Raw genomic sequence first — 120380 nt, forward strand, 5'->3', positions numbered from 1 at the left:
TATCCCATACTAATATCTGCCTCTTCTGCATAGTCATAAACGGCGCAAAAATGCTTCTGTATTAGTAGGCATCGTCCTTAAGTGCATCCATAGCTTAATATTGTACCTATCCTGTTTATAATTTGTTTTAAAACATAATTTGAAAAGAGAGTAACAGAGTCTGTTTTTAGATGAGGTAACGATGTGTAAAACTAATCCTACATCACAACCAGTCAGGCCAGTTATTGATGAAATTAATCGGGTTTTTTTTCGCTTAATCCTGATGTTTTCCTGACCCCCAAACAGATTGTATTTTTAAGATATTTTTTGTAGCTTACCTAAACAATTTTGAATGCGACTTTTGCTTTAGAAAGTTGAAAACTTCTAGTAATACGATCACGTGGATGAACTCCCGCTGGAGAGGACTCCCTCAAGCGGACAATACTACAAAGTAGAGTGGGTGTATTGGGCCGAATTTATTATTGGTTTCTGTATCTAAACTCTGTTCCAAGGGCACACTTTTGTAAGACAGCGAAGTGGAGCTGGAACCATAGATTTACACTTTTAATTGGAGTGGTTAACTATGAATGTGAGATGGTTTTCCAATCTTGGTCTGATAACCTTGGGTACTCGTTGTTATTCAATGTATTAAAAGCTAAGTACGCATTCGTTTGGAACTTTTCTGGTTCTTATTCCAGTTTAGGACTAAACGGATAATGATTCAGAATAAAAATTTTCAAGAGAATGGAAACTCTGAAATCAGAGTACTCTTAACAGACCCTTTCCGAGTTGCTTTGAACCTCATTATGAAAGCGAGTCTAAAAGCAAAGTTTTTATTATGAAAATTAGCCTCGTTTTCATAGTGAGGTTCACAGCAACTCGGAAATGGCCTATTGAAGTGACCTGAGAGCCAATACTTGCTCACGTGTGTTTTGTAAATAAACTTAGCGGCAACTGCAAGTTTGTGAAATTCAGAAGATGAAGGTTACTTAGCATTTACCTGGAAAACTAGGAAATTCCCGGCGGTTGGAAATTTTCTTTCCTTTTTTTTTTTAACTTCGTTGTTCCTATTGGAACGTTCCTAAATTTATGAGCTTTACGGTTGATACACTCTGTTTGTGCTTTCCAGTTTATGTCAGTACATTTTTTTCCATCCATTTCCCATTAGGAAAAGCTAGATCATTTAAAAATTTCGAACGGATAGTTTGTGTAAATGGTAAATGTCCTCAGATTTCATTCGCCAGCCTCGTTCCCAGGGCTCCTCGCGCTTTTGAAGAGAGGCGAACTGAAGGATCTTGAGACGTGTCTTCCTGATCAGCTCAGCGGGTGATGTCACATGTTATTCCCCGCCAAGGACGACTGTAGACGCAATCTCGTACCAAGAGTCTCCAGATACTTTGGCCAGCGGTTGGCCCTCTGGAGAGACTCTGGGGTACTGGGACCAGTTGCATAAAACTTAACGGCGGGCGTAAATGCTATTCACCCCTGAATTTTTTTCACCCCAGAATCCTGCGGTATAAAGGCAAACTCTTAGCAGGGTAGCCAATCATTGCGCATGCACGCATACACGAGTTTAAAAGACAGTAAAAATTTGCTTGGATTTTGTCCCCAAATGAGACACATTTGCGTCCTTGACTATAATTAGCAAAATATGGAAACTTTTGATCAACCAGAGACCAATATGAAAACGTCCACGTTCCACTTTTCTGGATACATCCAGGCTCCATATTTATTCGTGTTTGTATTCAATATTTAGATTAAAAAATAAGACGGCTCACATTCGATGATCAATATTCGTACATGCACATTAGAACAACAATCATCCAACCTTGAGCAGCATGAGCTACGCTGGTTTCAATCTAAATCAAGATTTTTTCACAGTGGAGCCGTGAACGTGAGAAGTTGGGGATCCCGGCATACTCGTTTAGCAGAAATATTCAGCCACACTCCCATTCAGAAAATTATTTTTATTTGGCTAAATGCTGCAAAAATTCACCAGATATTTTCCATTTTTCCACTTAATATTTTAGGCACATCGACGTTTTACTCAACCAAAAAGATGGAGCGTTAGCCGATCAAATGGAAAAATCAGATTTATACATTAATAGGAGTTGTTCTTTGAAGTGGCAGTTTCTATGAACATTATGAAGTTGAAAACTGATACTGATTGTCGGAATGTTGTCAAGATTGGGTTGGTGTATGTTATTCTGGCATTACAAACAGTCACTGTGAACCACCATTCCAAGGCTATGATATGGTGATATCATGACTTCTTAGTTCACATTATACGGGAAGATTTTGTTCGTCAGTGTCATGGTCTGTGCAAATAGTTCTTGAGCAGTGTCCTCGTCCAAAACACCAGGTCAGCGGCAAAACGATATTTTGAACAACTGTTCCAAAATCTTGCACAACAGGGTTTTGAGCAACAGCGCTAATCAACAAAGAAGTTACAAAATCTTGCCATGGAAAAAGTTGTCAAGAAAAACGTTTTTTTGTTTAATGCGTTTATCCAACCCAGTTGGCTATTTGACAGACACTGTATACTTTTAATTTTTGACAGCGGACTGCATACTGTAGGCCTGTTCCGCAGGAACAATTAATTGAACAAGGTGCTATTGTACAAATTCTATTTTCCGGTTTATAGGAAAATGCTTGTCAAGCTTTTCTTTGACAAGTCTCCGTGTTCAAAAAGTTGCCAACAGTTGTTCACCAAGGAAAATTGTCGAGTAGCGAAACTTCCTCGCACGATTAAGCCGGGCAAGTACTGATTTAAATGACATGTTTTATTTTCTCTCGTGTACGACGAAATCTGGCAAGTTCTTCCTTGGCAAGTCCCCTTGCTCAAAACCTGGCAAAACCAATCTTCATCAAGGAAAGCTTGTAAAAGAAAACTTGTCAAGAAGTATTGTTCTTGTGATGGAACAGAAAATGTTTCCATGCAGTTAGGCGAGTTTTCCTTGGACAAGTTTCCTTGATAGAAAAACTGGCCAGTGGAACGTCACAGCGGTAAAGGAAAGTTGCTTGTTTTGGAGAGACTATGTTTTAGACACCAAAAAAGAAAACTGGGCAGGTGAATTATGCGGAAACTTGGGTCCTTGAAAAAAGACAGAAATTTCTTAGTGTTGGTTCGACAATAATGTAGACTGAAGGCATGGAAGTTTCTTGTATTGTAAGTGTTGATTTGGTCGCTATGGAAGTTGTCATGGAACCTTGTCAGCAAGGATAAGTTTTTGTAAAAATACATGAATTGTCCAAGTTATAGCAAGTGGATGTCATTGAATTTCAATATACCAAAGATTCTTAACAATGGGATCTCTTTGGACATCGGAATTAGGATTTATTTATGATTTTAACAATACGCTTTTGCAGAGTAACGAGACGATGGAGGTTGGTTTTGTATGCTGAAGCTTAAACTATATTACAAAAATAAAGATATGGGTTAATTACAGAATAGTACAATGTACGTAAAGAGGTTTTGGGTAGGTAGAATCTGAACTTAAATATTATACCAACAGAACATTCCAAGCAGTATTTAGGACGCGTGTTGAAGATAAATAAACATTTCTAGCCCCACTTTTATCCAAGTCGCTCAATGGTTTGATTAACTGAAATCTTTTGACTAATGTTGTTCAATAGCTCTTGCTTATCATTTTTGAAATGAATGCTCCATTAGAGCTCGGTTGGAGGCAAATTCGTGATTGTTTCAGACGGGTACCAAACGATTCATTTCGATGGATATCGGTGCGAAAGGCCTAAATTGTCTTACCTTGGCTCCAGAGGCCCTTTGCCTGAACAATCAAAGTGAGCAAATTAAATAACCGCATCAGCGGGCATCCGGGTATAATCGCCTACGAAATTCGGATTGAGTCATAAATAGTTTTCTCCGGCAAACTGTCAGCTCAAAATTACGTAACACTGGAAAACTAATTGCTTTCTTTTTCGAAGGGGCAAATATATATATATTTATTATATGGCAAGCAATTCTTAGGTCAAATGGTGCGCTCTCATTGGCTAATTTTCGGTCGGGATTTTACAGTACGGACCATTACCATGGAAACGGTCCGTTTGTGTATTTTTTTTGCTCCCGGGAAATTCAAAGCCGCGCGAAACACAAAAAGTAAGAAAAAATGCGTTAAAATCCTTGGTAAAAGCAAAATATAATTTTTAAAAGTAACTGTTTTTTGTACGGACCTCGCTGCGCTCGGTCCGTACTGTCACGACCTCGGGCCAATATTCCCCAGTACGGCCCTCGTGCTCGGTTAGTAAGAGGTTAATATTTCGTTAAAAATGCGAAAAAGGTCAGCTATCATTTTCGTAAAACAAACAACAGCTTCTGAAATTTGGGGAATAAAATTTCGTTTCCTAAAACTTTTTGCAACTTTACAGTTTCAGCTAAAGCATCCGAACAAATCAATCTGTATTAGCTTGCACAAATCCATCTGTTGTTTGTGAGCTGCATGGAGAGTAATGGAAGTGCGTCACATCGCGTTTGGGTCAAAGTGGCTCCAAAAATAACCCATTAGAAGTAAATAAGCTCTGTTACAGAGCTAGCACGAGAGCTTAAAGGGGCAGTGTCACCTATTTTTAGTGCCACTTTGAATAACGAGCCAAAAACATGATATTTGTATGGATTTAAATGTCAAAACAATGGTTCAGTTTTGTTAACAACAACCCTAAAAGTGCACAAAAACTGGTTTCATTTATCTTTGGCTGTGGATAATCTTAAAAAATGGCTAAAAAAATGTATCTTATAGAATGCGTCGATCGACACATCGACCGATGTATCGGTCGATATGTCTCTCGTAACCCGATCGATACTCGACCGATGCTGCTCGGCTGTCGACCGAGAGTCGACTGCCAGCCCATTGATATAGACCATCGACCGCCAATCAATGAAAATCCACCGATACATTACCGTTATTTCACCGACACTTGATCGACTTTCTGTCGTTAGCCGACCGATATATCGGCTACCACTCAATTGAACGTCGACATATACCCATCAACAGGTCGATCATTACGCGATCGACCCTCGAGCTATTTGCTTCATCACACTCAAGTACCATGCTCCTCGGTGAGAAATGCAGGCTGCCAGTGGAAAGAACCGTTTAATTTGATTCCCCAACTGAACAACTCTTTTTTCCATACAAATTGAAAGCGCTTGCGAATTTAACTATTCCATTTTTTTGGTGGAAAATTCGCGCCGGTTTTTCCGATACAAATGGAAAGCGCCTTGGGTAAACGTAGCTTACGAGCACTGAGAATTTTCTGTTCAAGGGAAACGTGAAAGACTTACATCCATTCACAATGTACAATCCTGTAAAAGAAAGAAACGCATCTTTTAACTAAAATTGCTCTAAGTGTGTGTAGAAATTATTTCTGACCCCAGATTGCAAGAAGACCGTTTGCCGTCATGAAAAAATAAATTTTTAATAATTTTTAAACAAACATCCGTATAAGCCATGTTTGAAATGACTACTAACACCAGGATATTAACAGTATCGTTAGATATTGCTTTTTAAATATTTCTCGGTACAATGTTTCACGCGTGGTTAAAATATAGTATCACCCCACTAGATTATTGGATCTTATAAACAAAACACGAGAAACTTGCAGGGGCACCCAATGGGAGTTTTCTCTCAGATCCTTTGAAACGCTATTTTAGGCTATCTGGAGTGCCTTTAAAGCTCTGTAGATTCATTTAATGCTGCGCTATAATATTTTTATCTGTTCGGTCATTCTAGGGGGAACTTGAGTCTTTTCGAAATTACTAGGGCATTTTTGTCCATTTCCCAAAAAACTTAGGTCTTATTTCCTTTCCGAAAATCTTAGCTGACCTTTTTTCGGTACTCGAAACGACATTTTTATCTTTCCGAAAACACCAGGCCTTAAATTTCCCATATCACGGAAGTTCGAGGCGAAAATTATTTTTAGAAAATTATAGGGGATTAAGGGCCTTCCGAACAGATATATTACCGAAACAATCCGTTGGGTGCCCCTGAACTTGGTTAATTTTCTAACAAATCCAAACGGGATATCCTATCTGCACAATGTCGGTTATTTGATCCTTGGAACGTGAAATGTCATTAGTTTTCCCGGGGGGGGGGGGGGTGGGAGGGGGGAGGCTATACTCTCTATAATGGACTGTACGGGTAGGTTCTGCCCGAAAGAAGCACCTTTTTCAGGCTGGAGGTACATAAAAGGACTTCACCTGCTGAAGTATAGCAAAAGGATAGGGAAAACTGTCATTTAGGTATTTAAAAAGGCCATCAAAATGTCTCACACTGCGGTGGACCACTGCGAAATGTGATGCAGTTTTGTTACAGGTAAAAAAAAGGGGTATCATTTTTTTTGCAATTTGTATGAAGGTTACCTTTGTTGTCGAAATGGCGTATAAAAAGGTGAGGCTTTGGACCTCGGGTCAGAGACTCATCGTATAAACTTTTCTTGAATTTCCTCCCTCCCTGGTTACTCTTGTTTATCGAAAAACAATTTTCAGCATCACACTCATATAATACTGGTCAATATTTTACTCGTCTGGTTTTTCTACCCTTTTTTATGACAGATAAAACCTGATATCGTTGGCTTTTTACCGCCTGCCATTAGGAACTGTTCTTCTATCGATATATTTAAACGCAAACTTAGAATATTCCTTTTTAATCGAGCTTTTATGAACAATAATATCTTTGTTGTTTTTGTAACTGTAATTTTTATAAATTTTAATTTATATACACAGATAGAGAAAGGTTTTTATTCCGTTGTGATTAGTTCGAAAAGGCTTTAACATTTCCATTAGAAACAACATTAATATCAACCCACACAAATAGATGATGGTAAACTTGTGTTATTGCATAGCTACTGACTCAGACTCTAATTTCCGCAAAAATAATTCGGACTCTCCTTCGAGAATACTGCTCAGTCAGCTGTCAATGTCATATGGATCTTAGAAAACAAGTTTTCCAAGCCATCTTCTTGGAAACTGAAACTGCACTGCTTTAGAGAAAAGTTCTGCTCGACAACTTTTCTCAGAGTGGTCACAACTGGAGAATTTCGTCCACGGCTCACAAAATAAGAGCCATGCCGAGACGACTCAAGGCTTGAAAGCACATTGCTTCTTTAATGCGAGCGCAAGCATTGATCAGGTTGCAAATTTCAGGATACGATATTTATTCACATTCAACTAAGATCTCCTTTCATATCAGTTCACGATCAATACTTTGATTTAAAAATAAAACACTTCACATTCAATTTTCGTATTAACATCCAAGGTTAATATTCATTAATATTGTTATCAATACCTTTTTGTTTACGTCCAGAAATTGACACTTCCATAAATACTTCCATCTACGTTCTTGATTAGTATTTATCAGTATTTATCTGACGGCATCGGGGCAACAATTCTCATGCGTCATAAACAGCGAGAAATATTAAAATAGGATCTATACTGTATTCGTTCAACAGAAATGTGTTTTCACATTCATCTGTGATATTTTTAGATTTTTTTTCACAGAAACACGTTGTTCCCTTTTGGCAATATTTTGTTTTGCCGAGTGGTGCAAATAAGTCATGAGCCTACCTCATATCCAGGCCAGCACTTGTGCTACTATGGACCAAAATGGCGCATTTGGCGAACGATACGAAATATCAAATTGGGAGTTGTTTTATTACGTAACAGTTGATATGTTTGATGCTATGATACCCAATAACAGGAAAAAGGTAGTACTTATTGTCAAGAAGCAGTCCAGATAAGGATGAATTTTATTGCAATGCGTTGCAAACCATACCCCTGACTGTACCAAGGCTACATAGCCCCATTCTCATTGGGCCGATTTCTGTACTATTTAGTACCGCGATGTGAATCAGCAGCTTGAAGTGGTGCAAAATGGCCTTTGGTTGTGTTCCACTCCGTTGTGGAACAGGTTTCGTGGAATAAACCTGAGCCGATGATTATGCGACGCGGTGATATTGAAATTTCTTGAAGAGAATGATAAGGTTGTGAACTAGGAATTTTACTTAAGGGGGGATGACGAAATCGAATTGAGCGATACAGTACGAGTCCAAATGTGCAGACGAAAACCACTTGTGTTTTGGCCCAACATCCGGCCCATAAATCATGGCAAAATTAATCAACCACGCGAACAACATCTTTGCGTTTACGCATGCAGTATATAGTTATTATTGTTGAAGCATTATTCTTCAAAAGGTATTATCTTAAAACAGTATAATACAGTTCCTAATAAGCAGCGGAAGACAGAGCTCCTCGTGGGAGGTAGGTAAGCAATATTGTACATTTTTTTGCCGTCATCAGCAAAGCAAGAACGTGAAATGACCAAATTTATGGTTTTGTAGAACGCGAGCACATGACGGTGAATTTTTTATTCTCTTTCCTTACTTGAACTCCGTTCCAATCAATTTAGTTCCCGGATACTTCGCCCACAATGTACGAGTGGAACGAATTGGGATAATCGCGAAGTAGTAGAAGTAACGAGGAGTTCTGATATTTTCAAGCGACGTTTCCGTCCACGCCGTTGCCGTCGTCATTGCACATTAGAAAACTAATATCAATGTAACTTTATCTTTTCTTTGAGCTTCGTTTTTACAACCGCTGAAGTTGCATTCATAACTGCGATGGTCTATCTTCAACGGATATAAATTCTGTCCGGAACAAACACTACTCGGAAATATAGACGAAAATGTTGGTTGCGAACCTCTTTTATTTATTTCTGAATCTAATTGTTGATTGCGAATGCGAATGAAGATTATATCGTGGACGATATCGGCGATTTATTTTTCAATGGCACCCACTTGGCTCAAATTTTGTGCTCTTTTTCGATTTTTGCAGGCAGTCAAAGAGCTGACAATAGGACTACTGCGGACAAAAAAACATTCACAGAAAAGAAGAGTTTGCTGTGTTACTAGAAACATTAAAGGCTCTCGATTGACTCTAGTGAAAGAAGAAGAGAAGCAGTTTTTGTGCGTAAGTGAAACATACCAAATACACTGCATTGATAAAACGAAATGACATAAATAACTATTTAGGTATCAAGCGACGGTTTGACGGCGTTTGATAGGTTCTTTTAGAAATAGCTTTAGATTCTGAAGTCTTTAAATTTGGAGGGAGAGAATTCCAAAGTTTCGGTTTTCTGTAGGAAAATGAACGTTTATAGCATTCAGTTTTCAGAGTATATTTACTTCTAAATATTTTATCTATTTCCAGAAATAATCGCCCAATGCCGCTTTACAACAAGTGGCTTACATGACAAGTTAAATTACCTAGCTAATTAAAAAATTATAACAGCTTAATTCCGAATTGCAATCCGCATTGTTAGATAGACTAAAAGTTAAAATTTGAACATTCTATAACACACGAATTCAATTAGAACTTAATTTTCTGAAGCCCTCCTAAACTCATATATGCTCCTCAAAATTCATTAACTGAATTCATAAGCCCATTGATCTATCCGAGATAGTCGATAAAACATCACGTGCAGTGGTTTTAAAAACCCAATAAAACCTCCTCCTTATTAGTATACGGTGTTTAATGTTTTTCTCGTATGCTAATTTCCAACGTTCACAAAAGCATCATTGCATTACCAGGAATGTTTTTGAAGCCGTTTAAAAAAACTCGCAGCACGTGTTTTTTCCGGTCTAAAACCACTCGGCTGAGCCTCGTAGTTTTAAATCCCGATAAAACACTGCTGCTCGTGCTTTAAACATTACTTTTAAGAAGATACGTCTTGAATTTACTTCTAAAGCAAGATACTGAGAGAGCAAACCTTATTTCCTGAGGAGAACGCTCTTGAACCGTATGTTTCTGACTTGTAAATCGTTTGAACAAGTTCTTTGTTATTCGCAGAACGAAATGTTACGTCTAGGTTAATAAATACATCTTATTCGATGGTTTTACGATATTTTGCGATTTGCGGAGTATTTTTCCGAGCTCTGAAGGGGCGACGAAAAATACGAGCATTTATTATTCCACTACGAAAAGATTTTGTTATTTTGGTTTCTCTTTTCTGGTAAGAGTACAGCAGGCATTATCTTTCCATCCAGTTATCTATCAGTATATAGCGCGTGCGAGTGACGTAAACAACACAGAAAGCCAGTGAAATGACGTTGCCCGTGTTCGCTCTGTTGTAAACCTGTCAAACCGGGACATTACTTTGTATTACGGTCTTGTATTTTGCGCGTTCTCTTGACACTTTATTTGGTGAAATGACATAATAGTGGAATAATAAACACTAATAAGATAGGAGATATATAAAGGGGTTGGCCATTAACTACTTTATATGCAGAGAATCCTGGACCTAACGTGAAAGAGAAAATTAACAAAGGAAAAATGGAAACACTCAAACAAATTCGCAGGCATCTAGTCGATCCAGGTTTTTAGCTTTTGACATAAACATGGTTTTCTATTTCTTGTAAGACACAATTTCCTTTCAAGCTATCAATTTACCTCCATGTATTTTTTTTAGCAAGAACAATTAAGCTGGGCTCAAACTCTGAACAAGTCATGACTCCTTGGTTGTTGTTATGTACAAAATGGCAGCTCAGCCAATCAGGAGGGAGTATTTTGCCTCTCTATCAATCAGGAGCGATCAATTTTGCCTTCGGTAAAAAGAAATTTAATTTAAATTTCCCGCTGTCTAGAGCTATCAGCATTCAGTAATTTTGCCCTCTATGTTTTAATACTTATCAAAAATTCACAGGATTGAATTTGGTTTGCCATAAATGTGATTGCTATATTCCAGTCTAGTTATTGTAAACAAATAAACGTTTCTCTTCAATTTTTAGGTCACTTTGTTCCCAACAAAAATCAGCTAAACCGGAATGTCTACCAACACCAGTAACACAACCTATAACATGAGCAGCGACCAGTACCCCGGATCATCTACCGGCCTCCTGGCGTCACAGTGTATTTCATGGATTGCAGTGCTGCTAGCTGAGTCTCTGGCCATAGTCGTCCTTAATATCATCACCATTATTGTATTTGTGAAGCAGCGCCGCCTTCAACGCCGGTCTCTCTGCTTGATCATTCACCTTGCAGTTGTCGACCTCTTAGTTGGAGCAATTTCAGCTCCGCTGTTAATTGAACTTATGGGAGACGAATGTGCCTTGTGGGAGATGAACTATAGCCCTTTCAAATTTGAATTGTACCGCTTGCTTCCCATGGTCTCTTTACTTAATCTCGCTGCTCTTTCTTTAGAGCGAATGCACGCTACTCTGCGTCCTTTGCAACATCGTTTTATGAAAAAGCGTGTTTATTGTGTAATCACTACTGTTATTTGGTTAACGGCTATAATCAGGGAAATCATTTTGTATTTTGTGGTTTTCCAAAATTCAACATCTACAGGCGTATACGTAGCGTTTGCCGTGTATGAGGTCCCGTGGTTCATTTGTCTCTTCATTATTTGCATTTCGTACATTTCCATTTTTATGAAAATCCGATTCGGTCCTCACCCCAAGCGCTCGGGCAATAGTTTGATCAACAGAGAACGACGGCTGACCTCCGTCATGTTCATTGTTCTGGCTGTATCTTTACTGACGATGTTACCATGGGTAATTCTCGAATACATCATCCTATTTGATCCCGAGTATTTCTACTTGAACCTGTCCGTCAGTTCATATTTTAATTTAAATGCGACCACAGGTTTACTTAACGTCGCTAACTCGTTAGTCAATCCAATCATATACGCCATGCGTATGTCAGAATTTCGAGCGGGTTTAGCAGCAATGTTCCGCAGGACTCCAAATCAGGTAAATGTAGCCGTTTTGTCTCTGCGTCGTCCTTAGCTTCGCCTCAATCGCGGGAAAAAATATCGCCTGCGAATGTATCCGTCTCTCATCGCCCCCCCGCTGATACGAGCGGTCGTCTCCCTCGGGAACGCCCGTAGCGATGGGAAGCGATGAAGGCCCGCTGTCTTCGACTTCGATTCATAGGTTTAAGGGAAGAAACGTCTTGTAAGTCATGTTGTGCAACACATTTTCTTACCGATTTTTTTAAATGGGACAAACCGGTCAACATCAATTTGGCACCGCGAAAATTGTTTACTGGCCATTAAACATTCCAAAAATGACAGGAAACCAGTCGGGAAAAGACGCATGTGGCAAAATGGCTGCTTTTGAAACAGAATTCAGTATTTAGCTTGAAGTTGTAACCGGATGTTTGATCTGGATGATTTTTAATTTTAATTTGGATTATCACTTCTCTGTAGTACGAAAACTCTCAAGAAAGCTTGGCAAGTAAGTAGGGCTATTCGTATTTTAAAATGAGAATTGTCAATATAACAAATTCGATATATTTTAAAATTTGTACTTGGTTACGAGGCTTAGGGGTGAAAGATAAATAATTCATAAACTCATTAATAATTCATAAGCCCATTGACCTATAAAATGGTCGGTAATACATCACGTGCTGTGACTTCATATCGATAAACCTCCTCCTTATTAGTATGCGGTGTTTTATCGGCTGATAAAACACTCCTCATTAGTATGCTGTGTTTTTCTCGTATGCTAATTTCCAACGTACACAAAGGCATAATTGTTATGGACTCTATTGACACAAGCTTTTCCAGGAATGTTTTTGAAGCCGTTCAAAAAAATCGCAGCACGTGTTTTATCGAGTCTAAGGGGCCGACTACATGGCGAATTTCGGCCCAGGCTGAGATTTTAGCCCGGTTAGGCGGGCTGAGATTTCAGCTCGGTTTCTTGAACAAATCTTCTTAAAACGACGTGCGATTACATGAAGAAAGTTTCATCCCGGGCTGAAATTTCCAGCCCGGTTTTTTAAACCGGGCTATAAATTTCAACCCAGGAATACGGGCTTAAAAATCTCATGTAATCAGAATGAAATTTTCAGCCCGGGCTGAAAAGCGAGGTCACCTGGGTAGAAAAGTGACGTGGGCATGCGCAATGATTTGTTTTCAACGAAACAAGATGGCGGCTAGGGCTGGCAGCCCGGGCTAAAATTCGCCATGCAATCGCAACAAAATTCCAGCCCGCCTACCAGGATGAAATTTCAGCCGGGGCTGAAATTCGCCACGTAATCAGCCCCTAAAAAAAACATTTCTTAATTTGTTTTGGTTTGATTACCCCAAGCCTCGAAGGCAGGCTGGAATTTTACTTAGTAACATACCAAGATTACTGTATTGTTAAATGAGTGGAAAAACCTCATCTGTCCGTTGAGCTATGCACACTGACCTATTACGTATCGCTAAGAAATTTGAATAACTAACATCTGAATTTCTGAGAAATTTTTGTCAGTATTTACTCCTGATTTACTCGAACTAATAAATGGTGGGAATTTTTTGACTGACAGCCAACAAAATTAATAAGCACCTCAGTCAGATTTGTAATTACACATCTTCCACGTACTAGTTGTACTCGGTAACAAGACGATACAATAAACATGTTGTTGAATCTTTAAACGTCGTCGTTGCCGTTTTGAGTTCACTGAACTTTCTCCTCTGGAAGCAAAGTTTATTTGATATGATAAGACTGAAGTGGGTAAAATCGTATGGCGTGGTTATTGAGTACAGTACAGTAAAAAAACCCTAATTTGTTTATCCACCGCGGCACCAAAGAACTTTAGTAACTCGTTTCAAAGGTTATTGTGCGTTCAAGTTCGAACTGGATTTTGGACACGTTGGTTTTTGTGGACGGAGGAAAACCGGAGTACCCGGAGAAAACACTTGGAGCAGGGACGAGAACCAACAGCAAACTCAACCCACATATGACGCCGAGTTCGAGAATCGAACCTGGGAAACATTGGTGGGAGGCGAGTGCTCTCACCACTACGTCATCCCTGAATTCCTTAAACCTCAGCTGAATGAACTTTGATTCATATTCGAAACAAGAAAAAGGTACCGCACCTAGTTTTGCAAGGCGAGGTTGCACTGTAGTTCTACTGTGGCATTCTAGTGTGTGCCGCAATTTTTTTGAAATGTTTATTTAGTTTTGGTCTTGCGCACTATTAAACTATGGGACAGGCGCAATGCCGAACCCTGTATAAGGAACATGAAGAAAATGACAAAAGGTGGTCCACTCGATATACCTAACTTTGACGAGGGCATGCGCCCATGACTATTTCGTTAGAAATTCTAACACTTGGACATCTTTCAAATGCACATTTGAACGTTTCTTAAATAAATACATACATACGTACATATGTTATGAAAATATATAAAAAAATAAAATACATTAATACATAACTCAGAATCAGGAACAGATAAAGCAGGTACTCTTCTTAAACTCCCGTAAAGATTTCGCTCTTTTAGTCTCTTCGGGAAGGTTGTTCCATAACATGGCACCACTGTACTTAAAGCTGCGCTTAAGACTATTAGATGGCGGCTTTGGAGGTGCTAGATCACTTTCATATTTCTTAAATGATAACGTTTGTTACAGTCTCTAATTCTTATAAAGGAATTACTCAAATTTGGGGCGAATTAATAAGATTTTATTCGCTAAGACTAATTACTTTCAATTGTTTTCAAGGGTTTTCCAACCTAAATTGGGAAAAATGTCAGTTGATCGAATGTCGTACTTCGCACCAGTTATCGCCCTGGCCTGTCGAGATTGTATGTGTTGCAGTTTATCCTTTAACGCTTTGCCACAGATATCACAAAGTGGAAAGCAATAGTCGAACTGTGTTTGGACTAGTGATTTACAAATTACTGCCAGCGAATGGTTGGGAAAAAATGGCCTAACACGTTTTACGACCCTGACACCAGCGCTCTCCTCTTTACAAATGTCGTTCATATGCTTTTCAAAAGTAAGTTTTTCATCAATATGAACCCCTAAGCAAGTATACGAATCGACTCGTGACTCTTTGTTATTGTCTATAAGAATATCATGCCGCCGACATAAAGTTTTATTGTTCAGATTATGGGCCGGCGGACCCGATAATCATATCTTTGGTTTTGGGGGGCCTTACAAGCTGTCGATTTTCCTTGCTTGTCAAACTTCTGTGTTTCTAGTAACACTGACTGCACGTTGACAGCCATTTTGAATTGCAAACATAGTGTAGCCTTTTATCAATGCAGCTATGGCGCTCTTTGTAATGGAGTTTTTGCGAGAGTGATACGATTCATCCAAAATAGGTTCTGTTCCTTTCAGGATGGCGATTGCTCGATTCCCGGTGTCCTTATAACAGCCAACAGTTTAATAGAATAACTGACAGAGAGTCACGCGCAACAGAGACTTCAATCACATCATTCAAATAGCAGACGTATTAAAGATGTTTCCCAAATAAACCTGGTTTAATGGCCTAGCTTCCACTGACGATACTTCTACAGCTTAGTGGTAGAGCATCCGGACTAGTAATCAGTAGGTCGCATGTTCGAATCCTGTTTGGGGGAACACGGATCCCCTTTTCTAAGTACGCCTGTTTTACCGACTGAAAAAATGATATTTATTATCGTTATTAGTTTTACATATTTAATGTGTCAATATACAGCTATTTCAATTAACGTTGTCTGGTCAAAGCTTGAGAATGAAAGACGTCTTCAAAAAGGCTGCCACCTCATCTATTTGATATCCTAACATTCCTTTCATCCAAATGGATCGCCATCGTATATCTTCTGATTTTGATGAACTTATTCATAAAAAAATCCACAGAATCTTGAGGTCTTGTCTTATAGCTTTATACTTTGATCCTACAACGTTAATTGAAATAGCTGAATTCGCTTTCTTGGAAAGGTGAAACGTGCAAAGTTTTTGTCATCACGATTAGCCTCGCTTTCATAGTTTTTGTCATCACAAATAGCCTCGCTTTCATAGTGAGGTTCACAGCAACTCGGAAATGGTCTATTCTGCGAGGAGCTGCAAAAGGGGAAGAATCTAATTTGTCCTTTTTTCAATGACTTCAAAGCTCAGCGTATTTTCAGCAAGAAATTACGTTTACCTATATATACCTATGACATAAACCTGATTGGCCTGCGATTCACCTTTCCACATTCCGCTGGGGGTAACTATCAAGAAATGCCAATTGCTGCAGCCAAGAAAGATTTTTTTATTTGCCTCTTGGAATTTATTACCGATATAACCGTTTAACGGTTTCAACATTTGCCCAACATTTTTGTTGAACGGATGTCAGGCAAGAGTTGGATAAACGGAGTGTTCAAACGGTTTAAACGCCATTCAACATTTTAAAGAACAAATGAAATGTGGAATCGATGTTGAATGTAAAGTTTAAACCTATTTAAATTTGATTCAACACACTTTCAACAAGCGTTCGACATTTTTCACGCTTTCAGCAACGTTGAGCGACTTGCTCAAGCGCCCCCGACATTTGGTTCAACAAATGTGTTGAACGCATGTTGAAGCAAATGTTAAAACCCTTTGAAAGGGCCTTAATCTTGCCTTGATTTGTTGTTGATTCAATAAGTGTTTGTAGAAAAGATATCTTATCTCCTTTTCTGCCTGTTTGCAGTCCGATAACAAAGAAGAAAAATTCAAGAAAGCAGCGTGTTGTGTCCTCACTGTCATCAAACAGGATGAACATTTTGCAAACGACATTCACTGCAAGGTGGCAGCAGCTTTACGGTTAGTCGCAAGCTGTTCGCAAAAAATTAATGCACTGACGCTTTCTTAATTCTACCGTAAATTTAATTGCATTATTGTTATTTCATAATACTGAACAAACAAGCAAAAATTCATTCTTCTTTCGCTTAAAAGGTGTTGTAATATTTCCTATCCTTACTTTAGGCGTATTTCTCTAAAAATAAGTTGGGGGAACTTATTATATTTAGCAGATATGACACACTTATCTATCGGTTGATGAGTGATATATTCATGTGAAATCGACTTTGAAGAGACCATTTCTTTGGCTGAGATATAAATTTTGTACGCAGTAACCATATACGAACCTATTGATTCCTCTTAACTATTAATGCCCTTATGTAAAGGAAACAGCTTGCTTTATAGGAAAAACTGTCCACATGTTGAATATTAATTGTAGTCAATTTGACAGTATAATTCGAGCCTTTTCACTTCAATTGAGATCTTGAATAAATTTTGACCGATGTACTTTCAGCTTTGATTGGTTCATAGGAATAATGCATTGTATGGATTTTTTTTAAGCTTTAATAATTTTTAGTGTTTCATCTTGTTTCTGCTATATACCAGACAGTGGCACTACCAATACAAACAAGTTGCCGTGTCAAGTGTTAAGGAAAACGAGGTAACATTATTTTATTATTATTATTATTATTATTATTATTATTATTATTATTATTATTATTATTATTATTATTTTACAATTTACATCATGAATTTTCAACTACTTTGACTCAGGTTTCTTACAGCTGAAAAACTTCCCGGCTCGACTCTGAAGATTAGCCAAGCAAAAGAGTTTCCATGTAATCGCTTGTGATATTCTTTATAAACAGTTGAGACGTCTTTGATTAAAGGCTAAATTTCGCAGAGTGGGCCTTTCCAAAAAATATCACGGTATTCAATAAGCGAGTTATTCAAGAGATAAGTCGTGAAAATTTACATCTCCAGTGTTAAAATTGGGAGAAAGGACATTTTACAGAGGGTACGTGGATCAGCATTCTGAATTTGTACATATCAGAAGACTAATGCAAGATGGATGGAAAACAGATTAAATGGGTCAATTCTTTGCTTCTGTTTAATAGTAAACATCACATTTCTCTTTATTACTAATCACCTTTGCAGAACGTTTGCCTTGCTATTACCAAACACTAGTTTCAGTGAAAATAAAATGGAATAAAAATTACTTGCATAGATCACAGAAAATATGGTACGGTTAAAGGAATACCGTTTCAAAGTTCCCTAACTTATCTGAATGATTTCTTTGGGTTTTGACGATAAATACAAAGAATAATACTATGAATTAGAAAATACTCAAAAGCAATGATAGTACACATAATTCTGACCGTGTTTTAACTTCGCCAAACACGACAAAGCTTTGGGTGCCATTTCAGCAAGCGTCCACCTTTTGCGATAAGGGGTGCAATTTTTGGCCATTTTATAAAAGCTGTTTTGTAACAGACGTTCGCCTCGTAAAAGATTATTTTCCTGAGGAACACACTCCTTTGGCAGTCAACAACCAGGCGCTAAGTTTCCGAGAACTTCTGAGCAGCACCGATGCCGCAAACAATTTATAAATTTAAAAAATATGTTTGATATGGTCCTGGCTAACCAACTAGTTGTGCATCTTGTATTAATCCGGATTCTTTGAAATAATATTCCAACCTGTCCAACGTCCTTCGCTAAATCTTTAGCGATTTTTGTTGACTTTTTATGGGATTTTACTTCCACGATCTGCAAAATACCCGGCAAAAAAGGTCTAAAGCAGAGAAGATTGTTTACGGTCTGCGCCGTCACCACAAGAGGGAAGGACGCTACGTTTCAATTATTGAAATTCTGGTGACAGACGAAGAGAAGCAAGTTTTTATTGGTACTAAGAAATTAAATTCTGAAATTTGTTTAAAAGTGCTAGTCAAACAGACTTGTGTCGAGTCGTGGCTCCGTTAGGTCAATATTTGCATTCGCGCTTACGATACGCTTACGACGATTTGCGATCTTCTTAGGCCTCAACGCATTCGCAAAAAGCCACGCGATTTTCTTCGTTTGACGATATTTTTTCCCACTGGTAGTGCTCTGCGCGTTAGTGCTTCATCGAAATGGCTGCTTTGTAGCTTATGTTTATTACCGGGCCATTCGCTTGGCCACTCAACACAGGTCTATGTACGCCAGCTTGGAATTATTTCCAAACTTGCGATCATCTGCGCCTCCGTTTGGCAAGGCTCTGATGATCAAAAAATTTTGATGCACACTCAGCGCTTTGTCAAACATCCTCTGACGGGTACAAAATTAGGTTGAGCGACGTGACGTACAAAACTAGACGATAAAGCCTCATAATTTTCTTACTTTTCTAAAAAGAAATAATTTTTTTTTGCACATGAACTCGAGAAATTTTTTTTTCATGTCAAAGTGGAGAAATTAGATATGTTTATTGAAAACATGTGGACTTTTCTGTCGGCTAATTATTCCTGCACGTTTTTACTCTGCAATTAGACGACTTTTAAAAAACACCATGCTTTCAAATAACTGGACAATTTGAAAATATTGACCAATGGTCCACGGACTACTCCGATGACTGACTAGAAAACAACCCATTTTTTGGGATCAGATAAATGGACAAGGAAGAAGTCTTTCCTTATCACGTTGCAGCAATAAGTATTAAAACATTAAAGCCTGCCGCACACTTGAGGAAAGAGCTCAGCAAACTGCCTCGCGAGGCCAAGCAAGGCAATCAGCTCAGCTGTTTCCTCAAGTGCGCTGTTGAGTTTTCGTGAGAATTTCGCCTCGCGAGGCGAAATCTCAAATATCCAACACGACAGATATTTTCCTCATGGCCTCGCGAGGCGAAATACTCACGAAAACTCAACCGCACACGTGATGAAACAGCTGAGCTAATGAGCTTGTTCTTAATCTTTTAATACAGCTTTTACCTAATTCAATTTCATTGTTTGAAACATCACCCTAAAAGATAACCTCAATTTCGATTCCTTTTGCCAGAGACTTGCCTGTTTGCAGATCGCTTTGGAAGCCTTTATAGGGGATCGCGGGTGTAACAGGAACTAAATACTGCCGGGAGCCCATGACCTAACGTGAGTGAAAAAATTAACAAAGCAAAAAATGGAAACACTCAAAAATTCCCCGTTCTTTAACTGTGGAGATTCGGTAGAGGAAGAAAATCCGCAAAATTTAAGTACCGTCATGTCACTCGGACTGTACCTCCGTATTTCGATAAGCGACACCCGCCTCACTCATACTCGGCCAGCCTAACGCGCTGTTCAGAGACAACCGGTGCGAGATGAATGAAGTTGTAGATCATAGAAATAGGATAAGGAATTTTAATTTATCTTATTTATCATATTTATCTTCTTCTCATAGCCTCTTAAGTTGTCCCATCTTCTGCGTTTTTAAGTGGCCTTTTTATTCAGGATCGATTCAAATTGAAGGTCCTCTGCATCTGGACCGTATTGGTGAAATTTGTGCCAGGCATAATAAAATCACACACGATTAAGCCTTCTAATCTTTCATTGTCTCTTGGTGTTGGCTAGTTTTTAATAATGCAATTTTTGCCCTTTCTCCAATTAAGGTATTATCTACTAAACTGTACTGAACTGATAGTAACTCGCGTGTAAACTCTTCAGGTGATAATTTGGTAGTCAGCCCTTTAGTTGGTAGTGGTCAGTCAGTTGTCCTTAGGATCGGAACGGGGGTCAGTGTTTTTAACTTGCCCAAACAAATATTGTTACAGAAGGTCACTATCAATTAACTGCTCATTTTAATGCTAGGTTTATAATAAATGGCTTACGCTCATTAGTTTCAGTGATCAAGAAATTTCTCTTAAATAGATCATGCAATTAATGAGCTGCAACGTCTAAAGGTTCATTGCCAGAAATTCCAAGTCAAATTAATATAACAATAGAGTTGATGTTTGCGGGCGTAAATATGTTTTTGGCCCGACTCAGGCTCATTTTAGCCCGAGCCGCAGGCGAGGGCTTAAATGAATCCCGAGAAGGGCCAAAAACATATTTCCGCCCAAGAACATCAACTCTATTACTATTATAATAATTTCAGAGGGCATTCAGGAAACGAATCAAAGAGAGTAAGTAAGGGATATCTTGAACGCTGCCAGCGTTGCCTCGGCGTTATGTTACAGTCATTTCATTGTACAAAAGTATTCATTCTGGCATAAGCTTTAAACTTCGACAGAACACCGCAAAATTTGTCGAAAGAATATTCGCTTCTAAGTTTTCAAAGGGAAAATAACAGCATTTTGTAAACAGCGAAGACATGGTCACTTACAAGCGTTCAGAAATTAATTGTGCAAGTGCTAAACTGAGCGGGTTTCGCTCGACGAAGACAAACTGTTTACCTTCACCTCGCCGCCGGCCATGGAGCTACTACTGTACAGGCATTATTTCCATCATCGCCCACGAGTTTCTGTAAGTCCTCTTCTCTAGCTAGCTGAGACGACGGGGAATTTGCTTCTTCGTTAGCTTTTTCAGCCATTTTGTAGCTCAAAACAATTTTTTTGCAGATGGCAGTGCTTCCAGTCAAACAAGCAAGATAACGGCGCGAACAGTTGAATGGTTTCCAGTTCTGATTGGCTGGCTACGTTATTTTCTTGTTTCTCATTGGCTTAGAGCAGCGGGCTAAAATATATTTTAGCCCGCAAAATACGCCGCAATGCCCGATGAAATTATTATAATATAGGGTGATAGGCCTTTATTTGAACATAAATGTGCCTGGTGATTTCATTGCAGTCTTCATTTATGTCAGTTTCAAGAAGCGCTAAGTTTTTGGCTGAATGAGAAGCTCAAGCAAAGTACGAGTTTCAAGGAATATGTGCTATTTCATTTTGGGATCTGCGGAACAACCAAACGTCGTCCGCGTGTCTTTAGTTGCTAGTTGTGTAAGAAAAGAAAACTCAACTCAACTTTTAGGTTCGCGGTATCCAGGAGAAATATCGATTCATATTAAGGCGGTCAGTGGTCTAAACAAAACACTATCTTAGTTATACTAAATAACGGATTCTACCTAAATTCGCATATGATGTGAATTGCTTCAAATGTGCATTTCAAGCTTCCTTAAAAAAATAACTTTTGTTCTCACATTTTAGGTTACTTTGACCCCAACAAATATCCAGTAAAGCAGAATGTCTACCAACATCAGTAACAGAACTTTAACATCGGCAGCGACGAGTTCGACTCTCTCCTCCCCTGGGTCTCATTGTATTCCATGGATTGCAGTGCTGATCGCTGAGTCTCTGGCCATAGTCGTCCTTAATATCATCACCATTATTGTATTTGTGAAGCAGCGCCACCTTCATCGTCAGAGTTTATACTTGATCATCCATCTGGCGATTGTGGACCTCTTAGCGGGGGCAATTTCAGGTCCCTTGGCAATTGAACATTTTGGCGGTGCAAGGTGTGGTCTATGGGGGTACAGCTTTAGGTCTCTCAAAGAACCGCTGTGGCGCTTATTTCCCACTGCCTCTTTTTCTAATCTAGCTGCTATTTCTTTAGAGCGAATGCACGCTACTTTGCGTCCTTTCAAACATCGTCTTATGAAAAAACGTGTTTATTACTTAATCACTACTGTTATTTGGCTAACGGCTATAATCAGGGAAATCGTTATTTTCATTGTCTCTAACAAAACACGAACATCAGACGTGTTTACATCGCTCATCCTATATGAGGCTCCGTGGTTAATTTCTCTCTTCATTATTTGTATGTCTTACATTTCCATTTTTATAAAAATCCGATTCGGCCCTCATCCCAATTGCTTGCGCAATAGTGTGATCAGCAGAGAACGACGTTTGACCTCTGTGCTGTTCCTTGTTCTGTCTGTATCTTTACTGACTACGTTACCATGGGTAATTTTCGATTGCTTCTACATATTCCATCCCGAGTTACTCTATACCCTTTCCTCGCGTTCATTTCTTTATATGCAAGCGACCACGTACTTACTTGTCTCGGCTAACTCGTTAGTCAATCCAATCACATATGCCATGCGTATGCCAGATTTTCGGACGGGTTTAGCAGCAATATTCCACAGGACTCCAAATCATGTAAATTCAGCCGTTTTACCTCTGCACCGTCTTTAACTCCCCCTCGATCGCTGGAAGAAGTAGCCTGCGAATTTAGCCGCCTCCTAACGCCCTCCGCGTCTTGTAAGTCATGTTGTGTGGCCATTTATTACCTATTTGGCACCGCGAGTAGTGCAAGCGGCCAAATGGCTGCCTCTGAAACATAATTTGAAACAGTGTTAAGCTTGAACTTGTAACCGAATGTTTGATCTGGAGGATTTTGAATCCCAATTTGCAAGGGAGTCAGCTCTCTTTTGTACAAAAATTATCAAGATAGCTCAGGAGTGTACTGCTGCTGTTTGTAAATAGGTCTTTTCGTATTGTAAAATAAGAACTGTTAATTGGTAAATCATTGGGGAAAAATTGTCTGTCGGTTGAGCTATGAGAACTGTCCTGTAACGCATTAACAAGAAATCTGAATAACTAACAGATAAGAAATATTGAAGAAATGTATGAAGTTGAACTAATTAATAAATGGTGCGCAGTTTCACTTACAGGTAACATATAAGCTCCACATTTAGAGTTCGTACTAGTTGTAGTCGGTAACTGAATACAATGCAATAAACAAGTTGTATGAAAATCTCTATATGCCTTTGCTGCAGTTTTGAGCTTGATCTCTCCGCTTTTGAAGTGAAGTTTCTTTGGTATGATAAGATGAAGTGGGTAAGATAGTATTGGAAAAATTGCGAATTGGAGCGTTTTGAAATTGTCGAATTCTAAACAGACGTGTTTCAGCTGCAGCTAATATAGTTTTATTTCCAAAAGCAAGAAATGGCTTTAACAACATAGAGGGCAACATTACTTAATGCTGATTGGTCGAGAAAGATTGGGCGAGTGGCGAAAATACTCGCTCCTGATTGGCTGAGCACGCCATTTCTACATTTATTTGGTTTATTCGTTTTGTTTCCAACAACAACGAGTTCTATCAGGTTCTTTGGAGTCTTTTGACTTTTTAGTCGGGTTGCTTGTGCCAAAAATACATGGAAATCAAGTGTTATATATAGCTAAGTCTTAAGTGTTATATATAGTTATATATATAGCTATCTTGGTTTTCATTAAATAAAAAAAGTAATGCATCTGACGAATTTAGTAAATTTTTATTGACTTTTAATCACTATCATAATAATACTAATAATAAATTTTGAATGATGAAGCCCACATCACAACATGGTTCACAGAAGGGTCGTCTACCCGATCAATTAAGACTTAAACTAAATTAAAATCAAAGTAATTAATCGCCTTGAGAACGGTGGATGAAGCTTCATTTAGGTACATGGAAGACCATCTGGACTGAACTTTCAATTCATAATAAGTATTATTCTTTTTTTATTATTTGCTTCATGCGCGCGAGAATAGATGTTTTTCTTCGTTCAAAAAAATTTTAATTCAAAATCATTAAAACTGATTTGTACGCAGCGAGAAGGTCGACGAAGGCTTTTTGAGCGGCGCCAGAAGCGACACAACTAAATGATCACAAATACTATGGCTATTTTGTAATGGAACACAGAATTGTAAGTAGTTTTCTAACGCCGTTTCAAGTGAGAATTCTGCAGGTTTGTCACATTCTCTAACTCATGTAATATTTTGTTTAAATTTTGGCTGACTAGATAAATAGTTGGACCCTTGAATTATACTGTGAAATACACTCTTGGAAACTTCATGGCTAGTAACACTTGTGAAGAATAAAGATGCACCGAAAACGTCGGTTTCTATCACTTATATTTCTTGTTTCATGTATTTCCAAATCGTTTCTTATAATGCTGACATTGCTTATGTAAATAAACTGGACTACAAGTCGATGGAATTGCTATTCTAATTGATCACACAGTGTCATTTTGGCTTCCCTGAACATAGAGCTGGATGATTCGAATAAATTTTAGATAACGAAAATGTTTCGAAACCAGATTATTCCAAGGTAACATTTCGTTAACGAAACTCTTGACTTTCTGAAAAATACGTTATAGTCGTTCACGCGCGAAACCAAACTTTATCTAAAGAACGAGACGAAACCAATGTGAAGCGACACGACAAATGTGATGTGAAGCGACCGGTGTAAAGCGATGCTACAATTGCGATGCGGTGAAGACGATTTCGACTAAAGAAGAAACACGCTCTCGACGATGGACAAGCAACTACGATATGTAAAAAAAAAAAAAAAAACCTCAGCGAACAATAAAGGACTAATTGATTAACAAACAAAAAATTGTACTTAAAGGTGTGAACGGAAAAAGCTAGAAGCTAAGCAAAACGAAAACATGAACAAAGAAAAATAACATAAATTCCTGGCCGACGTTAACATATTTCACCAAAGCGATCTTATTGATCACACTAATATTATAATTGTCTTTTTAATTTCAGGAATTTCACTGATAACTTTTATCATTTTATTTTACACAACAGGCATTGTTCAGATCGAGATTATGATTATTGGACTCAAGAAATGTTTCAACGAAGGCTGATAAAATATTTGTATAACATCTTTCAAGCGAAAAATAACCTTGTCATGAACAATTAAAAATAGACCCCCCGAGCCCCGAGGACAGATAAACTTAATATCCCTCTGACACATGCAATGTGAAACGAGAATTATCTCTTAACATTATCTTAACATTAATTATCTCTCAAAATTAAGATGCAAATTGTTGTGTCTAAATTGTCGGATATTAACAAAAGTGAAACTATAAATAATTGATCAGCCGTCGGCTACTAGGCAAATATTTTAGTGAAAACCATAATTTTTTTGTTTTTGTTTTTATGCTTTGCCTTTTGACAGCGTTTTGTCAGCTTGGGGGTGGTTAGAGACCTTCTCGCTGCTTTGTAATTATCTTACTTACAATCAGTGTTCTTTTAAGAGAATAATAATAATAAAAAAAGAATTGCAAGTCATACAATGCTATTTCCTTCTTGAATCTGTTAAAAACGTTCTCAGTATACCAACCACATTGTCAATGTTACTGGTGTTGGCCTTCAGTAACTCTATTTACTCTAAGCCTAAAGAATGCCCTTTCGAATTTCAACTCAACCATTAGACCGATAAACAGAAAGGATATTAAAACGTTTTAACAAAGATTTTGAATGTTTTTAGTTCACTGCCTTTTGCTGGATAAGTTCAACAAGGCCTTTTAAAAATATCGCCTTTAGAAAGGTTCCATGTTTGATAACACTAGGTACAGCCATCTAAAAGCACAGTCAGCCCACACAAATAGAGGATAGTAAACATGTGTTATTGCTTAGCTGTTTGCTTAAGGCATTGACAATTTATCCTTCAGCAATTATCTTTAATTTTCAAGCTTACTTTTCCGTTATATGGAATGTTATTGGCTTTTTCATTTCGGTCATTTGCATCATTCGATCATATGCATCCGGTTGCGAGACCGGCAAGACGAACTTAGAAACTGAAGAAAAAAAATACCACGAGAATACCCACTTTGCTCAGCTGTACTCTTGGAATCCAAGAAAGCGAGTATTACAAAATATCCCCTTGGGACTTAAAGTACTACAGAGCTTTTAGTTGAATGGTCACCACATAACTAGAGGATTTAATTCACGATTCAAAAGGTAAGAATCATATGAGATAAAAAGAGCGCTTTCTTGGTGAGAGTACGAACACTAATTAAGTTTTTCTTGCAAGGGATGGCAACTTAAAAATATAGCTAGTGCCAAACAGCAAGCGTGTTGAAATTCTCCGCAGCAGTGAACACTTTTTAAAGGTTGCCAATTTGAGTTTTTCTGAACAGAAACGGAAGTTCGGGAGAGTGACGCTCCAAAAAACTAGGTATTTAATCCTTCTCGGCAACCAGAACGATATTTATTACCTGCTGAGGTAGCTTTTGTATTTTAATAACAAAACAATCTCTCGAAAATCCGAATATGCTAGTCTCAGTAACAAACTTTTGGCGAATAATTTAAGCAGAGGCCAAATTTTGTGAGCGCTAAGATAATTTTAAGGGACTTTTAAACATTGTAAACTGATCAAGATACTATGGAAAAGCTGAAAAATCGTCTCAAAAGGTACGTAGGAACTCCTGTTTACCCTAAAGGCGCATTCTAAAGTCTGCTTCAAGTTGGTTAACCGACTCATGCATTTTGAAATAACCCGGATTCTTCCAAGTCATGTACCAACGTCCTTCACGATTTTTGTTTAACGACTGAATATGGGATCTTATCTTCATATTTGTTCACTTTTTCACAGCTAAATCTCTTACAAGAAACATCTGAAACAGGGAAGATTGTTGTTCCGGCACAGTTGCCACAAGCCGTGGTGAAGGGACTCACATTTATTCTTGTGACAGACGAAGAAACAAAGTTATTGTGGGTAAGATCTGGTCAGAGAAACTTTGTTTGTGGAAACTGTTTAAAGTGCTGGTCAAACAGAGTTTTGTCGTGTCGTGGCTTCGTTGTGTTACTATTTGCATCCGCGCTTATGATAATTTGCGATCACCTTGGGCTTCAATGCGTTCGCAAATTGCCTCGCGGTTTTCTCCTTTTGTTAATTTTTGTCACTGTTAGTGGGCTGCACGCAATGCTGCATAAAGAAGGGTTCTCAGTATGTGTTACTAGCGGGGCCATTTACAAAGCAACTAAACGAAGGTCTACGTCAACCAGCTATAGTTGATTGTTTTCAACCTTGAAATCAACTGTTCCTCCGTTTGAACAGGTTCTAATGATCCAAAGATTTTTATGTACTCGAAGCGTGTTTGTCAAACATCCGTTGACAGGTACAAATTTAGTTTGGGCGATATCACGTACGAAATTAGAGGGAAGTGCGCCATTGTTTTCTTGCTTTATTAAAAAAAGTTTCTGTAGCAGACAAACTCGAGCAATTATGTTTTAGAGTGTAGAAATTAGATCTGTTTATCGAAAAGACGTCGACTTCTTTGTCGGGTAGACTTCATTATAACTGAACACGTATTAGCGCTTAGACGTCCTGGAGGCTAAATGGAATCTTTGCGATGATGACCATTTTTTGACATATAGAAGATAACTTAAAATGGGACATGTACGCCAAATTTCAGAGATCAGGACTGAAGCGTTCGCGAGTAATAAGCAAGAGAAGTTTGGTTTCTACGAGGTCTTTCGCGGGGAAAACACGGACTGCCTACTGCGAAAATCCTTGCGTCGTCTTCGTGTACAGTTCCCCAAAGAGTATGATGTTGACAGATCTGTCAATAGTGCTCTCTTTTATGTGAAAGATGAGACTGTTCTGGATCTCTAGATGGATGAAATAAAATTTGTCTTTGCTTAAAGACATCATCTTCTGCGATCAACTCGGACGCTATTGACGCCGGGAATTTCTTCGAAACCGGTAATTGAACATCTCAGCAGTCTATTACGTGATTAATATTGTTTGAAGTAATATCATTCGTTTCTTGGCGCGATAATTTTACGAATAAACGCTATTTCAACTACCTAAAAGCACACGCTATTCCAAAATCTTTCTTTCAGGTTTGCTGGAACGCCGAACGGCGATTTAGACTGCGAGCAGTCGTACTATTTCCCCTTATATTATGCACGAAAATTGACGGTTAAATTATGAGTCTTCGCCGCCCACTAGTTCAATCCTTCGTGCGCTAGATGCGCGTTCCAAAACTTAGGAGAAGACAGAGACTGTACGCAGTCTAACGGCGATCTTGTTCGATTTGAGAATGCGAGAGAGCACAGATGCTGCAAATGGCAATTGCACAGGCCCGTCAAAAACTCACTTTTGATGGAAGTAATAGTTTTTAAAAGTCAGACCGAGCGCGTTAACTCACAAAGCATGATGAATTTTCTGCGATGACCAACAGGATAGTCCATACACAAGATCTTAATTTGAGGTTGACAGACCCGGCTAAGCGACTCCCGCTGTGTGTCTGTTGTGTTGCTGAAAGCCTTTATAATTTTGCTTTCTTGTATAAGAGATTCTGCCCTTTTGATCAAAATGTGGTGTGACCGCTCGTGATCGTGAAGGGAAATGCTCAGATATACTGAATGGAGGTTTTTTTACTGTTCGTTAGGATTAATTTTCGATATGCATGACGATGTGTATGCTATAATTCCCGGGTACAATTTTAGCTCTGTGGCATTTGTTTAGGTTTATCGGCGCGAATTAAGCAAGATTTCTGGGAGCGCTAAATAAATGTTATCTGCCAAGACTGAGGATCCGTGGATTTCTCTACCCGTGATTTCATGCTTATGCTATTTAACTGCGATGCAGTAAGATTGCAGGGTGTTTGTTTATCACGGATATGAGAGTGTAATGTAACCACACACAGCTGACCGTCGTTGTCCTTCGCTTTCGAGAGCTATGGCTTGAATCTTTCCTGTGAATTCGGGCAAACCAAATCAACTTCTGCCATAAAGTTTCGTCTCTCGGGAAGTTATGTATACTTATTCCTGGCATGCCAGTTTTTTTCGCGCAGTTTGTCATATTGGAGTTACCAGCCGCATAATAAGGTGCCGAGATCGAAGAAACTCCCTCACCGCCATGACACTCGTGTGTTCCAAAGTATTTTCTACATCACAACCTTGTAATACGATTGTTTTGGCCGCGCTCAACATGGAGACGCTAAATTCGAACCTTTCAGGGATCATAATTGCGGATTGAGAAGGTTTTGTCCAGTAAAACCCACATATTCAGACGGAGAAATTCATAAACTAACAAACCGTGACAACAAAATTTTGCTTCATAGGCACTTTAAGTTCAGCAATAATTCTAACGCCATTTCACTTGGCCCATACCTCTGTATTTCGATAACTGACACTCGCCTCAGTTCTGCTCGGCCAGCCTAACGCGCTGTTCAGAGACCTCCGGTGCAAGATGAATGAAGTTGTGGATCATAGAAATAGGATAAGGAATTTTAATTTATCTTATTTATCGGATTTATCTTCTCCTCTTCAGTTGTCCCACCTTCTGTACAGCCTATTTTGCTGCGTTTTCAGGTGGCATTTCTTTTCTTCTGGATTGACTCAAATTGTAGGTCCCCGTCAAGTTGGGCAGTATTGGTGAAATTTGTGACAGGCAAAATAAAATCACACAAGATTAAGCCTTCTAATCTTTCATTGTCTCTTGGTGTTGGTTGGTTTTTCATAATGTAATCTTTTCCCTTTCGTCAATCAAGGTATTATCCACTGAACTGAACTAAACTGGATAGTAACTCGCGTGGCAAAGAGGTCGTATGTTGTGAAAGGAAATTTAGGTAAGCTCTTCAGGTGATAATTTGGTAGTCAACCCTTCAGAAGGTGGTGGTCAGTCAGTGGTCCTTAGGGTCGGAACGGGGATCAGTGTTTTTAACTTGTCCCAAACAAATATTGTTACACCAGGTCACAATCGATGAACTGCTCATTTTAATACTAGATTTATAACAAATGGCTACGCTCATTAGTTTCAGTGACCAAGAAATTTCTCTTAAGGACGGAAACAACTGATAAAGAAGTATTTGGTGTGGTTTATGTCTATGCGGGGAAAGCAGATTTCAGCAAGAACTACTGAAATCCAAAAAGAAAATTAGGGGTCACCACGCATTTCTTAGAGATAAGTAAGCAGCAATTATTCTAAAAAACAGTAAAATACAAAGCAATGTATGGCGTGTTTCTCCAAATTGAAGCTTTATTATCTCTGAAAAATGCATGGTTACCCCCAACTTTCTTTTTAGATACCAAGAGCACTTGCTAAGTTCTGCTTTCTTCGGATAGTTTAAAACCGCGCAAAAATATCCCTGTATTAGTAGGCACCACCTATAAGAAACCTAAGTATCTCGAGATGCGCAGAACTTATGCGCAGTAACAAAAGTAGGCACCGTCCTTAAATGCAATTAATGAGCTACAACGTCCAAAAGTTCGTTACCTATCATATGGTGATAGGCCTTCATTTGAACATAAATATGCCTGGTTATTTCACTGCAGTCTTCATTTATGTCAGTTTCAAGAAGCGCCAAGTTTTTGGCTGAACGAGAAGCTCAAGCAAAGTACGAGTTTCAAGGAACAGACAAGATCTTTGACAACAAAACCGACATAATTTTTAACCGAAATGGACGTCGCTGTTTATTTAACATCTTTGAATATTTCTAGCAAGTTGTGCAATTTGGGATATGCGGAACAACCAAACGTCGTCCGCGTGACTTTAGTTGCTAATTGTGTTAAGAAAGAAAACTCAACTCAACTTTTAGATTCGCGATATCCAGGAGAAATATCGATTCATATTGAGGCGGTCAGTGATCCAAACAGAACACTACCTGAGTTAAACTAAATAACGGATTCTGGCTAAGTTCACATATGATGTGAATTGCTTCAAATGTGCACTTTAAGGTTCCTTACAAAGTTAACTTTCGTTCTCAATTTTTAGGTTACTTTGTTCCCAAAAAAAACCAGCTATAGCGGATTGTCTATCACCAGCAACAGAACTTACAACATAAGCAGCGACCAGTTAGCCTTCACTATGCTCCAAGCTTCTCGGTGTATTCCATGGATTGTACTGCTGGTTGCTGAGTCTCTCGCCATAGTCGTCCTTAATATCATCACCATTATTGTATTTGTGAAGCAGCGCCACCTTCAACGCCAAAGTTTATACTTGATCATCCATCTGGCGGTTGTGGACCTCTTAGCTGGGATAATTTCAGCTCCCTTAGTAATTAAACATTTTGGTGAACACTGTGGTCTATGGGAGTATAGCTTAAGCCCTCTCAAAGAACCGCTGTTCCGCTTATTTCCCACTGCTTCTTTTTTTAATCTAGCTGCTATTTCTTTAGAGCGAATGCATGCTACTTTGCGTCCTTTCAAACATCGTTTTATGAAAAAACGTGTTTATTATGTAATCACGACAGTTATTTGGCTGACGGCTATAATCAGGGAAATCGTTATTTTTATTGTGTTTAACAAAACACGAACATCAGACGTGTTTATATCGTTCATCCTGTATGAGGCTCCGTGGTTAATTTCTCTCTTCATTATTTGTGTGTCTTACATTTCCATTTTTATAAAAATCCGATTCGGTCCTCATCCCAATCGCTTGCGCAATAGTGTGATCAACAGAGAACGACGGTTGACCTCTGTCCTGTTTGTTGTTCTGTCTGTATCTTTACTAACTACGTTGCCATGGGTAATTTTCTATGGCTTGGATAAATTCCATCCCGAGCTACTCTACAGCCTTTCCTCGAGTTCATTACTCTATATGCAAGCGACCACGTTCTTGCTTGTCTTGGCTAACTCGTTAGTCAATTCAATCACATATGCTATGCGTATGGCAGAATTTCGAGCGGGTTTAGCAGCAATATTCCACAGGACTCCAAATCATGTAAAAGCTGCCGGTTTACCACTGCACCGTCTTTAACTCCCCCTCGATCGCGGGAAGAAATAGCCTGCGAATTTAGCCACCTCCCTACGCTCTCCGCCGTTACAGCGGCGGGCAGAGATGAGAAGCCGCTGTGTTTGCAGGCTAAGGGAAGAAGCGTCTTGTAAGTCATGTTGTCTGGCAATATATTACCGATCTTTTTTTTATGGAACAAGTGTCAAAAAAAATTTGGCACCGCGAGCAGTGTTCACTGAAAAATTGCAAATGGCAAAATGGCTGCCTCTGAAAAAGAATTTGAAACAGTTTTAAACTTGAACTTGTAACAGAATGTTTGATCTTGAAGATTTTGAATCTCAATTTGCAAGGCAATCAGCTCTCTTTAGTACAAAAATTCGTGTACTGCTGCTGTTTGTAAATAGAGCTTTTCGTATTGTAAAATAAGAACTGTTAATTGGTAAATCACTGAAAAAAAATTATCCGTCAGTTGATCTATGAGCACTGACCTGTTACTCGTCAATAAGAAATCTGAATGACTAACAGATAAGAAATATTGAAGAAATGTATTAAGTTGAACTAATAAATGATGGGCATTTTTACTTACAGCTAACAAATAAGCACCACATTCAGAGTTTGCACTAGTTGTAGTTGGTAACAAGACAATGCAATAAACAAGTTGTATGAAAATCACTTTATGCCGTTGCTGCACTTTTGAGTTTAATCCCTCCCCTTTTGAAGCAAACTTTCTTTGATATGCTAAGATGAAGTGAAGAACATAGCATTGCCACGCATTTTTTAGAGATAGATAAACACCAATTATTCTTAAAGCAGTAAAATAAAAAGCAATGCATGGTGATTTTTTCCAAATTGAAGCTTTGTTATCTCTGAAAAATGCATGGTTACCCCCAATTTCCTTTGTGGATACCAAAAGAACTTGCTAATTTCTGAATTCTCCCGATAGTTTTAAACCGCGCAAAAATATTCCTGTATTTGTAGACAACACCCATAGGAAACCTGAGTATCTCGAGATGCACAGAACGTATGCGCAGTAACAAAAGTAGGCACCGTTCTTAACTGATTCAGACGCCTTAATTCACGTGAACTTAATTCATTAAATTCTATTCGGTTCATGCGAAGTATGGCGTCTGACGGTTCTTATTCAACTTATCTGACAGATGCACTATGAAACAGGATAATTATATCTAAGCGTTATCTTTATATTAAAATGCAAATTGTAATGCATAAATTGTCAGATATCAACAAAGGTGGTCAGCCGTTCTGTTAGGCAAAAGTGAAAACAATAATTGTTTAAGCTGCGCCGTTTATGCAACTTTTCGTCATCCTGGCGGTGGTTAGGGACCTTCTCGCTGGTTTGTGTAGCTTATGTTTAAATTATCTTACTCGCAGTTCTTTTATAACAATGAATAAAGAACGACAAGTCATAGTCACCATGCTATTTCCTTCTTGGGTTTGTTAAAAAAAAACTTGCTCAGTAAGCCACCCATATTGTCAGTATAATTACTGGTCTTTGCCTTCAGTAGCTCTCTTTAATCTGAGTGATAAAAACTACCCTTACGAATTTCAAATCAACTATTACACCGATAGACACTAAGGATATTAAAGGACCCTTAAGTCAGCCTCCGCCATTTTCGATGCCATCGAAATTATTGATACTGCATGGTGAAGCGAAATCTTATTGCTTTACTGTAAGTTGTGTTCCTGAAAGTATGTTTCATTATCGTAAGTAGTTTCACAGTGATTTCGTTCATTTCGACATGCTCCGAAAAAAATATCAGATAGCCAAACTCTTGCATATAAACAAAAACAAAGGTGTGGCTGACTAGGGCCCTCTAAACCTTTTGTAGCAAAGTTTTTGAGTGTTTTCAGTACATTCCGTTTAGATTAGTTCAACAAGTCCTTAAACATCGCCTTTAGGGAGGTTCTTTGATGACATACACAGCCATCTGAAAGCACAGTCAGCCCACACAAATAGGGGATGGTGAACCTGTGTTATTGTACAGCTGTTTGCTTGAGACATTTATAATTTAACCTTTCTGAAACCTTCAGTAATTATCTTTAATTTTCAAGCTCACTTTTCGGTTCTATCGAATGTTATTGGCTTTTTCATTTCGTTCATTTGCATCATTTAATCATCCGGTTGCGAGACCCTAAATGCGGCAAAACGAATTTAGAAACTGAAGAAAAAAATACCACGAGAATACCCACGTTGCTCAGCTGTACTCTTGGAGTCCAACAAAGCAAGTATCACAAAAAATCCTCTTGGAAACTGAAGTACTACAGAGGTTTTAGTTGAATTGTCACCACACTGAACAAGAAGATTTCATTTACGATTCAAAAGGTAAGAAGATTCGAGAGTACGAGCATTAACTAAGTTTTTCTTGCAAGGAATGGAAACTAAAAAACTATAACTAGTGTCCAACACCAAGCGTGTTGAAAATTCCCGTTGGCAGTGAACACTTTTTAAAAGTTGCCAATTTGATTTGTAGTTTTCCTGAACAGAAGCGGAAGTTCAGGAAAGTAACGCTCCAAGGAACTAGGTATTTAATCCTTCTAGGCAACCAGAACGATTTTTATCACTTTCCTGAGGAAGCTTTTATATTCTTATAACAAAACAATTTCACGAGAATCCGATTAAGCTAGTCTCGGTAACAAAGATTTGGGAATAATTCGAGCAGAAGCCGAATTTTGTGAGCACTTAGCGACTTTTAAACATTGTAAACTAATCAAGATACTATGGAAGAGCTGAAAACTCGTTTAAAAAAAGTATGTAGGAGCTCCGGTTTTCCTTAAACGCGCAATCTAAAGACTGCTTCAAGTTGGTTAACCAACTCGTGCATTTTGTAATAACCCGGACCCTTTGAAGTCATGTACCAACGTACTTCTCGATTCCTGTTGACCGTCTGTATATTGGGTCTTATCTTCATATCTGTGCCCTTTTCACAGCTAAATTTCTTACAAGAAACATCTAAACAGAGAAGATTGTTGTGTCTGTATCGTCGCCACAAGTTGGAAGAACGTTTAGTTTCAAAAGGGACATCTATTCTGGTGACAGACGAAAAGAAAAAAGTTATTGTGGGTAAGATCTGGTCAGAGAAACTTTATTTTTAAAATTTGTTTAAAGTGCTAGTCAAACAGACTTTGGTCGTGTCGTTCCTCTGTCAGGTTACTATTCGCATCCGCGCTTCCTATAATTTGCGATCACCTTGAGCTTGAATGCGTTCGCAAATTGCCTCGCGGTTTTCGTTTTTTTGCAATATTTTTCTTTAGACTACTAGTAGTAGTGGGCTGCAAGCAATGCTGCATAAAGAAGAGTTGTCAGTATGTGTTACTAGCGAGGCCATTTACATAGCCACTAAACGAAGGTCTGCGTCAACCAGCTAGGGTGGATTGTTTTCAAACTTGAAATCACCTGTTCCTTCGTTTGAACAGGTTCTAATGATCCAAAGATTTTTATGTACTCTATGTGTTATTGTCAAACATCCCTTGACAGGTACAAATTTAAGTCGAGCAATATCACGTACGAAATTAGAGGGAAGTGCACCATTGTTTTCTTGCTTTATTAAAAAACGTTTCTGTAGCAGACAAACTCGAGCAATTATGTTTTCAGAATGAAGAAATTAGATCTGTTTATCGAAAAGACGTCGACTTCTTTGTTGGGTAGCCTTCATTATCCCTGAACGCGTTTTAGCGCTTCGACGTCGACTTAAACACGATGTTGCCAAATGATCGGACGAGTTGTAAACATTCACCCACTGGTCTACTGATTAGCCACCCAAAGACTAGAAAATCATCACCCGCAGGGAATACGTCAATTTTCTTTCTCCAAAAGTTGCCTGTTTACCATTTGCTTTGGAAACCGTTATGTGGGATCGCGGGTGTGACAGGAACTAAATACTGCCGGGTGCCCATGACCTAACGTGGAGAAGGAAATTAACAAAGGAAAAATGGAAACATTCAAATGTTCCCAGTTCTTTTTCTATGGAGAAATAGGAGTCAAATGTTCAGTATCTGTTCTTAACGAGAACTTAAGTTCAGCAATAATTTTAACGCCATTTCACTTGGCCCATACCTCCGTATTTCGATAACAGACACCGGCGCCTCAGTTCTGCTCGGCCAGCCTAACGCGCTGTTCAGAGACAGCCGGTGCGAGGTGAATGAAGTTGTGGTTCATAGAAATAGGATAAGCAATTTTAATTTATCTTATTCATCATATTTATCTTCTCCTCGTACCCTCTTCAGTTGTCCCAGCTTCTGTAGAGCCTATTTTGCTGCGTTTTCAAGTGGCATTTCTTTTTTCTGGATTGACTCAAATTGAAGGTTCCAGTCATGTTGGGCCGTATTGTTGAAATTTGTGACAGGCAAAATAAAATCACACAAGATTAAACCTTCTAATCTTTTATTGTCTCTTGGTGTTGGCTAGTTTTTAATAATGCAAATTTTTCCCCTTTCGTCAATCAAGGTATTATCTACTGAACTAAACTAAACTGGATAGTAACTTGCGTGGCAAAGAGGTCGTTTGTTGTGAAAGGAAATTGAGGTAAGCTCTTCAGGTGATAATCTGGTAGTCAGCCCTTTAGAGGGTAGTGGTCAGTCAGTTGTCCTTAGGGTCGGAACGAGGATTAGTGTTTTTAACTTGTCCCAAACAAATATTGTTACACAAGGTTACAGTCGATGAACTGCTCATTTTAAATAAATGCTAATTTTATAATAAATGAGTCATGCCCCTTTGTTTCAGTGATCAAGAAATTTCTCTTAAATACATCATGCAATTAATGAGCTACAACGTTCAAAAGTTCGTTACCCAAAATTTCAAGTTAAATTAACATAGGGTGATAGGCCTTCATTTGAACATAAATATGCCTGGTGATTTCACTGCAGTCTTCATTTATGTCAGTTTCAAGAAGCGCCAAGTTTTCGGCTGAATGAGAACCTCAAGCAAAGTACGAGTTTCAAGGAACAGATAAGATCTTAGACAAAAAAACTGACATAATTTTCAATCCAAGTGGACGTTGCTTTTTTTTATCATCTTTGAATATTTCATGCAAGTTGTACTATTTGGGATCTGCGGAACAATCAAACGCCGTCCGCGTGACTTTAGTTGCTAATTGTGTTAGAAAAGAAAACTCAACTCAAGTTTTAGATTCCCGGTATCCAGGAGCAATATCGGTTGATATTGAGGCGGTCAGTGATCCAAACAGAACACTACCTTAGTTATACTAAATAACGGACTCTAACTAAATTCGCATATGATGTGAATTGCTTCAAAATGTGCATTTTAAGGTTTTTTAAAAAAATAACTTTTGTTCTCAAATCTTAGGCTACTTTGACCCCTACGAATATCCAGTGAAGCAGAATGTCTACCAACATCACTAACAGAACTATAACATCGGCAGCAACGAGTTCGACTCTCTCCTCCCCTGCGTCACAGTGCATTCCATGGATTGCAGTGCTGGTTGCTGAGTCTCTGGCCATAGTCGTCCTTAATATCATCACCATTATTGTGTTTGTGAAGCAGCGCCACCTTCAACGCCAGAGTTTATACTTGATCATCAATCTGGCGATTGTCGACCTCTTAGTTGGGGGTATCTCAGGTCCCATGGTAATTGAATATTTTGGCGGTGCACAGTGTGGTCTATGGGAGTACAGCTTTAGCCCTCTCACAGGACCGCTGTACCGCGTATTTCCCACTGCCTCTTTTTTTAATCTGACTGCTATTTCTTTAGAGCGAATGCACGCTACTTTGCGTCCTTTCAAACATCGTTTTATAAAAAAACGTGTTTATTATGTAATCACTACTGTTATTTGGTTAACGGCTATAATCAGGGAAATCGTTATTTTTGTTGTCTTTACCAAAACACGAACATCAGACGTGTTTACATCCCTCATCCTATATGAGGCTCCGTTTTTAATTTCTCTCTTCATTATTTGTGTGTCTTACATTTCCATTTTTATAAAAATCCGATTTGGTCCTCATCCCAATCGCTTGCGCAATAGTGTGATCAACAGAGAACGACGGTTGACCTCTGTCCTGTTCGTTGTTCTGTCTGTATCTTTACTGACAACGTTGCCATGGGTAATTTACATTGGCTATCAAACATTCCATTCCGAGTTACTCTATAGCCTTTCCTCGAGTTCATTGCTTTATATGGGAGCGACCATGTACTTGCTTATCTTGGCTAACTCGTTAGTCAATCCTATTACATATGCCATGCGTATGCCAGAATTTCGAGCGGGTTTAGCAGCAATATTCCACGGGAGTCCAAATCATGTAAATGCAGCCGTTTTGCCTCTGCACCGTCTTTAACTCCTCCTGGGGATGAAATAGCTTGCGAATGTAGCGGCCTCCCAACACTCCGCTCCGCCGTTACAGCGGCGGGCAGATGAGAAGCAGCTGTTTTCGCAGGCTAAGGGGGGAAGCGTCTTGTAAGTCATGTTGTCTGGCAATTTATTACCGATCTTTTTTTTTATGGAACAAGTGTCAAGAACAATTTGGCACCGCGAGCAGTGTTCACTGTCCATTAAAAATTCCGAGAACGACCGGAAAGCAGCGGGGAAAAATTGGAAGAGGCAAAATGGCTGCCTTTGAAACAGTTTTAAACTTGAACTTTTAACAGAATGTTTGATCTTGATGATTTTAAATCCCAATTTGCAAGGGAATCAGCTCTCTTTGGTGCATAAATTCTCAAGAAAGCTCAGCAGTGTACTGCAGCTGTTTGTAAATAGGTCTTTTCGTCTTGTAAAATAAGAACTGTTAATTGGTAAATCATTGGAAAAAAATTATCTGTCAGTTGATCTATGGGAACTGTCCTGTAACGCATCAATAAGAAATCTGAATAACTAACAGATAAAAAATATTGAAGGAATGTATTAAGTTGAACTAATAAATGGTAGGCATTTTGACTTACAGCTAACAAATAAGTGCCACATTCAGAGTTTGTACTAGTTGTAGTTGGTAACTGAATACAATGCAATAAACAAGTTGTATAAAAATCTCTATATGCCTTTGCTGCAGTTTTGAGTTTGATCTCTCCCCTTTTGAAGCAAAGTTTCTTTAATTGATATGATAAGATGAAGTGGGTAAGATAGTATTAGAAAAATTGCGAATTGGGGCGTTTTGTAATTGTCAAATTCTAAACAGACGTGTTTCAGCTGCAGCTAGAATACTTTTATTTCCAAAACAAACAAATGGCTTTATAACCTAAAGGGCAAAATTACTTAATGCTGATTGGTAGAGAAAGATGGCATTATTTACTCCTGATTGGACGAGAGGAGGAAATAATCGCTCCTGATTGGCTGAGCGCGCCATTTCTACATTTATTTGGTTTCTCCGTTTTGTTCCCAACAACAACGAGTTCTTTCAGGTTCCTTGAAGTTTGACATTTTTAGTCGGGTTGCTTGTCCCAAAAATACATGGAAATCAAGTGATACAGCTATCTTGGTTTTCATTGAATATAAATAGTAATGCATCTGACGAATTTAGTGAATTTTTATTGACTTTTGATCATTATCATACTAATACTTATAATAAATCTTGAATGATGAAGCTTACATTACAAAGTGGTTCACAGAAGGGTCGTCCACCCGATCAACTAAGACCTGAACTAAATTAAAATCAAAAAAATTAATCGCTTTGAGAACTGTGGATGAAGCTTCATTTAGGTACATGGAAGACCATCTGGACTAAACTTTCAATCAATAATAATCATTATTCTTTTCATTATTTGCTTCATGCGCGCGAGAATAGATTTTTTTTCATTTCGTGCCAAAAATAGTTATTCAAAATCATTAAAACCGTTTTGTACGCAGCGAAAAGCAGTACGAAGGCTTTTTGAGCGGCGTCAGAAGCGACACAACTAAATGATCAGAAATGTTATCGCTATTTTGTAATGGAACACAGAACTGTAAGTAGTTTTCCAACGCCATTCCAAGCGAGAATTCTGCAGTTTTGTCACATTCTCCGACTCATGTAATATTTTGTTTAAATTTTGGCTGGCTAGATAAATAGTTGGGCCGTTGAATTATACTATGAAATTGTGAAATACACTCGTGGAAACTTTATGGCTTACACTAATACAGAATACCATGGTTATAACGTTTGAAGTAATCTTCATACTCAAGTGGTGTCTCATCATAGTTTTGAATGCATTAAAAGCGGCTACGGAAAGAAAGTTCAGTCTTTTTTTATCGCAATTGCTTTAATCCTATCTAGACCAAAAGCAGGAAGAAGCGGAATCTTCCTTCGCGGACTTTGAACGCTTGCAACGTTTTTAATATGCAAACAAACCCCACCAAATGATGTGACTTTTTCAGCAATTTATTTGCTAACAATTCGGTTCGGCCGGGAAGGCAATAAATGTTCATTAAATTCGTTGTTACTGTGCAGCTGAAATTTTGACACGCAAGTTTTACAGAAATTGGAATATTCTTGCTTTTAATGAACAAAACTGCCTTGCTTATGGTGTCTTTCGCGTTTTTCGATTATTTTGTTGTTTTATTGGTCTGGATCACTTTTTGGTCAATTTTGGTGGAAATCCTGAAATCCAAGATGGCCGCCGTTTGGTGATCGAGAGGCAATTTCCATGTCAAAGGAAACATCCCTGGACGTACTATTTACCCTCTGAGTTTCGTTGTCATATAGCCGCAATGCTTTCGGAGTTATGGAAGGGCACAGAATCCTCACCTCTTCCCGTCCTAAAGAAGACCAAAATTAAGCCTGATCTCAATAGGGTTAACCCTTCAGTTGCGTTCATTACTACTAAGGTTTTACAAAGGAAGATTTGAAGGCTTCTGTGAAAGCCAAACCTTTTGTATACATGTTTGAAAATCTGATTTTACCGGCTGTTCTTATTATCACAATGCCGACATTAAACAAGAAATATAAGTGATAGAAACCGACTTTTCGATGCATCTTGTGCCATTATCAAGGTTACATAATTAATGATAAAAAAGGGGGGTTTGTGAATAGGCTAAGTTAAAAGCGAATTTGCATCGAAAAGTGCCAAGCTAATTACATGAATACTTTAGCACGAAGAGAATCAGACTGTACATTCGGTGTTGGTTTAAGATCTTGAATACAAATTTGACTGCCTTGTTAATGAAATGCTGTGTATTCAAGATCTTAAACCAACACTGAATGTACAGTTTGATTCTCTTCGTGCTATAAAAGTATTCATGTAATTAGCTTGGCACTTTTCTATGCAAATTCGCTCTCAGCTTAGCCTATTCACAAACCGCCTTTTTTATCATTAATTATGTAACTTTGATAATAGCGCAAGATGCACCGAAACGTCGGTTTCTATCACTTATATTTCTTGTTTCATGTACAGTGTCATATAGCTTCCCTGAACATAGAGCTGGATGATTCGAATAAATTTTAGATAACGAAAATGTTTCGAAACCATATTATTCCAAGGTAACATTTCCCTAGCGAAAATCTTGACTTTCTGAAAAATACTTTATAGTCACAGACGTCGTTCACGCGCGAAACAAAACTTATTAAAAGAACTTGTGACAAGACACGACAAATGTGATGTGACGCGACCGGTGTAAAGTTATGCGGCACTTACGATGCGATGAAGACGATTGCGACTAAAGAAGAAACACGCTCTCGATGATGGACAAGCAACTACCGACATAAAACTCAACAAACGAAGCATTGAAGAAAAAAATTACATGGCCAAGCGATATATACGATATGCAAAAAAAAAAAAAAACATAACATGTAAGAACAAAATTAAACGAACAATGAAGGGCTTATTAATTAACAAAAAAAAAAAAAAAAAAACTGCGCATAAAGGCGTGAACGGAAAAAACTAGAAGACAAGCAAAACGAAAACACGAACAAAGAAAAATAACATAAATTCCAGGCCGACGTTAACATATTTCACCTAAGCGATCCTATTGATCTCACTAATACTTATGCTTGACTTTTTAATTTGAGGAATTTCACTGATAACTTTTATCATTTTGTTTTACACAACATGCATTGTTCAGATCGAGATTATGGATTATTAGACTCAAGAAATGTTACAAAGAAGTCTGATAAAATATTGGTATTACATCTTTCAGGCGAAAAATAACCTTGTCATGCATAATTAAAAATAGATCCCCGAGCCCCCAGGACAGATCAACTTAATGTCCATCTGACACATGCAATATGAAACAATAGAATTATCTCTTAACATTATCTTAACATTAATTATCTGTTAAAATTTGTTGTGTCTAAATTGTCAGATATTAACAAAGGTGAAACTATAGTAATTGATCAGCTGTGCTACTAGCCAAAAGTGAAAACCATAATTTTTTTAATATGCATAATATGCTGTTAACATAAAATTCATTTATCTTTTTTTCCCTTAGTAGTTAATTTCATTAGTTATTACATTTTATTCTTTCGCCTTATCTTGTAATTTTAATATATTGTGGCTGAAAAGCCCTGTAAAGGGAGCTTCAATAAACGTATGTATGTATGTCCGTATGTATGTATGTATGTATGTATGTATGTATGTATGCATGCATGCATGCATGCATGCATGCATGTATGTATGTATGTATGTATGTATGTATGTATGTATGTATGTATGTATGTATGTATGCTTGGCCTTTTGACCGCGTTTTGTCAGCTTGGCGGTGGTTAGGGATCTTCTCGCTGGTTTGTATAGCTTCGTTTAAATTATCTTACTTGCAATCAGTATTCTTTTAAGAGAATAAAAAAAGGAATTGCAAGTCATACAATGCTATTTCCTTCTTAAATCTGTTTAAAACGTACTCAGTATGCCACCCATATTGTCAGTGTCACTGGTCTTTGCCTTCAGTAGCTCTGTTTTCTCTGAGACTAAAAACTGCCGTTACGAATTTCAATTCAACCATTAGACCGATAAACAGAGAGGATATTAAAACGTTGAAACAAAGATTTTGAGTGTTTTAGTTCACTGCCTTTTGCCGGATAAGTTCAATAGGGCCTTTTAAAAACATCGCCTTTAGGAAGGTTCCATGTTTGATAACAGGTACAGCCATCTAAAAGCACAGTCAGCCCACATAAATAGAGGATAGTAAACATGTGTTATTGTACAGCTGTTTGCTTAAGGCATTGACAATTTATCCTTCAGTAATTATCTTTAATTTTCAAGCTCACTTTTCCGTTATATCGAATATTATTGGCTTTTCCATTTCGTTCATTTGCATCATTCGATCATCCGGTTGCGAGACCCTAAATGCGGCCAGACGAATTTAGAAACTGAGGAAAAAAATACCACGAGAATACCCATTTTGCTCAGCTGTATTCTTGGAGCCCAAGAAAGCAACTTCAAAACATCCCCTTGGGAACTGAAGTACTACGGAGCTTTTAGTTGAATGGTCACCACATACCTAGAGGATTTAATTCACGATTCAAAAGGTACGAATCACACGAGATAAAAACAGCGCCTTCGTCGAGAGAGTACGAACACTACAAGGGATGGCAACTTAAAAATATAGCTAGTGCCCAACAGCAAGCGAATTGAAAATTCCAGTTGGCAGTGAACACTTTTTAAAAGTTGCCAATTTGATGTGTAGTTTTTCCTAATCAGAAGCGGAAGTTTGGGAAGTGACGCTCCAAGGAATTAGGTATTTAATCCTCCTCTTGAAACCACAACGAGGTTTATTACCTTGCTGAGGTAGCTTTTGTATTTTTATAACAAAACAGTCTCTCGAGAATTCGAATAAGCTAGTCTCAGTAACAAATATTTGGGGAATAATTTGAGCAGAGGCCAAATTTTTTGAGCACTTAGGGACTTTTAAACATTGTAAACCAATTAAGATACTATGGAAGAGCTAAAAAATCGTCCGAAAATTATGTAGGAACTCCGGTTTTCCTTAAACGCCAAATCCAAAGACTGCTTCAAGTTGGTTAACCGACTCGTGCATTTGTAATGACCCAGATTCTTTGAAGTCGTATACCAACGTACTTCTCGATTCCTGTTGACCGTCTTTATATTGGGTCTTATCTTCATATCTGTGCCCTTTTCACAGCTAAATTTCTTACAAGAAACATCTAAACAGAGAAGATTGTTGTGTCTGTAGCGTCGCCACAAGTTGGAAGAACGTTTAGTTTCAAAAGGGACATCTATTCTGGTGACAGACGAAGGGAACCAAGTGATTGTGGGTAAGATCTGGTCAGAGAAACTTTATTTTTAAAATTTGTTTAAAGTGCTAGTCAAACAGACTTTGGTCGTGTCTTGGCTCCGTCAGGTTACTATTTGCATCCGCGCTTTCGATAATTTGCGATCACCTTGAGCTTCAATGCGTTCGCAAATTGCCTCGCGGTTTTCGTCTTTTGGTAATATTTTTCACTAGACTACTAGTAGTAGTGGGCTGCAAGCAATGCTGCATAAAGAAGGGTTCTCCGTATGTGTTGCTAGCGGGACCATTTACATAGCCACTAAACGAAAGTCTGCGTCAACAAGCTAGGGTGGATTGTTTTCAATCTTGAAATCACCTGTTCCTCCGTTTGGACATGTTCTAATGATCCAAAGATTTTTATGTATTCTAAGTGTTTTTGTCAAACATCCCTTGACAGGCACAAATTTAGGTCGAGCAATATGACGTACTATTAGAGGATTGTGCATTATTGTCTTCTTCCTTTTAGATTGGAGAAACTAGATCTGTTTATTAAATAGAAGTAGACTTTTTTTTTTTTGGTAATTTTCGTTCGCAAAGACGACTTAAAACACGATTCCGGCTGTAAAATGATCGGACGATCTCTTTGGAAACCGCTAGTGTGATAGGAACTAAATACTGCCGGGAATCCATGAATTGACGTGTGGAAGAACAAAGGAGAAATGGAACACTGTTTTTTCTCAGTGGAGATTTTTAGTCGAGGAGGAAAATCTTCATTTCGTGTTTTTAACAACAATTTTGCCCGCTCTATAATTTTACCACCACATCACTCGGTCCATGCCTCCGACTTTCGAAAACCGCCGCTGGCCTCAATGCTCGTCAGCCAGCCTAACGTTCTGCTTGCTGGCGGCCGATGTGATATCGTAGCAATAGGAAAACAGGTTTTTAGAATAATTTAAAATTATATTTATGTTCTCCTTTATGGCCTCTTCAATTGCCTGCTCTCTTTAGAGCCCATTTCGTTGCGTTAGTAAGTAGAAATATTTTCAGGATTGGGTCGAATTGTAGTTTTCCACCTGAACCTTACTAATGATATTCGTGATGGAACAAATAGCAATGGAAAAAAAACTTCACACAAAATAAAGCTCCATAATATTTACCTCATTGTCTCTCGGTGTGATTTAGTTTACATGTAATTTGTCGCTCTTGCCGCTCGAGGTCCCTCCCCGAGTGACAAAAGAAGGAATCCGCGAACAAACAAGTCTCGTTTGAAAGGAAATTTAGGTTACCGGCTTCATGTGTTTACTGGTGAAATTACTCCTCAACAAATAACTTTTTGACTCAGCTTTTACATAATTTGTTTTCAGAATTAAAGGTTGGTTCATATTAAGGCGGTCATTGGTGCAAACCAGAACACGGTCTTAGTGATTCTGATTTAAATAACCGATCGCATGAGGCCGAGTAGAATTAAAGATTCATTACACCTGTGCACGACTCGGGCAATTTGTAAGAACTAAAAAAATCAAATCTAAGAGGACTCGTTGCGATTGCTAGTTTATAAGATGGAGTCTTTGAAGAGGGGGGTCTGTGAGATAGATCATTAGGACTTTTGTAGGTTCGGCCGCTGCCCGCACACATACTGTACATTTCATACAGACGTCGTGTCTTTGTTGGTGGAAGCAGACGTAGACTTCCAAAAACAGTTAGCCACCGAAGTAAGAACACTGGCTCGTAGGTTAATTAAACGAACAATTCAAATGATTCTTAACGAAGTAAACGAGAGTTGGTGATTGTTATGTACACGTAATAAAGATGTATATTATTATACAATAAGTTAAATTCATGAGCAAACTTAACAGCGGTAAAACCAAATGTTGGGCTTTTTAAAATTAATTGATTTAGTTGTGCTGTGAAGTTCTCTGCCATTGAGAATCACACGACACACATCGATAAAGCAAAAGGTGAAGAGTAATTTATTGCGCTGAATTTGACCTGCACGTCTTGCCTTGCTGCCTCGTTCTTTACCCTAAAATTTTGTTGCAAGAAACCGCGGTTGGGAACTAAGACGCCATGAATGATTTTTTTCCCACCAACAACCAACAAATCCACAGGCGTCTAGTCGATCCAAGTGTTTCGTTTAGAAATAAACATGTTTTTGCTGTTTCTTGTAGGACTCGAAAATTCGCGATTTGGAATCTCCAACTTTCCAGCTAGCACTTGATCTCCATGCAGCAGAAACAACCTGGGCTCCAACTCCAAAGAAGTAATGAGTCAGTCGTTGTGCACAAAATATAAAAAACAACTAAATTTAGAATGGCGTGCTCAGCCAATCAGGAGGGAGCATTTTGCCTCTTGACTAATCAGAAGCAATTTGTTTTGCCTTCGGTAAAAAGAAATTTAAGATAAAATGTTCGCCTTCTCGACCTGTCAGCATTCAGTAATTTTGCCCTCTATGTCAGTTTTATATATATCAAAATTTCACATGATTTACTTGAATTACCATATATGAGATTGCTTCATTCCATTCTTGTTATTGTAAACAAAAAAAAGTTTCTCTTCACTTTTTAGGTCACTTTGTTTCCAGCAAATATCAGCTAGAGTGGATTGTCTATCAACACCAGCAACAGAACCTACAACCGACAAGCAGCGACCAGTTAGTCTTCACTATGCTCCCGGCTTCTCAGTGTATTCCATGGTTTGCAGTGCTGGTTGCAAAGTCTCTAGCCATAGTTGTCCTTAATATCATCACCATTATTGTATTTGTGAAGCAGCGCCACCTTCAGCGCCAGAGTTTACACTTGATCATCAATCTGTCGATTGTGGACCTCTTAGTTGGGGCAATTTCAGGTCTCATTGTAATCGGAAATATTGGTGCACCTTGTGGTCTATGGGAGTACAGCTATAGCCCGCTCAAATATGGATTGTTCCGCTTAATCAGCTTATTCCCCATGGCCTCCTTTTTTAATCTAGCTGCTATTTCTTTAGAGCGAATGCATGCTACTTTGCGTCCTTTCAAACATCGTTTTATGAAGAAACGTGTTTATTATGTAATCACCACTGTTATTTGCTTAATGGCTGTAATCAGGGAAATCGTTATTTTTATTGTGTTTTACAAAACACGAACATCAGGTTTGTTTATATGGTTCATCCTGTATGAGGCTCCGTGGTTAATTTCTCTCTTCATTATTTGCATTTCGTACATTTCCATTTTAATAAAAATCCGATTCGGCCCTCATCCCAATCGCTTGCACAATAGTGTGATCAACAGAGAACGACGGCTGACCTCTGTCCTGTTTGTTGTTCTCTCTATATCTGTATTGACAACGTTACCATGGGTAATTTTCGAATGTTTCCGCGCATTCCATCCCGAGTTACTCTTTAGCCTTTCCTTCGGTTCATTATTTCATCTAATTGCGACGAAGTGTTTCCTTTTATTCGCTAACTCGTTAGTCAATCCAATCATATATGCCATACGTATACCAGAATTTCGAGCGGGCTTAGCAACAATATTTCACAGGACCCCAAATCAGAAAAATGTAGCCATTTTGCCTCTGCATCGTCTTTAGCTCCACCTCGATCTCGGGATCGCCTGCGAATGTAGCCCTCTCATGTTGCGTGGCACATTTTCATACCAATTTCTTTTGATGGAACAAGAGTCAACGACAGTTTGGCGCTGTGAACAGTTTTCACTGGCGATTAAACATTTTGAAAACGACCGGTAACCAGTTGGGAAAGATGCAAGTGGCAAAATGGCTGCCTTTTAACACTGAATTCAGTGTTAAGCTTGAACTTGTAACCGGATCGCTATTTGCAACTGCATCAAGGAACTGCTCGGCAGAGTACTGTTTCTTTTTAAGTCTTTTTAAGCAATTCAATTAGATTAGTGGTCCCGACCGAAAATGGCACTCTCCAAGATAATGCGTCAAAACTATTTAACAATCTACCAGAAACTATTAGAAACTGTAAAGATTACAGAACCTTTTTAAGACTCTCAAGGAATTTTTTATGAAACAGAGTACAAAGCCATTAGTTAGTTTTACTGTAATTGTTTTCCGTCAATCCTGTTTTCTGCTGTATAATTTGTAAATAACTTAATTTAATTTTTTTTTATTTATTTTGTAATTGTAATTATTGTAATTTAACAGGGAAGAGCCACCCAGTGGAACTTTTAATAAACCATTATTATTATTATTATTATTATTATTATTATTTTCGTATTTCGATATATTTAATCAGGGAAATCGTCATTTTTATCGTGTGTGACAAAACACGAACATCAGACGTGTTTATGTCGTTCATCCTGTATGAGGCTTCATGATTAATTTTTCTCTCCATTATTTGTATGTCTTACATTTCCATTTTTACAAAAATACGATTCGGTTCTCATCCCAATCGCTTACGCAATAGTGTGATCAACAGCGAACGACGGTTGACCTCTGTCCTGTTTGTTGTTCTGTCTGTATCTTTACTGACAACGTTACCATTTGCAATTTTTGAATGCTTCGAAATATTCCATCCCGAGTTAGTCTATAGCCTTCCTCGAGTTCATTACTTTATATGGAAGGGACCGCGTACTTGCTTGAATTTGGCTAACTCGTTGTTCAAACCAATATTAATCATATACGCCATACGTATGCCAGAATTTCGTGCAGGCTTAGCAGCAAAGTTCGTCAAGACTCCAAATCAATTATATGCAGCCTTTTTGCCTCTACAATGTTTTTAGCTCCGCCTCGAACGCGGGAATAAAATATCCTGCGAATGTAGCGGTCTCTCATCGCTCCCCGCCACTACGAGCGGTCGCCTCCCTCGGGCACGCCCGTAGCGGTTGGAAGCGACTGAAGGACGGCTGCATTCGCAGGTTTGAGGGAAGAAACGTCTTATAAGTCATGTTGGGCGACACATTTTCTTACCGATTTTTTTTCTATCTTTCTTCCTTTCTTTTTTTTTTTTTTCTTTTCCTTTTTTTTTTTTTTTTGATGGAACAAAAGTCAACAACAATTTAGCACCGCGAACACTGGCCATGCTTAAAAAAAAAAAAAAAAAAAAAATTCCGTGACTGGAAACCGGTTGGGAAAAGTGGCAAGTGGCAAAATGGCTGCCTTCGAAACAGAATTCAGTGTTAAGCTTGAACTTGTAACCAGATGTTTTTTAAATCCCAAGTTACAAGGAAATAAGCTCTCCTTTGTAAAAAAATTCTCAAGAAAGCTCGGCAGTGCACTGTTGCTGTTTGTAAGTAGGTCTTTTCGTATTGTAAAATGAAAACTGTTAATCGGTAAATGATTGGAAAAAAATGTCTGTCAGTTAAGCTATGAGAACTGTCCTGTTACGCATCATTAAGAATTCTGAATAACTAACAGATAAGAAATATTGAAGAAATGTATTAAGTTGAACTAATAAATGGTGTGCAGTTTGACTTACAGCTAACATATAAGCACCACATCAGAGTTTGTACTAGTTGTAGTCGGTAATTGAATACAATGCAATAAACAAGTTGTATGAAAATCTCTATATGCCGTTGCTGCAGTTTTGAGTTTGATCTCTCCCCTTTCGCAGCAAAATTTCTTTCATATGATATGATGAAGTGAAGAAGATAGTATTAGAAAAATTGCGAATTAGAAATTGTCGAATTCTAAACTGACGTGTTTCAGCCACAACGAAAATATGATTTTGTTAAAAAAAAAATAAATGGCTTTATAACATAGAGGACAAAATAACTTAATGCTGATTGGTCGAGAAAAATGGCATTATTTCTTCATTTTCCTTTCACAGAGCTCGAGGGCAAAATTACTTACTCCTGATTGGACAAGTGGCGAAAATACTCGTTCCTGATTAGCTGAGCACGCCATTTCTACATTTATTTGGTTTCTCCGTTTTGCTCCCAACAACAACGAGTTCTATCAGGTTCCTTGAAGTTTGACTTTTTTAGTCGGGTTGCTTGTGCCAAAAATACATGGAAATCAAGTGCTACAGCTATCTTCGTTTTCATTAAATGTAAAACGTAATGCGTCTGACGAATTTAGTAAATTTTATTGACTTCTGATCATTATCACAATAATACTAATAGTAAATCTTAAATGATGAAGGTTATATCACAACGTGGTTCACAGAAGGGTCGTCCACCCGATCAATTAAGACTTGAACTAACTTAAAATCAAAGGAATTAATCGCTCTGAGAACTGTGGATGAAGCTTCATTTAGGTACGTGGAAGACCATCTGGACTGAACTTTGAATACATGATAATCATTATTCTTTTTTATTATTTTGCTTCATGCGCGCGTTATTCAAAATCATCAAAACCGATTTGTACGCAGCGAGAAGGACGACCAAGGCTTTTTGAGCGGCGTCAGAAGCGACACAACTAAATGATCAGAAATCTTATGGATATTTTGTAATGGAACACAGAATTGTAAGTAGTTTCCAACGCCGTTTCAAGCAAGAATTCTGCAGTTTTGTCACATTCTCTAACTCATGTAATATTTTGTTTAAATTTCGGCTGACGAGATATAAAATAGTTGGATCGTTGAATTATACTGTGAAATGCACTAAGACTATTTATGGCGAAGACTACTACAGAATAAAGTTACCATGGTTATAACGTCTGAAGTAATCTTCAACACTCAAGTAGTGTCTCATCACAGTTTTGAATGCATCAAAAGTGGCTACGGAAAGAAAGTTCAGCCTTTTTATCGCAACTGCTTTAATCCTATCTAGACCAAGAGCAGGAAGGAGCTGTGGAATGTTCCTTTGCGGACTTTGAACGCTTACAACGTTTTTAATATGAGAACAAACGCCACTGAACCGTAGCGACTATTTCAACAATTTATTTGCAAACAATTCGGTTCAGGAAAGGCAATAAATGTCCATTAAATTCGTTGTTTCAATACAATACAATACAATACTTTATTGACACTCCTCATAGGGGTTTTTCAGTGACAATTTACAATACATAAATAAATATTAAAAATGATAATCAGTTTAAGTTGTTACCGTGGCAGCTGAAATTTTGAAAGGCAATTTTTTACAGAAATTGGAATATTCTTGCTTTTAATTAACAAATTTGCCTTTCTTATGGCGTCTTTCGCGCTTTTAGATCATTTTGTTGTTCTATTGGTCTGGATCAATTTTTGGTCAATTTTGGTGGAAATCCTGAAATCCAAGATGGCCGCCGTTTGCTGATCGTGAGGCAATTTCCATGTCAAAGGAAACATCCCTGGACGTACTATTTACCCTCTGAGTTTCGTTGTCATGGCCGCAATGCTTTCGGAGTTATGGAAGGGTACAGAATCCTCACCTCTTCCCGTCCTATAGAAGACCAAAATTAAGCCTGACCTCAATAGGGTTCACCCTTCAGTTGCGTTCATTACTACTTAGGTTTTGCAAAGGAAGATTTGAAGGCTTCAGGGAAAGCCAAACCTTTTGTATACACGTTTGGCAATCTGATTTTACCGGCTGTTCTTATTATCACAATGCCGACATTAAACAAGAAATATAAGTGATAGAAACCGACGTTTCGGTACATATTGCGCCATTATTAAGGTTACATAATTAATGATAAAAAAGGCGGTTTGTGAATAGGCTAAGTTGAAAGCGAATTTGCATAGAAAAGTGCCAAGATTATTACATGAATACTTTAGCACGAATGGAATCAGACTGTACATTCTGTGTTGGTTTAAGATCTTGAATACACAGCATTTCATTAACAAGGCAGTCAAATTTGTATTCAAGATCTTAAACCAACACTGAATGTACAGTCTGATTCTCAAACCTATTAAATTATTATTATTAATCATTTAACCTTGATAATGGCGCAAGATGCACCGAAACGTCGGTTTCTATCACTTATATTTCTTGTTTCATGTATTTCCAAATCGTTTCTTATAATGCTGACATTGCTAATGTAAATACACTGGACTACAAGTCGGTGGAGTTTCCATTCTAATTGATCACACAGTGTCATTTTGGCTTCTCTGAACACAGAGCTGGATAATTCGAACAAATTTTAGATAACGAAAATATTTCGAAACCATATTATTCCAAAGTTAACATTTCCCTAACGAAACTCTTGACTTTCTGAAAAATACTTTATAGTCACAGACGTCGTTCAAACACGACACCAAACTTTATTTAAAGAACTAGACGAAAACAATGTGAGGCGACACGACAAATGTGATGTGACACGACCAGTCTAAAGTTATGCGGCACTGAAGACCTGATTGCGAATAAAGAAGAAACACGCTCTCCATGATGGACAAGCAACTACCGACATAAAACTCAACAAACAAAGCACTGAAGAAAAAAATTACGTGGCCAAGCGATATATACGATATGCAAAAAAAAAGCCATAACATAACATGTAAGAACAAAATTAAACGAACAATGAAGGGTTAATTAATTAACAACAAAAAAACTGCGCATAAAGGCGTGAATGGAAAAAACTAGAAGACAAGCAAAACGAAAACACGAACAAAGAATGATAACATAAATTCCTGGCCGACGTTAACATATTTCACCTAAGCGATCCTATTGATCTCACTAATATTATGCTTGTCTTTTTAATTTCAGGAATTTCACTGATAACTTTTATCATTTTATTTTACACAACATGTATTGTTCAGATCGAGATTATGGATTATTAGGGGGTGTTTTCATGTGAAAACTCGCCCCGGTGCGAGTTTGATACCGGTATGACATTGCGATTTCAAACCGTGTTTACATAAATGAACACCTCATTCCGACCGACGCGATTTTGACGCCCAGGTGACGCCATATTGGATTGGATATCGAAGACTGCGCATGCGCTACCCGTTCTAGACTCCCAGGAGAGTGATTTCATGCCGGAATGAACAGCTGTACCGCGTTTACATGACATCGGCCACGCTTGTAAATAGCCTGCTGGTTTGCCTCCTGCCAGTTGGGATTTTTAACATGCTATGTTCGATTTGATTATTGTTTGTTTCCCGTTATTTCTGAGTGGAATGTCTGTAAACTAGCTTTGGGTAGCTAAGTGCATTTCCACTATAAACAAAGCATTCATTTTATTTATTTTATCGGCATGAGTTTTCGTACCGGAATGAAAATCTCGCCCCAGTACAGCTACCGGGGTGAACTCGCACCGGTATGACTCGGTCCGGTACAAGATTTTGTGCTGGTATCCGATGTAAACGAATACAGAGCCACAAGAGCGAACTGGAGTGAACTCGTACCGGAATGAAAGTCGCGCTGGTATTATGTAAACACCCCCTTAGACGAAATGTTACAAAGAAGGCTGATAAAATATTTGTATTACATCTTTCAGGCGAAAAATAACCTTGTCATGCACAACTAAAAATAGATCCCCGAGGCCCAAGGACAGATCAACTTAATGTCCATCTGACACATGCAATATGAAACAAGAGAATTATCTCTTAACATTATCTTAACATTAATTATCCGTTAAAATTTGTTGTGTCTAAATTATCAGATATTAACAAAGGTGAAACTATAATAATTGATCAGCCGTGCTACTAGGCAAAGGTGAAAACCATAATGTTTTTTAGTTTTGTTTTCATGCTTGGCCTTTTGACCACGTTTTGTCAGCTTCACGGTTGTTAGGGACCTTCCCGCTGGTTTGTATAGCTTCGATTAAATTATCTTACTTGCATTCAGTATTCTTTTGAGAGAATAAAAAAAGGAATTGCAAGTCATACAATGTTATTTCCCTCTTAAAAAACGTACTCAGTATGCCACCCATATTGTCAGTGTCACTGGTCTTTGCCTTCAGTAGCTCTATTTACTCTGAGACTAAAAACTGCCCTGACGAATTTCAATTCAACCATTCGACCGATAAACAGAAAGGATATTAAAACGTTGAAACAAAGATTTTGAGTGTTTTTAGTTCACTGCCTTTTGCCGGATAAGTTCAACAGGGCCTTTTAAAAACATCGCCTTTAGGAAGGTTACATGTTTGATAACAGGTACAGCCATCTAAAAGCACAGTCAGCCCACATAAATAGAGGATAGTAAACATGTGTGATTGTACAGCTGTTTGCTTAAGGCATTGACAATTTATCCTCCAGTAATTATCTTTAATTTTCAAGCTCACTTTTCCGTTATATCGAATATTATTGGCTTTTTCATTTCGTTCATTTGCATTATTTGATCATCCGGTTGCGAGACCCTAAATGCGGCAAGACGAATTTAGAAACTGAAGAAAAAATACCACGAGAATAAACACTTTGCTCAGCTGCACTCTTGGAGTCCAAGAAAGACAAAAAACATCCCTTTGGTACTACAGAGCAATGACTAGAGGATTTAATTCACAATTCAAAAGGTCAGAATCATATGAGATAAAAACAGCGCTTTCTTCGCGAGAGCGCGAACATTAATAAGTTTTTCTTGCAAGGGATGGCAACTTAAAAACATCGCTAGTGCCCAACAACAAGCGTGTTGAAACTTCCAGTTGGCAGTGAACACTTCTTAAAAGTTGCCTATTTGATGTGTAGTTTTCTGGACAGAAGCGGAAGTTTGGGAAAGTGACGCTCCAAGAAACTAGGCATTTAATCCTCCTCTGGCAACCAGAACGATGTTTAGTACCTTGTTGAGGTAGCTTTTGTATTTTGTATTTTTATAACAAAACAATCTCTCGAGAATCCGAATACGCTAGTCTCAGTAACAAACATTTGGCGATCAATTCCGGAGCGGAGGCCAAATTTTATGAGCACTTAGATAATTTCTAAGAGACTTCTAAACATTGTAAACCAATCAAGATACTATGGAAGAGCTGAAAAAACGTCTCAAAAAGTATGTAGGAACTCCGGTTTTCCTTAAAGGCGCAACCCAAAGACTGCTTCAATTTGGTTAACCGACTCGTGCATTTTGTAATAACCCGGATCCTTTGAAGTCATGTACCAATGTACTTCTCGATTCCTGTTGACCGTCTGTATATTGGGTCTTATCTTCATATCTGTGCCCTTTTCACAGCTAAATTTCTTACAAAAAACATCTAAACAGAGAAGAGTGGTATGTCTGTACCGTCGCCACAAGTTGTAAGAACGTTCAGTTTCAAAAGGGACATCTATTCTAGTGACAGACGAAGAGAAAAAAGTTATTGTGGGTAAGATCTGGTCAGAGAAACTTTATTTTTAAATTTTTTTTTTAAAGCGCTAGTAAAACAGACTTTCGTCGTGTCGTGCCTCCGTCAGGTTACTATTTGCATCCGCGCTTCCGATAATTCGCGATCACCTTGGGCTTCAATGTGTTCGCAAATTGCCTCGCGGTTTTAGTCTTTTGTTAATTTTGTTACTGGGAGTTGGATGCACGCAATGTTGCATAAAGAAGGGTTCTCAGTATGTGTTACTAGCGGGGCCATTTACACAGCCACTAAACGAAGGTCTGTATCCGCCTGAGCTAGGGTGGGTTGTTTTCAAACTTGAATCACCTGTTCCTCTGTTTGGACAGGATCTAATGATCAAAGATTTTTATATACTCTAATTGTTTTTGTCAAATATCCCTTGAGCGATATCACGTACGAAATTGGAGGATAGTGAATCATTATTTTTTTGCTTTATTAAAAAAGGTTTCTGAAGCAGACAAACTCGAGCAATTATCTTTTCAGGGTGAAGAAATTAGATCTGTTTATCGAAAAGACGTCGACTTTTTTGTTGGGTAGCCTTCATTATTCCTGGACGCGTTTTAGCTCTTAGACGCCGACTTCAAGACGATGCTGTCAAATGATTGGACGAGTTAAAAACGTTGACCTCCTGGTCTACGGGCTACCCACCCAAAGACTAGAAAATCATCACCCTCAGGGAATACGTCAATTTTCTTTCGCTAAAAGTTTGCCGTTTATCGATTGCTTTGGAAACCGTTATTTGGGATCGCGGGTGTGACAGGAACTAAATACTGCCGGGTGTCCATGACCTAACGTGGAGAAGAAAATTAACAAAGGAAAAATGGAAACATTCAAATGTTCCCAGTTCTTTTTCTATAGAGATATAGGAGTCAAATGTCCAGCGGTAGGTGTTTTTAACGAGACCTTAAGTTCTTGTTGTTATGTTGTGAAAGGAAATTTAGGTAAGCCCTTCAGGTGATGATTTGGTATTGGTCAGTCAGTGGTCCTTAGGGTCGGAACGGGGGTCAGCGTTTTTAACTTGTCCCAAACAAATATTGATGAACTGCTCATTTCAATACTAGATTTGTAATAAATGGCTTACGCTCATTACCTATCATATGGTGATAGGCCTTCATTTGAACATAAATATGCCTGATGATTTCACTGCAGTCTTCATTTATGTCAGTTTCAAGAAGCGCCAAGTTTTTGGCTGAAGGAGAAGCTCAAGCAAAGTACGAGTTTCAAGGAACAGACAAGATCTTTGACAAGGAAACCGACATAATTTTTAATCGAAATGGGCGTTGCTGTTTTTTTTATCATCTTTGAATATTTCTAGCAATTTGTACAATTTTGGATATGCAGAACAACCAAACGTCGTCCACGTGACTTTAGTTGCTAATTGTGTTAGGAAAGAAAACTCAACTCAACTTTTAGGTTCGCGATATCCAGGAGTAATATCGATTCATATTGAGGCGGTCAGTGGTCCAAACAGAACGCTACCTGAGTTAAACTAAAGGCTGGCTTCCATATGATCGCAGATCGCAGATCGCAATGAGGTCTGCGATCGTCTGCGATCATACGAAACTACTTCTGCGATCGTCTGCGATCCTGCGATCGTGATCGCAGACGATCGCAGAAGATAGAACCATGTTCTATCTAAAGGCTGGTTTCCATATGATCGCGGATCGCAGATCGCAAACAATCGCAATTGATCGCAGACGATCTCAGGAGATAGAACATGGTTCTATCTTCTGCGATCGTCTGCGATCACGATCGCAGGATCGCAGACGATCGCAGAAGTAGTTTACATATGATAGCAGACGATCGCAGACCTTATTGCGATCTGCGATCTGCGATCTGCGATCCGCGATCATATGGAAACCAGCCTTAAGGACGGTGCCTACTAATGCCGAAGTATTCTTGTGCGGTTTATGACTATGCAGGAAAAGCAGGTCTTAGCAAGGCCTATTGGAATCCAAAAAGAAAATTGGGGGTAACCACGCATTTTTCAGAGATAATAAAGCAACAATATCTCTAAAAAGCGCCAAAATATAAAGCAATGTATGGGATTTTTTCCTAAATTGAAGCTTAATTTTCTCTGAAAAATGCATGGTTACCCCCAATTTTCTTTTGAGATACCAAAGGAATTTGGTAAGTTCTGCTTTTTCCGTATAGTTTTAAACCGCGCAAAAATGTTCCTGTATTTGTAGGCACCACCCATAGGAAACCTGAGTATCTCGCGATGCGCAGAACGTATGCGCAGTAACAATAGTAGGCACCGTCCTTAAATAACGGATTCTATCTAAATTCACATATGATGTGAATGGCTTGAAATGTGCATTTCAAGGTTCCTTAAAAAAGAAAAAAAAATTGTTCTCAATTTTTAGGTTACGTTGTCGCCGACAAATACCTGCTAAAAGAGGACTGTCTATCAACACCAGTAACAAAACCTACAACCGACAAGTAGCGACCAGTTAGTCTTCGCTATGCTCCCGGCTTCTCAGTGTATTCCATGGGTTGCAGTGCTGGTTGCTGAGTCTCTGGCCATAGTCGCCCTTAATATCATCACCATTATTGTATTTGTGAAGCAGCGCCGCCTTCAACGCCAGAGTTTTTACTTGATCATCCATCTGGCGATTGCGGACCTCTTAGTTGGGGCAATTTCAGGTCCCATGTTAATTGAATATTTTGGCGGTATGCACTGTGGTCTATGGGATTACAGCTCTAGCCCGCTCAAAGATGGACTGACCGAATTATTTCTCATGGTCTCTTATTTTAATTTAGTTGCTATTTCTTTAGAACGAATGCACGCTACTTTGCGTCCTTTCAAACATCGTTTTATGAAAAAACGCGTTTATTATGTAATCACGACTGTTATTTGGTTAACGGCTTTAATCAGGGAAATCGTTTTTTATGTTGTGTTTGCCAAAATACGAACATCAGGTTTGTTTATATGGTTCATCCTGCATGAGGCTCCTTGGTTAATTTCTGTCTTCATTATTTGTTTGTCTTTCACTTCCATTTTCATAAAAATCCGATTCGGCCCTCATCCAAATCGCTTGCGCAATGGTGTGATCAACAGAGAACGACGGTTGACCTCTGACCTGTTCGTTGTTCTGTCTGTATCTATACTGAAAACGTTACCATGGGTAATTTTTGAATGTTTCAACGATTTCAATCCCGAGTTATTCAATAGCCTTTCCTGGAGTTCATTCCTTTATATGTTAGCGACCTCGTACTTGCTTGTCTTGGCTAACTCGTTAGTCAATCCAATCATATACGCCATGCGTTTGTCAGATTTTCGTGCGGGTTTAGCAGCAATTTTCCACAGGACTCCAAATTATGAAAATGCAGCCGTTTTACCTCTGCACCGTCTTTAACTCCCCCTTGACTGGGAATAAATAGCCTGCCAATGAAGCCGCCTCCCAACGAACTCAATGCACAACTACAGCTAAAGCTAAAAAAGATGAGAAGCAGCTGTATTCGCAGGCTAAGGGAAGAAACATCTTGTAAATCATGTTGTGTGACAATTTGTTACCGATCTTTTTTTTTGTGTGTGTGGAACAAGTGTCAACAACTATTTGCACCGCGAGCAGTGTTCACTGGCCATTAAAAATTCCGAAAACGACCGGAAACCAGTAGGAAAAAATTGCAAGCGGCAAAAAGGCTGCCTCTGAAACAGAATTTGAAACAACGTTACGCTTGAACTTGTGACCGGATGTTTGATCTGGAGGATTTTGAATCCCAATTTGCAAGGGAATCAGCTCTCTTTTGTACAAAAATTCTCAAAAAAGCTCAGAAGTGTACTGCTGCTGTTTGTAAAAAGGTCTTTTTGTATTGTAAAAAAAGAACTGTAATTGGTAAATCATTGGAAAATAATTATCTGTCGGTTGAGGCATGAGAACTGTCCAGTAACGCAACAATAAGAAATCTGAATAACTAACAGGTAAGAAATATTCAAGTTGAATGGTGGGCATTTTGTCTTACAGCTAACAAATAAGCACCACATTCAGAGTTCGTACTAGTTGTAGTCGGTAACTGAATACAATGCAATAAACAAGTTGTATGAAAATCTCTATATGCCGTTGCTGCGGTTTTTAGTTTGATCTCTCCCCTTGTGAAGCAAAGTTTCTTTGATATGATAAGATGACGTGGGTAAGATAGTATTAGAAAAATTGCGAATTGGAGCGTTTAGGAATTGTCGAATTCTAAACTGACGTGTTTCAGCTGCAGCTAATACAGTTTTATTTCCAAAAGAAAGAAATGGCTTTATAACATAGCGAGTAAAATTACTTAATGCTGATTGGTCGAGAAGGATGGCATTTTTTACTCCTGATTGGACGAGAGGCGGAAATAATCGCTCCCGATTGGCTGAGCACGCCATTTCTATATTTATTCGGTTTATTCGGTTTGGTCCCAACAACAACGAGATCTATCAGGTTCTTTGAAGTTTGACTTTTTTGGTCGATTTGCTGGTGCCAAAAATACATGGAAATCAAGTGCTACAGCTATCTTGGTTTTCATTGAATATAAAAAGTAATGCGTCTGACGAATTTAGAAAATTTTTATTGACTTTTGATCATTATCACAATAATAGTAATAATAAATCTTGAATGACGAAGCCCACATCACAACGACGTGGTTCACAAAAGGGTCGTCCACTCGATCAATTAAGACTTGAACTAAATTAAAATCAAAGGAATTAATCGCTTTGAGAACTGTGGATAAAGCTTCATTTAGGTACATCGAAGACCATCTGGACTGAACTTTCGATTAATAATAATCATGATTCTATTTTATTATTTTCTTCATGTGCGCGGGAATATCAGTATTTTTTTCGTGCCAACAATAAATTATTATTAAATCATTAAAACCAATTTGTACGTAGCGAGAAGGACGACGAAGGCTTTTTGAGCGGCGTCAGAAGTGACACAACTAAATGATCACAAACGTTATGGCTATCTTGTAATAGAACACAGAAATGGAAGTAGTTTCCCAACGCTGTTTCAAGCGAGAATTCTGCAGTTTTGTCACATCAAGAGAGGATCAAGGTCCTCTCTTGGTCACATGCATCCTCCAACTCATGTAATATTTTGTTTAATTTTAGCTGACTACATAAATCAGGTTGGACCGTTCAATTATACTGTGAAATGCACTCGTGGAAACTTTATAGCTAACACTTGTACAGAGTAAAGTTACCATGATTATAACGTTTGACGTAATCTTCACACTCAAGTAGTGTCGCATCACGGTTATGATTGCATCAAAAGCGGCTACGGAAAGAAAGTTAAGCCTTTTTTATCGCAACTGCTTTAATCCTATCTAGACCAAGAGCAGGAAGGAGCGGAATCTTCCTTCACGGACTTTGAACGCTTAAAACGTTTTTAATATGTGAACAAACGCCACCAAACGAAGCGACGTTTTCAGCAATTTGTTTGCTAACAATTCCGTTCGGGCAAGTTTTACACAAATTTGAATATTCTTGTTTTTAATGAACAAAACTGTCTTTCTTATGGTGTCTTTCGCGTTTTTCGATTATTTTGTTGTTCTATTGGTCTGGATCACTTTTTGGTCAATTTTGGTGGAAATCCTGAAATCCAATATGGGGCCGATTGGTGATCGTGAGGCAATTTCCATGTCAAAGGAAACATCTCTGGACGTACTATTTACCTTCTGAGTTTCGTTGTCATATAGCTGCAATGCTTTCGGAGTTATGGAAGGGTACAGAATCCTCACCTCTTCACGTCCTATAGAAGACCAAAATTAAGCCTGATCTCAATAGGGTTAACCCTTCAGTTGCGTTCATTACTACTTAGGTTTTACAAAGGAAGATTTGAAGGCTTCAGTGAAAGCCAAACCTTTTGTATACATGTTTGACAATATTTCGTCTGATTTTACGGGATGTTCTTATTACCACAATGCTGACATTGCTAATGTAAATAAACTGGACTATAAGTGGGTGGAATTTCTATTATAATTTATCACACAGTGTAATTTTTTTTTCCCTGAACATAGAGACGGATGAGTCGAATAAATTTTAGATAACGAAAATGTTCCGAAACCATATTTTTGCCAAAGTAATATTTCCCTAAAGAAAATCTTGACTTTCTGAAAAATACTTTAGGGTCACAGACTTCGTTCACGCGCGAAACCAAACTTTATTTAAAGAACTAGACGAAACCAATGTGATGCGACACGACAAATGTGTTGTGAAGCGACCGGTGTAAAGCGATGCGACAAATGCCATGCAGTGAAGACGATTGCGACTAAAGAGGAAACACGCCCTCAATGATGGACAAGCAACTACTGACATCAACCTCAACAAACGAAGCACTGAAGAAAAAAATTAAATGGCGAAGCGATATATATGGTATGCAAAAAAAACCTCATAACATAACATGTAAGAACAAAATTAAGCGAACAATGAAGGGCTAATTAAAGTGCGTATAAAGGCGTGAACGGAAAAAACTAGAAGATAAGCAAAACGAAAACACGAACAAACAAAAAATAACAAATTCCTGGCCGACTTTAACATATTTCACCTAAGCGATCCTATATTGATCTCACTACTACTATGCTTGTCTTTTTTATTTTAGGAATTTCAAATTTTATCATTTTATTTTACACAACATGCATTTTCCAGATCGAGATTATGGATTATTAGACTCAAGAAATGTTTCAAGCGAAAAATAACCTTGTCATGAACAATTAAAAATAGACCCCCGAGCCCCGAAGACAGATCAACTTAATATCCCTCTGACACATGCAATGTGAAACAAGAGCATTATCTCTTAACATTATCTTAACATTAATTATCTCTCAAAATTAAGATGCAAATTGTCGTGTCTAAATAGTCAGATATTAACAAAAGTGAAACTATAAATAATTGATCAGCCGTCGGCTGCTAGGCAAGTGTGAAAACCATTTTTTTTTGGTTTTGTTTTAATACTTTGCCTTTTGACCACGTTTTGTCAGCTTGGGGGTGGTTAGGGACCTTCCTCGATGGTTTGTGTAGCTTCATTTAAATTATCTTACTTGCAATCAGTGTTCTTTTATTCGAATAAAAAAGGAATTTCAAGGCATAAAATGCTATTTTCTTCTTGAATCTGTTAAAAACGTACTCATTATGCCACCCTTATTTCATGAATCACACATTTTCTTTTGTTATTCAACATCCTTTATTTAACTTACATACTTCATGAATATTAAACTAACTGAAACGAGGGATTTATACAGATAAATCCCTCATTTACATTAGCAGTACTGCGAGAAACGCACACATCAGGTTGCTTCTATTTTTCTCCGTTTCTCACCTAAGTGTGACGGTACTAATTAGCCGGCGTTTGTCCCCTTGAACAAAGGATCGCCTTCATGAATAATTTCATGAAATAAGTCAGATAAATACCTCGAACGTCGGTATTAATCCATATACATCCCTCGGGATGAATATGGATTATTAATACCTCCGTTCTCGGTATTTATCTTTTACATATTGTCAATGTTACTGGTCGTTGCCTTCAGTAGCTCTCTTTACTCTGGCAAAAAACTGCCTTGACCAATTTCAATTCAACCATTAGACCGATAAACGAAAAGGATATTAAAACGTTGTAGTGAAGATATTGAGTTTTTTCAGTTCATTGCCTTTTGCCGGATAAGTTCAACAGGCGTTTTAAAAACATCGCCTTTAGAAAAGTTCCATGTTTGATAACAGGTACAGCGATGTGAAAGCACAGTCAGTCCACAAAAATAGAGTATAGTAAATATGTGTTTTTGCACAGCTGTTTGGTTAAGGCATTGACAATTGCTCCTTTAGTAATTATCTTTAATTTTCAAGCTCACTTTTCTATTATATCGAATGTTATTAGCTTTTTCATTTCGGTCATTTGCATCTTTCGATCATCCGGTTACGAGACCCTAAATGCGGCAAGACGAATTTAGAAACCGAAGAAAAAATACCACGAGAATACCCACTTTGCTCAGCTGTACTCTTGGAGTTCAAGAAAGCAAGTATTACAAAATAACTCCTTGGGACTTGAAGTACTACAGAGCTTTTAGTTGAATGGTCACCACATGACTAGAGGATTTAATTCACGATTCAAAAGGTAAGAATCATAGGAGATAAAAACAGCGCTTTCTTCGCGAGAGCGCGAACACTAATAAGTTTTTCTTGCAAGAGATGGCAACTTAAAAATATAGCTAGTGCCCAACAGCAAGCGTGTTGAAAATTCTCCCCGGCAGTGAACACTTTTAAAAAGTTGCCAATTTGATGTGTAGTTTTTTCTAAACAGAAGCGGAAGTTCAGGAAAGTGACGCTCCAAGGAACTAGGTATTTAATCCTAGTCTGGCAACCAAAACGATGTTTAGTACCTTGCTGAGGTAGCTTTTGTATTTCTAATTAATAACAAAACAATCTCTCGAGAATCCGAATGTGCTTGTCTCAGTAACAAACATTTGGCTTTTAATTTAAGCAAAGGCCAAATTTTGTGAGCACTAAGATAATTTTAAGGGACTTTTAAACATTGTTAACCGATCAAGATACTATGGAAAAGCTAAAAAATCGTCTCAAAAAGTATGTAGGAACTCCTGTTTTCCCTAAAGGTGCAATCTAAAGTTGGTTAACCGACTATTGCATTTTGTAATAACCCGGATTCTTCCAAGTCATGTACCAACGTCCTTCACGATTTTTGTTTAACGACTGTATATGGGATCTTATCTTCACATCTGTGCACTTTTTCACAGCTAAATCTCTTTTTAAGAAACATCTAAAGAGAGAAGATTGTTGTGTCTGTACCGTCGCCACAAGTAAAAAGATAGTTTAGATTTACAGGGGACATTTATTTTGGTGACAGACGAAGACTTTCTCTTTAAAATTTGTTTAAAGTGCTAGTCAAACAGACTTTTTGTTGTGTCGTGTCTCCGATAGGTTACTATTTTCAACCTACGCTTACGATAATTTGCGATCACCTTGAGCCTCAATGAGTTCGCAAATGGCCTCGCGGTTTTCTCCTTTTGTTAATTGTCACTGGTAGTGGGCTACGCGAAATGCTGCATGAAGAAGGGTTCTCAGTATGTGTTACTAGCGGACCATTTACATAGCCACCAAACGAAGATCTGTGACCGCCAGCTAGCTAGGGTGGGTTGTTTTCAAACTTGAAATCACCTGTTCCTCCGTTTGGACAGGTTCTAATGATCCAAAGATTTTTATGTACTCTAAGTGTTTTTGTCAAACATCCCTTGACAGGTACAAATTTAGCTCGAGCGATATTACTTACGAAATAGAGGATAGTGCGCCTTTGTTTTCTTGCTCTATTTAAACAAGTTTCTGTAGCATACAAACTCGAGCAACTGAATTATGTTTGAAATTAGATGTCTCGAAAAGACGTCGGCTTTTTTGTCGGATAACTTTCATTATTCCTGCACGCGTTTTAGCGCTTCGACGTCGACTTAAACACGATGTTGTCAAATGATCAGACGAGTTGAAAACATTGACCCCCTGGTCTACGGATTAGCCCGGGGTGGTCAATCGATAAAAATTGATATCGGAAAATCATTCGATAAATCGATATCTATCGATAAATTGAACTTAAACGATATCGATTTTATCGGTCAATCGATAAAATTCGATACTCACACGCCGACGAAGTGTTTATGTTATCGATTTTATCGGATTCATCGATCGTTATTGAATCGATAAAAATTGTCCTGTTTCCGTTGAGGGAGCGTTTGATTGTGACTCTTTAAATGTAGATTTCAAAGGCGGCAATGAAATGATTTGTTGACAAACACTGTACAAGAGACCAAAGAGACTGCATTTAATATGATTTTCTTCCTGATTTTATTGTTCGATTAACCGGGTTCGATTACAAACGTAAATTATTTTTCCTTTTGCAGGTTCTCAGCTTCAAGATTGTCGTCTAAATTTTTTCTCTTCCTTTGTTCCGTTGGTTTAGAAACCACGTTTAACCTAAGAAATATGGGGAGCCGGGGGGGTCTAGATGATTTGTTTATATCTTTACTAAAAAAATCACGAAAATATTTCCCTTTAAAGACTGGGTGAAAGAGCAACGAGCGTGCGATTGTGTTACATCAGCAAATAAATAAAACAGTGGAATAATCAACCAGGGATCTATATCGGATTTCATTCAAATACAACACACGCTGAGAAATACTAAAAGTTTGTAGAAAAGATGAAGCAATTTATATCGTTTTACGAACAGGGAAGTTGTTATAAGTGTCTCTGCGAGTTCTTTAATATCTTTTGGTGTTGCCCTTTCGAAAATTGGAACGATAATTCAGTTTCGATAAAATCGATAGCCCTGATTCAAAAATCGATAATTATCGATTACTCACAACGAAATATTTTATCGATTTTTATCGAATTTCGAAAAAATTAATCGATTTTTATCGATTGTTATCGAATGCTATCGATTATCGATATTATCGATTGACTACCCCGGGGGATTAGTCACCCAACGACTAGAAAATCATCACCCTCAGGGAATATATCAATTTTCTTCCGCCAAAAGTTTCTTGTTCACCATTTGCTTTGGAAACCGTTATGTGGGATCGCAGGTGTAACAGGAACTTAATACTGCCGGGTGCCCATGACCTAACGTGGAGAAGAAAATTAACAAAGGAAAAATGGAAACATTCAAATGTTTCCAGTCCTTTTTCTATGGAAATATAGGAGTCAAATGTTCAGTATGTGCTCTTAACGAGAACTTAAGTTCAGCAACAATTTTAACGCCATTTCACTTGGCCCATACCTCCGTATTTCGATAACCGACACTCGCCTCAGTTCTGGTCGGCCAGCCTAACGCGCTGTTCAGAGACAGCCGGTGCGAGGTGAATGAAGCTGTGGTTCATAGAAATAGGATAATAAATTTTAATTCGTCTTATTTATCATATTTATCTTCTCCTTGTAGCCTCTTCAGTTGTCCCACCTTCTGTAGAGGCTACTTTGCTGCGTTTTCAAGAGGCATTTCTTTTTTCAGGATTGATTCAAATTGTAGGTACAAGCATCTTGGACCGTGTTGGTGAAATTTGTGCCAGGCATAATAAAATCACACAAGATTAAGCCTTCTAATCTTTCATTGTCTCTTGGTGTTGGCTAGTTTTAAATAATATAATTTTTTCCCTTTCGTCAATCAAGGTATTATCCACTAAACTGAACTGCGCTGGATAGTAACTCGGGTGACAAAGAGGTCCTATGTTGTGAAAGGAAATTGAGGTAAGCTCTTCAGGTGATAATTTGGTAGTCAGCCCTTTAGACGGTAGTGGTCACTTTTTAACTTGTCCCAAACAAATATTGTTACACATTAGGTTACAATCGATGAACTGCTCATTTTAATGCTAGTTTTATAATAAATGAGTCATGCTCATTAGTTTCGGTGATCAAGAAATTTCTCTAAAATACATCAAGCAATTGATGAGCTACAACGTCCAAAAGTTCGTTATCCGCAATTTCAAGTTAAATTAACATAGGGTGATCGGCCTTCATTTGAACATAAATATGCCTGAAGATTTCACTGCCGTCTTCATTTATGTCAGTTTCAAGAAGCGCCAAGTTTTTGGCTGAATGAGAATCTCAAGCAAAGTACGAGTTTCAAGGAACAAACAAGATCTTTGACAAAAAACCGACATAATTTTCAATCCAAATGGACGTTGCTGTTTTTTTTATCATCTTTGAATATTTCTGGCAAGTTGTGCTATTTGGGATCTGCGGAACAACCAAACGTCGTCCGCGTGACTTTAGTTGCTAATTGTGTTAGAAAAGAAAACTCAGCTCAACTTTTAGATTCCCGGTATCCAGGAGAAATATCGGTTCATATTGAGGCGGTCAGTGGTCCAAAGAGAACACTACCGTGAGTTCAACTAAATAACGGATTCTATCTAAATTCGCATATGATGTGAATTGCTTCAAATGTGCATTTCAAGGTTCATTAAAAAATAACTTTTGTTCTCAATTTTTAGGTTACTTTGTCCCCAACAAATATCAAGCACAGAAGAATGTCTACCAACACCAGCAACAGAAAAATAACATCGGCAGCGACGAGTTCGACTCCAGGCTCCTCCCCTGCGTCACAGTGTATTCCATGGATTATAGTGCTGGTAGCTGAGTCTCTGGCCACAGTCGTCCTTAATATCATAACCATTATTGTATTTGTGAAGCAGCGCAACCTTCAACGCCAAAATTTATACTTGATGATCCATCTGGCAATTGTGGACTTCTTAGCTGGGGCAATTTCAGGTCCCATGGTAATTGAATATTTTGGTGGTATACTGTGTGGTCTATGGGAGTACAGCTTTAGCCCGCTAAAGGATGGACTGATCCGTTTATTTCCCATGTCCTCTTTTTTTAATCTCGCCGTTATTTCTTTAGAGCGAATGCATGCTACTTTGCGTCCTTTCAAACATCGTTTTATGAAAAAAAATGTTTATTATGTAATCACTACTGTTATTTGGTTAACGGCTATAATCAGGGAAATCGTTATTTTTGTTGTGTTTAAAAAAACATCAACATCAGGCGTGTTTATATCGTTCATCCTGTATGAGGCTCCGTGGTTAATTTCTCTCTTCATTATTTGCATGTCCTACATTTCCATTTTTATAAAAATCCGATTCGGTCCTCATCCCAATCGTTTGCGGAACAGTGTGATCAACAGAGAACGACGGCTGACCTTTATCCTGTTCGTTGTTCTGGCTGTATCTTTGCTCACGACGTTACCATGGGAAATTTTTGACAGCTACCACTCATTCCATCCCGAGTTACTGCTTACCCTTTCCTCGAGTTCATTGCTTAATATACAAGCGACCATATTCTTACTTGTCTTGGCTAACTCGTTAGTCAATCCAATCATATACGCCATGCGTATGCCAGATTTTCGAGCGGGTTTAGCAGCAATATTTCACAAGACTCCAAATCAGTTAAATGCAGCCGTTTTGCCTTTGCACCGTCTTTAACTCCGCCTCGATCGCGGAAAGAAATAGCCTGCGAATGCAACCGCCTCTCAACGCTCCCCGCAGCTACGGACAGAGTTGAGAGTCGGCTTTATTCGCAGGCTAGGGACTGAGGGTGACGGAACGAATGACTATGGAACAAATGTCAACAACAATTTAGCATCGCGAACATTGTTCACTGACCATTAAACATTTCGAAAATGACAGGAAACCAGTTGGGAAAAATTTCAAGCGCAAAATGGCTGCCCCTGAATTAGAATTTGAAAGAGCGTTAAGCTTGAACTTGTAACTGGATGTTTGATCTGGAGGATTTAGAATCCCAGTTTGAAAAGGAATCAGCTCTCTTTTGTAGAAAAATTTTAAAGAAAGCTTGGAAGTGTACTGCTGCTGTTTGTAAGTAGGTCTTTTCGTATTGTAAAATGTAAACTGTTAATTGATAAATCAGTGGAAAAAAATGTCTGTCAGTTGAGCTATGAGCACTCACCTGTTACTCAACAAAAAGAAATCTGAATCTGATTAGCAGCTGAGAAATTTTAAAGGAATGTATTAACTTGAACTAATAAATGGTGGGCAGTTTGACTTACAGCTAATATATAAGCACCACATTCAGACTTTTTACCAGTTTTAGTCGGTAACAAGACAATACAATAAATAAGTTGTATGAAAATCTCTTTATGCCGTTGCCGCACTTTTGAGTTTAACCTCTCCCCTTTTGAAGCAAAGTTTCTTTGATATGATACGAGATAGATAACCAACAATCATTGCCCTCGCAGGGCCAAAACCCGAGGAGGCACTCTAGAATTCCCCGCGTGTATACATACAAGGAATATTTTATTAAAAAAAGGAAGAAATGTGTTTGTAGTATGAGAAGATTTCCCGAGTTGATGAAACTAGGCGCGCACGGTGGTCTTGGTTTTTTTTTTAGGAAGCGCCAAAGAAGGTGTTAGAAAAATGAAATAGATTTACATTATCTGGTTTACATGTGTATAAATAGATTGTAATTCATGATATTTTCTAGGGATACATTGTTGCAAGTTTTTTTTTTCATATTTTGCTCAAATATTACACAAACAATGTTGAAATACAATATTGTATGATTGTCATAGATTTCATTGTCAGATTTACAAAGCAATGTGTTGACTATTTCTATGAATATTAACTTCAATAAAATAGCTGAAACGTCAATTTTACAACAGTCGTATACACAATATTTATATCCAATACAATTCGTGAAAAACAAATATTCAAAACCGGAGGCAGCTATAAGCCATAAAACAACCCATTACGTCATGAAATCTAACATGGCGGCGCCCGGGAAATTTAAAAGCGAAAATGAGCGATAATCAAAATCTGTTTTGGCCGACGCGGATATATTATTTCCATGTTTTCCAACAAATTTAAAAATAAGACTGTATTTTCATCAGTTTAACGCTAATTTATTTGAATAGTGCAGGTTTCCTTTAAAAACGTACTCAGTATGCCACCCATATTGCCAGTGTTACTGGCCTTTGCCTTCAGAAGCTCTCTTCGCTCTGAGCCTAAAAACTGCCCGTACGGATTTCAATTCAACCATTAGACCGATAAACAGAAAGGATATTAGAAGTCGTAGCAACGTCTTTGAGTGTTTTCAGCTCATTAATTTGTTACTAGTTCAACAAGGCCTTAAACATCGCCTTTAGGAAGGTTCTTTGATAACAGATACAGCCATCTGAAACCACAGCCAGCCCACACAAATAGAGGATGGCAAACCTGTGTTGTTGTACAGCTGTTTGCTTGAGATATTGATAATTTAACCTCTCTGACACATTCAGTAATTATATTTAAGTATCAAGCTCACTTTTCCGTTATATCGAATGTTATTGGCTTTTTAATTTTGGTCATTTGCATCATTCGATCACCCGGTTGCGAGACCATAAATGCGGCAAGACGAATTTAGAAACTAAAGAAAAAAAATACCACGAGAATACCCACTTTGTTCAGCTGCACTCTTGGAGTCCAAGAAAGCGAGTACTACAAAATATCCCTTGGGGACTTGAAGTACTACAGAACCTTTAGTTGAATGGTCACCACATAACTAGAGGATTTAATTCACGATTCAAAAGGTAAGAATTATATGAGATAAAAACAGTACTAGTGCTTTCTTCGAGCATTAACTTATATTTTTATAACAATGCTGAATCTCACGAGAAACCGAATAAGCTAGTCTCAGTAACAAACATTTGGCGATTCTGGAGCAGAGGCCAAATTTTGTGAGCATTTTGATAATTTTAAGGGACTTTTTAAACATTGTAAACCAATCAAGATACTATGGAAGAGCTGAAAAATCGCCTCAAAAAGCAGTATGTAGGAACTCCGGTTTTCCTTATAGGCGCAATCCAAAGACTGCTTCAAGTTGGTTAACCGACTCGTGCATTTTGTAATAACCCGGATCCTTTGAAGCCATGTACCAACGTACTTCGCGATTCTTGCCGACCGCCTGTATATTGGGTCTTATCTTCATTTTTGTGCCCTTTTCACAGCTAAACCTCTTACAAGAAACATCTAAACAGCGAATTTTGTTGTGCTTGTAGCGTCGCCACAAGTGGGAAGGACGTTTAGTTTCACAAGGGACATTTATTCTGGTGACAGACGAAGAGAACCAAGTTATTGTGGGTAAGACCTGGTCAGAGAAACTTTATTTTTAAAATTTGTTTAAAGTGCTAGTCAAACAGACTTTGGTCGTGTCGTGGCTCCGTCAGGTTACTTTTTGCATCCGCGCCTCCGATAATTCGAGATCACCTTGGGCTTCAATGTGTTCGTAAATTGCCTCGCGGTTTTCTCCTTTTATTAATTTTTGTCACTGGTAGTGGGCTACGCGAAATGCTGCATAAAGAAGGATTCTCAGTATGTGTTACTTGCGGGGCCATTTACGTAGCCACTAAACGAAGGTCTGTGTACGCCAGCTAGGGCGGGTTGTTATCAAACTTGAAATCACCTGTTTCTTAGTCTGGACAGGTTCTAATGATCAATTTTTCTATGTACTCAAAGTGTTTTTGTCAAGCATCCCTTGACAGATACAAATTTAGCTTGAGCGAAATTAGAGGATAGTGCATCATTGTTTTCTTGCTTTATTAAGACAAGTTTCTGTAGCATACAAACTCTAGCAACTATGTTTGAAATTAGATCTGTTTATCGAAAAGACGTCCACTTTTTTGTCGGGTTACCTTCATTATTCCTGCACGCGTTTCAGCGCTTAGACGTCGACTTAAACACAATGGTGTTAAATGATTGAACGAGATGAAAACATTGACCCCCTGGTCTACTGATTAGCCACCCAACGACTAGGAAATCATCACTCTAAGTGTTTTTGTCAAACATCCTTTGACAGGTGCAAATTTAGGTCGAGCAATGTGACGCACTATATTAGAGGATAGTGCATCATAATTTTCTTTTTTTCAGAGTGGAGAAACTAGATCTGTTTATTAAATAGAAGTCGACTTTTTTGTTTGGTAACTTTTTTTTATTCCTTCACGCGTTTTGGCACTAAGACGACTTAAAATACGATGCTGTAAAATGATTGGACGATCGCTTTGGAAACCGCGAGTGTGACAGGAACTGAATACTGCCGGGAATCCATCCGTGTGGAAAAAAATTTAATAAACGAAAAAACGGAACGAAGTTTCAGTGTCATCCTGGCACCATTATCAAGAAAAGAATGCAACGGAAAAGATAATTTATACATAAAGTAAAGGTGTGAGATAAAATAAATTAAATTAAGACAAAAAGTGACTTTCCGGTGTTCATGCAGAGAGGTGTTATAAAATGAGAGTTATGTCCGTTAGACAAATAGTTTCGCGCGAATGGAGTCTGGCTGGGTGTTTAGACTAGGTTTCTTCTTGCGGATCCAAAGCATTTCAAAGATTAAGCAAACAAGCTTTCCCTGACATTTCTTTAGGATGGTGTAGTTGCTTGTCAGGTCGCCATTTCGTTGCGTTAGTAAGTAGAAATATGTTCAGGATTGGGTCGAAGTTCCCACCTGAAGCTTAGTAATGATATTCGTAACGGAACGAGTAGCAATTAAAAAAATATTCACACAAAATAAAGCTCCCTAATATTTACCTCATTGTCTCTCGGTGTGTTTTAGTTTACATGCAATTTGTCGCTCTTGCCACTCGAGGTCCTATCCCCGAGTGACAAAAGAAGGAATCCGCGAACAAACAAGTCTCGTTTGAAAGAAAATTTAGGTTACCAGCTCCATGTGTTTACTGGTGAAACTACTCCTCAACAAATAACTTTTTGCCTCAGCTTTTACATAATTTATTTTCAGGATTAAAGGTTGCTTCATATTAAGGTGGTCAGTGGTCCAAACAGAACACGGTCTTAGTGATATTTAAATAACTGATCGAAACAGTAATCGCATCAGGCCGAGTAGAATTAAAGATTCATTACATGTGTGCACGACTCGGGCAATTTGTAAGAACTAGACAATCAAATCTACGAGGACTCGTTGCGATTGCTAGTTTATAACATGGAGTCTTTCAAGAGGGGCGTCTGTGAGATAGATCATTAGACAGTACTGTTTTAAGTTCGGCCGCTGCCCGCACACATACTGTACATTTCATACAAACGTCGTGTCCTTGTTGGTGGAAGCAGATGTAGACTTCGAGAAACAGTTAGCCCCCGAAGTAAGAACACTCGCTCGTAGGTAAATTAAACGAACAATTCAACTGTTTCTTAGCAAAGTAAACGAGAGTAGGTGATTGTTATGTACACGTAATAAAGATGTACATTATCATACAATAAGTTAAATTCATGAGCAAACTTAGCAGCGATAAAACCAAATGTTAGGCTTTTTAAAATTAATTGATTTACTTGTGATGTGAAGTTCTCTGCCATTGAGAATCACACGACACACATCGATAAAGCAAAAGGTGCGTTCAAAGCAACTTGTAGAGTGATTCATTGCGATGAATTTGATCTGCACGTCCTGCCTTGCTGCCTCGTTCTGTACCCTAAAATTTTGTTGCAAGAAACCGTGGTTGGGAACTATGACGCCATGAATGATTTTTTCCCACCAACAACCAACAAATCCACCCGTACAGGCGTCTAGTCGATCCAAGTGTTAGGTTTAGAAATAATCATGTTTTTTCTATTTCTTGTAATGCTCGAAAATTCACGATTTGGAATCTCCAATTTTTCAGCTAGCACTTGATCTCCATGCAGCAGAAACAACCTGGGCTTTAACTCCAAAGAAGTAAAGAGAAATTTAGAATGGCATGCTCAGCCAATCAGGAGGGAGTATTTTTGCCTCTTGACCAATTAGAAGCAAGTTATTTTGCCTTTGGTAAAAAAAAAAAAAAAAAAAAAAAGATAATATTCCCGCTCTCTCGACCTGTCAGCATTCAGCAATTTTGCCCTCTTTGTCCGTTTTAATATATCAAAATTTCACGTGATTTATTTGAATTGTCATATATGAGATTGCTTCATTCCATTCTTGTTATTGTAAACAAATAAAAGTTTCTCTTCAATTTTTAGGTCACTTAATTTGTTTCCAGCAAATATCAGCTAAAGCGGAATGTCTGTCAACACCAGCAACCGAGCCTACAACATAAGCAGCGACCAGTTGATCTTCACTGTGCTCCCGGCGTCACAGTGTATTCCATGGATTATAGTGCTGGGCGCTGAGTCTCTGACCATATTCGTCCTTAATGTCATCACCATTATTGTATTTGTGAAGCAGCGCCACCTCCAACGCCGGTCTCTATACTTGATCATCCATCTGGCGATTGTTGACCTCTTAGCTGGGGCAATTTCAGCTCCCCTGCTAATTGAAATTAGAGGAGCCTTCTGTAATTTGTGGGAGAACAGCTTTAGTCCTCTCTGACCTGCACTGTTCCGCTTATTTCCCATGGCCTCTTTTTTTAATCTCACTGCCATTTCTTTAGAGCGAATGCACGCTACTATGCGTCCTTTCAAACATCGCTTTATGAAAAAACGCGTCTATTGTGTAATCACTACTGTTATTTGGTTTACGGCTACAATCAGGGAAATCGTTATTTTTGTTATGTTTCACAAAACACGAACATCAGGTTTGTTTATATGGTTCATCCTGTATGAGACTCCGTGGTTAATTTCTCTCTTTATTATTTGTGTGTCTTTCATTTCCAGCTTTATAAAAATCCGATTCGGCCCTCAAGCCAATCGCTTGCGCAATAGTGTGATCAACAGAGAACGACGGTTGACCTCTATCCTTTTTGTTGTTCTGTCAGTATCTTTACTGACAACGGTACCATGGGTAATTTTCGAATGTTTCGTCGCATTCCATCCCGAGTTACTCTATAGCCTTTCCTTGAGTTCATTCCTTTATATGGAAGCGACCGCTTGTCTTGGCTAACTCGTTAGTCAATCCAATTATTTACGCCATGCGTATGCCAGAATTTCGAGCGGGTTTAGCAGCAATGTTCCACAGGACTCCAAATCAGGTAAATGCAGCCGTTTAACCACTGCACCGTAGTTAGCTCGCCTCGATAGCGGAAAGAAATAGCCTACGAATGTAGCCGCCTCTCATCACTTGTGGGCAAACACTGATGAGAGACTGCTGCATTCGCAGGTTTAAGGGAAGAAACATCTTGTTAAGTCATGTTGTATGACAGGCAAATTTTAGTACTCGCGCTTAGGTTTGACTGTGAGTTTGTCATGACATTCCTGCGACACGGTACCCTGGCTACTAGAGGGTGTTTTTCTTGCGCGCCGCGGAAAGACTTTTTCGGCCGAAGGCCGAACTCATGAAAAAGAAGACTCGACCAAAACCGGAAACCGCGCGTTAAAAGTCTCTGGCACACAGGCAAGTCCACGGCAAATAAAAATGGCGCCCGATTTGAATTCAACTTTTTTTTCAACGAAGGCCTGTGCAAATAATCCTTATTTGCACTAAATTCTGTTAAATTGCAGTAAATCAGCCAAATAGCGAAAAACCGTGAAAGACAGGCTTAAAGTCAAACACGGTCTTTAATTGTAAGAGACTTAAACGTCGCAGTTGTCCATTGTTTTTTTTTTTTTTTTTTTCAAAACAAATTCTCGGTGTTTGGAAATTACTACCCCTCGATTGTTTTTTTTCTTGAAGGTATTTAGCGACACGAATATTTGTAGGTTAGTCTGATTCTTGGTGTTATTTTCCGTGCGTTCAACAGAGTTGTACAGCTTTTTACCGTTAAATGAGAATGGTTGACAGGTGGTTTGTTCCACTGAAATCTTTTGCAGAAAATGGTCAATAGTGTTCGAGTGACGTTCAGCCTTTCCGGGAAAACATTCTTGAAATGTTTGTGAAATCGTGGTGAGTATTCGGTAATTGTTCGAAATTTCCGTAAAACGGGTCGGAAGCGTTCGGAGACGTGACCAAGTCACAAGTTTCGGAAATAAATTTTCGCTGCCTCCGTTTCGCTTTTATCCGTTTCTTATATACAAGTGTTTCATTCTGTCTTCCTTGTCGCTAATGCTATGTTATTATGTAATCATTCAATTGTGTTGACGAAACTCAATACCCAAAAACCCGTAAGCCCGCCGCACCCTAGCCGAGTTTTTGTCGGCCGACGAAAAATCCTTACTTGTTGGCTAGTGTGCGGTGAATTTAGACAAGTCTGAGACAATATCGGGGCTTGTCGGGTGATATCTGACAGTGCTAGATCTGATCTCAAAACGTCTTGTCGGGCTTTGTCGGCTAGTGTGCGGTGTACCCATTCAATTTGTCGGGGCTCCCGCGCACCTCAACCAATTTGGAAATGCCATGAGAGTCAGGTGAACAAGCCTTTTTCCAACATGGCGGAAATTGAAGCTGAGATCAGCGCGGAGATCGAACAATGGACACCTGTAAAAGAGGACAAGCTTGTTGCTGCTTGGCAATACCATGAATGTCTTTTTAACATCACATCCCCTAACTTCGTTCCCAACCTCTTGAATTAGGTTATTACATACACTCTGTTCATTTCGTCTGGTTATCCAGCTTTTAACCCATTTTGTTCTTGTGCTGTTCTTGCGACGCCTCTTTATCCTCCGTAGAAAAGTCAATGTAAACAAAGCAAGTTTCAATTTTCGCCACGTCAGTGGAATAGGCGCCATCTTGATTTTGGATGACTCGACCCCAAGCCTCAACGCGGTCAGCCGCGACAAAAATTCGGCTAGTGTGTGGCAAGCTGATGGCCCGACAAATTTTAACCCGATTTGACCCCCACAAAAAATCTGCAGTTCTACGACAAAAATACCGGCTAGTGTGCGGGAGCCTTTAGGTATCTACAGTTGTAGTAAGGCTATATTAAGTCGTCACCTCTTCTCTGTATTTCTGTACTTTATGTATTCTCAGATCGTTTATGCAATGATTGCAGACGACATATATATTCTTCCATTAACCCATAAAAGAATTAGAACAACTTTTTCGGAATGTATTTAATATCGCGCGTCAAACGGGTTTCACCCATTGGGAATGGTTTACTGATGGCTTAAGCCACAGGCTAACCGTTGAATACAATTTTAATTGACATAAAGATGAGATGAAGAGATATCAAAGAAAAATGAACCCGGTGATCCACATTTCTCCCTACAGAATTGATATAAGCAGGTCGAGAAGCAAATGTTTTAAAGTTAAAAAACTGTAGGAACTGCAGAAAGGAGAAACCTTAAATTTTGAAAAATTTTAGGTGGATTTGACCCTCCCTGTAAATTTCATTAAGCTTCACATGCTCATTACAATTCGATAGTAAAGAGAAAGGAGTCACTGAACTTGTTTCTCAGTTATAATCACTAAAAGCTAAATTTAGGGTAGGCCATATTGTTGCTATGGTAACAGTTAAGGTCGAGAAAAAATAATAGCTTGTCTACGAACATTTAGGCATTTGTTTGATATCATTGCTGCAGTATCCAGTGTTAAAAAGGGTCGCTAATGATCGATTAAATAGTATCTGGGAAGCGCTGGAAACCGTTGTGAGCCACCTTTTAGGCCGCTAAACACGGGTTTGACCGTATAAAAACTAAGTGGACGCTAACATAAAGGCTATGCGCGTAGTACTTCGAGTTTTTGTTTACTGAGACAAAAAAGTCTTTATTTTTAATTTACTTCCTGGGAAACCCTTTTGTTTCATCAAGTACGTTATTTGGTCACCGCTAATTTCCTTGATTGACATACCAGTAAAACCTCGGTGCACTTACTGCAGAGTTTGGATTTTCCTGGGCGCTTATTCGAGGATTTAAGGCAGTCTTTTTCCCTTTGCAATGTTATTGTGACAGCTCTTGAACTTAAAAATACAATTGTAGATCACTTGTTCTTCTAATGGCTTTGCGTTTACTTAATGTTGACAGATCAGTCTTCAATTCGGATGAAACATAAAGTACGCATGCGCACGTTAAGGCATTTATGAATTTATGTATTTTGTCACCTGCAGTGACTGTGTGCTGGAGGCACTGTAATAAATTACTGGATTCTGTTTCGTCCATGTATGTTGACCCATTTTCCCGCAGGGAGTTTTCTGTTATTTGAATTCTGCATTGGCTCCATCAACCTCGACTCGCTTCTGCTACAGGAAGATTCGGCTCCTGCCTCATTAGGTACGGTGTTACTTGTATACAGTGGATCCCTGTTTTGTAGTTAAAGCCAGAAAGCCGTATAAAGCCAGAACAAAGAGATAGCAACGAAGCCTATTTTGGTCTTCATTGGATTAGTAATATTCTTTTTTTGTTCGATATTTGTTCACTTATTTCAGTCAGGATATATTCCTTTCTAATTTCAGGAGGTTTCATCTCATTCAGAGCTGAACGATTATCAGAGAAACAACAGCACAACGAGACAGCCAAACTCTTGGTAATTAGATTGTAACTTTCATCAAAACTAGCATTTGTTATTAGATGAAAGGTCTTTTAAGATCCCGTGTTTTCGAAGGAATGTATCTGCTCCTTTGGATCGCTTTCAAATCTTTTCCTTCATTTCAAAGTTCTCATCAAATTCTAGGAAAATGTCCAACTAGAATGCCAATAAACGCATGTTTAAAAATTTCTCAGCAATTTTTCACGAGTCAGAGTAAACATCTACGAATTTAGGAAATATTCAGTACAGACGGCCTTCACGACTATTATTCTGATTTAAATCTATATTTCATAGTAAACAAGGAAAGTTATTCCAAATTCGTTCTTCCTTAGTTACATTATGCTAGGCCTTTGTTTGAAGTTAAGCCAAATTGAGAATTCGATTCATGCATTGTATTTTACTGCAGTCCAATGTAATTCAGACCCACAAAAATTGGTAAAAATCCATGGAAATTAGTCTAAAAATTAAAGTAGGTGATACAAAATCTCTTTGGGCTGAAAATTGAACAGATTTAATTTTTATCTGCGCCTAACTCTGGACTCAACAACTGCCAAATGTATGACGCACTGGTTGGTAGTTTTGCTGTCAAAGCCTGAGGGGGTGGGGGTGGGGAAGACTAATACCTCTCTTTTTGTTGTGCGAGAGTGCGGCCCGTCTTCTGAATTCCTTGTACCCAAGTTCAGACGGAGATGTGCGATTCTCCCTAAACTTTGCCAGGCCAAACTATTTTAAAAACGTTGGAAACCTTTTTTCAGACTTGACCCCTGAAAGGATGCTCATTTTCCATGCTTATACCCAAACAGAGCAACTTTTATTTCATCCACTTCAAGATGTCGGATACTTCCCGTGAAAGATTGCTAACTAACAAATTAATACTCCGTTTAACCTAAATAGCACTCCGGTTAGCTTACATAGCACACAGTTCAGCCTAAATAGCACTCCAAAAAATTTAAGGTAGGTCTGAACCCCCCTGCATATCATTAAACTTGAAATGCTGATTATAATTTGATAGTAAAAACAAGGAGTCCCCGAGCTCATTTTTCAGTGATAATCGCTAAAAGCCAAAATGCCAAAAGCTAAATGTCGGGGAGACAAACCGACATCTTGCTACATGTAACATCTGAGAAGAAGTCGCATATCTTCCAGCACATCAACGGGTCTGAAACATTCAACGCTTTGTGCTCTGAAGATTGTATCTCAATTCTTGACACCGCCTCCACGTCTTTCCAACTCAAAATTAAGGAGGCTTTTCATATTGGGTGGGAAAAACCCTTGTTAAACAAGCAAGTCAAACAAGTCAATCTATCACTTTCATTTTAATTTCATTTATTCAGTAATTATTAAATTCTCAGCCTCGGATACTGCATTTCTAGCGTTCTGATTGGTTCACTAAATCCCGGTTATCAGCTCATATACCTTAGTTTGACCTTATATGGAAAACGATTGCCCCAGGTGTCGCTAACCTAATTTTTTTGTCCGCGGGAAAAATGGAGACAAAAAAAAGAAAACGGAAAAGAAAGAAATACCACGCAATGCCATCTCAACATAACAACAATAAAAGCCACAAAGTTCCGTATGACACTATTTAATGGTACGTTTCTCTGAAGTTTCCTTTAAAATCAGAAAAATTGCACGATTTTACGATTTAGATCACATAACAACAACAACAACAACAATAACAACAGGTTAACTTCAAAAATTTCAGGATGGCTTACCTGGCGGTAAGAACTTAAAACCGATCGAAGAAATTTCTCAAGAAGAGCTTAATGCCTGCCTTTATGTTTCTATCCATCTACGAGGACGTCAGTTACAAAAGTTCATCTATGAAATCCGTACGAGCGCGGCGGCCATAATGTTCGTTTCCGTCGCTCGGTACCACTCAGCAGAACATTCGCACAAATGTGCACAGCTCTTCGCTTCTCGATTAGCTTGAAGTTTAAAAACTTGCACTGAATGCTTGTCTCAGTGAGGTTGTACCTCGTACACTTGGACTTGCCTTAAGTGTTTTAAAACGTCTGAGAGCAATTCAGTTCAGCATAAAAAAAAACCGTCCTTGATCCCTTCCTTCGCTCGGCACCACACAGCAAAACATTTGCTCAAATGTGCACAACTATTACGCTTCTCGATAAGCTGGAACATCAAAAGCACTTGAATGCTTGTCGCAGAAAGGTTGTAACTCGTACACTTGAACGTTTCTTGAATTTGAGGTGTCTGGCTTTGTTCGATCCACTTCGCTTTCGATTTTTCACCCAACTCCGTTCGCAAAGATCTGCACGTGTCATGTGATCAGTACATTGTCGCTTTGGTCGGAAGTTGCCTCAACATCCGGTCGTTTTAATTTGAAAGAAATTTTTGCTTAAAATAAAATTCAGTAAATTTCAACAGCAATATCCAAAACGTGGAGAATTAAATAAAACAATTATTCCATTCGCGCTTGTTGCATATGAGATTGGTTATAGCCAACTCGGCGCTTCGCGTCTTGTTGGCTATTTACCATCTCATATCCAACGCGCGCTCATGGAATAATTGTTGTTAATTATTATTCCATACACGTTGTATTTACATGACACCGACCAGCGGCTCTATTTGCATTCGAAACTGAAGATGGATGTAGGTCATCCGAAACATGTATTTCAAACTTAAAACCGCGTGTTGTCATTTGAAGATTAAATTTAGGTCTCTATTTTAACAGGTTATGTTATTGCTAGGTAACATTTAAAGTCGAGAAACAGTTAATCATAACGTGTTTACCAACAATTGGGCATTTGTTTCATATCATCACTGCAGTATCCAGTTATAAAAAGTGCCACTAACGATAAATTAAATTACATCTGGGAAGTGCTTTAAACTGTTGTGAACCACCTTAAATGTAAAGGACCGCTAAAAAAAACTAAGTGCACGCTAACATAAAGGCTATGCGCCTAGTACTTCGAAATTTTGTTTGCCGAATTTGTCATGTTTTAATTTACTTCCTGGGAAATCCTTTTGTTTCATCACGTACGTTATTTTGTTGCCGCTAACTTCCTTGATTGACATACCGGTAAAACCTCGGTGCACTTACTGCAAATTTTGGATTTTTCTGGGCGCTTATTCGAGGATTTAAGGGCAGTCTTTTTCCCTATGCAAAGTTATTGTGACAGCTCTTGAACTTAAAATACAACTGTAGCTCACTTGTTCTTCTAATGGCTTTGTGTTTACTTAATGTTGACAGATCAGTCTTAAATGCGGACGAAACATAAAGTAAGCATGCGCACGTCAAGGCATTTATGTATCTATGTATTTTGTCACCTGCAGTGACTGTGTGCTGGAGGCACTGTAATAAATCACTGGATTCTATTTCGTCCGTCTATATTGACCCATTTTCCCGCAAATCACCAGGGAGTTTTCTTTTATTTGAATTCTACATTGACTCCATCAACCTCGACTCGCTTCTGCTACAGGAAGATTTTGCTCCTGTCTGATTATTCAAGGTACGGTGTTACTTGTATGCAGTGGATTCCTGTTTTGTAGTTAAAGCCAGAAAGCCGTATAATGCTAAAAAAAAGCAGATAGAAACCAAGCTTATTTTGGTCTTCATTGGATGAGTAATGTTCTTTACAATTTTTTGTTCGATATCATTCTTGTCTACCTATTTCAGTCAGGATATATTCTTTTTTATTTTTAGGAAGTCGTACCGCCGGACGGGAAAGTCTTCATCTCACTCAGTGCTGACCGATTATCAGAGAAACGACAGCACTACGAGTCAGGCAAAATCTTGGTAATTAGATTGTAACTTTCATCAATTTTCATTTCCAACTGGCTAGCATTTGTTATTAGATGAAAGGTCTTTTAAGATCCCTCGTTTTCGAACGAAAAAGTACCTGCTCGTTTGGATCGCTTTCAAATCTTTTCACCTTCATTTCAAAGTTCCCATCAAATTCTAGGAAAATGTCAAACTAGATTGCCAATAAACGCAGTTTTAGGACAGTGCCTACTAAAATCGAAGTATTTTTGTGCGGTTTATGAATATGCGGGAAAAGCAGATCTTAGGAAGGCCTATTGGAATTAAAAACAAAAATTGGGGGTAGCCACGCATTTTTCAGAGATAATTCAGCAATAATATCTCTAAAAAGCCCTGAAATATGGGATTTTTTCCTAAATTGAAGCTTAATTATCTCTCAAAAATGCATGGCTACCCCCAGTTTTCTTTTGAGATACCAAAAGCGTTTGCTAAGTTCTGCTTTCTCCGCATAGTTTTAAACTGCGCAAAAATTTTCCTGTATTAGCAGGCGCCACCCATAGGAAACCCGAGTATCTCGAGATGCACAGAACGTATGCGCAGTAACAATAGTAGGCACCGTCCTTAAAAGATTTCCCAGCAATATTTCACGAGTCAGCATCTACGAAGTTAAGAAATCTTCAGTACAGATGGCCTTCACGACTATTATTCTCATTTAAATCTGGCCTGAGACTATATTTAATAGTAAATAAGAAAACTTTTTGTCATTCCAATTTCCTTGTTCCTTAGTTACAGTATGCCGCGCAGTTAATTGTTTGAAGTTGAGCTAAATTGAGAATTCAATTCATGTGTTGCATTTTGTTGCAGTCCAATGTAATTCAGACCGACAAAAAATGGTAATAATTCCTGTAAATTAACCTAAAAATTAAAATAATTGATACAAAATCTTTTTGGGCGGAAAATTGTACAGATTTGATTTTTATCTGCTCCTAACTCTGTAGTTAACAACTGCCAAATGTACGACGCACTGGGCCCAGTTGCTTGAAGCATGGTTAGCGCTAACCCGGGTTAAACACCGTGACAACCTATTGGTTTTAATACCTCTTAACCAATGGTTAGCGCTAACCATGCTTCGAGCAACTCACCCCCTGTTGGTAAAAGTTTGCTGTCAATGCATGAGGGGGTGTGGGTGTGGAAGGAATTACTTCTCAATATTTTTGCAGCCCGTCTCTTGAATCCTTTGAACGCAATTTCGGACCAAAATATGCGAGTATCAACAAACATTGCCAGACCAAACTATTTTAGAAACGTTAGCTAACTTTTTTCAGACCCGATCGCTGAAAGATGCTCATTTTCAATGCCTAGCACCAAACCGAGCAATTTTTCTTCAAGCCCACTTCAAGATGGCGGATACACTCCGGTTAGCCTAAATAACACTCTGGTTAGCCTAAAATAGCACCCCAGTTAGACTACACAGCACTCCTTTTAGCCTACATAGCCTTACGGTTAACCTTCGGTAAGCCTAATTTAGCTTAGGTAGCTTGCAGTTAGCATTAGTTTTTGTGATTAGGATATCTAGCCAAAAAATTGTAGAATCTGTTAGCCAATCGCTGATAGTCTAGTCCGTTGCGGAAATTTGAGTCTTTTATATTTTTGGCTGATTAGATCTCTTACAGATCCTGCGCATACTTGCAGCATTTTCGTTGTGCGTTTCCTTACTTATTGTTTGTTCATTTTCTTTTCCTTCGTCCGCCATTTTGAATTCTTATGCGGATTACCCTGTACACTCCTTCCCAGACTCCTTTTCCCCGTTCTCCGTTCCCCGTTCCCCGTTCCCCGTTCCCCGTTCCCCGTTCCCCGTTCCCCGTTCCCAGTTTTAGTAACATCCGTTCCCGCTTGAAAATCCGTCGACCCGGGTTCGGCTCATCTCTTCTTTTTTTCTTCATCTCTTCTTCTTTCCTCTTTTTTTTTTTTTTTTTTTTTGATTTGAAAATAATAAATAAGAAGCTGAGTGTGATCTATAACTGTTGTTTATATTATCGGACATCTTGAAATGGACGTAAAATGAATCAAATTTCTGCATGGCTGATCGGACTGCGTAGAAAACTTAACACGACAGCTACATGATAGAGAATCAACAGATCGAATGCGACAACAGTGGACAGCTGTTACGAGCTGGTTGGCTCTCGGCAGCAAGGTGTAGTACAGCAAAAAGTAGAACATCCAACGCCAGTCGAGTGGTCTGCCAAATGCACCTGGTAGTGATTTCGGATGGGCCCAAATTCAGACATCCGTCCACGTCATAGCGCGTGACTACGAACAATGAACAAAAGAACTGAAATATCATGTCACTGTCGCAGTAAGTTAAATGAGAAAAGCAAGACTTTCCCTGAATCGATTACCACAGTTTAATACCGGAACAGATGAAAAATTATACCCGTTGCAGCGATACATTCCTTTTCAGCTTATATAAGGAGTTCCTAGGGTTGCTTAAGCTAAGTGTCTAAGTCGTATAACAATTTGACGTCACTGTCGTCAAACGTTTTGCCAACATTGTGGTTTCTCTAAAGCCGGTGACACACCTGATGATTTCATACGCCGTTGGCGGTGACTTTTTTTTCGCCACCGATTGATGCGGACACGCCTGGCGATTTTTTTCGCCGATCGCGGCGATGTGGCAGTTTTGGAATGTCATCTGATAAAATCGCCAAACCTGATGGGTTGACTTTACTGGTGATTCGCAGCAATGACCGTAGAAAACCGCGGGAACGGGCACACTTGGCGAATGCCGGCGAATTTAATCGCCGATTTCTAATATGCCAGATATCGGCGATTGTAAACGCAAACCGCGGCGATCGGCGAAAATCGCAATCGCTGCACCGGGCACACACGGCGATTTTCGCCGATAGCCGCGATCGGCGAAAATCGCCAGGTGTGTCACCGGCTTAAGGTACAAACCCTTTGAACTCATTTATATCAGTATATGTTTTTTTGTTTGCAAATTTTTTATGGAAACAAGCACACGCTAATTAAAAAGAAAAACCAAACAAACAAAGAACAACACGCACGCACCAAAAAATAGTTAATCATATCATACGAACTGTGAACCTACTCCTACTGTCTTTCACATTTCTTTGCGAGGCGTCCATAATCAGCCGCTAAAACTTTCAAGGGAATTATTCTTTTGGGTAAAATTTTCTCCACGTGCGATAAAGCACGCATATCATAGTCTCTCAGACCTATCCACAGTTTAAACCTTTTTTTTTTTCCTTTTTTTTTTTTACAAAAGAGCGAAATTCACGTTAACCACCCAATATTTCCGCAGATGCATATTCACACACGAAAATGCTTTTTATGGAATATTAAATAAACAGTTCTACACACGTAAAGTCAGTCCAGGAGGTCGAGTTGAAGCCATATGCACCTAAAATTGACGTTTAACTCCGGCTGAATACGTGTTGTATAATATTAAACAAGAAATAATCATTTCTGTGACGTCGATCAAACATTTATTTTTCTGTATTTTCTCTTTCAGTGGAATAACTTGCGTAGGCTTGATCTTTACGCCTGGGGTTGATAAACGCAAAAGCAAAAGCCACGAGGGTAACAGCCTAAATAATCTCCGTCACTAGAGTAGACAAGTGCACTACACTCGCTGTAACTGCTACTTTGAATTCAAAATTTCTAAAGCTCCTCAAACTGTCGAAAACCAGAACTTCTACAAGCCAATTTATCTTTATTAAAGCTTTTTGAGGACTCAAAAGATGAATCACTTGACTGACGGAGACTTATATCAGAATGAAGAAAACTTTGTCGCAGAATTAACCAATCAACCAGAATTGTGCGCTTTCTGGGTAGCCGGTATTTGTTATTCACCTGCCGGCAATGTCTTGTATTTCGCGCGCGAAGTTTCCGCTAATTTGTCAGAAATAAAATGACGAATCAATTGGTTTGGCATATCAAAAACATATAGATATATATTTCTCTCAGTGTCGGTGAATACCCAGCGCTATCTGTTAGCCGGTGATTCAGATATTGTTACCGGTTTCAATTATTCAAAGAGTAGAAATTGTGGTTATTCTATCTAGCCTCTATTTTAATGTATGAGTCTGTAAAGCCCTAAATGTCTTAGAAAATTTCGTCATGTCATAGTATTTATTTTCTCTGACACCCTGAGATAACTTATGTCGTCGTTTCCTCTATGTCGGTGTTAAATTCGTCTCGATCCTCCAATAAATCATCCAAGTTGCTTCAATATATCATTTAAAGCTGTCCAAGTTATTTGCTGATGAATTCATTTGTGCTTATCGCGCAAAACATTTTAATAATGCCAACGTTAAGAGGCAATAAGTCTTTCCTTTTAAGACGATGGCAGATGCATGAGAAAATGACGCCAAGAAAGCAATTAACTCGGTGCCATCTCATGAGAAATTATCATGAGAAGCAACTTAATACTGCCTTCATAACTTGGATATTTTATTTTCAGTTACTAACTTGAACACAAAGTTTATTTTCACTTGCGAGTCCATAATTAAAGTTCTTGTTCCCTTTGAGAGTTTGGAGGTTGCGGTACAGTGACGCTGTGTCACGTGACTCATTCTCGAGACACAAGTTGTCGATATATTTTAGTGTCTCGTGAAACATACTTCTTTCTGTCGCTTCGCTGATTTACGGATAAAACTTATTCGCACTACTTATAAAAATATTCGATGTTGTAATGTTACTGTGACAACTTTTGATGTTAAAATACACTGAGCCATGTCTGCCGGGTTACATCCTTGTTATGATTCGCGTTTAATTTAAAACTCACAAGTCTTTATGTGTTTACTTAACGTGACATATATTTAATAAAAACTTTCCGAACCAACCCATTAAACTCAAAACTCTAAATAAACGCAAATTGCCCACACGGCAATGACGACAAGTCATTACACACTCTGTAAGGGGATGTTACAGGTGGCTATTTAAGTCCGTGTGTCGGTGAAAGAAGCCGAAATCAGCGGGAGATTTCTGAATTGCAGTGTATGAAATTCGTGGTAAATCACTCGGTTCTTGCTTGAAAACTCATTTGTGCATCTTTGAACACCAGCCAACCCGTAAACCACGAGACACACTTCTGTTCTTTGGAAGTTTCGACATCTGCTTCAAGGTACGTTAAATACATCAGTGTATACTGATTCTCGTTTGTAAGTTGCAGCTTTAAAGAATATATGCTTCTCAGGACGTAGCCCGCTTAGAAAAAATTTTTTGCAGTGCTGTTCATTTATCAAGTAGCCTGATTCTTTGCAATTTCCTTTCTTTATGTTTTCTCAGTTTTATAAACATATGATATATATATTCAGAATCTTGTTCTCTTACTTCGATGCTAATTCTTATCCAATTTCGGTAGCAAGTCCAACCGCCTGACAAAAGACCTTCGTCTATTTCGTCTTTGAAACAAATACACACGAAATGGTTGATAATAAGCTTCGACGTGAAATACGAAAGATGAAATGTTCAGCCGACGACTGATCGATCATGCACCTGATCGTCCAACACCAGGCAGTTGACTACACTGGCAGACTTCGATCGTCGACTTCGTGACGATCGAGGATATTTTCCGTGCTTCATATATGGCACGTTTCAGGCAAACCGCCAAAGGCCCGTTAAAACGGTTCCAACATTTGCTTCAACATGCGTTCAACGCTGTTGAACAGGTCGTTCAACATTGTTGAAAGATAGTTGAAAGTGTGTTGAATCAAATTTAAATTGGTTTTAACTTTCATTCAACATCGATTCAATATTTTCTTTGTTTTTGAAAATGTTGAATGGCGTTGAAACCGCTTGAAAACTCTGTTCATCCAACATTTGCCCAACAACCGTTCAGTTTTTGTCGAACGAATGTTGGGAAACTGTTGAAACCGTTTGAAACGGGCCTTAACATCAGAAATGTCGAAAGCGCGCTGTAACAATGATAAGCTGTGAGATACTGAAAACTTACTGATGTCTTAATCAAAAGATTGGTTAAAACGTACGGAACATTCATAGAGAACATCATAATTCATAATTTACCTACTATTTAAGACAAAAATGATCGTTGCCATTGACGAAATATTTGCTTTAAATTGCAAATTTAGCGTTGGCCGTTATCGAAAGGACAAGATCGGGAACAAGGAATTTTTTTCTATTCTTTAATGTGAACGTCTTACTTTTTGTTATTGCGAATTCACAAATACAGATAAAGCTTTATTTTACTCTATGTCTATAAAGCAAGGATTAGGCAACAAGCCAAAATAGCCAAAAGTCACCGAGATAATACAAATTCCTAAATCTTGTTAATAATTCAACATTTGAGCTCTTGCCAAATGCCATGTTTTATGTGCTAATCTGGATTTAGGGTAAAAAAAATCGTTCTTAATAGTACGATAAAATTCCCGTGCAAAGATAGTTCCCTTACCGTTGAATATCTATTTTTTTTTTTAATTATTACAAAAGCGTTTGCGGTAAGGGTGTAAAAAGAACCCGCGCACAGGAAAAAAGTAATTAAAGGTATACATTGGCTTAACCTGTTTACCACTGCATTAACAGATGACATACTGTGTGATCTCTACGCTGATCTAAATTATGGTTATTCCAAGCCTTCTCAGGTGTTCCTCAGAAACAAAATTGAATGCGCGACTTTTTTATAGAAGCCCAAGAAAAATATAAATCGCTATAAAGCTAAAAAACTGGAGAATCTGAAAAAACACTACTTTTAAACATTTTTTCATTCGAGTAGGCGAGCACAAGCCCTTAAACGCTAAAATGACAGTGTTTGCTTTGAATGAATTACTAGCCTTCACATTAATGCAGACATCTCAACAAACTGGACTATATCAGTTACGAGACAATGGGCTAACAAAGGGTGTCAGGCATTTTTGATATTCTCATTGGTTCTTGAGAAAATTTATTCTAAAATTTGACAGTGGAATAATTTCCAATGAGTCTCACGCGCTGAGACGCCGAAAGAAAGCTTTTTCGAACTTCCCAAAGCCTGATACTCTTTTTTTTTTTGTATTAATTTTTGCCGAACATTTTGGCCAAATTGCTTAAAATCTGATAAATCTAGATACCCTTTAATTCATTTGAATCGGAGGGAATGCTTGTAAAGACAAACCCTGAGCTTTTGGCCTCCAAAGAATTTTACGGTTTTCGCAACCCATTACAGCAGTTGTTGATGTCCCAGCGAGGCCAGGTCGCCAGCCAATGGAAAGTAACCACCGAGACTCTTTACAAAGCAGTCTATTGAAATTCGCGGGAAATCGTTCTCCCTGCCTGTGCACCTGTCATAGTCAAAACTAAAGGAAAGCGGGTGTGCCGCGTTGCGCTTCCGTCGATTCCGCAGTCTTCGATCTCAGTGAAGTTTTATTGGCTTGTTTTGCTGTTTAGAGGAACGAAGATGTTTATACGGTTTAGTTAAAAACATATAATTGTATTGTATTTACAAATTTTCAACACAAAATTATATTCTTTTCAAAATCTCATGCCTCGGATTTGTTCTTAAAATATTCTTAAAAATTTCGCAAATTTCAGCCTCGATATCACAGGCTTTATTTGTAATTGATTACAAAATCATCTCAATCTGCTGTACAGAAAAACAAAGGTTCTTATTGGCTTACAAACACGCCACAATGGTTTTATCTGAAATTGTCAATGAAAATTTGCTTCTTTGAATTAATTTTAAACTTTGCACGTCATCTTATGGACGCACGGCCGTGCGTATGTTGAGAAATATACCGTGATGACTCCAGTAGGATTAAGATAGGAAAACACCCGCGCTATGTTATAATTGGCAATGACGCATTTTGGTTTTGTTTACGCAGAAGCAAAACCCATTTTGTCTGTGACTTCATGCGATTCGAGTCCAAAGTAAGTCTACTCACCGCATACGTTGAGTGTGTTCCGGCCCTTAAAAAGTTTTATCATTCCCAGGCATTCCACTTACGTTTCTACATTGTCCGATCCCGTTTTTCAAATTATCTCGAGGAACGATTAAAAAAAAAAACACCCCTCTAGTAAGTCGGGATCAAAGTACACTGCAGGCTCCAGTTGTTCAAAAGCCGGATAACTTTATCCTGTGGATAAGTCACTATCCGACAGTTTCAATCTGTGCAAAGATTTCAGTATTTCCTTGTGTACAAGCGAATATACACACTCTAACCACGGTTAAGTTTGGGAGTGTACGAAAACCTTGGACAACATTTAACGTGAAGTATATTTTAGACCTTGAATAGTGCCTTATCCAGCGGATAAAGTTATCCGGCCTTTGAACAACTGGGGCTAGATGTACACCGCTGTTAAAAGTTTAATAGTATAATTTTATCGCGGCAGACCGATCGGTAACATTAAACTAAAAGTCAGTTTTCTCCGTGGCAGCACGCCCATTCTTTAAAAACGTCGTCTTTCAACGGTTAATTCTAAGCTTTAATTAAAACCTTGCCTGTCTGTTTTTGGCTGCTCATTTGCATCATTTGAACATACTGTTAGAAGAATTGTCGCTAGGAAAATTTCCAAACAATCCTACGGGCGCTCTGTTTAGCTTAAGATCTCAGGACCGCCAGACTACCAGCTTTTTCCTATACACCACACTGAAAACAGTTGAAACCCCTGAAAACTGTGGAGAGTAGCGCCTTACACTGTCACGACTGATGACTGCATCCAAGATTCGATAGGTAGAGCCATCTCACATGGCTTTCTAATTTGACTCGGTCTGTTAGTCGCTTCTTCTTTTTTTTATTCAGGAAACATACCACTGGCAGTAACTAACAATAATTTTTTTCCTGTAAATTTTTGCATCTTTAAATTATAACTCTTCTCATGAAAGACTAATCACCGTGATATGACCAATAATCTTGTCTTGAGTATTTTTCGTTGTTGACTCAATAATAATTTGAAGACAAGATATCTTATCTCCTCTTACGGTTTTTTGCAGTCGGATAGCAAACAAGAAGAATTCAAGAAAGCAGTGTAGGACAAATATTTTGCAAGCGACATTCAGGTGACACCATCTTTACTCTACAAGAGATCAGACAAGCAAGTTTGTTAGGTCGGGTAAGTCGAACCAATTCTACCGCGTTTATTTCATAACAAGAAACATAAAAAGCATTTTTATTTTTTATAAAAAGGTGCTTTAGTATTTCTATTTAACCTACGGCGTATTTCTCTAAAAATAAGTTGTGGAACTGATTATATTCAGAATATATGGCACACTTATCTATCTGCTGATGGGTGATAATTCTTGTGAAATAATTTTTGAAGAGACAATGTATTTGGCTGAGATATAAATTTTCTTAGCAATAACCGTATACCAGTCTACTAATTATTAAACTTTCAAGCAAAGGAAACGGCTTGCTTGATAGAAAAAAAAACATCCACATTTTGAAAACCAATAGTTGTTATTTGACAGCATAACTCGAGGCTTTTTAATTAAATTGTGTTCTTGAATAAATTTTGTCCGATGTGCTTTCAGCTTTGATTGTTTTCATAGGAATAATGTATTTTATGGATTGTTTTTCACTGTAATAATTTTAGTATTTCCTTTTGTTTCTGCTATCAGACAGTCGTACTACCAATACAAACAAGTTGCCGTGTCAAGTGTAAAATAAAAGGAAAACGAGGTAACGTTTATATTTTTTTTTTTACAATAAACATTCGCTAATCTGAATTATTCATAAATTTCCAACTGTTTTGGCTCCGGCTTTTTACAGCTGAGGAACTTGCCTGATCGACTCTCATAATTAGCCAAGCAAAAGAGTTCTATATAATTGCCTGTGGTCTTCGTTTTAGAGAGTTGAGAGTGTAGGCATTTCCAGAAAATGCCATGGTATTCAACAAGCGGGTTATTCAAGATCTAAATCGTCCATGATGAAATTTTCATCTCTGGTGTTAATATTTAAATATGAATATACGAAACATATATTTGAACTGCGGGTGACAGATCAAATAGCAGAATGACCCTCGCAGCTATTTACACAGCTTAACCAGTCGCGAAAAGAAAGCCTGAAGAAACTTCAGGCTTTAAGGCTGGTTTCCATATGATCGCGGATCGCAGATCGCAGATCGCAATAAGGTCTGCGATCGTCTGCGATCATATGGAAACTACTTCTGCGATCGTCTGCGATCCTGCGATCGTGATCGCAGACGATCGCAGAAGATAGAACCATATTCTATCTCCTGCGATCGTCTGCGATCAATTCCGATTGTTTGCGATCTGCGATCTGCGATCCGCGATCATATGGAAACCAGCCTTTAGATAGAACATGGTTCTATCTTCTGCGATCGTCTGCGATCACCATCGCAGGATCGCAGACGATCGCAGAAGTAGTTTTCATATGATCGCAGACCTTGTTGCGATCATATGGATCATATGGAAACCAGCCTTTATTTTCGCAACTGCTTAACTTGCGTGAATAACTGCGGGCGTCTTTCTCCTATTTAATATGCTAATATTGGTAGAAAGGATATTTTTACAGCTGGAACATGGATCGCAATTCTGAATTTATACATATCAGAAGACTAATGCCAGGTAGATGGAAAACAGATCAAAACAGCCATGCACTCCAGCAAGCGTTCATCATTTGTAATAACGGGTACAATTTTCGACCATTTGAACATTTGATATTGAAAAAGCTGTTTTGTAACAGACGTTCGCCTCGTGACATGTTATTTCCCCGAGGAACACCGGGAACTTCTAAGTCAGTATCACCGATGCCGAATTAAACATGTTTTATTTGGTCCTGACCGAGTAGATGAATTCTGATCCCCAGATAGGCCACAGAGCTCTTGTCTCTGCGCTACTCGAGCGCGAAAGAGCCGCTCTGCGCAGGAGAGAGAGTCACAGAGTCTAACGGATCTCTGCTGTGTCGTTGTCGACGTCCGGACGACAATCCCAATTCATTGCCATCAAGAACAGTAGCGCGCTTAGCACGCATCCTAATTAGGTAACTTTGAACCAGGCTTACCAGAAAAGCCTGGTAAAACCAGGCTTATCAGCCTTTTCACCAGGCTTCTGTTGCCAGAGTTGCTTCACGCTAGTGTTCACGTTGAAAACCTTGCTCTCCTCTGCCTCAAGTACGTTACTGGTGCACGGCAGAGCATATTGGGAGCACTTTCTTTGGGAATCTTTGCTTCCTGACAGACCTCTTCTCTGGTACCTTAAAGCGCGTCTTATAAACCTCGGGTTATCAACGGGGGGCTTGTATCCGGAGGAAGGGGAAGACGTGTACAAGCGGCATAAAAAGCAAAACGTTTGTAAATGAACTGAATCAAAATATCAACTTCACAATAAATCGAACTCATTTCGGCAATATTTGGACATGCTGGGTTCCAATAACTGTTGTACACTTACTACAGCAGAAAGTGAAAAGCTACTTTAATGGTATTTGACGAGATCGTAATAAACTGACTGTTTCGCAAATTACTTGCATTATCCTTTCCAAATTCTGTGAATTTGTAATCTTTCAGTAAAAATTGTTTATATCAAGAAAAAACAGAGGGGGTCATATCCAGGGGGCTTATAACCTGAATACGCTTTTTGAAAAGCTACATGGGCCTATAAAGGGGTGGAGGGAGGCTTACGAGCTGCAGTTATGAGCTACATTTTACGGTGTCTCTTAATGATTCAAGATCTTCCAAGGCGCCCCAAGTCGAATGATGAAACAAGGGGCTTCCACTCTAGTGACTCCTTTTCATTTATCCTGAGTTTGGCAATTTGTCTTAACATGACAGTTCATTCCAAAAGCCTGGCTGCTGTTCATCCCTCGTTCTGTTATCAAAACATTGTTCATCCGGCATAGGACTATACTCCAGAGGAGGCCAAATCAGTTCTTACACTCTTAGAGATCCCTTATCTTTCCTATCTCAAGAAGCAGCTCAGTCCTCTATTCTGAACTCTTCGGATGTCCTTTGTTTCAATCACCTCCTTCCATGAAGGATTCTGGTGCATTATGACCTCCAGAAGTCTTGCCTTTATTCAGGCTTTTCATGACTGACAGCCGACTTTTCTTATCCTCTTGCGGAGGTTCCTGTGCGTCATCAGAATGAGGTGTGTTAAGCATTCCTCTCAACACTCCACTTCAGCGATTTAATAGAATTCTTACCTATTGTATTATCGTCTTAGCATGTGAGCATTTATTATCTTGGTGTTTTAAAGATCTATTCGTCAACGGGAGTAACGAACGAGGAAACAATGTCACTGGCAAACATACAGGTCACCTATGACCTGGTGAAAAGAGGAAGGGGCCTGCCAACCCACTCACTGCCCTCACATGGGTGGTAGATAGAATTTCAAGAGATTGGCTACTTGAGTCTTGGATGAAAACGAAAGAAAAAGAGCGAAAGGTGATAGGTCTTAAGTCTTCATGATAGAACAGCACGGGGACGATGAAACATGCAACCTAATTCTTCACTGGGAGAAGCGATTATGATGATGATGATGATGATGAAAGAGACACAACAATGTAATAATGTATAATGTTTCAGAAACAAACCCTGCTTATAGAACTTACTACCCAAATAAAAACAACGTGCCAAAATACTGCAACTTCCACTGTAAACTGAAGGGTCTGTCACCAAAATCTGTTCAGAATCCTTAGAAAACAAACCTGCCCCATATTGGTCTTCCCAAAGATGGCGCGAGACCAATTGACCTCCGCGTCGGATCATCTTCTCGCTTTTCCTTACCTAGTTACTCCTTTTTCCTTTCTCTTTCTATTTAAAGAGAGATGGCTTGTGTTTAAGCTTTCGTCGTTGAGAGTCAATTTTGTTTGTTCTCCTTACTGTAGCTTGAACACTCACGCGGCAACGCGCGAAGCAAATATACAGCTGTTTCGACAATGGTTGTCCAACAAAGCGTAAAAGCGTACGCGACAATGCCGAAAGGTAGTCTGAGAAATACCCCAATAAATTTCAATCAAAGCTCAGAATCCATAATACCTCGATCGTGCAGCGAAGACCTGAGATTGCGGGCAAAATGGATTCTGAGCTTGATTGAAATTTATTGGGTATTTCTCAAACTACCTTTCGGCACTGTCGCGTACGCTTTTACGCTTTGTTGGACAACCATTGTCGAAACAGCTGTATATTTGCTTCGCGCGTTGAAACAGCTGTATACAATAAATCACTGGTATGGATGCAGTTACCCGCAAAGTCAGATTAGTGGGCATGCGCGTGTTAAACATTGTTAAACACGGTGGTGAAACGAACACAACATTGTTGTTCATACCTGAGAACAAAGGAAATGTGGGACGATGTTGAAGTGGATGCTTGGTGGAAATCAAACCTCGTTCAACATAATCTTACATCATACATCATCGTGTAACGTCACAGGTGGCCAAACAAGTGCAACATGTTGAATTCGACAATGGTGGACGATGTTGCATCAACATGCTGCATCCGTTTCACTTTGGCCGGTACTTTGGTATACACTGCTGAATATTTGCGAATATCCCAATCTCTAATTGCCTTTGCTTTAGTTAATGGTGCATTTAGCAGTCGACAAATGAACTTTAATCCTCCTTTTTAGGTGATTTGGTGAACATCAAATATCAGCTGAAGAGCTATGTCTACCAACAACAGCACCAGCTCCGAGAAGCTTCCCGCACAAGAGTGCATTCCGTGGATTGTGCTCCTGATCACTGAATCCCTGGCCATTACCATCCTTAACATCATCACCATCATTGTATTTTTGACGCAGCGCCAGTTACAGCGCCGTGGTATATACCTACTTATCAGGAATCTAGCGATAGTCGACCTCTTTGTTGGGGCAATTTCAGGTCCTCTTCAAATTGAACGACTAGTGGGTGAACACTGTGATGTGTGGGAGTACGATACGTCTTTTACCTGGGGTTTCCTAGTGAAATTTGCATTGCTCCATTTATTTTCCTTTGCTTCCCTTAACAATCTCGTTGCGATTTCCTTAGAGCGAGTGCACGCTACATTTTATCCCTCCAGACATTTTTTAATGAATAAACGGGTCTATTATGTAACAGTCGCCGCTATTTGGCTAATAGCTATAATCAGGGAAGCCATTCAAACTGTGGTGTTCAAGATGGCGGATGAAGATTTCGACAATAAGGCGGTACTGGATCCCACCATTTATGTGGCATATTATTTAATTTGTCTTCTTTTTATTTGCTTATCTTACGTCTCTATTTTTGTTAAAATCCGATTTAGCCCTCATAGTAATCCCTTAGGCAGCGTGATCATCAGAGAACGACAGCTCACCTCCACACTGTTCGCTGTCACAGTAGCATCCGTGCTGAGCCTGCTGCCGGTGATCCTTTATCTAAGTGTATTTACCTTCCGCCCCGAGACCCGCAACGAACTTTCCTTGAGTTCATACTTTCACACAACAATGACTGTGCTAATTTTTTTCCTGGGTAACTCTTTGGCCAATCCTATCATCTACTCCATGCGGATGCAAGGATTTCGAGCGGGCTTAGAAAATTTATTCTGTAAGACCCCAAGCCATGTTAACGCCGTTGCGCTGCCACTTTCCCCGCGAAATAAGTGAACTGGTGGCTTTCTTGTTTGTCCGCTGCTGGCTGATTCTCTCCAGTATGATGCATTTCCATGAGAGGAAGGGAAGATTTTTTCATAAAAAAGAAATCAACCTTCAATTTTAAGTGGTTCACATAGTCGTACAAGCTATGGTATAAGAAACGCCTGAAGCTGAAACAAGCAGTCTCTTTGCAATAGGCCATTACAGTTGTGTGCTTAGTGACCTGGCCTTGGATTGGAAGCGAGGCTGGGGGTGACCTTGTTTTGATCCAACCCTCACTACTTTTCTTATGTAAATGCAAACTAGCACGATCTACATATGAGGAGCGGTAAGGTTTGTATCAAAACAAGGTCACCCCCAACCTCGCTTCCAATCTAAGGCCAGGTCACTTAGGACACAACCGTAAAATGGGCTATTGATATAATCAGTCGGTAAAGTAGCTAAGTTGACAGATTGTCTACATCAAAACAATTTAGTCATTATTAACATTACCTTACACTTAGTTTACTTACTTTATTTATAAATCTCCTATTTATTATTTAGTTATCTATATTAGTTTGTATTTATTTTACATGGACATCTTGTTTAGTCATAGTTTCATCGCAACTATAGTCCTCCGACTACTTTGGTAGGTGTCACTTCCATAACCCGATTTCTGAGCCTTTCAATCAAAGGTTATTGATTTCAATGGAATTAAACATCCCCCATAAGTTTGAAATATTAGTGGGACAGTCTGGGTAAATGTTTTTGATAGGATATGATTTAAGAAAGCCACCAGGGAGGTTTATACATTTGTACACACTAACTAATGGACAACCACCGCGGGAGAGTAGTCCGAGTTGTCGGTGGACTGTGGTGGTGTCCATTCTCTCTAAAATATAAACGGTTAAGAAATGTAGACAACCTAGAAATCATAAAATTAAAAGATTGAAGTGGCCTTGCACTACAAACATATCTAGCCATTATTGGATTGCGTGAAACAAACTGAACAGATGACAAAGATAAAACGCTGAAAACATGGAAAATCAGGACATTTTACCTCGACTGCCCCTTAACCTCGAATGCCTGAAAGCATTACAAGGCTAATCTGTCACGTTCGTTATGTTTTCCAGTTTCTCACCACAATTGCGTTGCTATTTGATTGAATAAGTAAGACCAAAGAAATCTATGTAAAACAGAAGTGAGAACTGTAAAAACATGATTGAGAAATAGATCTATCTGGTAAATCAGTTTTAAGTAAATATTTTACTGCGGCTAGAGTAGAACGAAGCGCCGTTAACAATGGGGACTTTACGCAACCACGACGGCAACTCCAACGAAAGCGTCACTTGAAAATACAAGTTCGTGTTACTTGTCCTACTTTCCGCTTATTCCAATTCTTTCAACTTCTACAATGTGGCTGAACTATCCGGTAACAGAACTAGTGGGAACGGACTTCAAGTTAGCCCAGAGAATGAAAATTTACTGTCATGTGCTCACGCTCTTCATAAAACCTTGAATTTGGGCATTTCACGTTGTTGTTTGGCCGAAGATGGCGACGAAATGTATTAAAATTTGTAATGCACGTGCACAGCATTGTTTAGATCATTAAGCATTTTTTTTACTGAAGTTTTCGTTGCCGTCGGCGTCGTGTTTGCGTAAAGTCCCTAATTATTCCACGAGCGCGCTTTGGATATGAGATGATAGATAGCCGACGAGGCGCGTAGCGCCCAGTTAGCTTTAATCATCTCATATCCAACAAGTGTGAGTGGAATAATTGTTTTTATTAAAAAAACAAAAAAACTATATTGCTAGATCTTGCTGATTTCGCTTTGCAAAAACAACCAGAAGACAATTTAATGGTCGCTGTTTCTCGAGCATGGTATAATGGCTCATATACCATGGCTGCTAAGCCAGTCAAATCCCGAGAATTGCATTATACAATGATCCAGCTTTTAATAATACTGTATATTACATTACTATATACTATGTATTACCTGTAAATTATAATATTCTTCGTTTTGGCTGTCCACTATGTGATTGTGCACGTATCATATCGAGGTTGCGCATCAAGGTGAAATGAACTGAAAAGTAGCACAAGGCGAATACAAAGATTCCTTACAGGGGATATTTGTCCCTCCTACGCAAGCAGTAACGTTAGGAGTTTGCAAAACCCTTGTCATATGTGTTGTACTTAACCGTCTTAAGTGCTATTGTGGCCAATTTTAGTAACAAATGGACTTTGATAATTTCAAACATGTATTATCTCAGACAGTCCATAGTCTTAAATAGTTTCAGGACCACCTCGTTTAATGTGGATAATTAGTTTTCTTTTCACATACTTTGCGCAAAACAGTTTGTTCTAAGCGTTGCAGGAAAGGACACCTACTCTTACCCACCCCAAACAATTGTCAGTGGGGAGGGGGATTTTCAAAAAATTCTTCTTCCTAGCCTGAAAAATGGAGAAGAATCTCATGAGTTCTGTCAGTGATAGTAGGGAGTGTAAGGAGCTTCTACGGCAATGGCAACGAGACCGCCACAAAACAATAAGATTTAATGAGAAAAAACAAAGGCCCTGGACGTACGTTAGAAATTTTGGTACATTTTTTCGCCATACTCGGCCAAACAACAACGTGAAATGACCAAATTCAAGGTTTCGTGGAAAACGTGAGCGCGTGACGGTCATGTTTTTTATTCTCTGTTTCAATTCAGCTTGAACGCCGTTCCCAACAGTTATGTTAATGGTTACTTCGGCCGCATTGTACAAGTTGCACGAATTGGAGTAATCGCGAAGTAGTACAAGTAACGCGAACTTATAATTACTTTTCAAGTGACGTTTTCGTTGACGTTGCCTAGTAGCGTAAACAGAGCGCTGTATCAACTAATCGGTACAAATCGTATACGCAGAAAAATCATTTGTCCTATGAAGAAAGAGATATAAGATGTGTACAGTCGCATTTTTACAGAGGGTGTGTCTCGTTTTGTCTTGAGGTCTAGTCGCATTTTCTTAGATAGCGCTTAACATTAGCGCATTGTCGCATCGCTTCTGTAGGAAGGATCGCATTTTAAAAGTAGGCTCTGCGTATTTTGTGAGTCAAATTTGATGTATTTCGTTAATAATAATAATAATAATAATAATAATAATAATAATAATAATAATATATGACATTTAGATGAGAAAAGGAGAGTTCTTTTACTAGAGCTTAGTATCTTGGGGCCTGTATCTTAATGGACGTTCCGAAATGTAACTTACCTGGCCTTTTGTTTGCACAATGTTACTCAACAGAGACGCAGTTTTATGAAGTTTGAATTCCTTATACAGTTCCATCATTGGAAAATTTGCGTTAAAATTTACCAAAAAATTAAATATGTATATATGGCCAGGAAAGTTACCGATACTTGGGACACGGGCCCCAAGGGTCGTGAAATTTTGAATGGAGCCAAAAAAATAACTGCATTTAATTTTAATTGTGAAACTTTAGGACGAAGCACCTTATTTAGACTCTTGCCTTATTCAGCCTCGACCTTGTTTTAGGTGTGTTACAAAGTGCCTCCCTTCACAACTTCGAGAGCATTACAGCTATGACACTGAAACCTGGAGATTAAATAGCATAATAAAATCTGTTCTTTTTTTTCGGAGGTGGGAGGAATCAAAAACCTTCCAATTGATACCAAAATAATGAAAACCAATAAGGAAATGTATAAAAATGTAAGAGTGACGACGATGTTTCACAGAAAGGTTCAAAAATCGAAATTTTGAAAAACATGGCTATCAGAATCTTGTTGCCACGGAAATATATTTTCATGTGAACAATTAATTGTCAGCCATGATATCGAATCGTTGTGGAATAATTTTCCGCAAAGGTCACAGCATTTGGTTATATTCGCTTTAGTATTAAAAAAGTTATGAATGCTCGAAGCCGGAGCATGCTCCCCCTCCCACTCCCCTTAACTACACCCCATCCACCCCTCCACCCTCCCCCCACAGCAGGCTGAATAAGGTTAAAATAAGGTACCTTTTGGAGATTGTAGCAACATGTTGCATAATGCACAATGTAATAAACAAGCTGAGTCAAACCTAGTCCTGCTTTCTGAACTCAACCCCTCCCCCCCCTTCCCTTCTCCCATTCATGGCTAGGCTTGTGTCAGGTGTGTTGAACAATCGTTTGGCCTTCAAAATTTTTCCATTGTTTCTCGATAACTCTTCTAAGTTATCATTGATGAGAACGGCATTGCAGAAAATGGGATGTGTTCTCTTCTGAAGGCAGGATGCGGGATAGTATGAATTGTAAGAGCGAGATACGGGATGAGAAACGGTATGGGGGAAAGTGTGATGTGCTCTGTCCACTGAAGGCAGGATGGAGGATAGTATGAATGGTAAGAGCGATATACGGGATGAGAATAGCATGGGGGGAAGTGTGATGTGCTCTGTCCACCGAAGGCAGGATGCAGGATAATATGAATGGTAAGAGCGAGATACGGGATGAGAATAGCATTGGGGGGGGGGGGGGGAAGTGTGATGTACTCTGTCCACTGAAGGCAGGATGCAGGATAGTATGAATTGTAAGAGCGATATACGGGATGAGAAAAGCATGGGGGGAAGGTGTGATGTGCTCTGTCCACTGAAGGCAGGATGCGGGATAGTATGAATTGTAAGTGCGATTTACGGGATGAGAATAGTATGGGGGGAAGTGTGATGTGCTCTGTCCACTGAAAGCAGGATGCGGGATAGAATGAATTTTAACAGCGATGTACGGGATGAGAATAGCATGGGGGGAAGTGTGATGTGATCTGTCCACTGAAGGCAGGATGCGGGATAGTATGAATGTTAAGAGCGATATACGGGATGAGAATAGCATGAGGGGAAGTGTGATGTGCTCTGTCCACTGAAGGCAGGATGCAGGAAAGTATGAATGGTAAGAGCGAGATACGGGATGAGAATAGCATGGGGGGAGGTGTGATGTGCTCTGTCCACTGAAAGCAGGATGCGGTATAGTATGAATGGTAAGAGCGATATACGGGATGAGAATAGCATGGGGGGGGGGGGGGAAGTGTGATGTACTCTGTCCACTGAAGGCAGGATGCGGTATAGTATGAATGGTAAGAGCGATATACGGGATGAGAATAGCATGGGGGGGGGGGGGGGAAGTGTGATGTGCTCTGTCCACTGAAGGCAGGATGCGGTATAGTATGAATGGTAAGAGCGATATACGGGATGAGAATAGCATGGGGGGAGGTGTGATGTGCTCTGTCCACTGAAAGCAGGATGCGGTATAGTATGAATGGTAAGAGCGATATACGGGATGAGAATAGCATGAGGGGAAGTGTGATGTGCTCTGTCCACTGAAAGCAGGATGCGGTATAGTATGAATGGTAAGAGCGATATACGGGATGAGAATAGCATGGGGGGAGGTGTGATGTGCTCTGTCCACTGAAGGCAGGATGCAGGATAGTATGAATGGTAAGAGCGAGATACGGGATGAGAATAGCATGGGGGGAGGTGTGATGTGCTCTGTCCACTGAAAGCAGGATGCGGTATAGTATGAATGGTAAGAGCGATATACGGGATGAGAATAGCATGGGGGGAGGTGTGATGTGCTCTGTCCACTGAAAGCAGGATGCGGTATAGTATGAATGGTAAGAGCGATATACGGGATGAGAATAGCATGGGGGGAGGTGTGATGTGCTCTGTCCACTGAAAGCAGGATGCGGTATAGTATGAATGGTAAGCGCGATATACGGGATGAGAATAGCATGGGGGGAGGTGTGATGTGCTCTGTCCACTGAAAGCAGGATGCGGTATAGTATGAATGGTAAGAGCGATATACGGGATGAGCATGACGGGAAGCGTGATGTGAAATTTTGTAAGACAGTCCCTAAAGATTCTAGGCAACAATGTAAACGATTTTATTTATTCACCTTAAATAACATGGCTTTGAAGCAGTGCTAAGCCTGCAGGAATTCTAATTAAACAATTTAGATTGTATTTTGTTAATCGGACTGTTAGGAACTGAAGCTTGTTGTTTGTATTTTAGGTGGGATGTGGGATAGTATGAATAACAAGAGCGAGAAACGGGACGAGTAAGACGGGAAAGTGCAATGTGCTCTCTAATTTGTTGGCGGGATACGGGCCGAATAATTTTAAAGTCTATATGTGTAAACAGAATTAGCAGAAATCACAAGCCTGATCAACCGGCACCATGTCGTGATTCGGATGACCATTTTTACTGCCGAGGGATTTACAAAAAAATCCTACTTTGAACCACGGCATCTTTGCCAACACGATGCTGGAGAAACGGGAAATTTTTGACGTCTATAAGAATCTACATAATCTTAAATTCCTTTCTACTGTCCTGTACATCCCTGATATGCCTCGAAATTTTCTGTACGGATAATTTAGCAAAGGAAAATTGTGAAAAGGCTAAGAAATCCACTGCAGACAATATTTACTTTCCTATATGACGAGCGTTGAAGAGGAAACTCGGGTGAAACACAAAGCTGTTGTAAAATTTTTAGACACGTCATTTGAAGTAAATGTCAATTTAATTTTACTCTTATCTTTATGCCATCTATCACATAGACAAATAAGCACCGGAAGACCATAACACATAATGTTAAAGGTCGACCGGTAGACCACAGTAATAACCTAAAATAGATCGCTTGTCTATCACGTAGAGTTATATTTAAAAGCAGAGGAAAGTGTATTGAAGGAAAGTTTCTGTATCACCCGTGTAACTAAAACAGGTACACAGATTTGCTTAATGTATGACATAAGATCAGAGTTACCGCAGAGAATATTATAAAATTAAACGCTTTCGGCATGAATTTATTATCTTTGTTTTGCATTGGTGGCTACCACAGTACAAAGGCAGGAAAAAGGAGCGTGTTTTACTTTCTCGACGCATTAACTGACAGGGTGGTAAATAATGATACCGAATAATTCGTCTCAGCGTAGAAATCGGTCAGAAGACACTCAGTATAGTTCCTGGGAAACAGTTCAGCTACAGACGAGTAAGTACCTTACAAATTAACTTACGGAAACAGTCCCCATCCATTGTACATATCCAATAATGTAAACGGTTCTAATTATTCACCTAAACAACATAGCTTTGAATCAGCGCTAAGCACTGGAATTCTTATTTAAACAATTTCAGTTGAATTTTGCAATTGAACTGTCAGGAACTGAAGCTTTTTGTGCGTATATAAATCAGGGCCAAACATGATTCCTTTTCGACGAAACAAATGATTTCTGTTGACGGAAACCTTGTACATCGACCCAGAAATTAACCGCGGTTAAATTGAGAAAGAAACTTCATTTATTTTGTTTTACGCGAGACAAAGAAGCCGGAAATTAAAAAGAGATCCGTTCCTTTGTTAGCTGGGAGAATGAGTAAGAAACTACTCTTATATTATTCTAATAAGACTATACTGAATTATGAAGGCTTTTTTCGCGATGCGATTATCCGCGTAACATTACTCAGATTATGGATAAAGAAATTTAGTTTCAGATAATGCAAATTCAATTGGCCAAATGAAATAATAATTCATGATCAAAATTTTCACTGTTTGTGTTTTGTTTAGCGTGTAGGCTTTTTTTAATTCTGTAGTTAATTCAGTATCCTTGGTGCAATAATTAAACATTAGGCCGCTGAATACAGTGTAGTTATAATTGTAAACACTTCTTGATTGAAATCCATTCGGTTCGTCGTCATTCGTGTCTATTCAGAGAACTAAACGCAAAGATGGCCTGCGTGTGACTGTTTACCTTTTCGGTGACCCTTACAAATGTTCTGATTTCTATTTGAATTTGAAGACGAAGACCCTCGGACCGTAACAAAGCAGCACTGAAAATGAAGAAAAGGCCTATGAAGAATTCGATTGGGCATTTACTAAGAAATAAGAATAGGCTTTGGACCAATGATAATCGAAAGCTGCTATTATTTTATTTAAAATGCTGATCATTTGGGCGTTAATTATTACTAAAAGTTCGCCTATTAGTCATTGATCCGAAAAGAAAAACAAACGTCCACGGCTATTGTTCATCAGTTTGGAGTTGTCTGAATTTCATTCGTCTCTTCGTCGCTATGACCAGGCCTTGAATTTTCGCTGCAACGGCGGGCGGATGCAAATTAATGCCTGAGATTTAGCGACTGAATACGTCCTCAATTTTGACAGCTTAGGTACCCATAACCTTTCAAGATATTTGTTTAATTTTCATTTCTAGCAAGGTAAAGCTGAATATCATCAAAGAAATGAAGTATACAGTTATGTGGCCTTGAAAGCTCGGCGAAAGAAGGAAATATACGAACGAGAACAAAGTGCCTCCTTCGTTTTGCTGCCGGTCCTGGCTTGTGGGCTTGCGGGCTTGGGGAGAGTTTGGAGAGCTGTTTTTCACTTAAGTCTCTTTTGTATACCTTAACAAAGCCAATTCTTTACTTTTATGAAATCCTATGACCTTTAATCGGCCCGGCATTCGGTTAAACCATAAAAAATAAAATGTGTTTCAATTACTTATAGACTCGCGCTGACGGTCGAGCTACAATAAAATAAAACAATAATTCAACATTTTCTCTGTTTTAGTGTATAAGCATTTTTTTTAATTCCGTAGTTAATTCAGTAGCCTTGGGGCAATTAGTAAACATTAGGCGGTTGAATACAGTGTAGCTATAATTGTTAACATTTCCTTGACGAAATCCTTTCGGTTCGTCGTGATTGATTTCGTGTCTATTTAGAGAACTAAACACAAAGATGGCCTGCGTGTGACTGTTTACCTTTTCGGTGATCCTTACAAATGTTCTGATTTCTATTTGAATTTGAAGACGAAGACCCTCGGACCGTAGCAAAGCAGCACTGAAAATGAAGAAAAGGCCTATGAAGAATTCGATTGTGCATTTACTAAGAAATATGAATAGGCTTTGGACTAATGAAAATCAGAAAACTGCTATTATTTTATTTAAAATACTGATTTGCGCGTTAATTATTACTAAAAGGTCGCCTATTAGTCTTTGATCTGAAAAGAAAAATAAAAAATGTCCACGGCCATTGTTCATCAGTTTGGAGTTGTCTGAATTTCATTCGTCTCTTCGTCGCTATGACCAGGCCTTGAATTTTCGCTGCAACGGCGGGCGGATGCAAATGTCTGAGATTTAGCGAAATACACCCTCAATTTTGACAGTTTGGGAACCCATAAACTTTCAAGATTGTTTAATTTTCATTTCTAGCACGATAAAGCTGAATATCACATAGGAAATGGAATATATTTATGTGGCCACGAAAGCTCGCCGAAAGAAGGAAATATGCGACAGAGAACAAAGGTTTTCCTTCGCTTCCCCGACAGCAGAGAGCAAGTGCTTCACAGGGCTTACTGGTTACAGAGGAACGTCAGAAGGAACAATGCTTTATATGCAGACTATGTCAAATTTATGAAGGACATCATCTCCAAAGGGTATGCGAAGAAAGTACCACCAGATCACCTTTCTGCAGTTACAGGGTACATACCACATCATGGCGTTTATCACTGAAAGAAACCCAAGAAGATCAGGGTCGTCTTCGATTGTAGTGCAAGATTTGGTGGCACCTCGCTCAATGACCTGTTAATTCAGGGCCCAGATCTGACGAATCGCCTAGTGGGGGTGCTTGCTAGATTTCTCCAAGAACCGATCGCTTTCATCGGAAATATCGAAGCTATGTTCCACCAAGTGCGAGTGTCCGAGGAACAAAGAGATTTCCTCCGTTTCTTTTGGTGGCCTGACACGATGGACTCGGAAGAGTATCAAATGAACGTGCACCTGTTCGGAGCCGTTTCATCACCGAGCTGCTCATATTTTGCACTTAGAAGAGCCGCCGATGACGCTGAGAAGCAGGTTGGCCAGGAAACACTTGATGTTCTGAGAAGGAATTTTTACGTAGACGACTGCTTGCGTTCAGACGAATCTGAAAAAGTTACTATTCAGAGAATTCCTGGTGTTCGCTCAGCTTGTGCGCACGGAGTTTTTTTACCAGGGAAAGTTTGTTTTCCATAGACGTAAAGTTCTGGTAACGATTCCCCACGACGAACGCGCTCAAAACGTCAGAACCCTAGTCCTGACCAGTAATTTCCTTCCGGTGGAAAGAGCCCTCTAAGTCCATTGGGCAGAGGAATAAGACACGCTCGGATTTGGAATCGTTCTCAAAGACAAGCCGTTCACACTAAGAGGGATCCTCTCCTCTATATGTTCTGTCTATGACCCACTGGGGATAGTAGCAGCTTTCCTGTTGGTCGGAGAGAAAATTTTGCCGGACTTCTGCTGCATGAATCTGGGCTGGGATAAACAAATCGGTGAAGAGTTTCGCATACGCTGGGAGAAATGGAAATGTCAGTCATCGTCTTTGGAATATTTCTCAATGGATCTCTGCGTCAAGCCTGTTGGCTTTGGTTAAGTCATCTCAAGATCACTGCATAGTGCCAGCACATCTGGCTACGGCCAGACGACATACGTAAGAATTCAAAACGACAGAGCGACTTATACTGTGGTTTTCTCATGGGTAAAGCTCGCCTAGCACCAGTGAAGACCATGACCGTTCTCCCGCCTTGACGTTACTGCTGCGTCGGTCTCAGTTCAAATTGGAAAAATGATTAGAATAGAATTAGGCGAACCGGTTGACAGTGAGACCTTGTGAACAGACAGTACTGCTGTGCTGAAGTACATTCGAAACGAGACGAACATGCAAAATGAACGATACGAGACGAAACGAGGCCTAACCAGTGGAGTTACGACGACGGCAGGGCTAATCCGGCTGACGATGCGGCACGTGGTTTAAAAGGCTGTGAGTTATCTACTCAGCAATGCTGGATTAGAGGTCCACAAACCTGTGGTTGCCTGAAAGTGAATGGCCTTAACTCCCGCTCCCGTCAGACTTAGATGAGGTTCCCATAGATGATCCAGAGGTTAAGAAGGATCATGTACTGAACACTACCATCAGCGAAAAGTCCTGACAAGACTCGCACGATTCTCTAATTGACACAAGATGAAGAAATGTATTTCTAGAACTCTAATTCTTCGCCTCAAGCCAAAGTCAATCGAACAACGACTATATTTGAGAACTGCCGTCGGAAGTTCAAAAACCGAACCGGGGATGAACCATCAACCCTTGCGAGTAGAAGAACTACAGCGAGCTGACGACATTACTGGCTCAAGCTGGTGCAAAGCTGTGCGTTTCCTCACTCAGTGTGAAGTCGAAACTTTACACAAGATTCAACGAGGGGACTGCAAGCAAGAACGACACCTAAGGAAAGCTAAGAAATCTTAAATCAAGAAGACAAGCACATTGTTTCGTCTTGATTCTGTGCTAGACCAAAATGGCCTTATGCGCGTTGGTGGCAGACTTAACAAATCGCAGGAATTTCCTGAAGATTTCAAGTACCCCGTGATTCTTCCAAAGAAAAGCTTCGTTGTGGACCTCATCATTCGCGACGAACACGAGAGAGTTGGCCACAGAAGCCGTTATTGGATTGTAAACACTAATTTTATTGTGAGACATCTAATCGCCAATTGCGTGACGTGTCGCGGCCTTCGAAGTCCCGCTGGTGAACAAAAGATGGCTGATCTACCCAAAGAGAGAACAACGCCATCCCCGCCGTTTTGCATTAAAAAGGGTCGGAAAGAATTATAACGTTATTTTCTGTTGTTTACCTGTCTGTCAAGTCGGACTGTGCATATCGAGACGGCCAACACACTAGAAACGGATTCCTTCCTCAGTGCCTTACGACGATTAATAGAAAGAAGGGGGACCACTGCCTGAAATTAGATCGGATCAGGGGAGCAATATAATGGTAGCAGAGAAAGAATTGAGAACAGCTTTAGAGGAAATGGATCATAGTACCATTCAAGAATGCCTTTAAAGAGATTACAAGGCTAACTGGCTTATAAAATGGAAACCGAGTCCACCTGCGGAGTCCCACATGGGTGGTGTATGGGAACGGGAAATGGCTCTCTGTACGTTCTATCTTGAGCGCTCTCTTGCGAGAATATGGTCGTGCCCTTGACGATGAGTCGTTTAGAACCCTGCTAAAAGAGGTCGAATGTATCATCAACAGCCGTCCACTCACCGTTTCATCCAGCGATCCTGATGACTTAGACCTGCTCACGCCGAAACACCTTCTTACGATGAAATCGAAGATTGTTATGTTCCCATCCGGTAATTTCCAGAAAGCTTACGATAACCTCCAAAAGAGATGAAGAAGGTTCCAGTAACCTTCTAATGTATTCTACTCAAGATGGAAGAACAACAACGATCCAAGTGGAAACGCCCCATAAGAAATCTGCAGTAAAGAGATCTGTTCGTCATTGTGGATGATCATTCTCCAAGAAACTGTTGGACCATGGCGCGCGTAATCGATACTCACCCAGATTCAGAAGGAGTGGCTCGGTCCGTTAAAGTCACCGCGGGAACAGCGACCCTGGATTGTCCAATTGAAAAACTTTGTACTGCCGTTGGAACAAAAAGTATGAAGACCGAGGAAATCTCCGCCAGAGGAGCCGTTAAAATTAAAGAAATTGAGGCATTCAAACTGTTTTTAGAGAACTGAGGACTGTTAAGAGTTTGTGACAACTCTTAAATGAAGCCAGATATTGCTGCCGCATTTTTGTACCAATTCTTTTCGTTTCTTTAGCGCCTTTGCCATGCCTAATCATTTAGTTTTCGTAAGTTATTCAAGTTATTTCTGTCACTTTTCGTCGCATAATTTTCCTTTGTTTTTAGCTTCTTTGAGTATAAGCTTCGTTATTTGGAATCCACTTCTTCATAACTGTTCCTCACTGTAAACGTCGTCGCTCGGTTCTTCTATGCTTATCGCCGGTGTCCGTCTTGGAAATAAAACAACGTTTGTATGTGTCTTATTCTGTCTGAATTTTGCATCATTTCATGGTTATTTTCTTGCCAATTTTGGTCCGTATTTTACTCATTTGTAACATTTATTTCGTTTCGTTTCCTTTATGTAGCAACCGTTTTTAGTAATTAAAATAATTGTAATGCCTTGGCACTTTGATTATTTGGCCTCATCAACCCTCTTAATGCTAAAACAAAATATTAGGTTTTGGATTATCTGCAGTGTTGTATCTTTTTGCAGGCAAAGAGAAATGAAAGGTACAAGAAACACGTTTTTCGTTATCACTATCTTTTTATGTGCCACTGCCTTCAGCCTTCACTGTGGTAAGTCTAGGTGGATTCTGCATGGTCAATCCAGTTAACGGGATGTAAGAGAAAACACTGAGAACGATTGACCCTCAACTTAATACACACACAATGCACTTAATACAGTTAATGCAATGTAAGAGAAAACACTAAGAAGAATTGACCTTCAAGTTAACTTACATGCATCTTTTTGTACGTTTAATGGAAACTTTTTTGTGTGTGTACTAGAGGATAATAATCAAGTAAAAGTACATTGATAGAATCAGAAATGACGTCTTCAGTCTCAAATCTTCCTCTTTCGCTATCAATAGAGACTAGAATGTTTGAAGTCTTCCTGTATTATGAGAGTGCTCAACGCCTCTTCTCAAATGGAAAAATTTGGTTAATAATCCTGATTATATTTATTATTTCATACAACTCTTCACCCCGTTAAGTTCTATTACAAAAAAAAAACAGAGAAACGATTAAGTGTAACTGAAAAGTGCATGTTTTTCTCTTAGGCCATGAAAAAATTGGCTGCTATAGAGACACCAAAAATCGAGCAATCACCATCTTGGAAGGAACAGATCCTATTTTGGATGGTTCGTATGGTTCTCGCAGGAATCCCATTGGAAAGTGCGCCATAGCGGCATTGAGGAAAGGGTACAACATGTTTGCAGTTCAAAATGGTGGCCAATGTGCAGCCAGTACCACAGCAGCACAGACCTTTGACAAGTATGGAAAGTCCACAGCTTGTAAGGATGATGGCGAAGGTGGACCATGGGCCAATCAGGTCTACGTCATTAAAGGTAAACGTTAAACAACGTGCTGCATTTGACTTAGTTAAACACGAGAGATTAAAAGTAATCCTTTACCATACACTAATTGGCGGCGATATTTTCATATAGCTTAGTTTGCTTCGAACACTCTGGTATCGCGTAAAAAACTATCCGCCAGTATAACATCTACTGATGAGTTATTTTCTCCGTTTTGCGATGGCAACCATGCCAACAAAATGCGGCATTTTTTGAGTGCGAATTTGTTAAGACTGGAAGTCTTTGACCTAACAGTCTTTGATAACAAAAAAGTAAATACTCGATCTCTTTTGAGTTTTTACTTCTCTGTCAGTTTCCTTCAGAACTGTTTTACCTTGATAATAAAGTGGACAATAAGCATATCAACTCAGTGAAAGGACTAATGATGATTCAAAGTCTAATCATGCACGTGACCCTATCGTTAGGCTATGAAACCATTGGCTGCTATAAAGACACCGGGAATCGAGCAATCACCGTCGTGGAAGGAAAAGATCCTATTCTGGATGGATCGTATCACTCTCGCAAGAATGCCATTGCAAAGTGCGCCGTAGCTGCACTGAGAAAGGGATACACTATGTTTGCAGTTCAGAATGGTGGCCATTGTCAGACCAGTGCTACAGCACCACGGACCTTTGACAAGTATGGAAAATCGACAGCTTGTAAGGCTGATGGTGAAGGTGGACCATGGGCCAATCAAGTTTATCTCATTAAAGGTAAATGTTATGCAACATGCTGCATTTTACACAGGTATAAATAAAGGACTAAAAGTGAGCGTTCATCTTACACTGATCAGCGAGATGTTTTCACATAGCTTAGTGCGCTTCGAACACTCTGTTGTCACGTAAATTGTTTTCTGCCAGCATAACTTTCTACTATCGATCTAGTTTCTCCATTTTGCAATGACAACCATGCCAAATAACGTACAACTGTGGCCTTGTCGTCTCTTTTCCTAGCACATCGTTTTTGAGCGCGAATTTGTTACGCATTGAAGTCTTCGACTTGCCGATTATTACAAGCAAAAAATTAGATGCCCGATCTCTTTCGAGTGTTTACTCCTTTGTAAGTTGCGCATAGAACTGTTTTACCTTGCTAATTAAGTAACAAACGGCATATTAACTCACTGAAAGGATTAGTGATGAATCAAAGTCTCATCATATGCATACGCTTGACTCTTTCGTCAGAATATGAAACTATTGGCTGCTATAAAGACACCGGTAATCGAGCAATCACTGTCGTGGAAGGAAAAGATCCTATTCTGGATGGATCGTATCACTCTCGCAAAAATGCCATTGCAAAGTGCGCCGTGGCTGCACTGAGAAAGGGATACACTATGTTTGCAGTTCAGAATGGTGGCCATTGTCAGACCAGTGCTACAGCACCACGGACCTTTAACAAGTATGGAAAATCGACAGCTTGTAAGGCTGATGGCGAAGGTGGACCATGGGCCAATCAGGTTTATGTCATACAAGAACGCCTTAAGGGTAAATGTTATACAACGTGCTGCATTTGATTTACCTAAACATGAGCGATTGACTGAGGCTTCACCTTACACTGATTGGCGGCAATGTTTTCACATAGCTTTGAGTGTTTCGATGACTCTAGTGTCACGAAAATAATATTCCGCCAGCATAACTTTCCTACCACTGAGTTATTTTTTTCATTTTGTGATGATAAGCACGTCAAGAAACTGTGGCTTTGTGGTTCTTTTCCTAGTAAACGGTTTTCTAGTGCGAATTTGTTAAGTATTGTAGTTTTTAATGTGACACTCTTTGAAAACAAAAAATTAGATACTCGATCTCTTTCAAGTTCTTGCCCTTATCAGTTCCGTACAGAACTGTCCTACCTTACCAATACAGTGAAAAATAATCATGCTAAATCGTTGAAGGGATTAATGACAATTTAAGTCTTATCATGAGCGTTACTCTGTCCTTAGACTATGAAACTATTGGCTGCTATAAGGACACCGCAAAACGAGCAATCACCATCTTGGAAGGAAAAGATCCTATTTTGGATGGATCGTATGGATCTCGCAAGAATCCCATTGCAAAGTGTGCCAAAGCTGCATTGAGAAAGGGCTACAACATGTTCGCAGTTCAAAATGGTGGCCAATGTGCAGCCAGTGCCACAGCAGCACAGACCTTTGACAAATATGGAAAATCGACAGCTTGTAAGGCTGATGGCGAAGGTGCACCATGGGCCAATCAAGTTTATATCTTTAAAGGTAAACGTTAATTTGTCGCTCTCCATTATTTACTTAGAATGTCCAAGTTGAGATGACAACGGTGTGTCAAAAAACTGTGAAGTTGCCGTTTCTATTTTAGCACTGAAATTGCTTTTTTCTAAGATTTCGTTGAATATTTAAGTTTTTCGAAACCAAACAGATCAATCCCTTTTCAAAAATGTCTTCCTTTTAAAACTCTGCGAAGAATTCCTTTTTCTGCTATAAGAAAGTGAGCAACCGTATAAAATCCTAAAAACTGAGGATAAGCGATGAGGTCTAATTCTGCTGGTAACTGTTTCGTTAGGTTATGAAACCATTGGCTGCTATAAAGACACCGGGAATCGAGCAATCACCGTCGTGGAAGGAAAAGATCCTATTCTGGATGGATCGTATCACTCTCGCAAGAATGCCATTGCAAAGTGCGCCGTGGCTGCACTGAGAAAGGGATACACTATGTTTGCAGTTCAGAATGGTGGCCATTGTCAGACCAGTGCTACAGCACCACGGACCTTTGACAAGTATGGAAAATCGACAGCTTGTAAGGCTGATGGGGAAGGTGGATCATGGGCCAATCAAGTTTATCTCATTAAAGGTAAATGTTATGCAAAATGTTGCACTTTACACAGGTATAAATTAAGGGCTAAAAGTGAGCGTTCGTCTTACACTGATCAGCGAGATGTTTACACATAGCTTAATGCGCTTCGAACACTCTGTTTTCATGTAAATTGTTTTCCGCCAGCATAACTTTCTACTATCGATCTAGTTTCTCCATTTTGCAATGACAACCATGCCAAATAACGTACAACTGTGGCCTTGTCGTCTCTTTTCCTAGCACATCGTTTTTGAGCGCGAATTTGTTACGCATTGAAGTCTTCGACTTGCCGATTATTACAAGCAAAAAACTAGATAATCGATCTCTTTCGAGTGTTTACTCCTTTGTCAGTTGCGCATAGAACTGTTTTACCTTGCTAATTAAGTGAACAAACGGCATATTAACTCATTGAAAGGATTAGTGATGATTCAAAGTCTCATCATATGCATACGCTTGACTCTTTCGTCAGAATATGAAACTATTGGCTGCTATAAAGACACCGGGAATCGAGCAATCACCGTCGTGGAAGGAAAAGATCCTATTCTGGATGGATCGTATCACTCTCGCAAAAATGCCATTGCAAAGTGCGCCGTGGCTGCACTGAGAAAGGGATACACTATGTTTGCAGTTCAGAATGGTGGCCATTGTCAGACCAGTGCTACAGCACCACGGACCTTTGACAAGTATGGAAAATCGACAGCTTGTAAGGCTGATGGCGAAGGTGGACCATGGGCCAATCAGGTTTATGTCATACAAGAACGCCTTAAGGGTAAATGTTATACAACGTGCTGCATTTGATTTACCTAAACATGAGCGATTGACTGAGGTTTCACCTTACACTGATTGGCGGCAATGTTTTTACATAGCTTTGTGTGCTTCGATTACCCTAGTGTCACGAAAATAATATTCCGCCAGCATAACTTTCCTACTATTGAGTTATTTTCTCCATTTTTTGATGATAAGCACGTCAAGAAACTGTGGCTTTGTGGTTCTTTTCCTAGTAAATGGTTTTCTAGTGCGAATTTGTTAAGTATTGTAGTTTTTAATGTGACACTCTTTGAAAACAAAAAATTAGATACTCGATCTCTTTCAAGTTCTTGCCCTTATCAGTTCCGTACAGAACTGTCCTACCTTACCAATACAGTAGAAAATAATCATGCTAAATCGTTGAAGGGATTAATGACAATTTAAGTCTTATCATGAGCGTTACTCTGTCCTTAGACTATGAAACTATTGGCTGCTATAAGGACACCGCAAAACGAGCAATCACCATCTTGGAAGGAAAAGATCCTATTTTGGATGGATCGTATGGATCTCGCAAGAATCCCATTGCAAAGTGTGCCAAAGCTGCATTGAGAAAGGGCTACAACATGTTCGCAGTTCAAAATGGTGGCCAATGTGCAGCCAGTGCCACAGCAGCACAGACCTTTGACAAGTATGGAAAATCGACAGCTTGTAAGGCTGATGGCGAAGGTGCACCATGGGCCAATCAAGTTTATATCGTTAAAGGTAAATGTTATACAATGTGCTGCATTTGATTTAGTTATACATAAAGGACATTCTTGAGTGACTTGCTGAAATTTTCGCTTTCCGTGTTTCAACACTCAAATGCCAGTAAATAGTTTTTCTGTAATAGTTTTCTTATAGTAAAAAGTTTTTCGCTAAGTTTTCGTTTTTCCATACTTTTGACAAGTATGGAAAATCGACAGCTTGTTAGGCGGATGGCGTAGGTACACCATGGGCCAATCAAGTTTATATCTTTAAAGGTAAATGTTATGCAATGTGCTGCATTTGATTAATTATACATAAAGAACATTCTTGTTTGTCTTTCTGAAATGTTCGCTTACCGTGTTTCAACACTCAAATGCCAGTAAATAGTTTTTCGCTAATAGTTTTGTTATAGTAAATAGTAAATAGTTTTTCGCTAGGTTTTCGTTTTTCCATACCTTTGACAAGTATGGAAAATCGACAGCTTGTAAGGTTGATGGCGTAGGTGCACCATGGGCCAATCAAGTTTATATCTTTAAAGGTAAATGTTATGCAATGTGCTGCATTTGATTAATTATACATAAAAAACATTCTTGACTGACTTTCTGAAATGTTCGCTTACCGTGTTTCAACACTCAAATGCCAGTAAATAGTTTTTCGCTGTTATAGATACCCCAGTTACTAAGAGTTTCCAAGTTGAGATGATGGCTGTTTGTCTAATATCTGTGAATTTGGTGTTTCCCATTCTGAGCACATTGTTCTTTTCTGAGATTTCGTTGAGTATTAAAGTTTCTCAAAACCAAGCAGCTCAATTCTTTCTCAAGACTTTCTTTCTTTTGAAGCTCCGCGAACAACTCTCAGTTTCTTTGCTAAGAAACAGAACAACGGTGTAAAATCCTTGAAATATCGAGGATTAATGTCGCACGTGACTCTTTCGTTAGGCTATGAAACTATTGGCTGCTATAAAGACACCGGGAATCGAGCAATCACCGTCGTGGAAGGAAAAGATCCTATTCTGGATGGATCGTATCACTCTCGCAAGAATGCCATTGCAAAGTGCGCCGTGGCTGCAATGAGAAAGGGATACACTATGTTTGCAGTTCAGAATGGTGGCCATTGTCAGACCAGTGCTACAGCACCACGGACCTTTGACAAGTATGGAAAATCGACAGCTTGTAAAGCTGATGGCGAAGGTGGACCATGGGCCAATCAAGTTTATCTTATTAACTGCTAATTAATTTCTGGTGTGTGAGTAGAAAGCTTTTAAAACTTCGGAATAATATCTTGATAAAAGAAAGTGCTTTCCTCATAATAGATAAGGGTTAAAGTAAGGGATTTTTGTATGATCACTCCTTAAAAGGATTTGAAACTCTGCTCTGTTCACGTTTTTTGAAAGGAACGTTTTTTGCATTCTAAAAGGGGACGGAATTTTTAATTTTTTAAGAGAAATGTTGTGTAGATCATAAGTTTTTGTGGTTAAAATAAACTTCTTTTGGGACTTTACTTATTGTCTGTTTTGTTCTTTTATATATATTTGCAATCTTATGATTGACGATAGTGAGACAAAGAGGACATAGATTCATTTTTACTCTCTCCAGGCCATAAAATAAACACACGGACCAAAACGCCATTTTCCCAATAGTCCTGATTTTATTCATTTCTTTGTCGCCGCATAGCCGTGGAGAATGGTTCTTTATTATTCTCGGTTTCCATAAATTTTGAAATTGTGTCCGTTCATTACATGGCAACTTATGTTGCTTTTTCAGACGAAATCTGTCTTCTATTCCACAAAAATAAGGACACCCTCGTATACCGGATATACAGTAGATATTTTTTTCTAGGGGATCAGGAAATAATCTTCTGCAAGTTGAAAAGATAGCCTGTGAGCAAGCTCTCTATTTCGTCAGCTGCGAGAGGATATAGCACGAGCGGCGACATGAGCGCGAGTGAAGCGAGCCTCTTGCGGCTCACCACATAGAGGGCTTGCTCGCAGGTTTGCTAAATTTAACGATTGGTCTCTCTCCAGAAACATGAGCCACTCATGGAGAAAAATAACGGTCGACTAGACAAGCTGAGGTATCTCTATAGCATCACTAATGAGAACTTCCCCATTCGCTACTGATCCACAGCTGAATGTATTCAATCTGCATGAATTAATGAAAGGGATCGAGACTCCTTTTGGTATAATTACCGAGGCAAGTGAGGGTGAATTTATTGTTTCTTCTTCAAACAAACGAAATAAACAAAATCCAACCTCTCTCTTTCTACCGGTTTGCACCTTCCTGATTTGATGATAAAGCGAGCCACCTTGACTCATGGACAACTATGAAGTCTAACGCTGCGCATTATATTATTAGACTTCAATTAATAGATCACTGTAAGCGCAATAGACACCCATGGTGTCTTAAGCAAAAAGAAAAACATTCTGACAACACTAACACGAGACATTCAATGTGAACATTTCATTTAGGATGAGTCAGCCAGCCATCTGAAGATTGTAATTTAGTGTAACAACATTAACGGAACCATTGCAAATACCACTTGAATAATAAATTATACATGTCCAGCCTTTAGAGGTGGCCAAAAAAATGTGGAAACGTTTCCCCATTTACTGCAGTGGCACCGGACCCCGAGAAAAGGGTGCAAAAAATATGATGACAACATTACACTAGAAAAGCTATATGAAACAAAACTTCAGCGAAAAAAAAAAATAGCAAACAAGACGACTGACCGATCTGAATTCTGACGCGATCTTCTGTTTAACTTAAAATCCCAGACCTGTGTTTTATTTATTATTTGTTTGTATTGTTTTAATTTTAAACAGCAGGGATCAGCTGTTCAAAGGACGATTAGGTCAGCCCAGGGTAATTTGTGAACTTCGATTCCAGCTTAAGGCTGGTTTCCATATGATCCCGGATCGCAGATCGCAGATCGCAATAAGGTCTGCGATCGTCTGCGATCCTGCGATCGTGATCGCAGACGATCGCAGAAGATAGAACCATGTTCTATCTCCTGCGATCGTCTACGATCAATTGCGATTGTTTGCGATCTGCGGTGATGATCATATGGAAACTAGCCTTTAGATAGAACATGGTTCTATCTTCTGCGATCGTCTGCGATCACGATCGCAGGATCGCAGACGATCGCAGAAGTAGTTTCCATATGATCGCAGACGATCGCAGACCTTATTGCGATCTGCGATCTGCGATCATATGGAAACCAGCCTTTAATTATTAATCTATATTTATTTAAAGCTTTCTCTAAAACATTTGTTCCTTTCAGTTTTGATTTTGCCTTTTCTTTAACTTTAACTTAAAATTAAGCTTTCGCAAGAATCCCATCAGTTTGGAGTTGTCTGAATTTCATTCGTCTCCTCGTCGCTATGACCAGGCCTTGAATTTCCGCTGCAACGGCGTGCGGATGCAAATTTCTGAGATTTAGCTAACAACGTCCTCAATTTTGACAGTTTAGGAACCCATAACCTTTCAAGATTGTTTAATTTTCATTTCTAGCAAGGTAAAGCTGAATATCATCAAAGAAATGAAGTATATTTATGTGGCCTCGAAAGCTCGCCGAAAGAAGGAAATATGCGAAAGAGAACAAAGTGTTTCCTTCGCTTCGCTGCCGGTCCCGGCTTTGGAAAGCTGTTTTTCACTAAAGTCTCTTTTGTACAACTTAACAAAGCCAATTTTTTTCTTTTATGAAATGCTATGACCTTTAACCGGCCCGGCATTGGGTTAAACCATAAAAATGTGTTTCAATTACTTATAGACTCGCGCTGACGGTCGAGCTACAATTTTATCAGCTGAAGCCAATTAAGAGGTGTCGACACTTAGTTAGCGGTCAAGACTGTCAATGGATAGCTGCTGCTCAATACCCAGGCCTTGAACGGTTTAGTCACCTCAGACTTGAATGTAAACAATCCCATACATCTGGCGAAGACCTTTACGAAAGAAGATATTTCTGTATTCGAAGAAGATGCGCCAAGGCCTGAACTTACCCAAAGATGGACGCCCCTCAGACGTATAGAAGCAGAACTTCAGAGCGAGTCCGCGTAAGAACCACTCACTCAAATTTCAGTTGAAAATAAGTTTCCTTCATAGTTTCTGCACAAGACAGGCAACATACACAATGAACAAAAATGGTGTTTATTTGGGCAGATTCGCTTGTTTTAATTTTTTTTTTTTTTGGGGGGGGGGGGGGTATTTTTTTACAGCCACCTCAACAAGCACAAAAAAATGAAGTTTAAAACACAATATTTTGGGCTTACTCCAAAGCTGTTTCAAAAAACAGATTTTTCTCAAAGGTGGGACCACAGCTTGAATAATGACTATTTTCACACCCTTGTCCTAAGGCTAAACACCAAATATATTAATTAAAAGTTGTGGGCACTCTTCAGTTTGAAGTGCAAAAAATTCTAGTAATTTGCCGAAAATTCAACTTTATGTTCTGAAAAACTCAGAAAATTCGCTTTCGTTTTAAAGTGCGTTTAAGACTCCTTCGATGAAGTTTTCGATCATTTTGAGATGAATTTAGTACAAATAAATGCTAGACGAAATCGTACACCAAAATGTTGTGCCAAGTAATCTCGGCTACCGGCTACCGGCTTTGCTAAATCGAGTCACGCGTCACGCATTCTTGGTCAATATTCATTAATACAATCGATACATAGCGTGAAACACTGCTTTTAAAAGCATTATAGATGAACTGATTAAATCGTTCTTATAACTGAAAAAGTATAGAAGCGTTTCTACTCCACCAATCGAAGATTATCGCTTAGCATACTGGTAATTCAGTACTAAATGAAGCTTTTCTCTCAGTATACTGAAATTAACACATTGCCAACCCGTCTCATTCTCAGAAAGCAGAACAAACATAGTAATACAGTCGACTCCCGATAACTCGAACCTTCAAGGGAAATTGAAAAAGGTTCCAGTTATCGGGAGTTCGAGTTACCGAGGGTAAATTATATAGAAAATGACCTGAAAGGAAAGGAAGATTGGTTCGAGTTAGCGCGAGGTTCGAGTTAGCGAGGGCTCGAGTTATCGGGAGTCGACTGTAATAGTAAGCAGTAATATGAAACCGCAAGGGCAAATAGTCTAATCGGTTTGTTTGGGTCCGTCCGGACTGGAAAAGCTTTGTTTTTTCTTAATTACAGTGATCGTTACACTGCAAATTGTGATCCGCTCTAACAGGTATTTTAATACATTTTAATACATGTTAAAACACTCGAAACCTCAGCTTTCAGTCATCTCTCGGTGACGATAGTACCTTATCAACCATGTTAATTAAACCAAACATTCGTCTCCACCACCCCACCGATATAACACCACAGTTTCTTTAGAAACTAGCTCCTTATCTACACTGCAAATCACTTTGCTAATAAAAAGCAGAGCCCATGCGCTGCTATGAATTGTTAAGCTCGAATGAATTTCGTCAGAACAATCAAATTGATCTCCTTTTTTCAGTGAAAGGGGTATTCTAGATAGTCGCTTTTGTTTTGCCCGGTTCTTTATTAATGTTCTTGGCCGATTGTCACCCAGTCGTAACGGAAAATTCCGATAACTCCACTAAGTAATTAATCAGTTAAACTAATTGTAAAGCCCTCCAGACTAATTAAAAGATCATGGGTTTAGTATGGATAGACATATTTTTTCATACTGACATTGTGTCTTTTTCAAGTTCCTTGCTTTTTTTTAGAGGAGTCCAAATACCTCTATGTATCAGCAACCCAAGTGACTAATTAAACTCTAGCGGAATGATATCTACTATAAGTAAACAGCATGGGTGGATTGAGACAATATTGAATAGCTTCCACATAAAATAAGTTGCGCTCCGTTGGATAAAGATAAGAAGTATCTACTTGATTGGTTGAGCTAGAAGCATGTCACATTTCGATTTCAATGATATTAACTAGTGATTTCAATATGAAAGTGGGTGCTGGCGAAGGGGGATAAAGTTGTGGGGATTTAATTAAACAATGAATGGGTTTGGAAAAGGGGGTCGACTTTGAGGGTGGGGGAGTAG

At 38.9% G+C, this 120380-nt stretch overlaps 5 protein-coding genes across 17 annotated transcripts; all 5 read left to right on the forward strand.

The window, feature by feature from the left end:
- Window positions 1-7962: 7962 nt before the first annotated feature.
- On the forward strand, window positions 7963-13373 carry LOC146464087 (histamine H2 receptor-like). 5 transcript variants are annotated; one of them, XM_085130202.1, is made up of 3 exons: window positions 7963-8248; window positions 8822-8956; window positions 10774-13373. In XM_085130202.1, the coding sequence occupies exon 3, from the start codon at window positions 10810-10812 to the stop codon at window positions 11770-11772; it is 963 nt and encodes a 320-aa protein (XP_084986328.1). In that variant the 5' UTR covers window positions 7963-8248; window positions 8822-8956; window positions 10774-10809; the 3' UTR covers window positions 11773-13373. The 5 variants fall into 5 exon arrangements, with proteins under 5 accessions (XP_084986328.1, XP_084986330.1, XP_084986329.1 ...); XM_085130204.1 differs by having other exon boundaries at window positions 7963-8182; XM_085130203.1 differs by lacking the exon at window positions 7963-8248 and adding an exon at window positions 8290-8674.
- Window positions 13374-17049: 3676 nt separating this feature from the next.
- Window positions 17050-99537, forward strand: LOC146464088 (adenosine receptor A3-like). Of its 7 annotated transcripts, XM_085130194.1 has the most exons (6): window positions 80811-81340; window positions 81535-81627; window positions 90539-90657; window positions 91163-91223; window positions 95129-96114; window positions 96650-99537. In XM_085130194.1, exons 5-6 carry the CDS (start codon window positions 95165-95167, stop codon window positions 96660-96662), a joined length of 963 nt encoding a protein of 320 aa, XP_084986320.1. In that variant the 5' UTR covers window positions 80811-81340; window positions 81535-81627; window positions 90539-90657; window positions 91163-91223; window positions 95129-95164; the 3' UTR covers window positions 96663-99537. The 7 variants fall into 7 exon arrangements, with proteins under 7 accessions (XP_084986325.1, XP_084986324.1, XP_084986320.1 ...); XM_085130193.1 differs by lacking the exons at window positions 80811-81340; window positions 81535-81627 and adding an exon at window positions 86342-86737; XM_085130197.1 differs by lacking the exons at window positions 80811-81340; window positions 81535-81627 and adding an exon at window positions 86342-86737 and having other exon boundaries at window positions 91167-91223.
- Window positions 34058-68102, forward strand: LOC146464089 (adenosine receptor A3-like). Of its 2 annotated transcripts, XM_085130208.1 has the most exons (5): window positions 34058-34177; window positions 43237-43290; window positions 43905-44037; window positions 66234-66311; window positions 67055-68102. In XM_085130208.1, exon 5 carries the CDS (start codon window positions 67091-67093, stop codon window positions 68042-68044), a length of 954 nt encoding a protein of 317 aa, XP_084986334.1. In that variant the 5' UTR covers window positions 34058-34177; window positions 43237-43290; window positions 43905-44037; window positions 66234-66311; window positions 67055-67090; the 3' UTR covers window positions 68045-68102. The 2 variants fall into 2 exon arrangements, with proteins under 2 accessions (XP_084986334.1, XP_084986335.1); XM_085130209.1 differs by lacking the exons at window positions 34058-34177; window positions 43237-43290; window positions 43905-44037 and adding an exon at window positions 54805-55084.
- LOC146464090 (adenosine receptor A3-like) lies at window positions 57509-58461 on the forward strand. The gene has a single exon (XM_085083754.1). The coding sequence runs from the start codon at window positions 57568-57570 to the stop codon at window positions 58459-58461; it is 894 nt and encodes a 297-aa protein (XP_084939880.1). The 5' UTR covers window positions 57509-57567.
- Window positions 99538-102965: 3428 nt separating the features above from the next.
- LOC146464091 (uncharacterized) lies at window positions 102966-115856 on the forward strand. 2 transcript variants are annotated; one of them, XM_085130176.1, is made up of 11 exons: window positions 103008-103096; window positions 104310-104480; window positions 109194-109276; window positions 109759-110046; window positions 110478-110765; window positions 111234-111533; window positions 111986-112273; window positions 112578-112865; window positions 113335-113634; window positions 114087-114374; window positions 115295-115856. In XM_085130176.1, the coding sequence occupies exons 3-11, from the start codon at window positions 109204-109206 to the stop codon at window positions 115585-115587; spliced, it is 2406 nt and encodes an 801-aa protein (XP_084986302.1). In that variant the 5' UTR covers window positions 103008-103096; window positions 104310-104480; window positions 109194-109203; the 3' UTR covers window positions 115588-115856. The 2 variants fall into 2 exon arrangements, with proteins under 2 accessions (XP_084986301.1, XP_084986302.1); XM_085130175.1 differs by lacking the exon at window positions 104310-104480 and having other exon boundaries at window positions 102966-103096.
- The last annotated feature ends 4524 nt before the right edge of the window (window positions 115857-120380 follow it).

The sequence above is a fragment of the Pavona decussata genome, unplaced genomic scaffold (genome assembly GCF_977016875.1).
Source record: "Pavona decussata unplaced genomic scaffold, jaPavDecu1.1 SCAFFOLD_169, whole genome shotgun sequence".
In the NCBI taxonomy this organism is placed as follows: domain Eukaryota; kingdom Metazoa; phylum Cnidaria; class Anthozoa; order Scleractinia; family Agariciidae; genus Pavona; species Pavona decussata.

Excerpts from the sequence above, each read along its gene's own strand:
- LOC146464090 (XM_085083754.1), top strand. The coding sequence starts at position 57,568 with ATGCTCCCGGCTTCTCAGTGTATTCCATGGGTTGCAGTGCTGGTTGCT.
- LOC146464087 (XM_085130202.1), top strand. The coding sequence starts at position 10,810 with ATGTCTACCAACACCAGTAACACAACCTATAACATGAGCAGCGACCAG.
- LOC146464091 (XM_085130175.1), top strand. The coding sequence starts at position 109,204 with ATGAAAGGTACAAGAAACACGTTTTTCGTTATCACTATCTTTTTATGT. Across the intron at positions 110,047-110,477 it reads TCAGGTCTACGTCATTAAAG|GCTATGAAACCATTGGCTGC; the intron begins GTAAACGTTAAA and ends CCCTATCGTTAG. Across the intron at positions 111,534-111,985 it reads CATACAAGAACGCCTTAAGG|ACTATGAAACTATTGGCTGC; the intron begins GTAAATGTTATA and ends CTCTGTCCTTAG.
- LOC146464088 (XM_085130198.1), top strand. The coding sequence starts at position 95,165 with ATGTCTACCAACAACAGCACCAGCTCCGAGAAGCTTCCCGCACAAGAG.
- LOC146464089 (XM_085130208.1), top strand. The coding sequence starts at position 67,091 with ATGTCTACCAACACCAGCAACAGAAAAATAACATCGGCAGCGACGAGT.